The sequence below is a fragment of the Zootoca vivipara genome, chromosome 4 (genome assembly GCF_963506605.1).
Source record: "Zootoca vivipara chromosome 4, rZooViv1.1, whole genome shotgun sequence".
NCBI lineage: Eukaryota > Metazoa > Chordata > Lepidosauria > Squamata > Lacertidae > Zootoca > Zootoca vivipara.
Window position 1 is genome coordinate 23,727,181 of NC_083279.1, and position 144,179 is coordinate 23,871,359.

General features: G+C 41.6%; 1 protein-coding gene across 3 annotated transcripts; it reads left to right on the forward strand.

Moving 5' to 3' along the window:
• The first annotated feature begins 10,937 nt into the window (after positions 1-10,937).
• Positions 10,938-97,098, forward strand: ARHGEF7 (Rho guanine nucleotide exchange factor 7). 3 transcript variants are annotated; one of them, XM_035114324.2, is made up of 22 exons: positions 10,938-11,238; positions 26,361-26,447; positions 36,306-36,390; positions 38,029-38,159; positions 40,689-40,890; positions 42,429-42,517; positions 48,670-48,764; positions 50,325-50,420; positions 51,099-51,221; positions 58,542-58,680; positions 61,221-61,280; positions 62,817-62,963; positions 63,181-63,267; positions 64,962-65,040; positions 66,410-66,549; positions 66,984-67,208; positions 70,154-70,247; positions 71,050-71,139; positions 76,970-77,146; positions 92,306-92,405; positions 93,164-93,218; positions 94,628-97,098. In XM_035114324.2, exons 1-22 carry the CDS (start codon positions 11,074-11,076, stop codon positions 94,748-94,750), a joined length of 2,589 nt encoding a protein of 862 aa, XP_034970215.2. In that variant the 5' UTR covers positions 10,938-11,073; the 3' UTR covers positions 94,751-97,098. The 3 variants fall into 3 exon arrangements, with proteins under 3 accessions (XP_034970215.2, XP_034970213.2, XP_034970216.2); XM_035114322.2 differs by lacking the exon at positions 76,970-77,146; XM_035114325.2 differs by lacking the exons at positions 10,938-11,238; positions 26,361-26,447; positions 36,306-36,390; ... (1 more) ...; positions 40,689-40,890; positions 42,429-42,517 and adding exons at positions 44,712-45,916; positions 47,184-47,186.
• Positions 97,099-144,179: the final 47,081 nt, after the last annotated feature.

The following is a 144,179-nucleotide window of genomic DNA, read 5'->3' on the forward strand; positions in this document are numbered from 1 at the left end:
TATAACCAGGTAGATTATGATAAATTGCTGTTATGTAAGGAAGCTTGATGCATTTATAGCTTGAATTCTGTTAACCTCATTGGGCTAAATGCTAATTTGGACCTGAGTCTTCATGTGGAGAAGTCATACATATTGTGCATTCAATGTATGAAATTCAAACAGGCTTGACAGCCATATGTCAAGCCATATTTGATGATGTTTCCTGCTTGGCAGGGGGTTGGACTGGATGGCCCTTGTGGTGATTCTATGATATGCATTTCACCTAGCCAGTTTTTAAAATGTCTCCCATTCTCCAGCGTTGCTCTGTGGTTAAGCATATTTCACAGGCATCATGCACAGTTGCCCGTGAACACTGTTAATATGTGCACATTCTCTTCAGCTAAATGTGCACATTTGCTGATGTTTGTCCACATTCACCCACAGACCTTTTGGTAGACCAATACCTGAATATACGTTTAACACAGAATGAAATGATGTAGTGTAGGAGCCATTCCACTCTCACCAACTCATCTTTTCATTGTTCCTGAAAGGAACAATGGGCACACTTGAGCTCTCAGCACACCACCTGCTGGCAACTTCGCAATTACCTAGTCTTTGGAAAACTGAAGTGAAAGAAGTCGTCAGCACATGCAGTAAAGTCACAGCATATTCCTATATCTTAGCACAAAAGCAGTCCCAAATCCTTGGTATTGCATGAGCAAGATGAATAGGTCTTGGGTATGGCCTTGAGAGGCAAATCAATTGGATCTCATATGAACCTTGACTGTGGATTGGTGGGGATGATCAGATTCTTTGTATGTCTTTGCTTATGAGTGGAAGGAAATAGATTTTGGGGCATCCCTTGTGCTTACCAACCTGGAAGTATCAGGTGTACCTCAGTCAACATGGTTAGAATTCTGTTGGGAGATAAGTGCCGCCATCATTCAACAACCGTGTCTGCCAAGCAGTTGATTTAAGTGCCTGCTCAATCAGTGTACAAGTTTGTTCACGCAAAGTGCTTGAATTGGAGACATACAGTATATATTTATCAGTTTATTACCTTGTGATGAAGCTGAACCACATACGATACAGAAGATGCATGAATTCAGGCAAACGTAAAAAGAATGCATAAACTTCACAAGAAGTGTTCCCGATTAGAATATGTCTCAATACTTGAAGGTGATGTGCTTGATCACAAGCATACTTGTGCACAGGCTGCTTAATTTAATTAAGTTATGGAGTATTGCCTACTCTTTACTGTGATATTGTACACAGGTACACTCAAGCTAAGTAGCAATTAGGCATCTGTGTGCAATTATGTTGGGCAATGAAGTGAAAGCCTCAATGGCAGATATAGACTGTCACTCACTGGGCCCAGTTTCATAATTGTGCAAACAGGGACACAATAATCTGCATGCATAGTGTGGAAAATGGATGCAAAGAAAATAATGTCCTCCTTTAATTCAAGTAGAAAATAAATAAAAGGCAACATAGTAAACATAAATAAATTAACAGAGCACAAGTTCCTGGGAAGGGTAACTGTCTTAATCTGTTTTAGCAAAACCAACAGTGTTTTCGAACATGTTAAAAACTAACAAATTTAAGTATGGCATAAACATTTGTGGACTACCGTCCACACGGGAAGTGTAAACTTGAACGGGCAAGCATACAGTATATACATCTGAAGGGAGGGCGAATTTAGAAGAATTTAGAGAGAAATCTAATGCAAAAAGATTATTACCTGAAAGACAGCACCAGCATCTGAAAGGGCTAGCTGCAGAAATCGTATTCAGTGTATTTTGTATTTTTTCTCCCACTCCACCCTGGTAAAACAGGTGCTGAACTCATGTTGGTGAGTGAAATTCAAAAAGGGAATTGCTTTCTAAATTATATTTATAGATAGAAAATTATATTGCAGTCTGTCAGTGCTGAAGGAGATGTCACACATTATATTTTGCATTTTTTTCCACTTTAAAAATGTTGCCAAAGTAATCCACCAACAGCATACGAATCAATATGGTTAACTTGACCCAAAACACTCACCCACCCCACTCACACACAAAACAAAGACCACCACAGCCAACCACAAAGGAACAACCATATCCTAGGCCAACCCCAATATCTCTCACTATCAAAAGAAAACAAGTGAACAGTAGAGAACCTACACGCGCGACGCTGACAGAACCCCCCCACACCTCTTAAGCAAAACAGAAACATTGTCACCCCACCCCACCCTCCCCCATCTACTTTCCTTCCCCTCTCCTCACCAATGTCTCAACAAATGAAACTGATATGTAAGAATGCCAAGAGAGACATTGCACACATCCTTGTAAACCAAGAAAACCCTCAATAAAAATTATTATTTTTATTAAAAAAATGGTGCCGAAGTTGAGCTGGACTTGAGTCATCGTGTGCAGGCTTTTATCAGTGCTTGGCGAAAGAATGTTGCTAAAATTAATGTTCCTCAGCAAGTTAATCAGGGGAACTAGGCTTTGTGCAATATATTCTGCTAGATACATGACATTTTATTCTTTCGGTACCTACAAGCAGAACCCACTCCACCAGCTCAGCTGGAATAAACTGGAATTTGGCTCCTTTACCCCCTGAACTTTTCTCCTCCTATATGAAACAAACAGACAAAAAAAATCCTTCCAGCAGCACCTTAGAGACCAATTAAGTTTGCCATTGTATGAGCTTTCGTGTGCATGCACACTTCTTCAGTTAAACTGCATGCACACGAAAGCTCATACCAATGACAAACTTAGTTGGTCTCTAAGGTGCTGCTGGAAGAATTTTTTTTTATTTTGTTTCGACTACGTCAGACCAATACGGCTACCTACCTGTAACTCCTCCTATATGGCCAGTATAAGAACTGCTATGTGTAATTAATAAGTGGTGTCTGAGTTTGCTTATTTTCCTCTTCTCTTCCCACCCTTGTTGTTCTTGTTGCATTGTGTCTACTGCATTTGTAAACCTGCAGGCAGGGATTCTCTCCCCGCCCCCTTTATATAGCACTTAGTAAATTGTAGGTGCTTTATAGATACAGTAATGATAATAATGATGCCAACATTTGACACTACAGCAGACTTATTTCAGGCAACAGTGTGACGGATTGGCCTGGCGTGCAAAAGAACTCCAGGGTGCAGAGAGTTAAACCCCAACCTCCTGGATAAATGACGCATTCCATTCCTGAGGGGCGGGACTGCCAGGAGTTTAAAAGGAATGGGAGTCAGTTAATTCAGGGGAGAGGGTTGTGGGAGCGAGGGAGAGTGTGGGTAGGCATAGGAGATCTTAAAGTGTTCTGAGGAGTTTAATTGAATTATATTATCTAGCCATTGTTTATTGAAACTAAGAATATGATCTAAGAGCCTGTACACATGAAACCATTACGCGTTTAAAAGACCTCTAGTAATAAAGCTTTCTTAAATGTTAGTGGATGTGCTTAGTTATTCCAGCTGGGTACCTAAACTCACAGAAGTGGGGGGTGGTGGTTTCACCCCTGGATTCCTGTGTCAGTTTTAGTAATAGAGAGGGAGGACATTTCGTCTCATATTAAGAAGGATCCCCGAAAGTTTAGTGACAACGCCGGGACTGGGTTTGTCGCATATTAATTGGTGGCAAAGTCCTTGGGTTCGTCGCATTAATTGGTGGCAGCGTCGTGATCTGAATCCACAACCAAAGTCGATGTTTGTGGGAGTTTTAAGTTAATATTTTCCAGAGAGGAAAATGGCACATTTAAGAAAAGCAAGAGAGGCAAAAGGGGATGAGAGGACAGAAGGGGCTGAGGAGAGCCCAAATTCTGAATTAGAGATTATGAGATTAAAAGTTGAGATGGCGAAAATTGAAGCCGAAAGGGAAAAGGAGAAGTCTAGAATTGAAAGCGAAAGGGAAAAGATAGCGGCTGAGGAGAGAATGCAGAGGTTGCAAATGGAAAAAGAGATACAGCTGGGGAGAATGCGTTTGGAAGAGATTCAATTAAGAGGAGAGGTAGCTCCAAATAGAGAAAATGTGGAGGTTACCTCAGCAAACCTCAAAAGGTTCCCAAAATATGTAAATGGGGATGATGCCGAAAGCTTTCTATTCAGTTTCGAACGCATTTGTCAGGAATTAAAAATAGCTGAGGCGGACTGGATGATGTATCTGAGGCCTCAAATATGTGGCATCTTGAGTGAAATATACTCAGACTTAAGGGATACTGAACTATCCAGTTATGAGATATTTAAGCAGCGGGTGAGAGTACGCTGTGGGCTAACCGCTGATCAAAGCCGAAAAGCCTTTAGAGAACTGAAAAGAGGTCCTAAAGAGACTTTTTCTCAGCTGGCAAGCAAGCTAGATCGTTTGCTGGACAGGTGGATTCAGGGGAGCGGGGTGACCAGCTTCCAAGAATTAAAACAGCTAATTTGTGTGGAGCAGTTTTATAAACACGTCCCTAGGAATCTACGCTGGTTTATTAAAGATAAAAGGCTGCAGAATGTCTCTGAAATGGCTTTAATATTAGATGAGATTGAAGGAGACTGTCCTGAAATGCTGGTCCCAAGGCAGTGGCCAAAGAACAGGCAGCTGAAGCCTTATGAAAAGGAGGAGAAAGCAGGGAGGGCTCCAAACACAGAAGACCCTCCAGTAACCAGAAAAATAGTTTGTTTTTTCTGTGGTCAACCAGGTCACATAAAATCTCAGTGCGCGCAATTAGCAAAAAAACAAAATGCTAACACGGCTACAAAGTCAGTAAGGTTGCTGACACAAGCTGAGGAAAAGAAATCACCTCAGGAAAGTAACACAGAATCAACTGTCAATACCTCAGAGACTGTGGCTAACATAAGGCAGGTCTGGAGAGCTGATCAGGGGATTAATAAAGACTTTATGGAGCCAGTGATTTTAAATAATCAAGAATTTTTGGGTTTACGTGACACAGGCGCAGAAGTGAGTCTTGTTAGATCACACTGTGTGACACAGGATCAGTACCTTAAAGACCAAACCTTTAGTCTGAAGGGAATATGGGGTCCTGAGTTCGAGGTTCCGGTAGCAGAAGTGGATATTGTTTATAATGGCGTGAGGAGAAAATGGAAAGTGGGCGTCTGGGATAACATTGATACACCTTTTCTGATAGGCAATGATGTAATCAAGCCTGTTATCACTAGAGCCCAAACCTCAGCAAAAGGGAATCCATTAACTGCCATACCAGAAGCCCAAGCCGATCCTGAGGGGAACGGAATGTTGGGGAGAATGTCAGTTGTAACCACCATAACTGCCAACAGGGCCCAGTTCCTAGCAGAACAGAGGGAGGATGAAACTCTAAAGGGACTGTGTGAAGAAGATAAAGGGCAGTACGGCACAGTGGTGTCAGTAGAAAGGCCCAGAGTTTCTTGTATAAAGGAGGAACCACTAATTAGTAAATCTGAGACAGGCAAAACTGCAGCGGAGTGGGAAAGCAAAGAGCAATCGGTGATGCCAAAGAAGATCAGTCTGCAAAAGCCGCAATTGGCACATGATGCCCCCACAACAGCGCATTTTGAAATAAGCCAAAAGGAGAGAGTCCAAAACCAAATTTACTGGACTGCTATAAACAAAGACACCAGAGGTTCTAAAAGTGAGAACAGTTTTATTTTAGACCTCGGGGACCGAGCCCTAAGATTACCAGAGGAGATTCCTCTGAGGGCGAACAGAGATAAGACTGTGTTAAAAGTCAATGGAAATGATTTAACAAGACAGAGCTTACCTAAGGAGCTCATAGCCAACTTGGGTATGAAGGAGGTGTTGCCACTTGGCGGAGTTAGCTGTGTAGGGACTGCAAATAACTTTCTGCAAACCAAAGAGCTTGGTAAAAAGAAGGAGGGAACAGCAGCCTCGTCTGTAACACCTTATCCTAACCACCAACAGTACAGTGTGGATGAGCGTTGCCAACCATTTGTGTTAAGTTTCGACTTGATTAGTCAGGAGAGCGAATACAGCCCTTCTGAGCTGGCTGATGGACAGCAAACAAGTACACTGTTACAACTATTACTGTCTGAAGGGAAGGAGAGAGAGAGCATGGTACATCCAGTGGTTGTATCTGGCATCCTGGAGCTGCAACGCTATATGCCAGAGACTAAAAGGCAAGCTGTTGGCCAGGCGCAAAGGGCACAGCAATGTTCGACATCAGGGGTTGTATACCTGATTATGAACGGGAATCCCGTGTGTGGCAAAGGAGCAGCTCGAATATGTAAACATGCTCCGCATTCGTCATCTTGTGATCCTGCTGAGGCTGAGTATGTTCCAGCAAGGAGTCGGAAACAGCGCGAGGCCCACAGGAAAATGATTGCCCGAAAGCGGCTTAAGATTTGCTTGCGCCGGACTGTTGCACTGAGAGGCATGTTCCAGTACCAGCGTACAAACTGCAACAGTAAAAGGAACAGGGCAGTGCAAGCAGATGCTTTGCGAGTGGAACAGGATTGTCCCGGGAGAATCCAAACAAAGACTGTGTCAAGGGTAAATATGAAAAGTGGAGAAGGAGAACTTCGTGTAAAATCTCCTATGTGGGAACTAGTACCATCTGAATCTGTCTGCAGAGTCATCAGTGCGAGGCAGAAGATCTGCTCAACGCATGGCCGGTGCAGCGCAAAGAAGGAAAAGCGATGCGGCAGGAGGAGGAAAAAGGGTGTGTTAAAGGCAACAGTTTTCTTCCAATGCAGAGACGTCAGGAGTCCCACTGACTAATGCAGCTAAAGACATTCTTATGTGCCACTTATCAAGACTTATTCCTTCAAGAGTCATCATTGACTGGTGGGAGGAGGGTTTCTTTTTATTTATTAGGTGCCGCAGGAAGAATTGTGGAGAGCAAGTGCCTTCATCGTTTGGGGGAGAATCTACTGGGCTTTTGTTGACAGTGATAACATGATCTTTTTAAAGACAGCAATGTATTTAAAGGTTGCTTGAATGTAGAAAAGGTTTAGTGTATAGTTTTTAGGAAATACCCTGATTTTTGAATAGAAGGAAAGGTTTAACTTTACACTATATATACATAGGTGGGTATTATTGGGAAAATGCATTCTATTTCTTTTGAAATGTTAAAGTGTATAGTGCATATGTAAGTGTGTATATCTGAAGTCTAGGTTAACTGCAGGTATACGTGTAAGTTTAGCAGGGGAATTGAGAGTTGCAACACAGGTTTGTGTAAACAGCGCGCCTGGGGGGAAGGTAAGCCAGGGAATTCCCGACTCTATCTCCCTGCTTCGGCATTACTCTGATATTTTTGAGTATGCCTGCGCAAGGGTTTTCGGGGGAGGGGAGAAAATGTGACGGATTGGCCTGGCGTGCAAAAGAACTCCAGGGTGCAGAGAGTTAAACCCCAACCTCCTGGATAAATGACGCATTCCATTCCTGAGGGGCGGGACTGCCAGGAGTTTAAAAGGAATGGGAGTCAGTTAATTCAGGGGAGAGGGTTGTGGGAGCGAGTGTTCTGAGGAGTTTAATTGAATTATATTATCTAGCCATTGTTTATTGAAACTAAGAATATGATCTAAGAGCCTGTACACATGAAACCATTACGCGTTTAAAAGTCCTCTAGTAATAAAGCTTTCTTAAATGTTAGTGGATGTGCTTAGTTATTCCAGCTGGGTACCTAAACTCACAGAAGTGGGGGTGGTGGTGGTGGTTTCACCCCTGGATTCCTGTGTCAGTTTTAGTAATAGAGAGGGAGGACATTTCGTCTCATATTAAGAAGGATCCCCGAAAGTTTAGTGACAACGCCGGGACTGGGTTTGTCGCATATTAATTGGTGGCAAAGTCCTTGGGTTCGTCGCAAACAGCACAACTAATTTAACTTTAGTAGGCTGGTAATCCCTATTTCCAAAGATTAACTAGCATTTAAAAGTCAAATGGTGTCATCAAAGGAACAGAAGATACAGACAGAATCTATTATATCAATGCCTCAATGGTTATGGGCCACAAGTAGTTCACATAGTTAAAATAGGTGCAACTGTGCTGTTACAGAATATGTGCCACTTCATCAAAAGCAATTTCCAGCAACATAGCATTCCACATTATATCAAAATATGAACACAGAAAAGAAAAATGCCCAAAGCCAATTACCTGCTTCTTTTAAAAAAGGTTAACCATACATAAAACTATTCTCTCTTTGCCCTGGTTACTCCTTATCATATGCATCTCTCTACTTTTTCACATTCTCTCTCATGTTATATGCCATGCTTTTATGTGCCTATTAAAACCATTTGACAGGTGCACATAAAAATCAGTATGCACATGACCAATCTATACATAAAAAAAAATAACAATACCATCCATGTCTGAAAGACATGACATGAAAGGAAAAAAGGAGGAAAACAAGCTCAGGCACCAGTTCTTAACTTAACAAATTTGTTGCAGTGGACATCTTGAATCAAAACAGTTGAAGGAGAAAACTGCATCTATTAAAGATTTCAGTGTTAGATACACTAGCTTTTAATTGTGGAGGGGGAACCTGGTCACCTTTTAACAACCTTTTGGTATTAAGCAGGTTTGGCAATCCTTGGTCTTCCCTTCATCCCTGGCCATTGACCATGCTTTCAGGGGCTGATGGGAGTTGTAGTCCAGCAACATCTGGAGAGTCAGTGGTTCCCCACATCTGGCACAAATATAGGTGAAGGGTCCTGGGTTGCCATAGCTTCACATTTCCCCCACTTCTTCTTGCCAAACTTGTGTCTTGCTAAAAGCATTGCTGGCAGAATGCCAAAATGCAACAGAAAAGGGGTGGTGGGGAAAGAAAGAATATAGCTTCTCATAGGTAAAGGTAAAGGGACCCCTGACCATTAGGTCCACTCGCGGATAATTTTGGGGTTGTGGTGCTCATCTCGCTTTATTGGTCGAGGGAGCCAGCGTACAGCTTCCAGGTCATGTGGCCAGCATGACTAAGCCGCTTCTGGCGAACCAGAGCAGCACACGGAAACCCCATTTACTTTCCCGCCGGAGCGCTACCTATTTATCTACTTGCACTTTGACGTGCTTTTGAACTGCTAGGTTGGCAGGAGCTGGGACTGAGCAACGGGAGCTCACCCCGTCGCGGGGATTTGAACCGCCAATAACAGCATACGAAAGAACTTGTGAAAAGTGTATGGTACAATCTAATTTATCCAACAGCTATGACAAATCAGCAGGTGAAGCAAATAGAAATGCGGTCATCTTGGGTTATATTGCCACAGAAGCTAAATGCAAAGAACAAATATATTCTGATTTCAAAAACAGCTAATCAAGGTCTTTACTAGAAGGGTTTCTGCACTGGACTCCACCACACATAAAAAAGGAGTGCCTCATTTGAATAAAGGGAAGTGTCCACATTTTTATTGATTTTAACCAGCCATATGCTTTTCTAATGTATTTTTTAGCCTTGAACAATATGATCCAAATGGTGTTAGGTGAGAGAGATTTGTGGCAGATTTAAGAATCCGTGATCAATATTAAAAATATGCAATGAGGATTTTTTTAGTCTCTCCCACTTTTTTTGAGCCATCACATCCTATTTTCAATAACTTCTATTCCTAGATCTGTGACCCAGATAAATATTCCTTTTGGCTGTTAAGATTCTGCATTCCCTTGCCACAAAGAAAAAAAATCCCTCCCTTTTAATTCATTGCACCATAAAACCGTTAACGTAGTCCTGCTATTTTGATTTGATGATCTCATCCTTTGGTGTGAACAAACCGACCCTCCGCCGGGGGGCGCGCAACGCTGCGACACTTCATTCAAACGCCCGAAAGGGCAGCGCGTCGCTCTTCTAATTCGGTATTTTACAGACATCTGAAGCTGTTCCTGGAGAAGTGCAAAGCCCCGCCCCTCCATCAGTGTCAGAACGGCATCTCCCCCCAACCCAGCCCGGAAGCTGCCCGGCTTAGGTCGCCTCACCTGCCCTCCCTCTCGTTGCGCACCTTGGCACGCATTTGTAGCGCGCGCGCGCGTAAAAGAAGGCTCGACAGCTGCAGTAGCATCTCCTTTTTCCCCGGTTGTTGGCTTGCCCCCTTCTTTGTCAAGTGATTCAGTTTTTAGAAACCTATTCTGAGAGATCCTGTTGCAACCGTTTTTGACTACACATTTAAAGGAGGAGCTCTGGTAATAACCACTTTTCTGGCTGGGCGTAAGTCCCATTCAACTAAGCAGCGTTTACTTCTGAGTAGGCATGCATATGATTTTCAACTGGGCGTTTTTTGTTTTGCTTTTAAAGCAGCCCTTCGCATACAGGAGACGGTATTTCTCACAGGGAGTTTAGAATTATGATCCAGATATTGCTCTTCAGAATAATTATTTACGCCTGCAATTTTATCATCTATTGTGTGCGTGGTACGCATAGGGTCACAAAAGATTAGGATCGTATGTCCCAGAGTAGTCGCATGCAATCATGCGCGCGTGCGAATGCTTTTCTTATCCGTGCAGGTTTCACTCCGGATCGAACGTCTGCATTTGCAACAGGACAGGTTTTGGAGCGCCGTCTAAAAAAATAATCTGCAAGCAGTTTGCCTACAGAATTTCTAACGGGAAGCGGAGCGCGTGTATGCGCGCGCGCGCCACCCATGTGCCTTTCATGCAAAACGCCCAGGCGCGGAGGGGTGCTGAATTTGTGCAAGGTCTGTTTGCCGAGAGGGGGCCCGTCTCTTCTTCTCCCCCTCTTCCCGCTTCAATGATGTCATGGAGAGGCAGCAGGCGAAGGAGGGAGGGGGAGGCAGAGAGGAAAAAGGAGGAGACACTGCAGGTTCATGTGTATATAATGAAAAGGCATTTGACAATCTGCCAAAACGCACGGGAGGGAGAAACTGGACCTACTGGATTTCGTAAAGCGAATCGTCATCATCTGCAACTACATGGGGAAGGAGGAGGGGGGAGCAGTGGCAGCGGCGGCGGCGGCAGAAGCAGCGATTCCAGACTCGGCTGCCTCCATGTGAAACCACAAGCAAAAATAAAGCGGGGAAGAAGGGGGAGGGTGGGGTGGTTGGGGGAAAATTAAGGGAGGAGGAGATCATTGATATTTTCAAAAAAAAAATCCAACAGATCCAGTCCTCCTTCGTCGCAATTGCTTTCTCGCGCTGGCTCTTCGCTGGGATTAAAAACCGCCTCTTGGCAAGAGCAGCAGCCATGAATTCAGCTGAGCAAACCGTTACATGGCTGATTACTCTGGGGGTGCTGGAATCGCCCAAAAAGAGCATCTCGGATCCGGAGGGATTTTTGCAGGCGTCTCTGAAAGACGGGGTGGTGCTGTGCAGGCTGCTGGATCGCCTGCTGCCGGGGACCATCGATAAAGTAAGTGCCATTTATAATGTCCCTATATTTCCCCTTTAAGCCTCCTCTTCTCTCTCCACCGCCCTCCTTCCCTCCCCCCCCCAATCACACGGGTAAGGCAAGCGGATTTTATACTTGGGTTTCACCACCAGAGTGCTCGCACAGCGCATGCAGCAGCACACCATGCTGCCCTCTTCTTGAGTGCACAGCGGATCTGATAACCCACGAGTGCAGCAGACAAATAAAAACGCCCGGGCTGGGTGCTGAATAATGCAGCGGCCCCGGCTGGTTTTCCGATCCTCTTTGGCACAGGGCACAACAGTCAACCAGGTAGCCAGAGGCTCCGCCGCCCTTGCCAGATAAAAGAGGCGCGCATGGGCGCAACCCGAAGAGGCTCCTTCCATCTCAGTCGATCTGGACATGCAAGGAAGTGAGCCGATCGCATCTAAGCGCTTTTCCTTTGTCCAAGGAGTCTCCCCACCCTCGCAAACGCAGGAAACGTGCGGCCTTTTCCTGCGGAATGCAGTTGCCTTCCTTCAGCCGACGGCGCGGACATCCCATCTAGCAAGCGAAAGGCGCCATTGTCAAAGAGGAAGGGGGTGGGAAATGGGTGGGGAGTGGGGTAAATATAGGAGCAGTTTGGAGCAGGGCTAAGCGGCTGTACTTTTCGATTTCCTCTTAAAGGGGCAGGAATCGTTGAACGTTTGCAGAACTTGCCCGAACGAAAATTAAGGGTAAAACGTTTCTAATCGCCCTACAAGACCCGCAGTGATTTAGCATGGGGAGAATAAAACGTTTTTCAAAAAATCAGATAATGTATAAGAGAAAATTAGTTTTCCTTCTTTTTATTTATTTAAGACATTAGCAATCTGAATCCCCCTTTTTTTGCACAAGCACTGCTATTCATTGTTCTTACTGAGAAGTAATATTACTATAGCAGCTGTGATCTGATAGGCATGCAGGCAGAAGGTTACAGCTGAAATTAAGAATCTGCTCCGGAATTTATGGATCAGTGCAGTTTATAATTTTGCATGGATGCTAATGATCTGCTGAGGCCTTCACAGATTCAAAGGCCCATTTTGGGCCTGTTGGATGGGAGAATGGGTGTGACAGAAAGGACATACTGTATTCTCAGGCGACAGTCTTGCAATGGAACATACAAATTTCACAAAATATGACTGATTAGATAGATAGAAAGATAGATAATTTTGCATGAAGTCCTGCGTCTAGACTTACAGTTCTAGCATGGGTGAGGTGCAGATCACATAATTCAAACTACTATAGCACCGTTGTTGCTATAACAGTACTTAAAATTTCCCCTTATACCAAGAGATATCTCTGCTTGCTCACATTGCAGTATGCTGACCTAGTTTTCAAAGGAGTGCTGGTGATTTATTGTGAGTGTTATTTTGAAGTCTTAAGTTTAGTGTTTCTACTGCTTGGCCCTCGGTGGATGAAACAGCATTTTAGCTGAAAACGAAGAACCTTAAAATTTTCTGTCGTGTGTTTAAAAAAATGAATACAGTACTTGTCTTTTTCAAACATTGATTCAAAGCCAGAGAAAGGCCCCCACCCCCCACCCCCGGTGTATTTTGCAGACAAAAAAAGGACGGCTGCTTTATTTCAATGTCTATAAACAATGTATTCAGATTGGCTTATTGTATTTTCTTATCTCTGGGTATAGTTTTGACTGTAGACTTTTCCAAACTTGGGATCAGCCTGTTTGCTGATCCCACTCCACCCTTGTAAATTAATGTCAACTTTGACCTACATATTGGCTAAGTTTCGTGTTCATACTAGTTGTCTAGTTATATGTGTGGGTAGAGGGAGAAAGGGAAATTTCAGCTTTTTCGCTGGTTATGGATGCATCATCATAATGCACGGACCTGTGTTGACGCAACAAGAAAAACAATATTTCTCTGGCTGTAGGTTTTTTTTGCCATAGGTTTTGGCACTATTCTACATAGGTTTGTGCATTCAGAATATTATTTGTACAGTGGTGGCCTCTAGAGGGTGTAGTGGTTGTTAGTGTTGGAGCTCCGACTCCCAGCTGCATTTGCAGAACATGTGGAATTTGAATTCCCACCCTCCTTTCTTCTACCCTTGGAGAAATTGGCAGCATGGATCTTGCTACTGGGTAATCCAAAACTATAGCTTTAAGCATATCTTGTCCGCTGGGCAGTGTGACTTAGACCTGGTTGGCAGAATCACCTTTGATTTATTTTTTTAATATATATATATATATATTAGAACCTTGCAAAATCCATCAAGTGGACACAGGTGCAAAAGACATACACTTAGAATGAAATAATTCTGACCCCAAGAAATGGCCGAGTACTGGAACCTGCCCTTCCACACACAAAAAACCCACTCCTCATTGCCCCTTCTCCCTGAGCAGTCTTGGCAGTATAGTTTGGGGGTGACAAGTACTTTTGAAACAAAATAAAAAAATTCCTTCCAGTAGCACCTTGGAAACCAACTAAGTTTGTCATTGGTATGAGCTTTCGTGTGCATGCACACTTCGGATTCACTGAAACAGAAGTCACCAGATCCCCACATATAGTGAGAGGGTGGCGAGGGGCCGGACTGTTTATGGCTGCATTTGGTCTTACAGGAAGAATTTACAACTGTTTACGATTGGACCCACAGGAAAAGCAAGGGGTGAGATGGTTAAAGATAACTTTATCATGTATAATGAGATAAGAATCCAATGTCTTTATTTAGATCAGGTTTCTCAATCGTTTTAAGTTTGGTGATAAATTGCAGTTCAGCAACTTCTCTTTCCAGTCTATTTCTGAAATTCTTTTGTAATAAGACAGCTACTTTGAGATCTTGTATATAGAATGTCCTGGGAGACTGAAGTGTTCTCCTACTGGTTTCTCTGTCTTGTGATTCCTGATGTCAGATTTATGTCCATTTATCCTTTGGCGTAGGGTTTGGCCTGTTTGTCTGATATACAGAGCCATAAACAGTCCGGCCCTTCCCCAGCCTCTCACTATATGTGGGGATCTGATGACTTCTGTTTCAGTGTATCTGAAGAAGTGTGCATGCACACGAAAGCTCATACCAATGACAAACTTAGTTGGTCTCTAAGGTGCTACTGGAAGGAATTTTTAAATTTTGTTTCAACTATACCAGACCAACACCACACGGCTACCTACCTGTAACAAGTACTTTTGAGGTTGTCCTGGTTAAAAAAAAAGGAAGCCAGCTTTCCTTGCTCATCTGCTTCAAATTACACAGAGATCTACCAGTAGATCCCAGTCTCCCTTTCACCTACTTCTAAGCTTAAAACACAGCAATGTCATTTCTCCATGCTGCGTATCAAGTTGCATTTGCACATTGCTGCGTACGCTGGGGTGTCTTCACCCGGTGTGTCTGGGGTGTCTTCTCCAGCCTTGCAACCTATTCAGGAAGTTGTCAAACTGTGCATATACAGCGGCTGTTACCCGTTCACACCTCAGCTTAACAGTAACGTGGATGAGGCTTAAGTTTTCCTTTCAGATTGACAGAAAACAAATCAAACAACAGGGCCTCTCAAGAAATTACAGGATAGCTCTGCAATGAGGGGCAACGTCCTGTGTGTGCATGGATTCAAAAGCAAACCGTGATAGCCCAGCCCTGGTTTAACCCCAGCACCACCATTCCTTGGGCGAAGGCATGTGGAGAGGAGTCCTTGGGGCAGGGTGGGGCAGAGTGTGGAATGTGCTGTTTGCTTGCATTTGCATCCAAGGGAGAAGGGAGTTTGGAAGGGGTTGTGGGGGCATCCTGGGGAGAGTGCATCTTAGATGACAGGGCTGTTTGGGTTGGCAAGATAGCTGGTGGGGAAGAAGAAGAAGCTCTTTTGGCATGTGGGAGGATTTTGGAGGGCAAGCGGTGGCACACGAGAAGAAAGCTTAGACTGTGTGTGTGAGGCCGGAGGGCGGGGGGGAGAGAAGGAATTGGGAGTTGCAGGGAGGTGCTATAAACCAGATGAATTGGACATGAGCTACTATCTGCTGCTGCCCTGAAACAGTGTGAATGGAAAACGTGCTGTGTGGATCCTACTGAATAGGGAATTGTTGGTGGGAGCTCAAGCAACCGTTGGTTTGATTGGAGGCAATGGAGAATCTTGCAATTCCCAGAGAGCATCGTACTGTACTGCCTTGTGCTTTGAGAAACATGGCTTAAGGCTGAACTGCCAGTGTAAACCCTCATAGTAGTTTGTTTGGGTATGGTGCATCGCTGCCAAGTTTTCCCTTTTCTCGCGAGGAAGCCTATTCAGCATAAGGGAAAATCCCTTAAAAAAAGGGATAACTTGGCAGCTATGGTATGGTGCCTGGACCTCTGAATCGCCGCCACCGCATCCCCTCTACTGTTTGAAGGTATATGGTAGAAAACCTTTCCAAATCAGGAAAAAGTATCTTTCCAATTGTGGCCAGAACAAAGATGGCTCACCAGGGATGGAGATCAAGCTAGAAGGATATACAAGCTGCTTGTGGGATTTAAGTCAGCAAAGAGGGCTGCTCAGCTGGCTCATTTGCCATTGCCAGTAAACAAGCCTAAGCACAGCAAGTTTTCTCAGGATTGCAGCCAGAGGGTTTGGAGTGGGCTTTGTTGTTGTGCGTTTATAGTTCTTTATGTATGGCACCGAAAAGCCAACTTAACATTGGCTGCATTTGGACAATCCATTCCCAGCCTAATGGGCTTCAGATCGTGGTTGAATGTTTTGGCTTGTTTTGAACTTGGGAACCATATGTTGCATTTATACTCCCTTTTACTGTGTACTCACTGAGTTTCAGTGTTGCGTTTTTAATCCGTGTCCACACAACATTATCCAAAATGCATGTGTATCCTGTACTTTGCTGTGATATACCAATGTTTGATGTGTTGTTTCTCCAACCAGTGGTGTCACTTCACACCAATTGGAGTCCTTAAGTGGACCTTACTTTGTCTCTAGCCAAGGTATGAACACCTTTGCATAGGGTAAGACACCCCTGTCATCGACAGTCCCTGATGTTTTTACAGACTGAAATTAATTGAAGCTGTGCAGAAGTGAACAGCTAGCGGGGAAAGAGCTGTGAAATGCACTGAGGAAAAAACAACTTTACTGTGCTCTGAGATGGTAATGTGGACCAACCCACGGTTTCCTGGTTTGAATGAAATGGTAAACCATGGTTTTTCTCAGGCTTTCTAACTTTCATTCACTACTTGATACTGCCTACGAAAGCTCATGCTACAATAAACAAAATTAGATGTAATTTACACATTCAGGTACCATGACAAGGTCTGCATTTTTTGGATGTATGATTTCTGCTAGCACAGAGACACGTAACAGTCCTTTGCAATATGATGAGTGATATCGCACCATTGAAAAGCAGCTTTCACTAAGATGGCCCTTCTTGGTGTGTATCTGTATGCACGTTGCAGAGAACCTGGCATAGAAAGAGACCTGAGTCTTTGACGTCAAAGTATCAAGCACCATCCAAACTGGGTTGTTGAGATTCCACTATGCCCAGAGTGCATGGCAACTGGTGAAAGTAGCCATTCTTTTATCATTTGGACCACCAAAAACAAAAAGGCTAGGTTGTGCTTGAGTGAGGAGCGAATAGAATTAGGAGTGTGGTGATAGAGACCTCTTGCTGAAATGTCGCCACACACACACAGAACCCACCCCAAAACAGTTGCTAATGAGCTTCCATACAAGTTGTGACTGCAGATGAATACCTGTAATGGGTTATTTTTACTTAACAGAATTCCTGCGATAAGAGCAAAGTTGGATTTAAATGGATGGAAAGAGTACAAACCGGCATTTTCATGTGATATGGACAATGGAAAGAGACTTGTGCACACAAGAAAGGTTGAGGAAAATCTCGGAATATGCAGAGATGGCAAAATTGACGGCACTGATGAAAGACACAAATTGAGAATCTTTTAAAGAAGACTGGAAACCCTTTCTAGTTTATATAAAAAAAGTTATTTCCCATATGCGAAGACCACAGTGGGGTTCGAAGTGTAAGAAGACTGCAGAATATATGAAGAAACATGTTAGAGAGAGGAATGAATTTAGATAAGAGGGGAACCTTAAAACACAGTTGTATGTGTTTTGGGTTAAAAACATTGATGATGAGTGTGAGCAGGAAGTCACTAGTTTTGTTGAATTGGAAGATACGTAATTGTTGAGTAACAAATGTAACTGTATGGAAAAAAGAAGAAAATATTATAAAAAAGGAAGGAAGAAACTTGCACACATGAGCAGCTGTGATTCCACAATAAACTTCCATCTGGAAGCCCCCTTTGTTTACAGCTGACCAGCTCATTAATTACTATGAAGTAAATAAGGTGGTACCTTGACTTACGAATGACACAACGTACGAATGTTTCGAGCTACGAACGGAGTTCCGTCCGCCATTTTGGATGTGGTTTTTTAGATAGGGTTTTTTCGACTTGCAAATTTTTAATTCCCCCCCCCATTGGCTTCAACTTGTGAATTTTTCAACTTACGAAGGTCTGTTCGGGACGGATTAAATTCGTAAGTCGAGGTACCACTGTACCCAGCAAGCTACCCTTACACAGGAATGTTTCAGCACTAATGGAGGCAGTAATTAGAACCTGATGAGAAATAGTGATTTCATGTGAAGTATACACAAAAGAGTAACATTTAATATGAACAACATGCAAGATTTCCCACATGTTAATTTTTTACAATGCTGTATTGTGCACAACATGTTTTATTTGGGTTTCTTTTGGAGAAGACATTTATTTGGAATTGGGGGGGTTAGCATCACAGTCCCGTGATGTTAACTCAAAAGTAAGACTCATTGGGCATAATGGGGCTTCCTCCCAAGGTAACTGGTTTGCAGCCAAAGGCAAGAATTACTTCTGGGTGCACAATTATTAGGATCATTCTGGGAATGACTGCTTACATTTATATTGAGAACGTAAGAAGACCTTGTGCAGGGTCAGAACCAGAGGAGCCATTTAGTCCTGCATTTGCTTTTCGTATTGGCCCACCAGATGTGAGAAGCTTATGAACAGAACAATTACTCTCTGCACTTGTGATCTGCAGCAACTAGTATTCAGAGGCATTTAGCCTCTGATACTAAGGGTAGTACATAATTATCATGACTAGTAGCCATTTACAGTTTTATTTCACCACCACACTATTAAAAAACAAAAACAGCTCATAGGCCGACAAGGAGGATCCTTCCTGGTCCAACTCTTGCACTGCATGTGCCGAACATGGCATGCAGGGCTCACACTTTAATTATCGACCACATCTCTGTGTGTTTATGTTACTGTTGACATAATGTGCCACCCACATGCTGTGATACCATATTATGCATTTTCTTAACTGCCCCCTCTACAGACTATGCAAAAGCCTTTGACTGTGTCGACCACAGCAAACTATGGCAAGTTCTTAAAGAAATGGGAGTGCCTGATCACCTCATCTGTCTCCTGAGAAATCTCTATGTGGGACAAGAAGCTACAGTTAGAACTGGATATGGAACAACTGATTGGTTCAAAATTGGGAAAGGAGTACGACAAGGTTGTATATTGTCTCCCTGCTTATTTAACTTATATGCAGAATTCATCATGCGAAAGGCTGGACTAGATGAATCCCAAACCGGAATTAAGATTGCTGGAAGAAATATCAACAACCTCAGATATGCAGATGACACAACCTTGATGGCAGAAAGTGAGGAGGAATTAAAGAACCTTTTAATGAGGGTGAAAGAGGAGAGCGCAAAATATGGTCTGAAGCTCAACATCAAAAAAACCAAGATCATGGCCACTGGTCCCATCACCTCCTGGCAAATAGAAGGGGAAGAAATGGAGGCAGTGAGAGATTTTACTTTCTTGGGCTCCTTGATCACTGCAGATGGTGACAGCAGTCACGAAATTAAAAGACGCCTGCTTCTTGGGAGAAAAGCAATGACAAACCTAGACAGCATCTTAAAAAGCAGAGACATCACCTTGCCGACAAAGGTCCGTATAGTTAAAGCTATGGTTTTCCCAGTAGTGATGTATGGAAGTGAGAGTTGGACCATAAAGAAGGCTGTTCGCCGAAGAATTGATGCTTTTGAATTGTGGTGCTGGAGGAGACTCTTGAGAGTCCCATGGACTGCAAGAAGATCAAACCTATCCATTCTTAAGGAAATCAGCCCTGAGTGCTCCCTGGAAGGACAGATCGTGAAGCTGAGGCTCCAATACTTTGGCCACCTCATGAGAAGAGAAGAATCCTTGGAAAAGACCCTGATGTTGGGAAAGATTGAGGGCACTAGGAGAAGGGGACGACAGAGGACAAGATGGTTGGACAGTGTTCTCGAAGCTACGAACATGAGTTTGACCAAACTGCGGGAGGCAGTGCGAGACAGGAGTGCCTGGCGTGCTATGGTCCATGGGGTCACGAAGAGTCGGACACGACTAAACGACTAAACAACAACAACAACTACACACTTTAGTTGTTGCTGAGAAATAGGGCATGAGAAGCAGGGGATGTGATAAGGATCCACACCACACATGTTAGAGGACAAGAGGCATTGAACTCTTGCCTGTGCATATCAGTTTTAGAAGCATGCCTGTTTCAGTTTTCACATGGAGGTTCATCCTTTTTCAACCTATGTCTTTGTCTTCCCGCCTCTCCTTCTCTTCTCTTTCTCCTCTCCTCTTAAAAACTTGCACAAAAAGAAAATGCCAGTGGTGTAAGTCTGGGCACAATCCAGTTGTAGGTTATGATGAACTACCAGGAGGTTCAAGAGCTTACAGATACCTTGCACTCCAGATATATTATTGTGCACTAGGGTCCCATCTCCCTGATGACCTGTTTATTGAGCATTAATCCAGTTTTGCTTGCACAAAGCTTACATGGAAGTTAATTATATCCGGTCTTTATTAAGCATTCATTATTTGTTTGTAGGGCTGCTATATAACAATGAGCATTCGTCTTGTTTTGCTTGTGGGTTGTTATCTATTTCTATTAGTCTTTATTTTTCATCCCACACTTTTCAAAGCATTTCCCTATCACTTTCCAAACTATGGAAAGGCGTATAAAAATGTATGTTTATTGTGCTGGGGCAACAGAGCCGTATATTCTACTCTTAACTATGTAAAGCTTAAAATTCTGATACGCACTTGAATCTCACTCGCAAAGCAGTCACAATCTGGAGGCACATTTATTTATTTTGGGGGAGATTCGATTTGCATTTGAACTGGTTTTTTTTTTTAATGCAAGCCGTATAAAGGCAAAAGGTGGAATATAAGTTTTAAAACAAACAAATTGTCCATTTTTACTTTTAATTTTCCCCTTACATTTATACCACATATTTCTTCCATCATAAACTGCAAGGTGGCATAGAAGGTTCTCTCATCTAGGCATGGATGAGACCCAGACGTATTTAGCTTCAGCCACAGTATGTGGTGGTTTCATGTGTCTTCAGGCTGTCACCTTCCAAAGATGCCCTCTCTCATGGGAGAGCATTCAGGCTGTTGCAGACCTCATCACTGCCACTACTTCATCACTTGCATAAACTGGCTCTGGATGTGAGGTCATCTCATGTGCTTGCCTTGCTTTTCAGCTTTGGAGATGGAACCTGGTGTTTTATAGATGTTGGAGAGGAACCATAAATAGGACAAGAATCAGACGAAATTGCTTTGGGGGAAGGGAGGAGTGGGGGACCAGTGTGTTAAGAAATATGGATGCCTTTTTCTGAGGAGATAATTGAGAACTGATAATGAGGCACTGACTGTGGGACCAGGTTGCCTTGAACTGCTGAGCTGAGCACCAAGGCATCGCAAGCAGGGGGCTTCATGGTGTAAACTGCAGCTCTTTTCCTTCCCTGGCAATCCTAAAGACACCAGTGTGCGATTGTGACAATTTTTCAGAGGCATTTTAGGTCTTTACACGGGGGCCCGAGGCATGGCCTGCATATTTACACACATATGGCCTCCTTCCCTGACAATACTCACTATGTGCAGCCTCCTGTGGAGATTTATATATGCCCCTGACAGGAATAATCTGTACAGGGCAGCTGTGTTTGGTCTGTTTGAGGAATAACACTGCACATTAACTATTCGTTTAGAATGTTAATTCTCTGAAAACTGGCTGTGCAAACATTCCCTGAATGTGCATCAAATTAATTTTGACACCAGCTGTCCTGGTGGCTCAGGGAGTGGGGGACTGACATTTGCTCCTGAAGGTCTAGACTAGCTCCACTACGGGGCTGATGGCTCCAGATTCCATGTGCTAATTGACTTCTACTGCAGAGCGCTTGGGAATCTCTTGTGTCAGCACAGCACTGCATCTGGAGTCTCAGCCGGTGTAGGAGGCTACAGCAAATCTGTGCAACTCATGACTCACCAAGCCCATGAACAATGTATTGCAAGAGGCTCAACGGCACTCCCTTTTTATGTTAGACCCAGATAATGGCAAAAAGGGGTTAACCCACCACCTGATGGGGTGCCACAGCCGGTGGGCTGCACTTACATTAGTGTGTGCCACGTTGCTCAAGCCTGGATTGGGTTTAAGACATGGAAAACTCAGGTTCAGCTCTCCAGACAGTTGTGAAGTTTGGTGGGTGGTCTTAGGCAAGTCGCCGTCTCTCGGTCTCACCAAGGCTTGAGCTTGCTCAGCGGCAGACAGCGCTGTGGGGCTGGGCCCCACACCTGACCTCTGCGCAGCTGAGCCACTGCAGCAGAGGGTGCTGCACAGTGGGAGTGGGGTGGCGGGGCCAGGTCAGCGCGGTGCAAGTGCGCCAGTGGAGCCAATCTTGTCTCCTGCTGGTTCTTGCTCAGAGTTGTTTGGCAGGAAGTTGGGTTACGAATAATTCATGCACGCTAATGCAAAGTTCCTTTTTTGTGTATAGGGGTTGTGTTGTTAAGTTGGAACCCAGAAATATTGTTTATTGTGTGGTGTGAAACAGCCGTAGACTGTGACTTATAGAACCTTCTCCAGACTCGAAGACTCAGGACAGTGTTTGGATGACCATGTTTATACGACAATGACCAAGCAAAGTCAGTATGTGTGTGGATTCTTTTTATAGGGGGACACTTAAGTGACTGGTTCTGTGAACGCGCCAATATGTGTAGAGGCTGTTGCTTACCACGTGCAATTAATTTGGATAGGAGAAAACTTAAGTATGAAGCAAACAGTCAAAGGACGGGTGAGGACACCCAAAAATGACAAACGATGATGATTTTGTGCCACAGCTAATGTGCTATGTGAGGTAGCACTCAAAATCAAGTTGTTGAAGCAGAAACTTCCCAGTTTTGAGGCTTTTGCCCACAACTGTGGGGCAAAAGGCTGTGGGGCAAAAGGTTTTTTTTTAAAAAATAATATAAAATAATAATAATAATAATAATAATAATTAATAATAATAATAATATAGTCATGGAGATCTTTGGAGTATGCTTTTAATGACTGAGTCACTTGTAAACCGACCCCACTGATCCCTGTGGGCGGATTCACAAGTAAGTGTGATAAGCTGTTTTTGCCATTACGAAGTTAATTTTGAATCCATGCGCTATTAAGTCTTTCAGACTGTTAACAGATATAGAGCCCTGCCCTGCAATGAAACCTCACCTCTTAGCCTGGGTGTCTTGCCAAGTGATACAGAACATGGTGCGACACATCAGGCAAAAAGATGTAATAAAATGTCAAAGGATTGTATGGACGCTCTTCTAACGGATTAATTTTACCTCAGAAACATGTAGGGTAGTCCTCTTTGACCTCTTTTCATGATGAATGCTGGCTATTTATTTCTGTTCTTTCGTACCTATGTTTTAAATAACCAATGAAAAGACTTCTCACGGCTGAAGTGTTACAGGCTCCCAAGTTTCCTCCTGCCTTATAAAGGTTGCTTATGTAATGCTTAATTTACCACACAGGTTTTAGTCCTAACTCATTTATTTTAAGGCAGCTGAACTATTTGGCAATCTTCAGAAATGTTTCCAAAGTAGAAGTAAGAAAACTATGTTTGGATTTTTCCATTGTTTCCCTTGAACTCTGGGATAGTTGGTTTTATATTCATTCACTTGGAGCCAACTCTGTGAGCGTCACAAGCCAAACTGCAAATTTCCCCACAAAAGTGAGGTGTTTACGCGCTTGAGATTTTGTGCAGATACACAGAGCAGGCCATTTTGTGCTAGCAGAGCCTGTCAGCTACTACCTACCTACCTACCTACCTACCTACCTACCTACCTACCTGCCTGAGTACTCATTGCCACTGCTTTAGGGCATGTAAAACTGCCCGTGAGGGAGTCCTCATAGCTCCATTAAAAATAAAATAAAATAAAATAAAATACGGAAGGGGTTTGGGGGACAACCAAAAGTATGCTCCCACCTTACTTCTCCTGTTTCTGTCAGAAGAAAGTAGTTTGTACATGCACGTACATTCAGATTCTTATTTCCCACACATTGGAAATTTGATTTTCAGACGACATGTATTCAGTACAGTCATACCTCGGTTTAAGTACGCCTCGGTTTGAGTATTTTCAGTTTAAGTACTCCGCGGACCCGTCTGGAACGGATTAATCCACTTTCCATTACTTTCAATGGGAAAGTTTGCTTCAGTTTTAGTACGCTTCAGGTTAAGTATGGACTTCCGGAACCAATTACACTCATACCTCGGGTTAAGTACGCTTCAGTTTAAGTACTCCATGGACCGTCTGGAACGGATTAATCCACTTTCCATTACTTTCAATGGGAAACACAAAGTAAAAAAAATTCCTTCCAGTAGCACCTTAGAGACCAACTAAGTTTGTCATAGGTATGGGCTTTCGTGTGCATGCACCCTTCTTCAGATGCACATGATTGGGTTTAAGACATGGAAAAGACATGAGCATGCGCACGAAAGCTCATACCTATGACAAACTTAGTTGGTCTCTAAGGTGCTACTGAAATGATTTTTTTTTTGTTTCGACTATGTCAGACCAACACGGCTACCTACCTGTAACTTTCAATGGGAAAGTTCGCTTCAGGTAAAGTACAGACTTCCGGAACCAATTGTGTTTGTAAACCGAGGTACCACTGTAGTTTCCTGGAGAGCCCATCTGTTTGCATTGTAGTGGAGATGTTTAGTAGCCTAAGTTCAAACATACTGAAAATACGGTAATAACACTGAATGCATTTAGCCATAGGGATATACATACAGTACATTAAGGGCACACCCACTTTACAAACCTAAGCTGTTTTAACAGTCATTCCTTTATTCACAGGAAACCCTGGGAATTGTGGTCCTGTGAGGGGCTGGGGGCTAACAATTTATAACTATAACCCCCACTATATCAAGGGGACAGGCCACAGAAATTACAGCAGCATGAAACTGGTGCATGCTTATAGTGGGTGCATAGATAAGTAGTTCTGCATGCTCAGAGTCCCTTCCAACTTTACAATTCTATTATTCTGTGACTGCTCTGGGCTCTCTGTATCAAGGAATTGAAGCTGTATTTTCTGTGTCTGTTACTAGACGACGAAGATAAAAAGGGTTGATTCAAGGAGGCTGTCTCTATGTAGTACTTGGTTTTGCTGTTGATGTTTATCATGTGTTTTATTATTTAAGGATTGTTAGCTGTCTTGAACACATTTGGAAAGGTGGAGTACAAATGTCTTAAACAGCAATACAGTACAGTTAATGGTAATAGAAGTCAACAATACAGACTTCTGCACCATTCACCTACCGGTAGCCTCCTGCATCTGCACTGACAACGTATGGAAACCAGTGTACAGTACCTCGGGTTACAAACGCTTTGGGTTACAAACTCCGCTAATCCAAAAGTAGTACCTCGGGTTGCAAACTTTGCCCCAGGATGAGAACAGAAATTGCGCGGTGGCGGCGTGGTAGCTGCGGGAGGTCCCATTAGCGAAAGTGCACCTCAGGCTAAGAACGGTTTCGGGTTAAGAACGGACCTCCAGAACAAATTAAGTTCGTAACCCGAGGTACCACTGTATGTGGCATCAATGCAGTGAAATCACTGCTTTAAGGAGGGGTCCGTTTCTCTGGTTCAGCTTCTAGTGCTGTGAAATGGTTTGCTTGCAGAAACTCTGTAAATGTGGCATCAGCAGATTTCCCCACTTTCACTGTGTTTTGCACCATTATGCAAATTCAGCAGGTTCCTCATGAGAGAAACAAGTGGAAACATGAGGGAAACAAGTGGAAAGAATTAGTTAAAAGTTAAGTAGGTTCCACACCTCCCATACTGACTGTACAATGGAGCTTGGCTTGATTTCTCTAGACTCCTGTAACCTATTTGTTCTGCAAGCACCGGTGCTGTGCTTTGTAGCACACCATGAAGTGAATGCCATGCTGGATACTGTGGAATGCAGATGGTCCTACTGTGGGTGACAGCAGACTTGGGGTTTGCCCACACTGGGGCAAAATGTGGATCCCCATCCCAGTGTTGTCTCGGACCCTTCCTCATTTAAATGCGGGGCATTTTGATCCTGGCCTTTTCTGATTTTCCAAGCATCAAAGCCCTCTGCATTTCAAGGTGGAAAGGTCCAGGGTAAAACTGAGATGGGGAGGACATTGTGTGGATGGGGAGATTTCCCCCCCTGGGAAGACACGTGTTGGAACCATGTGGACAGGCCCTTTATTAACTGGTGAATTAAGGACAAGAGCTGTGCCCATTAGCAAAACTGCCCGCCGGAGCAGTTTCTTAGAGAGCCCTTCCAGAAACGCATGATGGCAAGATCCTGGCAACTCCGTTCTGCACACATCGCTGCTGCTGCTGCTGCTGCATTGGTGGGGTGCTCTCTGTATTGTCTACTGTAGCTGCATAGCCAATAAGACACCACCCCTCTAGTCCTACCCTAGCAGAGGGGGTGGCGCGGGCGGGAGGTGCTGGAGGGAGGGAGGGAAGAGAAGGGGAAACCATCCCGGAGTGGGGGAACGAGGGACTTCCCTCGTCCCCCCCCCGTTCACACGCCATTTCCTGTCGGCGTGTTTACTTCCGGGCAAATCAAATCAAAAAGCTGCTTTCCAAGTGAAGCCTGGAGGGGAGAAAGTGCGGTGGGCGGGCGGGTGGAAGCGAGAGCCCGGAGCCCACGGAGGGCGAGTTACCGGTAGAGGCGGGTGGGTGCTCCGTAGCTCCTGCTTCTCTCCACGGTCGCAACCCCCCACCGCGAAACCTGACTTGAGCCGCTTCTCCTTCTCTTCCTCTTGCAGGTTTATCCGGAGCCGCGCACCGAGAGCGAGTGCCTGAGCAATATCCGCGAGTTCCTCCGCGCCTGCGGCGCCACTCTCCGCCTGGAGGTGAGGTGGGGGGGTGGGAAGAATTGTGCATATTGCAAACACCCACATACACACACTTGTGTATGTGTTTTGCAATATGTGTGTTTGATTGTGTGTGTGTGTGTGCATATATATATATATATATATATATATATATATATATATATATATATATATATATATATATATGAACATGTAATATGGGGTGAGGGTGGAGGGGGCTAAGGAGGCTAGGGAGACCGTGCTAACCAATGAATTAAAAGTTAAGGGAGCGACTGTGCCGGACGGTTGGCAGCAAACAAACGCCTACCTGTTCCATCCTCTCTCTCTCTCCCTCCACACAGGCGTTTCTTTCTTCTCCTCCACCGTATTGCCATGGTGGTGGTTCTTACCCACACACCTATTTAGCACACTCATATCTGTGCAGCCACACTGTCCTTTTTTTTGAATGCCTCCGCTTTTATATTGCTTTGCGAACACTATATATCCTTTTGTACAGGTAGCTGTTTTAACAGCCAGATATTGAAAAAGCTTTCTCACCTCCTGTTAACTCTCATTGAAGGCCAGACCAAATGAAACACAGGAGGATTTTGAGTCCTCTCTCCTGGCATTTTTACTTAAAAGCAGTCAGGGAGAAGCCTAGATTTTATTGGAGTCATGGTGCAGGGGGAGTGAGGCTTTTACATTTCCCGGCTTTCACTGTTTAATACCTCTTTCCAGCTGCTATTAGCCCTGAAGTAGAAGACACCTCTGTTTTCTGCTGGGAGGTTATTAACTGCTTGTGAGAGTACTGTATTAATTTTTTGGGGGGTAGGGGCAGTTAACTTCCACATCCCCAATGTTGGTGCTTTGATCATAGTCAAAGCACAAGCGCGCTGCACACACACACTCGCTCAGGTTTTTTTTTACTGTTAAGTAAAAATGAAAATGTCATAAGTTTCAGTTCCACGCCTCTTGTTTCTTGTCTCATCAGGCCAAAATCTCACCTTGTTTTTCAAAGAGATTTATTGTTTTCTGCTGTGTTTGTCTTCACACTGATTTTACTTGGATTCTTCCAAATTATTTACACACACACACACACACACATGAGAGAGAGCCATCCCTTTAAAATAGCCTGATTCATATCATCATGTAATGCAAACATATTAAAATATATACTCTCTAGTTTCATAAAACTGAATCCATGCCCTCCCATCAAATGCTGTATATTGAGGGTTTTTTTTGTTCTGTAGTGAATGAACCCTAGATCATCTAAGAATCAGATTTTTAAATGCCACATCTGCACGACATATTGAAAGCACTATAATGCAACTTGGCTTTCACCCAAAGAATCCTTGGAAACTGTGTTTAAGTGTACAGTGAGTTGTTACCCCTGACCATTAGGTCCAGTCATGACCGACTTTGGGGTTGCGGCGTTCATCTCACTTTATTGGCCGAGGGAGCCGGCGTACAGCTTCCAGGTCATGTGGCCAGCATGACTAAGCTGCTTCTGGCAAACCAGAGCAACACATGGAAACGCTGTTTACCTTCCTGCTTGGAGCGGTACCTATTTATCTACTTGCAGTTTGACGTGCTTTTGAACTGCTAGGTTGGCAGGAGCTGGGACCGAGCAATTGTCACAGGGATTCGAACTGCCGACCTTCTGATCGGCAAGCCCTAGGCTCTGTGGTTTAACCCACATCGCCACCCACGTCCCCCTACAGTGAGTTGTTAGGAGACCCCTATTCCCAGCCCAGAGATACGATTCTCAGAGTGGTTTAACTGGTTGTCCCTTTTCCCAGGGAACTCTGGGAATTGTAGCTGTGTGAAGGGAATAGGAGCCTCATAGCAACTCCCAACTTTCTTAACAAACTACAGTTCTCAGGAATCCTTGGGGAATCCACGACTGTTTATTGTATTGTTATGCTACTTTAAAATGAAGGTGATAGCTGATGTGTTCACGCTTCCTCAGAGGTGGTGGATTTCTGCTCAGCATGAAAGAAAAAACCCAGCACTGGAGGTGGAAAGAGGGTTTTCTTGCATATCCCTGGGCTACCTGCTCAAACACTTTGAATGATGAGAAATTTACCCTACTTGTAGAAGGAACATCATGGGTGATCATGTCCAACCATTTCAGGAATCCTAGCCAAAGCTGTTGCTGTCAAAGGCATTCATCCTCTCTACTTAAAGAAGTCCCTGGATATGTGGCTGGAAGTAACACTAAATCATCAAGTCAACCCTTCTTCCTCAAGGACTGCACCTAAACAAATCTTAATCAATGGTGGTCTAACTTGATATTTAAGACTTCTGTTGACAGAGGATGCACAGCAAGGTTCCATCTTTTTATGTCTTGTATATAGTAGACAAATAATATAACTAATCTCAATGCATTTGAATACTTCTATTAGATTCTGAGGCTGGGGAGTGACGCCTATTCCAGGCCTTTCTTTCCTTTAATTTTTCGTTTGTTTGTTGATGACTCTCGGGATCCCTTCCAACTCTGATTCTATGATTCCAGTCCTTTTCCGTAGTGAGATAACTAGAGGAAATGTGTAGGTGATAATCAAATCTAAATGCTCTGTAAAAAGTAGACTTCTTCAGTTCTGACTGGTTGGTGACACTTTCTCAGATTTCTCTACGAAACTAGTTGGTTTCTACATTTTTTTCCTCATTCATTCAAACCCTTGATTGCCTTGGTTTTGGTTGGTTTTGGTTTCCTTATGACTTCTTTGTTATAAGGAGTACAATTTAGAACAGGACAAGTATCTTCTGAGTCTTCTGTGTATAATTCTCTTGTTACATCCAAGTATGGTGTTTTCTTCCTTTTGGCAGTGCTGCTACATTGCTGAGTCAGAGTCAATTAGTTAATGATGAACTCCCCCCCCCCTTTCTACACAGCTATTTAAATTAGCCCCCCCCCCAAGCTTGCTAACTTTCCCTTGGGTTAGTGAATCTAACTTTAAAGGGCCTTGTAGATTTAACACTTGATAACTTTAGTACCTAGCAAATTTATTATCTTTCCTTTTAATGAGTAATTGATTAGAACATAGAGACCTAGATTTTGATCACATGATCAATCACACCTACCTTGCTTCATTTTTGTCTGTGAACCCTGTGTGGGACTACAGTTTTGTTAGGGCAAACTTGTTGAAACAAGCTTGTGAACTACAGTAGAAATGTGAGACAATTGAACTTCTGGCTTTGTTTACCCAAGGTAAAGCCCCACCCATGTTTCTTACCTTTCGGAGGGGAAAGGCAGAAAGAATAAGAGTTTTGTAAAAGGACTAAGCTTTATTTAGGTGGGGTGCAGGGGGTGGAATTCACAGGGTCATCTGAGAAACAGTTGTGATTGACTACCTTGAGTTCAAACTTCTTGATTATTGGTCATAAACAATATGCAATTTACTATATTAAGTGGTCAGTGATGTTTGCATTCATTTGTAAAGTTGTTTGTCCTCTTGCCTGCACTTGCCTTTCTGTTAAGACATGAAACTTAAATATTGTTAGTTGAAAACGTATTTTAAAATTTGAATGGGCATTATGTATAATAATAATAATAATAATAAAAATAAATTTTATTTATACCCCACCCTCCCCAGCCAAAACCGGGCTTAGGATGGCTAACACTAGATATAAAACAATTTATTAAGATAGAACAACTCTGTCTTACAGGCCCTGCAGAAAGAAATCGGGTCCCACAGGGCCCTGGTCTCATGAGACAGAGAGTTCCACCAGGTTGGAGCCAGTGTTGAAAAGGCCCTGGTTCTAGTTGAGTTCCTAATAACAGGAACAAATTGTGGGAAAGTTCAAGACTATATGACTGTCACTTTTTTGGGGGGGACTTCTGTATTTTCATGGTTTGGGGGAAATTGGAAATATTTTGAACTCAGGCAAGCGTCATTGTGAAGTTGTGAACCAGATAACAACTAGATAGTTTAAGAGAATCCTGGATAGGAAAAAACCCCAGCTGTATCCTATTGCATCATATATTGTACTTGAACTGCAGGTTTTTTGGGGGTCATTTTCCATTCTAGATAATATTGTTGACCTCTTCAGCACATTTCAGATATCCCTGGCCATACTGTTCTGTAAATCTCATGGTTTATTGTAGAGAATTAGGGGAATGGTTGGTTGGCAAATGTGAGCCAGGTGGCGCTGTGGGTTAAACCACTGAGGCTAGGGCTTGCTGATCAGAAGGTCAGCGGTTCGAATCCCTGTGACGGGGTGAGCTCCTGTTGCTCGGTCCCAGCTCCTGCCAACCTAGCAGTTCGAAAGCACGTCAAAATGCAAGTACTGTAGATAAATAGGAACCGCTACAGCGGGAAGGTAAACGGCGTTTCCGTGTGCTGCTCTGGTTCGCCAGAAGTGGCTTTGTCATGCTGGCCATATGACCTGGAAGCTATACGCCGGCTCCCTCAGCCAATAATGCGAGATGAGCGCGCAACCCCAGAGTCGGTCATGACTGGACCTAATGGTCAGGGGTCCCTTTACCTTTTACCTTGTTTGGAAGTTCAACTGCAGTGGGTGGAACTTGTTTTCCAAATAAACATGCATAGGATTAGGCTGCCACTGGGCTATACAGTGAGGGGAAAAAGTATTTGATCCCCTGCTAAATTTGCCCGTTTGCCCTCTGACGATGAAATGACCAGTCCATAATTTTAATGGTAGGTTTATTGTAGCTGTGAGAGGCAGAATAACAACAGGAAAACCCCCAGAAACCCAGAAGGCAAAAGTCAGCGATTGATGTGCATTATAGTGAGTGATACAGCTACAATAAACCTACCATTAAAATTATGGATTGGTCATTTCTTCATCAGAGGGCAAATGGGCAAATTTAGCAGGGGATCAAATACTTTCCCCCTCTCACTGTAGCTTTCTGTCCCATTTATACTTTTATATCTGCTTATGCATTTCTGGGCCGGTAGAAGTTGAATTCTTGACAGGAGAGGGGGAGCAGAGGAAGAAGAGAAGACAGGAAAAGTATTGAGCTCTCATTTTGGTAGAGATTTGAAAGCATTCCTTTACAGTGCTAAAGAAGAGACGGTCGGGCGATATGTGTGTAACCATTCAGTGCACAGGTTTCTGGAAGGAAAGAAGCTTGCTTGAGAGTCAAAACTGTCTGTACTGTATTCCTATTTCTGTAGATGAAAAAAAAAGGTGTGTTACAAAGTTTTCTGCATCTAGGCAGATCAGAAATGTTTGGCTTGGTTTCTTGAGAACATGGTTTATTACTTTGAAAAACAATAGTACTTTAAATACCAGATAATGGTGAGAAGAGACTCAGAGCCATTTAGACTGATTTTCTGTAGCCTGCAAGTTGCTGCCTTCCGTTTTACAGCTGTCACAAATTCAAATGGCGCCAAGTACATGATCAGCAGAGTATGTGGTACTGATCACTGATCAGTATCTCAGAACATCAACTTGTGCCAGCGTTTGCCTTTTTAAAAAAGTGCTTGGGTGAACTAGTCTTCAGTACAATTGCATTTTACAAACATTTAACTTGCACGATTCGAACCATAGGCAGTTAAAGGCTGGTTGACTGAAATTTTTCAAGTTAAATGCAAGGAAGATAGAACGCTTTAAAGCTCTTTCTGCACTGCGTTTTGCCTGCATGAAAATAACTTTTAGCTCTCTGCTTTGCTTGGGGGGGGGGGGCAAGGCACACACAGATTTGGTGCACTGGTGCAAGATCTCACACGGCTGTCCAGTTCCTGTGAGATCTCCTGTGAGCATCCCTACCCTTCCAGAGTTGGTGTGCTGAGTGAGCCTTGCCTGGCAAGCAAGGGAGACAGCTTAAAAGCTCTTTCTGAACCCAGCAGAACAATTAAGTTTATAAAACATTCTTACTGGCTAGCTTGCTTGCTTCTTCAAATCCCTCTCTGCAGGCTCAGAAAGGCGAACACCCACAGAAAGAATGCATGGTTCTGATTGACTTAGGGTGGGCTGATTGACTTTGGTTGGGGTAACTGAGTCTGCCCCCCTCAACTCATTACAGGCAGTGACCATTTTATGCACATCATGCTCATGCTCATCGCTGCCAATATGGAAGTGGTCTGAAAAAGGGGTGTGTGGGCGCTTTTGTAAGCTCCGCTTAAATGCATGGGGGTCAGGAATGGAACGCCCGCCAAAAGGATTGCCACCAGCTTGGTTTTCACACCCACCAATGGCTTCTTACAAAAAAAAAAGGGGAGGGGAATGAGCAAAAGAATCCACTGCCCTAAGGAAGCTATTTCTGTGGGATCAGGAGTTGCAGGGGACTGCGTGGGACCTGCTAGTAGTGATTATTCTGACTGGCTAAGCAGAGGAGATGGGCAGAAGCATCTTCTAGGAAGCCTCTCAGTTGTTATTTCCAGCACTGGCCATAGGTGGCTTTCCAGAGTCTCTGATGGAAAGCTCCCTTCCCGAGCAATGCTTCCTTTGATGCTTTGAACTGAGCTGTCATGGGCTGAACCTTGAGCCATGTCCTCAAGAATCAACTACTCTTCTTCCCCCACCTATTTTTGTTTTCATGCTACAGAGCATACCATCATGAAATTTGGCACCCCCACATAATTTCTGCGGTGCAAAGAAATGTTTAGTGTTCAAGAACAGGTTGGAAACCCCCCCCCCACCTCCTTGGTACATTGTTGGCAATTCTTACTATTCTGTTTAAAGAGAATTCCCAGATGACATGAAATCACTTCCATGAAACCATTACACATGCATATGCTCTACTCTCTGCAATCACCTTTCCTTCATCATCTTGTTTGGCTTCCTGTTGAGTAACGCCGCCTAGGTGCGTGTGTTATTCCGATGATGAACTGGCTGTTGGATTGGCCAATCGACTCGCTCCCACCATCCCAGATAGCCTCAGACTGGCAGGAAACATAAGCCTCTTCACATCCTGTTTTTCTTGACTTCTTTGAACATACACGTTTAGCAGTCTACTTTTGTTGAGAGAGAATTAACAATGGTGAGCCCAAATCCTTCTCTTGTGTGCTGTTTATATAGATTCTCTTGCTTCCTAACCCATTTTTATTTTGTGACTTTGCTGTTTTGAAAAATAGTCCTGGTATACTGTATCTCTGGCTGGATTTCTTCCGGTTGATACTTACGGTAACTCTCCGGGGTGGACGATGGAGTGAGGGGTAGGGAGTGGCATTTTCCTTTTCCTGCTGGAAACAAATTTTATGCCTTTAGCTTTTTAAAGACTTTTGATAATTGCATATTCTTGGGAATGTTTGGTTTAAAAGAGGTCTAGGGAACCTCAGGTCCAGGGGCCAAATGTAGCCCTCCAGGCCTCTTGTCTGGCCATCAAGATTCTCCCTAGATTCTCCTTTCACTGGCTCCATTCTGCATCCTCAAGTTTTTTTGCCGGGCTGGAATGTGTCTTACATGGCAATGGTTCTTGTTTTCCTGGATGGAGCAGTGTCTACTTCTGTCTACACAAGCACTCTGGCTTGCAAGATACAACGATGCCTCCTCCCTCATGGGTTGTTCTGGGCATTCTCCTGCCTCCCCAAAAGCCAATTTCATGGGTTGTCCAGGGGGAAGAAGTGGGAAGCCCTGTTGTGCAAGTAGAAGCCTGTGCACAGGGCTTCAGCGGGGTCACACTGTTGGAGAGATTCCATGCAGAGCGCTTTTTTAGAGTGTCGGGCATGCTCCTTCAGTGCACTTGGGACTTGCAACCACAGGCACAGTGCTGCCTGCTTCCAATTCCCTATCTCTTCATGTCAGGAATGTGGGGAACTGTGGGCCGTGCCCACCAGCAATCATGCGGGTGCAAAAACATTTTCCAAAGTACAGTGTACCCTGGAAAAGAACACTTTGGTTTTTCCCCTCTTTATGCTAAGTGTGTGCAACCTCGGGGGGGGGGGTAGGGTGAAGCTTCCTTATGTACAGTATATGGGTTCTGAATGCAGGCTCTGCTTAGGACAAGTTCCCACTCTGTATTTTTGTTTTAAAAAAGAGAGACAACTGATAACTTCGTTTGGTTCAGGCAGAGATAGAGGGCCACATGTGGAAAATAAATAGTCCTTTCTGGGTGACTTTGCAGGATTGGCTAATACATCCTGTGTACAGTAGGGTAAGGTTCCCCCACCCCATCCCCACCCCCACTCCTACATCAATGCCTGAAGAGGGCTATTGTGTTTGCTGAAACAGGTTGGCATAGCTGCCCCTCTGTACTGCAGTTGACTCATCAGCCTGTAAAAGGGATAACTTCTGGAGAATCTTTTTTTTTTAAAAAAAATATTTTTATTAATTTTCCAATTAAAACCAATTATATCACATTCAATATTTCAAATTATACACATATATATATCAATCAAACCGAATGTTATGCCAAATCATCTAAATAATTTATTTTTGGGTTCCCATGCTTCAAGAAATTGGGAATTCCTCGCAACTGTCCACTGCCGTCTTATTTCTAAAGTTCAAATCGTCCTCCAAGCTCATAATATTCCAAATCTTCCCCTTACAGTCACCTAGATGTTTTCCACTTTCATCCAATTGTTCCAGCTGCTGAGATAAATGTCAAACGAAGTTTCACAGATGTTCTTTCTCCTGTGTGAGTTAATCAGTCCAGCCTCCCCATAAATCTTCTTAGTGGAGCTCCCTGTTGCGACGGAGTAGCAGCGCCATCTTAAAAGGCTCAAATCACTTTCATTTTCTCTCATAGCCATGAAGATTTACGATTTATTTATCTTTATAGAATTTACAGCTTTTTCAGGCAGGAGACCCAAACATCCAACCATGAACTCTTGGTAAATTAATGGATCTCCTTGCCCTATAGCTGAACTTAGCTTCAGGTCGCTGCTCCAATTTAAAGTGCGTCACAGCTCATAAATCCTCCGAACGCGTCCAGAACTCCTTCCGTCTGACTAGGGGGGGGCTTTTCTCATCGGCAACTTCACATCTTTAAGAAATATGCTCAGTAACAACAGCTATAAAGTTCAACTCACACAGTCTTTTGCTTCTCTTTCACTCCAAACAAGCCAGGACATCGCGTCCGGGAAGATACGAGGCAACAATATGAAGAAAAAATAAAAACTTGCTTCCCTTATCGCTCCGTCCCCATCAATCCTTCTTCCAGATGCCGTACATTCTTTGACTCCTCTCGCTCAGCAGCATAAAATTCTCAGCAGTAAACAGCGCTTCTTCCCCTCCTTCTGAAGTATGTCCATAGATTTAAGCCTAATTATCTTCTTTAACCATGGAAATCCCCGCCATGCAGATTAGCGTCCGGGAGTCCTGGCCGTCGTAAGTGCTCAGCCCAAGCTCCCCCCACTCCAAAAACAGTCGGAGTGGGTCTGGGGGCATCGCGGGCCAGCGGCCCCTCTCCGTAACCCCCGGAGAGGGTAGGGGGTTGCCATTTACTCCCCTAGCAACCGCCAAATTCCTTACGAAGGTCAGAGAGATGGAAAACAGGTCCGCCATTCCTGCAGGCGGAAACCGGAACCAACTTCTGGAGAATCTTTAAGTGGCCTATGGAAGATGGGCATACAATAGGCCAGGTAGGGGTGTTTTTGGAAATGGATTCCATAAGGAGGTTGTTCAAGAGAGAAGACGTGGTCCTGTGGCCTTGGAGTTCCGTGTGAAAGGGCACACACAACCAATTCCCTTTGGCATGTCTATGGGTGTGGGGGACACATGTGGCAGGAGATGTTCACTCAGGTAGGCAAAGTGCATAAAAAAGCCATTGTCAACACTTTGAATTGGGCCCGGAAGCTAATAAGGTAGGGGGTCCTCGCAAGAGAAACAGAAGTTGTACGCTCTTTGCAACTCACGTTTGTGTGTATAAAATAAAAACAACGGATCAAAACCTGGCTGAGATCTTTCAGAACAATTTCGTTTTGAACTTGCAGTGGCTTTCTTTCTAGCATGACTTAATATGTATTCATGTTTCTTTTCTTTTTAAAGACGTTTGATGCAAATGATCTCTATCAGGGACAGAACTTCAACAAGGTGCTCAGCTCCTTGGTTGCTCTAAACAAAGTAACAGCAGGTAAGTAAAATCCATTTCCACCTACTTCATTTTCTCGCTGTTCTGTATTTTGTTTGTTTGTTTTGCTGAAAGTTTCTATGTTTCAGGGTTTTTGTTTTAAAAAAAGTTCACTGTATTTACCATTCAGCAGCAGGATTTTTATGCCACTCATTTCCTGCGACACTCTGGCGACACTCTGGCTCACAGCTCCCCAGTTGTCCATGAGCTGAATTTGCTTCCTTAACTAAATAAAGGAACTATACCTGAATAGCTCTGTTGATGATAGCGCCAAAGTCATTAGCTTGGAATTTGCTTGGTTTTCAGTGTTCCCTGCACAAGTGCCCCATTTCCATACTTAGATGCTATTTGGAATATATTTGGCATCAGGTACAGAACACCTCTACTTTTCTTAGTAATATATACCTACTGTGTCTGTTTTGGTGCTCTTTTTTCCATTTTAAGAGGATAGATGGACAATTGTCCCATTTTTCTAGTAATAATTCTGTGGTGTGTACCAGACGTTTGTTGTTTTGATCATAGGATCACCTCTAATGATTTTGATACCCCATGACTATGGGGCATAAATGTCACTGTCTCTTAAAGCACTCATGTGTGTGTGTGTGCACAAACATACACTTAACAGTTCATAATATTAGTATGTGTGTCAAAGCCTATTTTATTGCATTAATTCCACGTGTGGTCCGCAGGGTGGCAACATGAGAACGGGCTTCCTCTCATGTGTTTGCGAACATCAGTGAAGCTGGACAACAGTAGAGCTGAGGAATAATCTAGCAGAAGTTCTGATATGTCCCTTTAAAAGCAATCTAATTGAATGTTTATTTTATTATATGTATCCCTCACTTTTTATTCAAAACTGGCTCTCAAACCAGTTTACAGCTACAGTATACCATATAATTACGGATAGATAGGTTTTGTGGTAGGCTATTCTGGTTCCTGATAGTTGGTGTCATAGTCTAGGATGGTTGTAGGATTTCTTCCAGAGAGAGAAGGAGCTGCAAATGTACTTGGGGGGCTAGTAGATTATAAAGATGCATTTAAGTGCTTAATCGTATGAGCCACATTGAATTCAGTGGCACTTACATTCCCATATAATGTGTCTATTATAGATGTTGTGCCTCCCTGAATGTAGAAAGAGTGGGCTATATACATTTTAATAAGTTTAGAACCCTGAAAATGTTTCATGATTTGTTTTATCTTGCTACTCTTGTTGGGGTATGGTGCCTTCCTTTCCCAAATAAGACAGTGAGGACTTTACCTACCGGCCTCTTCTTCCCACCCCATGCCTCATGGATTTCTTGCCTGATCCAACTAAGGAGACACATACATGGAAAGTGACACATCCTCCTCCTCATTTCCATAGTAATGATATCACTTTTGGGATCGGGGACAGGCGTTCTAAATTGGACATGCATGCAAATGTGCCTCCTGGTGTGGATATGGAAGTATGCCCTCATGCATTCCATTCGATTTTGGGGGATGAGGGGTGTGATTATTATTATTTGCTTTTAAAGTGTACACGTACATTTCTGGGAATTCTACACTTCAGTTTTAGGAAATCAAATATAAATGCACAAATTTTACACTGTATATGTGTGCTTAACTGAAATGCTAATGTTCCATGGTTATCTTTTTTTTCAGATATTGGGCTAGGAAGTGATTCTGTGTGCGCAAGGCCATCATCTCATCGAATAAAATCTTTTGATTCCCTGGGATCCCAATCTTTACATAGCAGAACCTCAAAACTTTTTCAGGGCCAGTATCGAAGTCTGGTGAGTGTTGACCTATTTCTATTCTCTTTCTTTTTCTTTTCACTCTCCTTAATTAGTGCTGCAAAGTGAGAAGCTTGGCTCAGATTCACAAGATACTTGATCTTTGCCTTCTCAGCTATCCGTAGCATAAGCCTTTGAGACTTTAAATATGTTTCGTGCTGTTTTGAGGAATCTGCTTTCGGATTCTGCAGATTCATGGGTTGAGATCAACAATTCAGTGCAGTCAGGTGTTGCTTAAACCCACTAGTGCGCCAGTGAGGTTTAAGTGTGCTTAGCTATTGGCTTGTGGCCAAAGAGTCCTAGAAATGGTGCTTTTGTAAACAGTTCATAGCCATCTAGTTCCTCCGTGTTTGATGCTGCCCAGAGTGACTGGGGCAACCCAGTCAAATGGGCAGGTAGTTGTTGTTGTTGTTGTTGTGCTATTTTATTGTTGTTATTATTCTGTGCACTATCTTAAGTCATAATACATGAAGAATAGACCTCTTTACTCAATGGGTGCCCAAGCATTACATTTGTGTTTCATTTTCTGCTTAGGTTTTAACCAGTTAAATTTCAGCGTTGTGTCGAACATGGGTCCTACTTAGAAATGACCCATTCAAACCAATGTATTTAAATTGGCCATGCCCATTCACTTTAATAGTTCTGCTCTGAGTGAGGGCTAGTGCTACCGGTAGTTACTGCCCTCGGCAACCAAGTCTGCCAATGTCAAATGAATTCATTCAGTTTCAGTTCGCACATGTGTGATGAGAAAATAAGGCACATGATAATGCAGTTCAGAGCAAAGTAATAGGTCTAAAACTTTTACAGCTAAAGGGGTATGAATCCTACCTTAAAAGTATACTATCTAGGTACTAGATAAATCTCAAAGGCCTCTTTCATTTGTACTTTTTAATTGTACAACCATGCACGTTCATAGGTGAAGAAGCAACCTATGCTTTTTTGTCTGAACCTGGTAACCTGATTTTTTTTGTATAGGGAGGGGGTGGTTCTGTTCTGTTTCATACTTGACTAAGACTTCTGGATAATGGTTCAAGTTCTGTTCTGCTTCAGGGAAATATAAGGGTTTGTTCTAGTTTGTTTTTTATATTTACATCCCATATTTTCTTGAAGGAGGACATGGTGGCCCATTTTCCCGCCCTCTCCCATTTATCTTCATAACAACCCTGTCAGGTAGATTAGGTCATCAGGCAGTGACTGGCCCATGGTTATCCAGTGAGTGGTTGAATTCAACCCTGTTTCTTGGTTCAGATATTTTCTGAGTCTGTGGTTTTTCCAATTTTTGAAGTGTGATGGTAAAATCTGTGAGAGTAAATAATATTAGTTCATATAAATGTTGTTCCTCTGCTTGTCATCTCAAACAGAGTTTTTTTTTTTGCTGAAAGGCAACTAACCAATGATAGGCATGAGGTGCCGAGAACCAGTGGTTCTCTAGATGCTGTCGGACTCCCAGATCCTATCAGCCCCAGCCTGCATGGCTGTTGGTCAAGGGAATGATGGGAATTCCTGTCCAGCAACATTGCAGTGCCTCACCTCTGATATAAATTAAATGAACAAAATGAGGCCCACGTCTTCTGACCAGTCCTTGCCATTTCATGCTCACTTTCTTCCTACTGTGGGAACTTTTATAGAACTATGTAAAAATAGCCTCTGTGTTTGATTTGAAGGTTAGCTTGGTATGGTCAAGGTATCCCGTGCATTTCCAGGAATGGCAAATCTGCCGAACAATGACTGTTCACACTGTTTGCAAAGGGTGAGGTTGGTGTCAAGCTGATGGAGGAGTTGGCGTCCATGTTCTAGAATGGAGTAAGCGGCCATACCACTTCTTTTAAGGCTGTCTTGCACTCTTTACTCCTGAAGTTTCTAAGCAGCTGAAAGTACTGCATACTTTCCACTACTAGTCAAGGCAGCCGTAAATCCTAAAATCAGTGGCTGGCTTTATTCCAGTCTGTTTTGAATGACTCCACCCATGGATGTGAAGGAGTGCTTGTATCCTTTCATACACTTCGTTTTGCATCAGTCGCCGATGTCAGCTTATACTGATTCACACATACAGGCTGGGACATTAAACGAAAGAGCACTTAGGGCACTCCTAGGAAAGTGATAAGCAGGCATCTGTTTTGACTTAGCTTTTCCATCAGTATGCAGTTACAGGTTCAGTTTGGAAAATGTTGCAGCGAATATGTGTGGGTGGTTGGGTGCTCACACAAACAGCCACACAGGTTTTCAATCCATGCCAAGTTTCACAGTATAAGTTTGGGAAAGTATCATGGATTTCGTAATATCCTAGGACCTTTGCCTGTCTTGTATGCCTGGGGGCCATGACTGTTTACTACATGTTCCTAGACTCCCAAATGTTATAGAAATGGAATGGTTAGACCATTGTACAACCACAGAGACCTTTCTCATTCTTCAGCCTGTTATCCTGCTCTGGGGATTTGCAGATGCCGTTTCATACATCTCAGTTAAATTTTGTTAACATTTTGAAAAAGTACCTAAAACTCTTGTTTTCACTTGTCTTGTCACTTCTAGGATATGACAGATAACAGCAACCACCAGCTGGTGGTAAGGGCAAAGTTTAATTTTCAACAAACCAATGAAGATGAACTTTCTTTTACAAAAGGAGATATTATTCATGTTACGAGAGTGGAAGAAGGAGGCTGGTGGGAAGGAACTCACAATGGCAAGACAGGCTGGTTTCCCAGTAATTACGTACGAGAAGTAAAATCAAATGGTGGGTTTCAAGAGCCTGCTTATAAACTGCCCAAACTTATTTTCTTTGTGGATTTCTATGTAACATATGTGGGACGCAGGTGGCACTGTGGGTTAAACCACAGAGCCTAGGGCTTGCTGATCAGAAGGTCAGCGGTTCGAATCCCTGCGACGGGGTGAGCTCCTGTTGCTCGGTCCCAGCTCCTGTCAACCTAGCAGTTCAAAAGCACGCCAAAAAGTGCAAGTACATAATTACCGTGTTTCTCTGAAAATAAGACACCATCTTATATTTATTTTTCCTTAAAAAAAAATACACTATGGCTTATTTTCCGGGGATGTCTTATTTTTTTAATTAAGTATGGTACAGTTTAACCTACAAGGTTAAACTGCCTATCACTATGGCTTATTTTCGGGGTATGGCTTATATTCCTTGAATGCTTAAAAATCCTGCTATGGCTTATTTTCGGAGAAACAGGGTAGAAACCGCTCCAGCGTGAAGGTAAATAGTGTTTCCGTGTGCTCCTCTGGTTCGCCAGAAGCGGCTTTGTCATGCTGGCCACATGACCTGGAAGTTGTACGCCGGCACCCTCGGCCAATAACGTGAGATGAGCGCCGCAACCCCAGAGTCTGTCACGACTGGACCTAATGGTCAGGGGTCCCCTTACCTTTACCTTTATGTAACATATATATTTGTGACAATGCATGCCAATGTATCCCAGCTACAAAAATGAGTGTGAAATTCTTTAATCTACCTTTTGTACATCAGGGCAGGGTACTGAATGAGAGATTTTGTTCTGAAGACTCCAGTACATGTATTGACAACATGGTTAGGTGCATTGCATACAGATACACAGATTTTCTTTCATGTTTAGCAGCCTCAGTAAGATCCCCACACATTATGTGATGGTGACTGCTAAGCAGGTGTATGCTTTGACACCTGTTTACAAGTTACTAGCTTTCACATTTGGATTCCTAGTCCTAGTGAAGATGGTTCAGTGACCAGTGGCAGGCAATGTAAAGCCCCAGGTCTTATCTTTCATTTTTTAAAAAAATACACCTGTTAGTTTCTATAATGTGTTCCAGAGTCTCCAGGCTAAGATTTATAACAAATGACCCGGATTCAGTGCTTTTCCTTCTTGTCACACAGCAATTTAACTCCATAAGTTTTCAATTGATTACAGTTTCCTGTAGTGTCCAAACTGGGAAACAATGGTTACCAGGTTTGGAAGAAGGCAGACTTTAAAATCTTCAAATTGTGGTTTAAGATCCTGGCTTGTTCTAAAAGTGGAACAAGGAACTGTTTCTAATTGAAGACTTCCATCAGTGTGCTGATGGAACGGACTCTGCGAACATGAAACACTCAGGCAAAAAGACTCATTCATATCTTTGTTTACTAAGCCGAGATGGATCCATATGAATGAGCTCTGTGCTTGTAAATAAATAGCTGAAGTAAATGGTCCTGAACTTTGCCGCAACAAGTTTTAAGAAGAGCATTTTGTTTGACCTCTAGTGTCCGAGCTGTGAAATTGCACCCTACTGCTAATATATTCCCTATTTCAGAAAAACCTGTCTCCCCAAAATCAGGAAGCCTGAAGAGTCCACCAAAGGGATTCGATACATCTGCAATTAGCAAAAGCTATTATAATGTGGTGAGTAATCTTTATCTGAATTTTCTTGTGCACTACTTATCCATAGATCTTGCTTAAGGCTAGAGCACCGAAGGTGATGATGTCATGGTTTGCTTGATTTTTGCAAAGGTTCTTCATCTGCAGGAGCTGGGCACCTTAAACCACTATTTGCTAAGCTGCAGAGAGCCCACCAGCCACGTGTTGTGGCAAACCAGGATGCTTGACAACAACTCTTGCCTGTTTTTGTATTCCAACATAGGCAGCAAACCAGAAAGCTGCCCAATTCCCTGTATGCCACTATATGTGGCTTGGAGGCTCACGGGTTTACAGTCTTGGCTTAAAGAATTGGAACCCAAATGCTGAAGTGAAAGGCTGATGCTTAAAAGTCGGTCAGTATTTGGAAGAGCTGGCACCTTATATGCCTACTGGCACAAAATATGCACATTTCGGCCTATATGACTCTAGTGATACAAAGCAGCACAAGATGAACAAGGAAGAGCCCATGATCAAGTCTGAGTAATTATCCAAATAAGTGGTTTTGTTAGTGCAAGATCTTCCTGTCTGCAAAATTGAATCTGTCCTCCCCACATGCTTCCTGCACCCTCTCCGAATCTGCTTCAGAGGGTTGGGGGGAAACCCCATAACAGATTTATGGAGTGCAGGGGGAGAGGAGACAAGGCATCCCATTACACAGGTGAATGTCTTTGCACTAACAGAACTACTTTGTTGAAGACCGCCCCAAATACCCAGCTTAGTTTTAGAATCCCTGAAGACTCTCTTTGTGCAAAAATGAAAAGGTGTTTCCAAAAGTAGTGGGTACTGCATGATTTGTGTTTATGCAGTGTGAATGATTGCGGTAGGGAGATCGGTTGGGAGCTGATGTAAGACAGAACTGGTGCGATATGTGTATGTGTTAGTGGGGTGAGTGTTGCATGTTTTGCAAGTCAGAATGTGCCTTGGCAAGAGGGAGGTTGAAGAGGGAAGGGGTGGTGCTTTTATTCAGGTGGTTATGGGTAGGAGAGAGTATGGGGAGTGAAGGGCGGGGAGGTCGGAGGGTTGCAGACCATAGCCCCCCCTATCTTACAGATACTTGTTGGCCAGACTACTGCATTCTGACACTTGATATGTTTCTTTTGTTATGTGCATTGTATTTGCTATCTTTTTTGTCTTGATTTGGTATTAAGCAGTATGTAAAAAATGAAATAAAAGTCGAGAGACTGTGCTGCTGAGCTCTCTTGTTTTTGCGAATTCTTTTGTGCTGAGGAAGTCTTGGGAGATGTTTGGGGCTAGTCTTTGTTCAAGAAACCTGCTGCTGTGTGCACAAAATTTTGAACTGCAGCAAAAGAGAAAGAGGTGGGAACTTAACTTGGAATAGTGCATGGCTTTGGTGCAGATTCCAAACAGGCATTTTCATAGTATTTCTAGTAATGGGGGGTTGTGGTTGTGCTGTCTGAAAAGAGTGAGTGAGGGCTAATGCACGCATTGCTATTCCTATTCTCCTTCCTTATGATCTTCATGGGAAAAGGAAGGAAGGTTTTTGATGTGTGCCTTAATAGCACCCGAACCAGGTGTTTAAAGGAGCTTTTCCAGTTCCACATATTGGAAGAGTTCCACCACAGAGATAATGCTAAATATACAACGGATGCATTCCATAAGAATGTCTTATCAGTCATGTATTGTAGAGGCCTAGTCTGTGCAGTTTTTTCCTTTTGCACGGAATACTTTATTTCCTATTTTATTGATGTCACAGAAGGAAGAAGGCAAGGTCTCTTCTGTACCTTGCAAGGAATGGTGCTCTGTCACCCAGACGGGGATTTAGACTTACAATTGTATGTTCAGCTCCTTTGACAAGACACCATCTTTGGCCATTTTCTCTCAGGACTTCTTCCTATGCAGCGATGATGTTGGTTCCCGTACATCAGTTTGTAGGGAGCCTATTTATAGCCTTCCTCCAGATGTTGTTGGACTCCAGCTCCCATTTCCAGCAGCCAAGCATGACCAGTGGTCAAAGATGATGGAAGTTGTAGAACAACAATATCTGGAGGCCCCTGTGTCCCCCACCATTGCCCTAATCCAGGCATAGGCAACCTTGGCTCTCCAGATGTTTTGGAACTACAACTCCCATGATCCCTGACCACTGGCCCTGTTAGCTAGGGATCATGGGAGTTGTAGTTCCAAAACATCTGGAGAGCCAAGGTTGCCTATGCCTGCCCTAATCAAAGGAGGCTATTTCAAATGAATTAACAAAGGGAACAATTGAGCCCATTAGGATAGTAAAGTTTTTTTTTTAAAAAAAAATGTTTGAAAAGTGAATTATGTAATATGCAAATTTTAGAGAACTTCACTGATGAAATTAACTTGCACTCTTGATGAGGGCACAAAATCTAAACATTGCTGAACAATATTCAAAGGGTGCTTGTCGCAGCTGGATTGTTAGTATTTGAGAATGCTGAGTAAATCTGTCACTTGTCTCTCACTTGGTAGTTGACATGCGAATCTGTGAAGAGTATTTCTTGGGGAAAGTTTTCATAATGACTCCCGGGGTCCAAAAACATTCCTCGGGAAATTCAGAAAAGTCGCTGTGAAGTTGTTAAACTCAGCCCACATTTTTCATGGCTTTGGGGTTTTTTTGTGTTTTTTTTTAAAGGAATGTTCACACATGTTATGAGTTGCATGTAAACTGACATGATGAAGATTTCCTGAAATAGATCAGGAGACAGGCTCCTGTAGTTATGTGGACTTTTAACAATCTCTTGTATAATGTTGAATTTGGTTTTATCTGTTATTATCGTGTGACTATTTGAAATTTGGCTATTTAGAGATACACACCATTATTTGTGCATTACATATTTTTGACTTTATTCTGCAGTGGCTCAGTTCTAGGATTGGGGGGGGGAGAGAGAGTATATGCTATTACAGGCAGAAAAAACATAATGCAAGGATCTATTTTGCTGCAAAAAGTTTGTGGGTACTTAGGCAGATTCCCTATATGATTGTGTATCCTTTTTTCTTTTTTTTAAGTAGAAGAAAAAACATTGCAAAGTGGCGCTCAGTTTCCTTTCACCTGATATCAAAACAGTCGTTTAAGCAGTTTTGTTATTTGTTCTTTTGAAGCCACACTGTAGTCAAAGTTGGGGATGATAACTGGGTATTGTGTGAGCGAACTGTTAGACATACTGTACTTGATATTTTTCTCCCCTCTTGTGACCGAGGAAATAGCTCGCACTGAATGAATCCAGCTCTTTATGCTTTTCGTTTGTGTGCAGACTGTTAAATGTTACCATGTCTGTGAAAGCAGTCCACAGTTGGTACCTGCCGGTAGTTCCATCAGATGGTGATGGAGCTTTTGGAACAGGTCTTTGAAATCTCATGGGTTCTTGCAGCAGCCAGAATGTGCAGAAAGCAGGAAAGAGGAGAAAGGTGATTATTAGATCAGACAAGTATGGCGGTGAGATTAGAAACCGTGAGGTGCAGCTATGCTGAATGTGAAGTATTATTATGTTTGATGCTTTTTAACCTCCAAAAATACTGTAAGGCAGGTAAGTGAACTTGAAGCCCATCCGAAAACAGTGATACACAGAGAAATCATGAGAATTGAGAATTTTCTGCATAAAAAATCAGTATGAATCTTGAAAGTCAAAATAGGATTTTTTAAAAAATGGTACTGCATGAATGCAGGTAATGTAAAGTAGAATTTATTTGAACCTTGGGAACATGCTTATTTGTGGGAATTTAATTTACACTTAGGCAAAATGCAGCTCTACTAGCTGCTGGTAATTTAGAAACTGTATTACAGTACAGCATATTTTAATTCAGATATGGTTTGTTTTCTCAGATTAGCAAATATACTGCGTGCATTTTAAAATTAAAAACAGCTAATTTAAAAACATTTAAGAGTGATACTATTAAGCGTCTCTTAATAGTTAGTTAATGTTTTTCGGAGATTAGATCATGAGAATACACCTTGATGACTCCTGCATAAAAATGATGCAAAATAGTGCCAGTGTAATATGTGAAAGCCTTATAAAATGTTTCTTCTAGATGCTTATTTAATGCCCCCCTCCCCACATACAATGCAACCTTTGCTGCTGATTGCTGGTTTTGTAATGCAGCAAGCAACAGGTTCCCCCCCCCCCACGCATTGCCTGGCTTTGCATGCGACAGTGTTGTGGTCTGCTGATGTTTCAACATTGTCTTTTCTTTCTAAGATATAATTTATTAATCTTTCTGCTTCTTGTGTGCAAGCCAGTACTTTCTGACTGACTAATTAATAAATAGCTTATGTGTTCTTTGTGACATCTGTCCTTCGTAGCGCTTCTTGCAAAATGGAGACATTTTAAGCTTCGGGGCAGGAGTCAAGTTACCAACAAAAGAATGAACTCAGAAATTGTCTTCCCCCCACCCTCTCTTCAGCTGAATAGGCCTATTCAAAGGAATAAAACTGAGTTCAGCAACACTAATGAAAGAAGCAGTGAATTCTCCATTTCAAATAGTTCAGCATGCCACTTGTTTCATCAGGTTTTCATATAGACATCTGGCATGAATGATGGTTTTATGCCCATACCAACTAGAAACTGCTGTATTGAATAATGTAGTTAGGCTAACATCATCCTAATCATGGGGGTTCTAGGAGATCCATTGAATTATTAGCCTTCCCAAAGTAATAAAAAAATTGGGGGTTTAAAAGGTAGTGGTAAAAACAGATAGCTTATTATTGCAGATTGCAATGCTCTTAGCAACTACTGGAAACATTTCCCTACTCCTAGGGCAGTGTTAGAAACTCGTATATAAGCTAGGCGCTAAAATGCTCCTTAAACCAAGGTTATAGTCACGGAATGTCTGGTTGCCCTTTTTGGGTAAGATAGCTCCAAAGTCTTATTTTTCAAATGATGGACTGACTGTGATTGGTTCTCAGTTAAACATCTGGCTAGTTCAGATGACAGCCTTGAACTGGGTTAAGAGCTTTGAAAACTTAAAGAAGAAAAGTCACTCGATCCAGTCCACATATATAGGTGAAACTTGGAAAATTAGAATATCGTCGAAAAGTGCATTTATTTCAGTAATGCAACTTATTATTTTTTATTTTTATTTTTACAAATGCTTTCTTTTGGAAATTCCACAGTAATAAAACAAATAGTTACAACAATACAAAAATAAACAAAAATGAACATCACGATTATATTTCATTAATTACATTCCATTTATAATTGACCCGCCTAACGACGAATAATTACAATTACAACAAATAAAGGCTTGACATATCTTGGTTTGCATGTCATGCATCTATCTCATATATTGGTTTCACCTTTTAAGTTGCATTACAGAAATAAATGCACTTTTCGACAATATTCTAATTTTCCGAGTTTCACCTGTATATATTGGCCTGTTCCGACCTCTTTTTCTTAATGGTGACTGCTCCCGCTCAGGCTGCACAGAAAAAGCATTTTGGTTCCAGAAATTCATTCTGATTGTGCAGATAAAATAATAACTGATAGAATTCTACAGGTTGTGGTATTAGTGTGCGAAAACAGCCCAGATCCAGTGATCCCTAGGCATGCATCTCCAGATGGTGGAAATGTCAAGAGCCATCCTGGCGCCCAGGCATCTTTACTTGGTCGCAAGTGGTCAATAGCCAGGTGCAAAATGCACCTGGCGCCTGGCTAATTTCAAACACTGACATCTAGCTACACCTGCACTCTAGTGGTGCGCGCTGTGTATTTTGGCAAAAACCACACCCAAGGGAGGAAGGCGAGCTGCAGAGCAGAGTACCATCTCACACTTTTAATTTCTGACACACATTTGTCAAAAAAAAGATTAGCCATCGGTGCCTTATATAATCAAGGTGCTGTACGGAAGATATGTCAGACATTTCCCTTATATATATCATATCCTTTGGTTCTTTTACGCAACATTCTTTTCCAATCCTACTCTGGGGATGCTGAGGATTAAACCTGCAAAGTGTTCTGCTACAGCCCTTTCCTACCATTTTGAACCTTTAAAAACGTGCTTTTTTTTTACTACGCTAATTGCTTTTTTTAAAATCACGTGCACACTTCTTCCTCTCCTATTTATAGTCAACCTATAGAAAACAATATTGATGTCTTGACATTTTGGTTTCCTCCTCTCTGTAGTTTTAACACGACAGTCACAGGCTTTTTAAAAATGTATTCTAGGTGCTACAAAACATTCTAGAAACAGAAAATGAATATGCTAAGGAGCTACAGACCATGCTTTCTAGCTACCTACGACCCTTACAAGCTAGTGAAAAGTAAGTACATCTTGCCGTTGAAAAACCTTATTTGAGCCAGCATGCATCTTAAGGGCCTTCCATTATGGGCAGTGTAAGTTGCTTAAAACCTGCTCTGCGAGCCTATGGCGAAGGGCAGGCAATAAATTCAAAAAGCATTAATAATAATAGGGCTTATGGATGAAAGGGAACCTGATTTTTAGTTTGTTAGAGGTGTATATTATGGGAATTAGACTTTAGTTCTTATTTACTATGTGTATGTGGGTTGTTTGACCCTTTAATTCTCTTTCCTGTTAAAAACTACCAAAGACACCCTCTTTTAAAGTTTGAAGAATATGTAACTTTTACCTGATGTACTTGCAGTTACAGTGTGAAAATATATATACAGTGCAGGTGGATATATTTTTTTAGTTGATAAAGCACCTTACATAGATTAAACTGTTACAGACGAACGAACATTTACAGACTGACTGATAGTCTGAGGCAGAGAGCAACATTACATAGCCTGCTGCTCTACCTGTTGAGAATCGCAATAAATAACAAGATGAAAGATTTTTTAAAAAAATTATTAAAAGATGATCCGAAAAGAACTCCCTCAAGAGAATCAAATATTTTTGTCTTAAGACAGTCTTTAAAAGAATACCCCCCCCCAATTTTTTTTAAAAATAATTCCAGTAGCACCTTAAAGACCAACTAAGTATAAGCTTTCTAGGTACTGTATGAGTTTTTGGTGTGTCTACAAACTTCTTCAGATACTCTGAAGCAGAGATCCCTACAACTTTATAACTGTTGATGACTGTTAATGATGGCAGTTGGTTCCACAGGTAAGGGCAAGGGATTTTTAAAGGGACAGGTGACCAAAATTAGCTTTATCATGTATAATGGGACATGAATCCAATATCTCTATTCAGACCAGGTCTCTCCATAGCTTTTAGTTTGGTCATGAGTTGTAACTCAGCAACTTCTCCTTCAAGTGTATTTCTAAAATTATTTTGCAATAAGACAGCTACTTCATAATAAATAACAAGATGGAAGATTAAAAAAATATTTAATTAAAAGATGATCCAAAAAGAACTCCCTTAAAAGAATCAAGTTGTTGAGAATCGCGAGACTGTTAATAACTGAACCAACTGCCACAGTGTATCACACCACAAGATTCTACAACGGCTGTCAAACATTATTCTGCTCTGGCAAGCTCCCTATGCAAATTAGCCCCAGAGAAGACCCCCCCCGTTCCCCACCTCCCCAGCATCTGGTCCAACCCCCTGCAATGCAGGAATATGCAGTGAAGCTGGCTATGGGGGGGACACTGTCAATCAGAGCGTATGGAAACCATCTTCTGGGATGTATATAGTGGGAAAGAGCTCTGGCCTGTCTCCCTGCCTCTCTAGCTTCCTGAGCCCCCAAATGGGAAGTTGGAGGAAGGGGGGAGGTCTGTGATGTCAGGGGTGCATGCGAAAGGAGAGTGATTTTGTGCCTCCTATATTGGAAGCCAGTCTCGGCCATATAAGCAACACCAAAAATGATGTGGACTATTTTTCGTGCAAGTGCTTAATTTTCTTTTTTTCTTTTTGGCTCCAGGTTAAACTCTACAGATACTTCATATTTAATGGGAAACCTAGAAGAAATCAGTTCTTTCCAGCAAATGCTTGTACAGTCTTTAGAAGAATGCACCAAGTATGTACAATCCAATCTAGTAGAACTGTTTATGTTTAACTGTTTAGAATGACACCTGGCATCTATAGACATTTGTAGCCCACACGTTGATGTAAATCTGTAAATCTTGCAGTTCAGTTGCAAAGTATGAACAAATAATGGGAGTGACTTCTCCCCCCCCCCAAATGAAAGTACTATGCAAAAAAACCTACAACAACCAGTAGTTTTATGTAATGTGATAAAGGATATTAAAGCAGGTGATTTTTATTCTTTATCTTAAAAAAATACGCTTTCCAGCAGTAAACATTCTTGAAGTAAATCATTTCAAAACATTAAAGTTGGTGCAGCTGTAACAATTTTGACTCCTCAGTTAGGGAGTCGGCTACTGCTTCTAGCTTCATTCTCTTCATCACTGAGTTATCTCTCCTCCTCCTTGTTTGTCATGCTTATGGGCATTCGGCACAAAAGCAACGGCATCGATTGATAAAATATAGAAGACATCGCATCCCAAGTAACAGCAACGCATAATGAGCTATCAAACATATAACAACTTTACAACAATTTCCCCAACACTAGACTCCCAAAGCTACACTTGGTCTTTGAGGTTGCTAAAACAAATGTCCCAGGTGTATTTGGAATGCATTGTGCATTAAGCTTCAGAACATTTAAAAAAATTACATTTACATTGCTTTCTTTCAGGTTGCCTGAAACTCAGCAGCGGGTTGGTGGTTGCTTCCTAAATCTGATGCCACAAATGAAAAATTTATACCTTGCGTACTGTGCCAACCACCCGTCGGCAGTAACCGTCCTCACAGAACACAGGTATGTGCCTGAAGAGCAAGAAAACCTTGTAAATTTAACTTGATTTTTCCTTCTACTTTTTAATGGTGTTTTGCAAACAAATTGAGGTGTTTTATCAGGCACAAGACCGAAGGTGAAGGGGCAGCAGATGTGAGCGTCAGTTTTGAAATCAGCTTCTTTTAGTGGAGGATTTGAAAAATAAGCATTGCTAGATTGATTTCAATATAATTTGGGGCTCGTTCACACTTCCACTTAGAATCATAGGCTTGGAAGGGTCCACAAGGATCATCCAGTCCAACCCCCTGCAATGCAGGAATCTTTTGCCCAACATGAGGTTCAACCCCACAACCCTGAGATTAAGAATCTCATACTCTGCCAGCTGAGCTAAGTGTGCATCACTTGTCCTGTAGTTTGTAGGCATGAGTCAAAGCAGTTTAGCCTTTGCCGCACCACTTCTTCCCGGAAAACATGGTCTTTATTGCTAAATTGGAACAAATGTCAGTCCAGAGAAAACCCAGTTGACATTTGCTTGTATTTAGTGGTAAACGGCAGGTTTCCTTAGAGGAAAGAGGCAGAAGTGTGGTTGAGTCCTTACTCCTGAGGGTGTGTGCACAGGTTTGCAACCTTACAAGTCCTGTAATGCTATTCATATTTAGTTCAGTGCCTTAAATAAATCAAATACTTTTTATTCAGGCACATGAGAAAGGCTTTCTTATTCCGGCAGGCATTTTAAGGTGGTGTTTGTTTAACTGGCCAGTTCCACAATGAATTCTTATTGTTTTAATCTCTTGTGTGGTTTGTTTTTATATACATCACGTAGAAATGCTAAAGATTCAGGAGTCCATAAAATGCCTTAACTAATTTTGTTCATTGGATGTGTGAGATAACAGTTACAGAGGTAGTTCAGGCATATGTCTTACACAGAACGGGAACAGACCAAATGCTGGAAGCCTGGCATCCAGCGCCTCTTGTCCCAATATCAATTACAAGATCTTCAGGTGACCATGAAGGTGGATAAGAGGCACTTAAGAGACTGTCTCTTTAGTTCTGATGCAGAAAGGGTTCCCACTTATCAAAACGGAGCGTGCCTGAGTCAGATACCTGACAAAGCTCCCACTTGCCGTACTAAGAATCGCTTTTACAGAACTTCGATTCCAATTGATGCCCTCGGTGGTGTTGGATGGACAGTACGGCAAAGTTCATTACGAAGAGAGACTCGTGTCTGTGTGGACAACCCTGCGTCGAGGACCTGTGCCATTATTTATTGCAGTGCCCGTTATATATAGACCCAAGAGACCGATTTATAAAAACCCCTGTTTACGAATGGAACACATTTGAATAGGGTGGAAAGGGTGAAATGGCTGCTTAGTGACAACGACGACTTTGTTACTTATAAAGTAGCACTCTATGCGCTGGCAGCTAAGAAGATGAAGGAACCAGACAAAATAGCGGTCAACTGCAAAGGGGATTCAGATATTTAATTTGGCACATCTTACCTGAGAATCTTCTGCTATTCTATTCTCTTTAATGCAACAAATTATTTTAGTAGCCATGACCGTGGTTTTATTGTATGTCTGTGCCCGATGATTTTTATGGTTATTGTTGTTGTTGTTGTTGTTTTCTTTTTGTTATCCTTCTGAATGATGCCATGGCCTATGGCTAGTGCAATAAAAAGTTCGATTGGAAAATTGGATAGCTTGGTTCTAAGTCGGGGATAAGCAACCTGAGACCCTTGAAATGATGTGGGGCTCCAGCTTCAGCTAGTGTGGCCAGTGGCCAGGGATGATGGGTGGTGTAGTCCAGCAACATCTGGAGGGCCACTTAGGTTTCCCACCCCTGCCCTACATGAACTAGACTAGGTAGTTTCCGACACTTGCACATTCCCTCCTTTTCCTCCACTTAAGCACTTTGAACAGTGCATTGTTAATCTATGGAACTCACTGCTCCAAGATAATGATGGTGGTCACTCACTTGTATGGCTTTTAAAGGGGATCCGATGAATTCCTGGATGATGGAGCTATCCCTGGCTGTTGTCCATGACGACTATATATGGAACCTCCATGTCTAGGGGCAGTTTCCCCTTGAATGCCAGCTGCTAGGGAAACAACAGCAGGCAAGAGCTATTGCATTCAAGATCTGGTTGGCCATTTTGGGAAGCAGAATGCAGACTAGGTGCAACTTTGGTCCGATCAATCCGAGTTGTTTCTGTTCTTAGGCAATTTATTTTAAAAAATTTATTTTAAAAAGTACCATATTAAAAGTTGGAGTATCTGAACATGGCTAGGATTTTCTGTTTCAATTATGTTTGCTTAATGCATTAAAACTGAAATTAAACCATTGTGCTTTTGGAATGGTGTTGTGATCGAATGGCTGAATGTTGGGTGGAATGTTACTATAAGTAAAAGTAATTTTGCACAGCCAATGGAAAAACATGAATCTTTCTGAGGGTTCCAGGCTAACGCTAGCACCTATGGTAGCAATCTTTATAATATTTTCCGGTGTGTTTAATTCTGTGGCTGGGAGCACAGTGTTGACACTTCCTAATATATATTTTTTTACTTCGTTTTCAAAAGACGCACAGTGGTTGAGTGTATTGAAGCTTTGGCTACATTCCTAAGGTTCAGGGGTTCAAGTTCCACTCAGTGTTGTTATCAAGGGCTGTGTCAAGCCTGCTGTGGGATTGATTGAATCTGATTGTGCTTTGAGTATAATAGACAGTAGAAACTAGCTTGTCACAGAAGTGCTTTCATTTAAAACAAATATATTTTAATATAAAATTTGAGGTCTACCTCCCTAGCCTTGGTCAGATGAATAGGGTTTCCTTTTTCTGATACCCGATGTTTTGAAATGATTATCTATGGACCAATAGGGCCATTAATTGATGCAGCTTATAATTACAATATTTTAGGCTTGGAAGGAATGTGGACATTTCCGTCCATCGTCAGTCCTTACTGCTTATTCAGAAACCTGTAGTTAGCCACATATCAAAGTAACCTGACTATTTCTCACTTTGGGAGTTCTTAACACCCTCTAGCAGGATTGTCACTTGGTTTAAAGCAATCTTAGATCTTTATTTTAAAATGTTTTTGTTTTTATTACCTTGCATTTCCATAAAATGAGCAAGCCAATTCAAATGTATGAATTTAGTTGGTTGAGTTTAATTACATACAAATAAAACAAAACATTTGAAGAAGTTCAGACAAGGAAAACAACAGGGTTCCCTTGTTATTTAGATTATGCAGGCAACATATTAGCAGGAGGCCTTCTGTTCCTCTAGGGAGGAGGAGAAATGCTGCTTCTATGCTGATGCCTGCCATGCACAATGTTTGTAAATTATTGTACATAAAAATATTTATAGTTATGGTGCAAATGTAACCTTAGATGAGGTAAAGTGATCAGAATCAGGCTGTAGAATCATAGATTCTTTCCCCAGAGATGGGGAACCTGTAGCCCTCCAGATGTTGGACTCCAGTTCCCATTGGCCCCAGCCGACAAGGCCAGTGGTCAAGAATAATGGGAGTTGTAGTGCAGCAACATCTGGAGGGCTTACAAGTTCCTCATCCCTATTTTGGACATTTCCCTGCCTTCCCTCTTTTGCACTTCGCCATGAATTTGACCCAAGGAAATATCATTAAGAGCGGATCTGCTTTAGCGTTAACTATGATTAATGTCATAAGCCTTAACCACTATGGAGAAAAGCATTGTCGGGAAATTTGCATATGAGGTGGAGAGCTACAGCTTACTCTAAGGTTACCAGATTTTTTTTTCAATGAATCCGAGGACACTTTTCAATTTCAATGGGTTTTGTATGGGGACTGATTTGTAAATCCGGGGACAACTGGTAACCTTAGCTTACTCTGCCCCCTTAACCATAGTTAAGGGTTACACCTCCATCAGTCTTACTGATGCAACCTCAGTTAAATCTTTACCAAAGGCAGAAAAGTTTTAAAGCAAAGGCAAGAATACTTTCTGCGGAGGCAAGTGGAAGCAATCTTTTTCCAGCATTAACCCAAATGAGGGAGCAGATTATTAAAAAAAAAAAAGCCTACAACCAACCACAACATCCAGACTTCTCTGCATGCTTCAGGCTAAAAAAATGCATCTGTAGAACTGGAGCAAGGCTTTAAGCCACTTTTTCTTTTTCTTCTAAAGTACAGTTTAACAGAGTGTTAGAAGATCTTGTAGCTGGAACCTAATTTGAAATTACTTTATTGCATTTTTTAACAGATTTTGAAATGTGAAGCTTAAATAGCATTTATGGAAGATAATGGGGGCATGGAATACAGATAAGCATCTGAGTCAGAGAACCTTTTGTCCCTCCTCCACTTCGCTTCAAAAAAAGGCTGCTAACATAGAGGGTGATGTCATACTTGAAGCAACAGCCCAAGAATAAGGCATTCTATCTAGAAATGCTGCACTAGAGACAGTAAAAAGCTTAGAGTCATTCAGTGAGCCAAGGATTTAGTGGAGGGTTTTCAGCATGCATTGTCTATGTGACATATTTAGACCTTTCAGCAGTGAGAGTTCATGTTCTGTCTACTATAGACAGAAATTGGAAGTGTAAGTTGCAGTTTTAAATGTTTCTTTTTCCATTTGTTTGTTCATTTAATGCTAAGAGTTTTCCTACTGTTCACATGGTTGTAGGTGCTTTGAGGTTTTTAAAGATACTCTTCCTAGGTTTTTTTAGTGATTTTACATGTTAAAAATGTTGTTGGTTTGGATCCTTTTAGAGGCAAATTGCAAATTCTATTTTAATAACTTACTAACCTAGGAGACTTCACGAAGCATGGATGATAAAAACAGTCAGTTCTTAGGACTATCTTTGTTGGAGAGGTTTCAAAAATTCTTTGATACCCAAATTTTGTAAATGTATGCTAGCCTCGTAATAATATTTATGCTCATTTATTTTACATACCAAATCTGTTTGGGATAGATTTAAGATTTTAATAATAGGCCTATTTGTTTCTTGGCTAAACTACTATCTCTTGCATATCTCATTTTGTTTCTTCCCTGTGTACTGCTTTAGCTAAATATGGAGTGGATTCATTGTGCAATATTCAGCAGCATTTAGACAAAAGTGCATGTTATAAAAACTTAGTGTCTTTGTTAAAACAGCTGTGATCTTGAACTAACCAGACTGATTTGTAGATGTAATGGTTTTTGAAGGAAATAAATTAACTATGCATAGTCTTTAAATAGTTCACCATTAATGGCAGTTTTTTTTTAAAAAAGAAAAGTTCTTTGTTGCTCAGAACACTATTTAAAATATTCTATTTTTAAGTGCTTGGCTAGTTGATCCTATCTGATGTAGTGAGTTGTAGCTAAAGCAAGGGCTGTGTTATGTTTGAATATACACGGACTCTTGAATATCAAAACTGTTGCTGCTCTGTGTACTTCACATATTGTATATTGCGTATGTACATACAGCCTTCTGTCAAGTACATGTCCATGAACATATTGGTGGTGTTGTGGACCATTTTTATGGTCTTGGGGATTTGGTTTAAACACAAAATGAGGAAACTTTATATTACTCCTGAAATCAAAACCATATTTTCCTAAAGTGTTGTGGTAGCAGGAAGGTGTTGCAGCTAGCCTTGGACTTTCTTGGCAATGAGAATGTTCAGTGGGAAGGACCCATTTGACTCTTCAGTGTATGGATGGGGAAAGGTCATTTCAGACTTACAGAATCATAGATTTGTCAAGTTGGGAGGGACTCCAAAGGTCATCTAGCCCAACCCCCTAAAATGCAGGAATCTTACAGCTCTTACTATCAAGAAAATCTTCCTGATGTTTAGTTGGGTTCTTCTTTCTTGTAACTTGAATCCATTGGTTTGAGTTCTACCCTCCAGAGCAGGAGAAAACAAGCATGCTCCCTCTTCCATGTGACGGCCCTTAAGATATTTGAAGATATCTATCATGTCTCCAGTCTCTTCTTTTCCAGGCTAAACATACTCAGCTCCCTCAACCATTCATCATAAGGCTTGGTTTCCAGACCCTTGATCATCTTGGTCGCCCTCCTCTGCACACATTTCAACATCTCAACATCCTTCTTAAATTGTGGTGCCCAGAACTGGACATAGTACTCCAGGTGTGGCCTGGCCAAGGCAGAATAGAATGGTACTATGACTTCCCTTGATCTGGACACCATACTTCTGTTGATGTAGCCTAGAGTAGCATTAGCTTTTTTTGCTGCTGCATCACACTGTTGACTCATGTTAAGCTTGTGTTCTACTAAGATCTTGCAAGGAATCATAAGAGAACCTAGCAGAGGAAAGTTTCGGGGATTCCACTTGTTGGATTGTTAAGTAGAGCATGACAATAGTTAAATGCAACATTACAGATGTGTAGGTAGGCTAGACTTCCTTTTAGAGGAATGTTGTGACTTAATGCTGAAAAGGGTGTTTGTTGATGGTGGGTGGGCCTACATACAATGCTTTCTTGACATTCTCTCAGTTGTGCTAAAGTGGATTAAATTGCTGTGGGAGATTTGAGGCTATACAAATGCAACTGCGATGGTGGTTCTTAAAAATGTATTTGTGTTTCTTCTTTTTATTTGTGTTTCTTCTGTAAAATTTTCAATAATCTATTGATAATTTAACTTTGTGTTTAGTGTATTTATATATTTAAATTAACTTTAACCCTTCTACATTAACATGTTGTCCTGAGTATACCTTAACTTTAAACAATAACAATAAAATAACAAATTAAACAAAATTATAGCATAAAATACAATAAATTAATTAAAAACAGTAGATGAAAAAACAGCATTAAAGGAACCAGATCTTGAAAATACCTATGATTAGACTAAAGAAACTTTCAATGCCTGCTTAAAGGCCAGTATGTTCATTTCACAGTGTGGCTTGTTATTATTTTGGTAGTGGGATTTTCCCCTGATGCTTTTGCCCTATGCAGGTTTGCTTGGGTTTAAGCGCCATTGAACAACATAGTGCTTAATTCAAAGTACATGAGCAAAGGGTTTGAACTGTTAATTTTCTTGGACGTTAGCTCTCGTCATCAGTATGAATAATACGTTTAACATCACCTGAAATACTTGATTATTTATAGTGCTGGGAGCCCTAATTTTAGCTCTAAATTGATGCATTCTTTTCAACTGGGATTCAGAGAGAATTAAAGCTAAGCTTGAAGAACTGGTTTTCCATCAAAAAAATACAAGTAAGATTAGGCTTGTTCATCTTTTATTTTATGAGGAAGCTTAGCCCTTTCTCAGAAAATGAAAAGCAGGCTATTGCTGAAGAAGTGAAATGATTTGTTTCTCTCTGGTTTGGCTGATTTTACTTCTTTGCTTTTGTTTTAACTTTAACTTCTTTTTTTAATGAACAGTGAAGAGCTGGGAGAATTCATGGAGATGAAAGGAGCCAACAGCCCTGGGATTCTTGTATTGACCACAGGCCTGAGCAAACCTTTTATGCGCCTGGATAAATATCCCACGTTGCTCAAAGAGCTTGAAAGACACATGGAGGTATATCTCAGCAGCATTAAAATTCTAGTTTAATGATGTTTGATAATGATGACCTTAAAGGCACATTTCAGGAATGATGAGTTCTAAAGGACATTACTATGCTCTCATTCTTCTGATGTAAAGGAAGTAATAGTAGTCTGGAAGGATCAACTCCATTAGAGTTCTGGGGTTGTGTTTTCAAAGACAAAAATAAGATGCCCTGATCCTAAAACTGTGGCTTGCTCTGGCCTATAGTATGAGTATATTGCCACATTTTATATGCACCTGTTGCTTTTTTATTACTCCAGTCTCCCAAGAGACACTTGTGGATGTCTCAGACAAGATGGGTATTTAACAGCAGTGCTGTAATGGTAAATCTCGAAGTGCAAGAGGTCATAATGATGACCCCCATGGAAAGTCCAAAATGCAAGGAGCTGTTCTGATCGTACCTGCACAACCACATCAGGATTGGCTATAGCAGCCTTAGAATAGTGAGCTGACCTCATTCTCTGATTCCCTCTATTCTAATTTGTCACAAACAGTAGTAAAACCTGAAAGTCTTGATATCAGCCCATTCATTTGCTGGAGCAAGACACTCCCAACAGATGATGTCATCGCGCATACTCTGAAAAAAGTCCCACAGCTGCACTTCCTTGCATCCCCCCCCCACTGTTGCGCAACTGCCTTGTTTGTGCTTCTCACATATGAATCTTGGCTGTCAAGCTTCGTTGGAGGCCTTTTCTGACATTCCTTTGGAGTTTTGCATATGTGTTTTTCTCGGCACTCTTGGCTTACCATGAAACCTACATTGGCATAATTGTTTAATTTTATCATTTGGGAACTGCCCCCCCCCCCACCGGTTCTTTGGCTATTTAACTGCTGTTCAACAGTGGTACAAATTCACAGTAATCCGACTTGTAGGCTTGGTCCTTATTACCAAAACTAGTTTAACATACAGTCATACCTCGGTTTAAGTACGCTTAGGTTTGAGTACTTTCAGTTTAAGTACTCCGCGGACCCATCTGGAACGGATTAATCCCCTTTCCATTATTTTCAATGGGAAAGTTCGCTTCAGTTTAAGTACGTTTCAGGTCAAGTACAGACTTCCGTAACCAATTGTGTACTTAAACCGAGGCACCACTACAGTGGTGCCTCACTAGACGAATTTAATTCGTTCCATGGGTCTTTTCTTATAACGAAAAATTCGTCTAGCGAATCCCATAGGAATGCATTGAATTTTTTTTGAATTTTTTTTTGCCCATAGGAACGCATTAATTGAATTTCAATGCATTCCTATGGGAAAGCGCGATTTGCTAGACGAATTTTTCATAAAACGAATTCGTCTAGCGAGGCAACCTCTGCTCGAAAAATCCTTTCATTAAGCGGAAATTTCGTTAAGCAGGGCATTCGTTAAGCGAGGCACCACTGTATTTGGTTTGACAACGTCGTATAGAGTTGGGATGAAAGGTTAGTTTCAATGTTAAATTATGATGAGACATAGAATTTTTTGTTGCAAGGGTCAAACATATTTTGATTAGCTTTAGGGCTGGAACAAAATTCCTTTTCCTCTTTACATCCAGTAGCAGCCAATGGAACTGTGCTGCTCTCCTGTCTACTGAATATGTCAGTAGACAAGAGGGAGAGGGGCAAGGCATCGAGAGCTTAGTATGGTGTAGGCACAGTATGGACGCAGTGCCTGGAACATTGGGCTGGTTCTGCCACAGCGCCTGCACCATACTGAGCTCCAGCTGCCTTGCCTTTTCCCTTTTTGGTAAGTGACCCAGCATGTTCAGAAGGCAGAAGAGCAGGGCAGTCCCACCAGCTGCTACTGTTACATCTCCATTAGTAATTCAACTTATTCTTAAATTGTGCACTAGGGAAATCTTGCTCAAATTGTATTTATAATAAAGGTTAAAGGTAAACGACCCCCAGGACAGTTAAGTCCAGTCAAAGGCGACTATGGGGTTGTGGTGCTCATCTCGCTTTCAGGCCGAGGGAGCCAGCGTTTGTCCCCAGACAGCTTTCCGTGTCATGTGGCCAGCATGACTAAACCGCTACTGGCGCAACAGGACACCGTGACGAGTGCCAGAGTGCACGGAAATGCCGTTTACCTTCCCTCTGCAGTGATACCTATTTATCTACTTGCACTGGCTTGCTTTCGAACTGCTAGGTTGGCAGCTGGGACAGAGCAACGGGAGCTCACCCCATCACACAGATTTGAACTGCTGACCGTCCGACCAGCAATCCCACGAGGCTCAGTGGTTTAGACCACAGCACCACCTGTGTCCCCTAGGTATTTATAGAGAAGTGAGTGAAGGATACAAATTTATGGTTAGTCCATCAGGCGAAGTGTCACCAGGCCAGTGGGAGGGAATGGGCTTATTTAAAATAAAATTTGTTCTCTAGATCGATCTGGCCTTTAAAGCGGCGTAGATGTGAGAAATCTATCTTAACATTTGATTTATATATAATGCCAGAAGAATGTGTAAAGCTTGAATATAATGTAAAGTAAATTTTGTTCCTTTCATATTGCATATAAGTATCTTTTAACATTCTTTTAGGATTATCATCAAGACCGGCCTGACATTCAGAAATCCATGACAGCTTTCAAAAATCTTTCTGTAAGTTACGTAGGTGATAGATGGCAACATACTAGTCTAAACATCATACAAAATAGCGTATCAAAGTCACAAGAGCACTTTGCGTGGGTACCATGCGGGAACTATTTAAAGATGAATCGCTATGGAAGAATTTTTTAAAATATGGTTCCAGTGGAAACTCTGGTCTGGGTTCAAGGGACAGACAGTTCATAGGATAAAAGAGGAGTCACATGGTACTACATGAAAGACCATGACTCAAACCTTTGCATATAGAAATCTGTCTGAGTGAATTCAAGGACTATAAATCCATATAAGGATAAGGAGTGTGCAGCCATCTCTACCCAGTACAACAGATTGCTTTTCACCAAGGGAAAGGATGCTGGCACAAGGTTCCCTGGCCCCATAGTTGGCATAAAGATTCACACTTCCCTATTGAACCTCTCAGGCCCAATCTAAACATAAAGCTGGTGCTGCATAAAAGCACCCATGTTGGTCCACATAGCCAGCTTCCTGTTTGATTGTGTGATGTTAGGCTGCCTACACATCATTCTTCCCATAGATCTCTGGCATGCCAACAGAATTTAAATGTGAACCTGGTCATTCAGAATGCAGAACTAGCAGGTGCTTTCCCTGTTTAAATTGGATATACTCCTCCTGTGCAAATGCTTAATGTAGTGAAGTAGTTGGAGGCAGGCAAATTTGAGAAAGTGTTCTGCAGTTGAGGTTTACAGGGGGGGGGAAGAAGTGTGCTGAAACTCTTAACAAAATTATTTGTGCTTGAAGTTTCTTGAGCTGCTTCTTTTGTTTAGGATGTTTCACACATTTCACACAACCTTATATGGCAATAAATGTCCTATATAAAGTAATCCTTGGGCGATAATTGATTGTGTTCTCTAGTTTACTAAGCACAGTGAATGAAAGGATATATCTAGCCCTTTGTAAAACATTTCAGTTGTTAAAAGAGGACAAAAAGAATTGGTAAGAAGTCAAACCAAGTGTTGGAATATTTTGTGTAGAAACAGCTTAAAAATGAAACGCTTGAAATGTCAGACTAGGACAGTTAAGTCATTATAACTGATTATACTTTAGTAATATTTTTTCAAGTGCCTATAGGAGCTATATGTTATACATACATGAAACAGTTGAGACAACCCCTACCCATAGCTTGCAATCTTAATGACACCTTGAGGAAAGGTAAGCGATGGACATTAAGGGATTTTTTTTAAAAAAAAAAAGTCAAGGGAAAACAAAACCGTTTGGTAACCAGCTGTCCCACTACTGTTGAGGTGCCTCAAGTTTCTATTTTGGCTTCAAGTATAGAATAGCCTTTAAAGCAGCAATGATGCAACGCATAGCCGTCTTAAGTAAAAAAAAAAGGGTAGTTGGGATTTGGTGGTCTGGAGAGGTCGTGATGCAGTTACATCTTGTGAGTGTCTCTCCTCTTCTACAGCCACATCAAATGAAAAGATCCAGGCATGGTACTGAGCAACTGTTGTCTCTGGGCTATTTCAGTTGTGCTTGCATCCTGGCTCATAGTATTTTCTCCTGGTCCAACAGGCACAGTGTCAAGAAGTACGGAAAAGAAAGGAGCTTGAACTCCAAATACTAACGGAAGCTATCCGCTGCTGGGAAGGAGAGGACATTAAAACACTTGGAAATGTTATTTACATGTCACAAGTCATGATTCAGTGTGCTGGAAGTGAGGTAACGCAGCTCCGTTTAAAAGAAAACCCGAAGTGGTTGCCCCCCCGCCCCCCGGATAATCTTGTTTTTAAAAAATGCCTGACATGCCTTAATATTACTAAAGTAACGACACATACCAGTGTTTGCGATCACAATATGGCATATGATATTTTGTTTTGTCACTTAATTGTAACTTTGTATTTTAATGATTCCCCTTATCCTTTTTTTTCCAAACAAGGAAAAGAACGAAAGATACCTTCTTCTCTTTCCTAACATATTGCTCATGTTGTCCGCCAGTCCTAGAATGAGTGGATTTATCTATCAGGTAAAACAACTTTTAGTATAACTTTTTCTGCATACTATGTTTATGTAATCTTTAGCTTTTGGAACATTTGTATCATATCCTCTGACTGATCCTGTAAGGCAGAAGTGGGCAACATTATTCCTGAAGGCCAAAATGAACCTCTAGGACTCCCCCCCCCCCAACATCATGCCCCCTCACCACGCCTTCTTGCCACCCTCAAGTACTTTTGTGTGGCTCAGATGTGGCCTTGAATTGCAATAATGCCTCTCGCTGCGCTGGAGATATATATGTTTGTGGAAATGGCTGACCTTTGTGTGACTGGAATGAACTCTACCGTACAGCAGCAAGAGTCACTTATTGGTTTGTTTGATTGTTAAATTTCTATACCGCCCTTCACCTGAAGTTTACAGGGCGGTTTGCAGTATAAAAACACCCAAAAGTGCCATAATAGCAAACGAAAACAACACATCCCCACAGTTTAAAATGCTATAGAATTGTTTGTAGCAATGGATAATTCAACAACGAGACGGGAGACAAGGCTGAGTTCCCCAAAGGCCAACCCCTGGCGGAGCTCGGGAGCCTGTATTTGTTGACAGCAACTTTGACAGCTAATGATTAACTTGTAATGCAGCTTCCAACCAATTACAGAGTGCAGCCTCATGCATAGTAATGTTCAGGTACATGTCACTTCCTGCCAACATCCCCAAAATTTCCGCCATGAAGGAAGTGATGAACTGCACATCCCACACATCATGTACCTATCACATGCCTGCTCTTTAAACATCCCCCTCCTCTCTATCTTGTGACCCTCAGTACTTTTCCAAGGCTCTACCTGCTCCCACTGTTTCTCCCTAACCCAAGTTTGACGCATCCTGGTCTTCTCCTGTCAAGCCTGCTTCAGCCAGATCTATCCCAATCTTTCCAGATCCACCAAGCCTCACCCAGTACAACTGACCTATGCCTTCACCTCCTGTCCTGTCACTGTACTGGCTTGCCAGTATTACACTTCCTAATCCTAGAGGACCGGCGGGTGTGCCACGCCATTTTCTAAATCAACCCCACAATTGTTTAATTAGCCAAAGGCCTGGGAGAAGAGGAATACTTTTGCTTAGCACCTCTAGATAGGTAACGAAGACGCCAGGCAAGCCTTCCTGGGCAGAGCATTCCACAAGCAGGGATCCACTGCAGAAAAGGCCTGTTCTCGTGTTGCTGCCCTCTCGTGGAGGAGGCGCACCCCCTTTTTTCTGCTTCGACCTCCAACCACCATGAACATACAACCTCTGTAATGTTGCTCACAAGAGAATGTGGTCCTCGATGACTGAAAAAGGTTCCTCAGCCTGCTGCTACTGTGGTAGAGGTGCAAGTAAGGAGCATAAAGGCGGCACTGTGGATATTGAACATAAACCACTCTTCAAGAGCAAGCTGTGCCCCAGTCTTTGGTTAACCGCCCCGTGGCTCAAAAACAATTCATACGTTTGTTTTTATTCGCTGAATGTATCTTAGAATTTATCAATGTAAATAAGCTCACAAAAGTTACTGGTCTGCTGGGGGCTGACAGAGAAGAGACAGAGAACTCCCTTCTTTTTGTCTGGCAGAACATTTGCTTCCCTGCATGCAGTTCTTTGTCATCCGTGGCTCCTAGGCTAGTGCTTAAATACAAGGCTGCCATGTTTTTGGATTTTGTTTAAAGAATGGTTTGATATGTCTGTTTTCAGGGGAAATTGCCGCTAACAGGCATGGCAATTGCAAAGCTAGAAGAAAGTGAAAATCACAGAAATGCATTTGAAATATCAGGTAATGTCCTTGTGCTTCCCTGTCTGGTTCTGTTTGTATCATTTTATGTGGCAAAAGCCAGCTTGAAAAAAATAAGTCACAAGATAATTTTAAGTTTCCTCTCTGGTCATACTGTTTATAATTTATTCATTTTTAAAATACTATGTAGGTTGGGTTTTTTTTAAAAAAGAACTCAAGACACGCTTCGCCAATAAAAAGATCAACAGTATACCAGTAAAATAACAATATGGTCTCGATGCCTGGAATTGTAATCCACTCGATCACTGGGCCAGCAATCACTTCAAGCCTTCAGCCTGCACATGCCAGGGCAGAAGTGGGCAGAGGAATAGGACTATACATGTCAGCCCTGCTCCGGTGCCTCCTTCTCCTCCACCCTGATCTTCATAAGTTTTCTGCAGTGCCCATTTGTGTGTCCCTTTCCCTCTTTATATATATTTTTCTCGTCACCTGTCCAGCTGAACACCTGAAGAGGGCTTTAGAGGAAGAGGATTTTAGTGCCTTCACTGCACCCCCCCCAAAAAAAAACTCTTGCAAACTGATTGGCTGTTCCAAAAGCAGGGCAACACAGCTAAAAAGGTCCTCCCCAAAGTCACAGTAAGTCCGGGGTGGGGAATTTGGAGCAAGGCTTCCTCAGTTGACCCCAGAGAGATTCCCTAGAGGAACAGATATTGTGATGCACAGGGCCCAAGCCAGTGGTTGAGGAACATGTGTCCCACCATATAATGCTGAACTACAACTCCCATCATCCCTAACCATGGGACTGATGGAAGTTGGAGCCCAATAACATCTGGAGGGCCATAGGCTCCCCACCCCTGATTTAGAGTTCCAGAGGTCGAAATCAGCACCTTGATTTGTGCCTGGAAATTATACAGCACAGGTAATATTGAGAGTTAACACCAGCTAAATCCTGAGCAAGGCATATTCTCTGCTAAGCAGAGTTAGCTGACCGTAGCACTCCAAACAAGAGTGCTGGTTCTTGGAGATGTAGTGGTGAGTCTCTGTGAGGTGACCATCGTTGTGCAGGGTTAGTAGTGGTTCATAGGGAGAAAAGCCCTAAACATCATATGTATTTGTATTTGTGACCTGCAAACCTCCCATATATTCTGTAACCAACTATTACTCGTCCTTAAAGGGACAAGGGAAATCTAAGGAATGCTTGTTTAACTGGAAGCACTCTTCTTTTTTCATTCCCAAATTGTGGTAAGATGATGTGGAGGAGACACCAGATTCAGGAGAAGTGTGCTGATCCTTAGGAAGCAGAATATGTTCATTTGTTTGAAACACGAAAGCGTTTTGCCACGTTGGCTGTTGCTAATGTGAGAATTCAACACAACCGTTCTTTCCTTCTGTATTTTCTGTTTGGTTCCAGGAAATATGATTGAACGGATATTGGTATCTTGTAACAACCAACAAGATTTGCATGAATGGGTAGATCATCTGCAGAAGCAAACCAAAGTGACTACTCTTGGGATGCCTGCTATTAAACCTCATTCGGTGCCATCTCACACGGTAAGAGGCCACCAGCCTTTAGTACCATTGGGTTTAAAATAGGCCATTTTTTCCTGTGTTGCTGGAGACAAACGAATGCATCCTGATAATTTAATTGTACTTGGTGTTGGACCTGTGGTAGGGTATTAATGAAATATTGTGATTTGTTTGGGGGGAAAGAAGCACTTTGTGTTCGGGCACAAAGACAAACCAAACTCTGATTTGTTTTGTTTGCAGCAGGTAGAAGCATTCACATTAAACCATAGCTCATTTTAAACTATGGTTTACTGTGATGTGCTAACCCCATACCATAGTGTTAATAGATTGGTAAGTTCCAACAAACCTGTCTTACTGCAGTAAATTTAATAACGAAAGCTTACTGGTGTAGGGTTATACATGGCATTCCCTTTTGATTGTTCTTTCTTTGCTTGTGTGATGTTTGTTCATTTTGGCAGCTTCCTTCTCATCCTGTAACACCATCCAGCAAGCATGCAGACAGCAAGCAAATGCCCCTGACTCCAGTATACCACACTCTTCCACATCCTTCACATCATGGGACGCCTCATACCACTATAAACTGGGGACCCCTGGAGCCTCCCAAGACTCCTAAGCCATGGAGTTTGAGCTGCTTGAGGCCAGCACCTCCATTACGGCCTTCAGCAGCACTCTGTTACAAAGAGGTGAGCATGTGCAACCCAGTGAGAAGTCTAAATTCTTTCCAGGTCAGAATTCTATACGGATAACATAAAGGATTCCAGCTGAGATTCAGCTTGCATCGAGTCGGTCACAATTAACCAAGGCTGTGCTTTCTAGGCAGTGAGTGGGAATATCCAATTTGACTTTGGGACACCATACACTTTTTCTCTTCAGCCACATTTCTTACTGGGAGAAAGGATGGGGGGAAATATTTAATAGAGAGAGTAATGTTCTTGAAATGATGATGGATCAGACACTATGGAAAGTTGGCATATAAAAAGCAAATCCTCCTTCAATTGTGCTTTCACTGTCTCCAGGCCACGTGCAGTTTTCCTCAGCCAAAATTTAATATTGTAAAAACAGAAACCGAGACAGCAGGGTTCCTGTTTGCTCTGTTTCTGAATTTGCACAGACCTTCTGTTTTCACCAGTAGTTTTTGCCCAGCAAATGTCTCTTGTAGTTTTAATAGTTTAAATGGGTTTTATTAATAGCAGCTCCTAAAATTGACACACACTCTTATCTTTAGAGCAGCAAGATTATATAGGAGTTCAAAATCTTTTTGTCTTGGTGCTTTCCTCCTCCAGTGCAGCTTGGAGGAAGATTACAACGGAGATTACTTTCAGTGCAACTCATTAGTGTTATGTGCAAACCAGCAATCTTGATTTAGAACAAACCATGGATAGTTGCTGAACAAGCCAGCTTCATATGAAGCTTGGAAACTGAAAGTAAAATTGACGCATGTCCTTCCATCATACAGGAGCGGGCTGGGGAGTACATGAGCCCAACGCTTCACTTGGGCATATCCACATAGTGGTAAGCCATGGTTCAGTGTTAGAGGCAAAGCAGCCCAATGACTTATAACAGCAAACCATGGTGACCAGATATTGGGCTCATACACTTTCCCCTCTTCTTGGATATTCAGATTCCTTCTCTCCCTTTCTGATATTGATCAAACCATAGTTTTCTGTTGCATCGGAGCCAGGCAAAATTTGATCAAACTGGGAAGTGAGGGAGGAGGAATTGGGTATGTATGAGCAAAAGGGCAAGGAGAGGCCCAGTGTGCAAACACATTTGACTCAGGCCATTCAGTAGATTTCTGCCATGTTTTTCCACCACTTCCTTGTCCACTTTTTAAACAGATGTCTAGTTCACAGTCAGACTAGCATATCTTGGAATTCCTGTAAATTAGCTTGTTTGCTCAGCAGAACTGAAGCGCTATGTATCTGTTGGTGTTCTCTTTTCAGTATCCTAATTCAGTGCACAGGGTTGTATCATTCTATTAGCACAATAACTTCCACCTGTACATTGGAACTTCTTCTCCCTCTCCTCACCCGTGGATCCCTACCTGCTTTAGGACTTCTGGAGCAGATTGGGGGGGGGTCACACAGGGAGAGGAGGGGGAGAGGAAGTACCTTGGTGGGGGCAGGGCGATTTCACTGGATACGGCTGAAAATTTATTATTTATCAACTGTTGGAAGCCAAGGAAATGTGCTAAGTTGAACTCTTGAGGCTACATTCACAATAGAAGGCCGTGGCTGGATCTAGACACAACAAAGAAGCATTTCAGTTTAAAGCGTTGTAAATTTAAACAGGGAAAACAGGTAGAGAAAAATAGGACTCCAAATCTCCATCTGGTGGCACAATGTTTATATCACACATACAACGCATATACAGTCATACCTCTGCTCCCAAACACCTTGGGAGTCGAACGTTCTGGCTCCCGAACGATTGAAAATCGGAAGTGATTGTTTTGGTTTTTTAATGTTCTTTTGGAAGCCGAACGTCCGACTGGGATTCTGCTGCTTCCGATTGGCTGCAGGAACTTCCTGCAGCCAATCAGAAGCCATCCTTTGGTTTCCGAACATTTCAGAAGTCAAACGGACTTCCGGAACAGATTCCCTTCGAATTCCGAGGTATGACTGTAAATCACTTTTCTTCACCAGTCTAGCTGAGTCCCGTGTGTCAGAAGACCAAAATCGGTTTATCATTTCTCCATCAGATTCTTATGATTCTTATGCTGTAATTTTAAATTGTAGTTATTTATGCAAACTTGATTTTTGTTAGCTACATTTTGCACTAATATAAAAGTTGAATATAAACATTAATAAAGAAAAAAAGTAGTGTTGTGTATTTTTAGGCAACAACCCAGAATGGGGAGAAATGGTTCACATGAATGAGAGTTTGTAATAGTGTATTGCTATTCTATTGGTGAGGGATGTGGGTGGCGCTGTGGTCTAAACCACCGAGCCTCTTGGGATTGCCAATCAGAAGGTCGGTAGTTTGAATCCCCGCAATGGGGTGAGCTCCCGTTGCTCGGTCCCAGCTCCTGCAACCTAGCAGTTCAAAAGCACGTCAAAATGCAAGTAGATAAATAGGTAATTGAAAGGATTGTAAGCCTTATGGATGGCATCAAAAACGGTTAAGTTACTAGCGGTAAATGTTTTTTGATACATGGTAAGACAACTATTATGGGACCCAGGTGGCGCTGTGGTTAAACCACTGAGCCTAGGGCTTGCTGATCAGAAGGTCGGCGGTTCGAATCCCTGTGATGGGGTGAGCTCCCGTTGCTTGGTCCCAGCTCCTGCCAACCTAGCAGTTCGAAAGCACGTCAAAATGCAAGTAGATAAATAGGTACCGCTCCGGCGGGAAGGTAAACGGCATTTCCGCGTGCTGCTCTGGTTTCGCCAGAAGCGGCTTAGTCATGCTGGCCACATGACCCAGAAAAAACTGTCTGTGGACAAACGCCGGCTCCCTCGGCCAGTAAAGCGAGATGAGCGCCGCAACCCCAGAGTCATTTGCGACTGGACTTAACTGTTGGGCCCTTTACCATTTTTATTCTATTGGTGTATTTTGATACCTTGACACAAGTAGGTTTTCACTGTGTTTGTGTGTATTTGTGTCCCCCTCCCCCCTTTTCTTTTAACTCTAGGATCTCAGCAAAAGTCCCAAAACCATGAAAAAACTACTGCCCAAGCGAAAACCTGAACGGAAACCATCAGAAGAAGAGTTTTCACTGAGAAAAAGTAAGTGTGTTTTGCAGTGTGGGTGAGTGAAGGCTTTTCATTCCTTCTGCTTAGTCCAAAAATCACCGTTGTTAAACAACTGGGAATCAGAATTTTTGCTGATTTACTGGAAACCACTTGGATCTGCCATTAGATACCAATACCTTCTGCCCACCCTTGGCTCAAAATCCATATCGTTCTGCTTAAATGTACAAGGTCAGTGGTTATATGGCTTGCTCTTCCTTTCATAAATACAGGTATAATGAGCTGTACACATCTAAGTCACATTCAGAGCTAGGCCCATTCAAATAAGCAGACTTGAATTAGTCCTGACTAACTTAAAAGTCCATTTGATTTCTGCGGATCTAATCTCGAGCATGACTCATTTGGATGCAGCTTAACGTTCTGAAAGCCAAGACAGCAGTCACCATTCCACAGTTAGTTGATAATAGGACTGCCCTGTGATAGGCAAGCTTTTTTTACATTATCTCAGCAAGAAATTAACATTTCACATATTTTGTTACGTTGAATGATACCATGCTGGCGAAGCGGGAGGGACTAGCAGCACCATACTAGCAACAATAGTCACTGTACAAAGTCAATCCACTGTAAAAGGTTGGATGGAGAATCACCTAGGGGTATACAGGATTAGTGGTGATAGGTTCTCATGCAGCAGGTCAACCCAGGAAGACAGGATGCCATGGCCATGTTGACATAAGACAGTTGATGCTTTCAGAGGTATGTGTATGGGATTGGTGTGCCAGCTATTGCATATTTTAATATTGTCTTGAATTGACAAATACCACCTTTTTATTTTTTGCAGGTACTGCTGCATTAGAGGAAGACGCTCAGATTCTAAAAGTCATTGAAGCTTACTGCACAAGTGCCAAAACGCGCCAAACATTAAATTCAAGTAAGTTTTAGAAAAAACATGAATAACATTACAACTGTCCTACTTATTCAGTAAGCAATATCTTTAGTGGTGACTCCAGCTCTTCTCCTTCTTTTGGCTGACAAGTGGCACGTCAAGTGATTATCAGAGAAATGTGCTAAGAATAGCACAGGTAAATATTTGCAATGATGTAAATACAGCTTGTTCTGCATAGCGGCACAAGTTTGGCAGGTGACATTTTGTGGTGGTTTGCACCCCACACTCGGGACAATTCCAAGATTCAGCCATTGGAGAAGCACTGTAAGGGTCAGGCCTGTGAACAGAGCAGCGACTGCCATGTTTTCATACTGGATTCCTCAAATTATGCATACTAACGTTTTCGTTTTGGATATTTGTGCCAACACTTGTAGTCCATGTACCCATTTGTTTTAGACTTACCCAACTGAGGTCACTGGAAATGCCACAGGGCTATTCTAGAATAAGAGGACTGTAAACTACCATTCTGATTCTAAACCAGCATTTTCTAAATGCTTGATAGTTAAGGTGTGGTTTGAATTGGAGGCACACTTCAAGTGACACTCAGAAAGACAAATGTGCATTTTCTTGGTCAGCTCTTAGAATAGGGAACAGAGAGCCTTCTTTCAACTTTGCAGGGGCAACCCATTTAATAGCCTTCTGCCATTTCCGTTGTCTAATCAGCCAAGTTTCAGAGATAGTGCCTTTCCTCTCCAACGTGGGTTGTGATAGGCATTTCCTGTACATCCTTACTTCCTCTGTTGGGATGATGTCACTCCCCACATAATGGAGAAAGAAGATACTGTATATAAGTTGTCTAAGGACTGTCTTCTCTGAGAGGTATAAAGTAGTGCATGCAAGGCACACATCACAATCTCTCATGGTACAGTTTGGAAACTGCTGCCATAAGTATTTCAGCGCTGCTCTAACCTTTCCACTTCTGGAATAATATCCTTACAAACTTGGTAGACTGTCATGGTTTTGTATGTTAGCACAGATGATGCTGAAACCCATCCTAAATGTTCATTTATTGATGCAGCAAGTCTTAGAAAACTATTAATTGTGCATAAAACTTGTGTCTAAGAACAGGTGATCTTCAATACCCTAAGTAAAAAAAAAATCTTTTTAAGAATGGTTAAGTGTTGATATAGGGCATATTCAGTGAAATGCACATTTTTCAAAGGCATTTAAGAGACATTTACTTTTTTAAAAAAAGGTAACGGGGCATAAACAACTAATAGCAGTTTAATTTTTTTTTTTGTTACAGATATCAATAATTCCCCTTTATTCCAGAAAAATATATATGTATTTTTGTAAATACCTGTATGTTGAGCAAAGCTGCTGTTTTCAATTACTCAGATATATATCCAACTTACACTGTGTCTTGAGGACCCAGGTTATTTAATCTTAAACAAGGCTGCAATGGTGGAGATCCTCTATTGTAAGTAAAGCATTGCACCGATCAGGAGAATCTGCCAGCATGTATCACATCTACATAAGGGAATAAAATACTCTTTGGTTTATTCCAGTTTGCACAGTTTTGCCATTAGTCTATAAAACTAGTTTACAACCTATATTTTCATGCTCCAAATTCGTCAAATAGTTTGTTATTGGCAGAAATCAATGTAGACATTGGTTTGGGTTTTGTCCATTAAAACTTCTTAAGACTTACATTTAATCAGGTTTTCAGCAACATGTATTGTTGAGAATATCTAATGCCAGTGCCAGTCTTACTAGACTGGGAGCTAAGACTCTCGTGCTCCTTGCTGCTTTGGATCATTAATCAGAGGTCATATATGTCCACCAATAATCGAAATTTTGACCAATTTAATTCTTAGGAATTTATTGTAGGACTACTTTTTAGTCTTTCCATATTTAGATTTTCTGGCTAGAACCTTTATGAAAAGGTTCGTAATGTTTGTAAGCCACGGTATCAAATCGTTGGTGCTGCGTTATGTCTTTGTGCTGTTACGTTTAGGTTGTTTTAATCATTCTTTTCTAAAATCAGACTTTATTCTAGTCCTACAATTGTTTTGAAGTGGCAGCTGTTATGTTTCTATGGGCGATTGCACTAGGGTGGGATCAGATGAATTGCTGATGTTTTGAATGGCACAACTGTGCTCAGTTGGTGTTTGTCATTATTTTTATAAGAAAAAAACACACAAAGTGAAAAGAAGTGTTTTGCGAAACATACTTTTTTTTAGTTTATGCAACAGTGTGCTTACAGAAGCGCAGAGCTGGTACAAAATGTATTTTGCTTTTTTGCCGTTTCCCCCTTTCTATGTATATTTTGTAAATATACATAGTGCAGTAAATTTCATTGCATACATCAAAAAATCTGCAGGCTTTTATTTGCATTTATCTGCAATGAAAGTAAAGGTAATAGCTATTAGATGCACGGCTTCTTTTTTCAAGGCTGCTGATATTGTTAAAATTATATTTGTTTTTGTTTTTTTAAATTATCTGCCCATGTCTAATTTAACAGGAATTGGGAAAAGGAACGGGATTTGGCCTTGTGCTTTAGGAATGAGGTCAAGTATAGATGTAATGCTTCTCAGTCTCTTGCGTGTGGTTTACGAGACTGGGAAACGTGTGTGCCTACATCAGACTCGAGAGGACATACAATAGCTAAATAGGCCCCTTTAGCACAACACCATTTCTTTGTCTCCAGTCTGTCCTCACCTCTGTGTTCACATCCTGACTGTTCCTCATAGTGCAGGTCCGCAATCCCGCTAGTAGCACCGTCCATCTCTCATTTTGGAGGTGCCGCTTCTGGAAATGCACATTAAGTATGGCTAGGGGATAGGAGAACCACATTGCCCTGGAAACCTGTGGCCTTTTCTCTCCAGTGGAAAAGCACAGCCCATGTTTTGTGAAAGGTTTTTGGGAGATGGGCATGAAAAGGAAAATGGCTGGCCATCAGGGTTTCTGGCTCAGCCCCTCTTCTCCTAGTTAAACCATGTCTTTAACTCTGTGTGCTTTATGCTGCTTTCAGGGCAATAAAAGCATTTTTCTAAGGGCCTTTCCACACAATCAGTCTGTTGTGCAGCAAATGCGTATTTACTTCTTCTTTTGAGTATAGGTCACACATCTTCTGGAAGGAGGTATATTACTTTTGAGGGGAGACTGCAAAAAAGCAGTCCTTTCCTGCGGATATCTATTACAATTGCCAAATGGAATTTGGTTGCGTAGGCATCACAGGTCCCAAGATTTATTTTATTACATTTAGGGATTATTATCATGCTCGTCACTAACGTTCCCACTGAATATTATTCTCCTCTAGTTAGTGCCTGCATCATTCTTTAATCCTTTAAGAGAGAGATATTGAAAACATTTATTCAGTTTTCATACCCTTTTGCTGTGGATGTCCCGCATAGGAGTGCTTATCTAGCATATTTGTGTTTTTAAAAGTTGTTTCCTCATCTTCCTCTCCCAGCAAAAAAGACAACAGCCACCCACTCACACCCACCCCACTGCACAGTTCTTGATGCCAGAGCACCAGCTACCGGTATTAGTGTCACTAATATTCAGCTTCTCTCTTCCATGTGGCAAGGCTATCTGCCTCCTTTATTATATAGAATCATAGAATTGTAGCGTTGGAAAGGGACCCCAAGGGCCATCTAGTCCAACTGCTTGCAATGCAGGAATCTCAACGAAATCATACATGACGAATGGCCACCCAGCCTTTGCAGATGTGGAGAAAATATTGAATATTCATTGAATAGCGACTTAGAGAAACATTGCCCACAGCCTAAAATGCCACCGATAAGGCCATGACTCCATTCACTGATCATGTGAAAAGGTCCTCACGTATTGTTGAAAACAAGTAGGAAGAACAGCCCAGCTCCCATTTTAAGCCCTGGGTTAGTTTGCTTTTAATGTCTGTATGAATGGTCTCAGATCACTTGCCCTAGTAGGGAAATCCATGTGTTCCACAATGTGCACATGGTGCTTCTGTGTGTACAGTTTTGTTCCCTCCATTGAAGCAAATGGAGAATCTGTGGGAGCGACAGATTTGGGGGTCCCTCTTCACATGTCCAGTCTGTGGCATGGTTGATGATGGAAAGGGCAGCGCCACAGCACCAGCTCTGGCGTTACATTTGCCTAACACATCAACCCATATGACTGTGGCTATTTTGACTAAGCTGCTACAAACCTCCTCTAAGGTGGGGTGTGAGGATGTGTTGGTGCTGCTGAAATGGCTGCATCTGTACAAAACGTTGCTCGTGCAAGCAGCTGGGTGTGGCTGTACATAATTATTTCCAGAGGGTACCAAACACAGAGATTGGACATGTGAATTGGGCCGTAGCTCCTACATGGGTTTTCTTTCCCTGGATCAGACAGATCCAATACTTGCTATGTTAGGTGTCTGTACAGTTAGTGAACCTTCTGTTTCTCCATCTTGAGAATCCAATTTTGAATAACTTTAAGACTCTCCTTTATTTTTCAAGCTAAATCTTCTGGGGCCAAGTTTTTCCTTCCACAGGCATAGTTTGGAATAGTTCCTGTGGAGAAATGGCATTTCTCACGTAGTCTCCCAGAAAAGTCTTTGTGTGGGATGGTAGAGCGCTGACAGCTCCTGCTTACTAATTTCAACCCCCCCCCCCCACCACCGCCCCCCAAAAGTAGTTCTCCATGGGAAGACAAGGGCTGGGCGATGTCAGCTTTTCAACAACATGATGTATCACCAGCCCAAACATCACAATATAGTGATATATCATGACGTTGAAAAGCGGAGGGAGGAACAAGCTGCATCGGCCCTGGTTCCGCGAGGGAGCAGTGGGGCCTCAGCTCCCTCAGCCTTATAGGGTTGGGGTCAATGCAGCTTGTTCCTTCTTCCAGGCGCTGGCGGCGGCAGAGTCAGGCACAGGCAAGCCTCACCCGTGATAAACCACCGGGTGAAGACGCCATCACACTCTGGTCCTCAAACTGGTCCTGGGTGATGTATCAGTACATCACCCAGGCCTAACCAAGGCCCTCTCATGAAGAACAATATTGCTGAAATCCACTTATAAGGGGGAAGTGATTTAGAGGTAGTGAATAATAAAGTGGGCACATAGATTTAGAATCAATGACAGCTGAACTCCACTTAAATCTGGAATACTTTAAACATTTTTTTAAAATAAAAATGTCTGATTTGGTTTACATTTAGATTGCCTTAATAGCACTTTTCAGAAGACATTTCTTCTGGAAATGCAAAACAGCAGAGCCGTAAGAAATCTTTTCATTAAAAAGAGAGAGAGAGAGAGACTGCTCTTTTGATACATTAGTCTGTGCTTCCACTTATTTTCATTTTTAAATACCCAATTTTAGCCAGAGTAATTGGTCCTAATAGCATTAAGATGAATAAGCATGTGACTGTGGGTTGGACCCAGACTTTGATGCAATCTTGTACACATTTACCTAGGAGTAAGTCCTGTAAGCTTACTTCTGGGAAGACACATAGGATTGTGCTGCCAGTCATGCTTGGAGTAGGTCCATTGAAATCACTGGAACTTACTCTTAAGTCCCATGGATTTAAATGGGTGTCCTCTAGGAAAGTCTCAAGTCTGTATCCAAGCCAACCAAAACAAATTCAGATTCTTATTGTGACAAATGTCTTTTAAAAAAAAAAAAAATGTTCGTACTAAGTATAATTTGTACATAAAACCCAGCCAAAATAAGGACAGCAAGATTTGGTGCCTTTTTAACAATATTTTCTCTTTTCCTTTTCTTCCCGTCACCTTTTGCTTTTGTTTTCATGTGTTTTGGTTGTGGCTTATCCTGTATGTTCTCCTCCTCATCCCACCTTTGCCTGTCTACATCCACCATTTCATTTCACCCCATACATCCTTAGCATGGCAAGGCACTGACCTGATGCATAATCACGTCTTGGCTGATGATGACCAATCAAGTCTAGACTCCTTGGGTCGTCGCAGTAGCCTTTCTCGTTTGGAGCCTTCCGACCTCTCTGAAGACTCTGACTATGACAGTATATGGACAGCCCATAGTTACAGAATGGGGTCTACATCTCGTAAGAGCTGTTGCTCATATATCTCTCACCAGAACTAATGCACTTCTGAGCTTTTCTTAACAAATGCTTGTTGTATCACAGCCTGCTTTTCTTAGATGTTTTCTTGCAGTTCCTTGTCTCTTTTAATGTGATATTTTAACAACCTGGGGGGGGGGGAATGACCAATTTCTGATACTTCAGTCACACCTTGTTGGGATACACTAATAGCACCTCTTTTTTTATATGAAGATGGGGAGCATTGATATGTAGCTATGAATGGTCTAGTTTTTGTTTGGTCTTTAAGTTTTGGTGCAGCCATAACACTTATTTCCTTAGCCCCCTTCCCAGCCCCATTTTTACAGCACATGGCTCGTATTCTGTGAAGCAACACTTGTGCCATTTGGATGGAAATCCTTTTAGCCTTACAGTGTTTAGGTTGGTGTGTATTAACAATAAAGCAGGGGAAACCAAACACAACAACTGCATAAATGTACAAGGAAAATCCCAGAGTGTTGTATATGCAGTTAACTCTGTGTATTCGTTTTTGAAGAGCAAGCCAAGTGTGTTATTATTCTGCTTACAGTTCTTAAAAAGCTGGGAGAACCACATATATGCTTAAAAAGTTGAGCAATCATGGGGTGGTTTATGATTGTAAAATACTGTTCCGATAACTGTTGGCAAGGTGAAGTTCACTGCCACTATATGCCTGCAAGTCAGAGAGTTCTGCAGCTAGCTCCTTTAACAGCAGACCCTTCCTTCCCCTATTTTCACAGCAGACCATGTTTGATACTTAAGGGAATTTCAAAAGCAGTTTTCAGCACAGCTGCCTGGTGTGACAAAAAGAATGTCTGTGCGCTGAAGGGTTTGTCAGCTCCTGTGTCTAAAAAAGCTCTCTGGCCTGTGGCTGATAAGTTATAAGGCAATGTTAACCAATACATGTGCAACAGTAAATCATTACTTTCTGTGTTAGGAAGTAATTCCTAAATTTTATTTTACAATAGAAACACTTGCCAAGATCCCCCCTTTTTTAAATGTCCAGTTTTTGGAAGTTCCATGTCTCTTTCTGTTGACTTCTTGAAGCTCATTCAGCTCTCCAGATCTTGCTTATGTCTGCAATTGCATGTAACTACAGTAGTACCTCGGAAGTTGAACGCCCTGTGACTCGAACGTTTTGGCTCCTGAACGCAGCAAACCCGGAAGTGAGTGTTCCTGTGTGAGCGGTCTTTGGAACCCAAATGTCCGATGCGGCTTCCGATTGGCTGCAGGAGCTTCCTGCAGCCAATCGGAAGCCGTGCCTTGGTCAAACAGACTTCCAGAACGGATTCCATTCGACTTCCGAGGTCTGACTGTGTAAGTTTTTTTTATTTCTTTCATAAGCACACTTTTCATTTGGATTAATAGTAACCAGGGCTTTTTTTTCCAGCCAGAATTCACCAGAAATCAGTCTCGGCACCTCTCAGGTGGGGGCCATTGCCTTTTTAAGAGAGGTGTTCATGGTGAGTTCTGGCACCTGTTTTTCTAGAACAGGCACCCCCCAAACTGCAGCCCTCCAGATGTTTTGGCCTACAACTCCCATGATCCCTAGCTAACAGGACCAGTGGTCAGGGATGATGGGGATTGTAGTCCAAATCATCTGGAGGGCCGAAGTTTGGGGATGCCTGTTCTAGAAAAATAGCACTGATAGTACTTTGAGATAGTTTTTGTATTATAGGAGCCCAATATACTTTTTGGGGAGCTCTGTTTTGCAGATAAAATTACTAGGAAAGGTAATCTAAAATAAAACAACAAAGAATCAGAATTGTTATTAGAAACTGGCAACTTCTTTCCCCCTAGGATGTTGAAACTACTGTACCCACTTTCCTAACATCATTGTTTGAATAAATTAAACTAAGCACTGTTCCATTGCTGCTTTCTAGAAACTTAATCATAAATGATTATGACTCCTCAGATGACAACAAACATCTGCAGGTAATCTTTAGTTTCTACTGCTTAATGACTGAACAGGATACAAAGGACCTAAGGAACAAACAAACTGACCCAGTAGATGTAAAATTACTTGCACTTAACTTTAAGCAATTTATGAATAAATGTCCCAAAATTGAAGCACTTGAGAGGATTGTTAGCAATGAAATAGCATGAACCCGTTTCAGCTGCACCTAATTCAACTGCCAGCCCAAAGGTCTAGTTTTGGCTGGAGAAAGAGAGAGAGAGGTTTGCCTCAGGTCAAATGGCATGGAAGGCGAGACACTGCTTGCAGCCTGGGCCCACTTAACCAGTAAGCCACCTGCTGCTGCAGCCTTGACTTACGGTAATACCAGCATTTCATTGTAGTGCTCTACCTTTGCACATCCCCTAAGGCTGCAGAGAGTAACATGAGGAACCGTATGCAGCATAGCAGTGACCCAGAGGGATGAGCCAGGAGCACCAATCTACAGAGCTGTTAGCTGCTGTTTTACTGGGTTTTGAGTCACTTTCTAGCTCCTGCTGCGCCCCTGTGGTAGCAACAGGAGGCTTATGCTGCTGTTCCAGTGGTTTATAGGATTGGGCTCAAGTTTTGAGTAGGGAAATGGCAGGGGTGGGTTTTCTTAGCACACTACATTCAGAACATCTTTCTTTTCAAAATGTGCCCCCTGCTGGAATGCTTTTCTTCCTTGGATAAAAATATATAGGGTACTCGTGCACATATACTGCAAGTGCAGAAGCGGTTGGAAGGAGGCAGCTTGAGTCAAAACGGCCAGGCCTCTGTTGACTTTCATAAAAACAAAAAAGGGAAACCAGGAAACCGTTCAAACATGTCTGCTTCATAAAACCTACCAGTAATTTGACCCTGAGAATTCTCAAAGCTCAGGTTTAAAACAAAGCAAAGCAAAACAAAACAGACGACACTGAAGGCATAAATTTAAGCAATCGTGTTCTGGCTTTTAGACAATAGATGTTTCTAACAGTGGCTGAAAGCTTTTTAATTGATTCTGTTGCTCTCAAGATAATGTATTATGGATATGGTATACCATGGTTTCTTTGGAACTCCACCCCCCCCCTTCTCAGAAGTATGTTTAACTAATTTTGAATATCCAAAGCGCTGAAAAAATTGCCACCATTAATTATTGCAAGAGCTGCGAACCATCAGAACAATGGAGTCTTGTTACGGTAATTTTCTTTGGTTTAACCATGCCATTAAAAGGTCCTTATCAGTGTTCTCACTGTGACAGGCTGCTGGCTTTTGTGAACGGATCAGAAGTGTTAATGCAACCAGCATTAAAATATAATTATAATAATAACAATCCAGTGTTAAAATGGTGGTATTCAGCCCAAAGTTTTAGTGTTTTATTTTTGTGAAACTTGAATGATATTAATAATGGTACCTGTTATACAATCTGTAAGATAAGTGTGTACAGTTAGTATTAAAATGAAGGCCTACAGAATTTGAATTAGAATGTTAGGTGTGAGCCATTGTCAGTCCCTTTCACACAGCTTAAACGATACTGCCATTCAATAAGTATTTGCTATAAGGTGACAGTAAGCTATTATTAATTGTGTGTTTTGCATAATCATGCCAAAACACAATAAAATGTGTATATAGTGATGTCTTAAAAAAGAACAAATATATATATTGTTCATTTCATTTGTGAATGGGAGAAGCCATCTTTAGTAAGTTACTGACTTTTGAAGACAATTATAATAGATGTATATCTGAATGTGCATTGTATTGTACAGTTTGCATTTTCTTGTTTGTGGTGGCATATAACAACTGCGTGTTTTCTTTTTTGATTTTTTAAAAAAAGGTTTCTGTTATGTACAGTTGAAATAAATTTTGCATTTACTAGCCTATGCCTTTAATATTAAAATTATTGTGCTCTGAAAAGGGCAGCTTTTTATAATTTCTTTTTCAAAATATTCCTTTTAGATGTAGTCAAGCAAAATGGAAGCCAAGCACTAAACTAAAAGTGTTTCATTTAGGGCCTGGGTGTGTGTATATATAACACCTTGTGTGCTCTGATGAATTATTTCACACAGATTTTGCTTTATGTAGGGTTTTAGCTTTCTAAAAATAACAACAACCCTGTAAAGTTCTAAATTTCCAGTTATTTGCTGTTTATAGAACATGGCTCTGGTACTACTGTAGTTGCATTTCATTGTGTGCAGCGGGTGACCTCTGATTGCGGGTGTTCATCAGCATCAAACTTGTCTTGCTAGATTAGATGGGAAAGGGATGTGCACCCACAACATCAGCTGTGTATGCAGATCTTATTTGCTGGATCAGGGTACACATGATTCAATACATTTTAATATGGCAGTGTTACTCCTCTGGTATTTGGGAGGGAGCATGCTTAAATGACTTAAAGAAAAAATTAAGTCTAGTGAGAAATGTCTCAGATGTGTTCAGGGTATATCTTTACACATTTGGAGCTCTGTTGTGTGGGCTGATCAATAGTATAAATAGTAGCAGTAGATCCAGTGTGGCACCCCAGGTGAGTGAGGGACCTTTCTGATGTGACGGTGCTCTGGCACCCATGAGAAGTGACTAGATTTGGATGGAGCATATATCCATCAACTGGCTCTTGAGAGCCACAGAATTTTCACCGAGATACCTGGATTTTCAAATAGTAAATGTGTGTGATGTTGTTGTTCTTAAACATTGTCATTGTGTGAACTAAGTAAAATACTGGAAAAGGTCATGCTATGTAAATATTTATATTGTTACTGCTATGTTGGCAATTCATCTGAACTAATCACGACTCCTTTTTTCCCTACTGAGCATCCATTTCAGTTAGGGATTTATGAGCAGGTCTCTTTCTGAAGTAAGTATTCCTGTGCCATTCCTTAAAACTCCAAAAAATGGGAAACAATGTGCACTTTCCTCTGACTTCCTTTGTCAACACACCGGAGCTAATACTGTAATTTTTTAACATTGGAGTTCCGTGTCTCTAAGACTGCAATCTTGTATATACTTACTTAGGAATTAAGTCTCATTGGATGGCAAAATTTTCTTCTGAGTAAACATGCATAGGATCAGGCTGTAAGGCTGTTTTAACAGATTTTTATTACAGTAGTTCCCTGAAATATTTTATTGACTTGGTTAGCATGTAATGCTAAGCAATGGTTTATTAAATCACATTTTTCTATTGTCCAAACAATAGAATCTTAACCTTGGTTTGTTGACCATCTTAACCTTGGTTTGTTAATCATGAACAAGTCATGCTCATGAGGCTTGGTTTATTATTGGTTTATAAACCTTGGTTGACATTCACCATGGTTTAGCATTATGTGTGAACTCAGACATTGAGGTTTTTTATGCTCATCATTCATTCTTGGTAATAAAGAATATTGGTCATTGTCTGTGACGTAAAATGATTTCTGACATGTTTGTTTAGCTACATAAATTTTCAGTGCATTTCCATATGCAAATATTGACAGTGTAAAACTGAAGAATAATAAGATGTGTGGTAAAGTGGGAGCAACAGCTAAAGGAATAAAATGCAGAACACCTAATGTTGATAACACAGATAAAGAAATTTTATTTAGAAGTGAATATGAAGCTTAATTGTAACAGTAATCCATGTTAATGGCCTTAAAATAAAGCACAATTAAATATTTTCCCTTTATCAGTTTGAATATTGCAAAGCATAAACAACTGACTTCATAAACAAGGTCTCAAATCCTAAGTTGTTCTTTTGTTAATGTAAACATCAGTGATTTTCTGCAGCACACTCCTTTTTCTGCAGCACCTCACATCATGATCCACACTATTTCCAAGAGTCCCTCACCTGCCAATAGCATTTATTAGGTTGGGCAGGTAGGGGTCTGTAGTGGGAGATGGGGAATTCCTGCTCCCTGAACTGTGTTCCTTTCAGGGAAGGAAAATTAATTTTAATGGTTGACTTAACTAATTAAAATTTTGCCAGGTGACACTTGCCAGTCAATTTTCACTCTGAAATACAACACTTCTGGGTTTGGGCTAAAGGTATTCAAAAGCAGACTTTCAATATGAGCAGTACTGTTGTGTATATTGTTTTAGTTCCAAATGTATACCCAAATGCTTCATCAGCTTTGTATTGTGCTAGGGAAATCCAATTAACTTAAGTAAACACAGTTAAAACACTTCAGATGTTTTCCAGTTAAGCTGCCAGGCTATGATCCAGAATGAATGGTAGGATTAGATTCCCCCCCACTACTTAGTGCTGCAAGAATCTACAGGTTGTTGAGTTTCATGAAAAAAATTGAGCAGGGGCTGTTTTAAGTATATAATTAATAATTTCCTTTTAAATATATGTCCTCTTGTCCTTCTGTTTTTAAAAAGTGAATACAGGTGATCTGCTATATAAAAATATATTATCCTTTCCTCATCTTGTGGTCTCTTTATTTATTGAGACCATTTTAATGAAAAGACAAGATAGAAACCTGCACAAGGTGTGTTTCTTTACAACTGTAAATAATGTGTTACATAACTTACTGGAATAAGTGAATAATTGTTAGCTTTTCTACCTTGTTTATTGATTTGGTTTAAGCTCCTATGTGTAGTCCAAAATGTTTCGTTTTATAAGCAGTTCTCTCATCCCTGTATTTTAAAAGGTTTTATTGTTTATGTGTCATTTACTCAGATCAGGATACAACAGTCTTCTATCTCAACCATGAGTACAAACTGAGCAGAATTGTCAAACTAAACTGAAAATTAAATTTTTACTCTGGGTGAGTTTATATAATAATTTACGACAGGAGGGAAATCTTGGAATATGTTTCAGCGTGGTTAAATATAGTTCGCCTTGAATGGTGGAGGGATTTCCGGAGCTCGTCCCACTTGCTCTGAAGGTGGTGCTATTCAAGTCCTTCTTGGCCCTTCTGATAGGGGGAGACTTCCAAGTTCTTTCTCTGTCCTAAGTAAACATGGTTGGTGCACTAGCATTGCTGTGGGGCCAAACAGACTGCTGCCTCTCCTTTTTTTATTGTCTCCTTCCCTCGAGTTTTAGAGTCTGATCAGGAAGGGAGCCCAACACACAGCTTCACCTTTAAAAGGTACTTAGAAGAAGAAAAAAGTGAGGAGCAAAGATGCTGATAATGTTTCAGCAACCACCAGTCTAGGAACAGGATGCTGCATTGGCTACCCATAAATAGGTGGTTAGCCCCTGGGGTACTAGTAACCAGCAGGAATGGGGGCACCACCAACCTAGGACTGCTGCTCACTTGGCAGAAAAAAGCATGAACTTTTGGGCCGAGGATGGATAAGACCTATACCCCCTCCTGTCCAGCATAGTGGGTGTGGGTGTTCACCCAGAGGTTTTTAATTTGATTTGCACATTGGTGGTCAGATATACTAGCACTGGCCTCCATGAGAATAGAGAGAGAGCCAAATGCCCTGACCCCACAAGTTACCCGCCAATCCCGCTACCCACCTTCACCCTAAGACATAGGGCTGGGAAAGGGAAACATGAAAAGCAGGCTGTTAAAATGTCACAAGTTTCAGCATTGACTAGGTGAAAACTCCTCAGCGTGTTGGGAACAGGAATTTCCACCCATTATTCATACACATTCTTCTTCTTCTTCTTCTTCTTCTTCTTCTTCTTCTTCTTCTTCTTCTTCTTCTTCTTCTTCTTCTTCTTCTTCTTCTTCTTCTTCTTCTTCTTCTTCTTCTTCTTCTTCTTCTTCTTCTTCTTCTTCTTCTTCTCCTCCTCCTCCTCCTCCTCCTTCCTCCTTCCTCCTTCCTCCTTCCTCCTTCCTCCTTCCTCCTTCCTCCTTCCTCCTTCCTCCTTCCTCCTTCTTCAGAAGGTGTGTGTTTTTGTGTTTGGAGTATTATGCCATAACACTGTAGTGCAGCTCTAGGGGGGTTAATGTACGGCTTTTATTTTCCCCCTAACCTAACCTAACATGCTCACTTAGATTGCTTGCTCCTCCCTTCCCATTATTGGATTACAGGTGTCCCTTACAAGCCTTACAACAAGAATATTTGACCACTAAACAATTTGAGAACAAGTTCATGAACACTATTGGAAGGAACAGCCAGCTCCAGTTACAGTTCTCTTCCAACCAGTGTAGACCAACAGGAGGGTGCTCTCCATACAATCCCAGGCCATTTGTCCTTGTGGAGCAAGGATTCATTCAATACTTTCATCAAGCCTTGAAAAATAATGTTATTGTTGTATTAGATGACCTTGGGTATTAATCTTATAATTGTCAAGAGATTAGAGAGCCACCTTAACTTTAATAAGCTTGTCAAATGCCACATATTCCAATGGGGGAAGCCATTCAAAAGGGCAATTTATTGACCTTCCCAGAATCTCATGTGTATACATTCCCATTCACTACCATCACTGCAGATTCCCGAGTTCCATATACAGGAATGAACTCTTTCCACACAAGACCCTCCCAGTTAGCCTCTCATCGGCTCTTGGTTTTTGCCCATACTCATAATGTTTCTGATTCCCAACTATTCACGTTTAACCAAATGGCCACCAGTATTGTAACACCTTGGCAGTGTAGGTGAGTTTCAAATATTTTGTAAAATATCTTAATGTGTGCAAAAAGTTGTAGCTGTCAGAGGCAAGGGAAACTTCCTTCAGAAAATGGAATTTCCAAATGAAAAACAACAACATACATCTTAGCAAAAGAAATGCAAGCAGACGATAGGGAATGCAAAACAATAATTTGAAGAGCACATCACTAAAAACATTAAGACCACCTCTAATAATAATAATAATAATAATAATAATAATAATAATCCTTAGATATATTAGAAGCAGGAAGGGGGCTAGCACGATCATATATGTGCTAAATGATGAGAAGCAAATAGAGAAGCTAACCGAATTATTTGAATCTGTCTTCATTGTGGAAGATGAAGGCAAGATCTCTGTTCCTAAACTAAATTTCTCAGAAAGGGAGACTGAGGCAATTAGTTGTGCCAGGACATTAAGTTCTATGCCTAATGACAAATTAAAAATGAACAAATCAGTTGGTCCAGATGGAATCCGCCCAAAGTTCTTGAGGAACTCAAAAGTAAAATCTTTAAATTAAAATTTGTAACTTGTCCCTAACTGGAAAGTGCCAATGTAACATCAGTTTTTAGATCCAATGGGAATCTGGGAAATTATAGGCCAGTTAGCTCAGCATTTGTTCTGATGGTAGAAAGCATTCTTAACGATATAATTGCCACGCATGTAGAAGAACAAATCTTGCTGAAGAAGAACCAACATGGCTTCCACAAGGGTAAGTTCTGTCTAACCAATTTTCAATTATTTGAGTGGCAGTAAGCATATGGATGGGGTGATCCAGTACACATTGTGTAGTTGGACTATCAAAATGTTGTTAATAAAATTCCTAAAGACTCCTGTAAGGTTTAGCAGTCACAGGATAAACAGACAGATCCTCTTGGGAATCCATAACTGATTAAATAACAGGAAATGGAGAGTAGGGATAAATTGATTCTCACAATGGAGGGGTGTAAAAAGTGGGACCTCCCAATGGTTGGTGTTGGGACCTGGGCTTTTTAACTTGTTCGTAGATGACCTGGAGTTAGGGGTGAGCAGTGAGATGGCAAAGTTTGCTGATGACAACAAATTGTTCAGGGTGGTAAGTACAAAAAGTGATTGCAGGCTGCTCCAAAAGGATTTCTCCAAACTGAATGAATGGGCATTGAAATGGCATATGCAATCCAATGTAGGCAAGTGTAAATTGATGCACATTGGGGTAAAAAATTCTAACTCCATATATGTGTTAAGTGGAATGGTTAAGTGGAATGTGAGTTAAGCAGTTATTGTGCATAACAACTGACCATTGTGCACATTCATCAGGCATCATGAAGAATGTGAACATAATTCTTTCATGAAGAGGAGATTGTACACATTTCTCAGTCAATATATGTAACCTCCAATAGGCCTTGGGAAATGTGCATATTTTGATTGAATTTTGTACATTCCTCAGGCAGGTTTTGGACTATGCCTGACTGCTGTTTTCCTGACCTGTATCAGAGGTACTTTACACACTTTTCTCTCCCGGCTCTTTTCCCATGATGATTGACCTCATGCTGCTTATAAGCTTTTTCCTAAGTTTAATAGACATACAGAGGGCAAGTTCCATCATAATCATGGCGGGTTTAAACATTCCCTCTCCTTGCAATCCCCCTTGTGTTGCTCAGCTGACTGGTGAACAGCTGAGGGGTGAAAAGGGGGCTGGACAACAGAAAAAGTTGATATTTTCTTGCCCCCTTTCTTTCTGCTACTTGCCTGATCAGTAAGATGTGGGCCATATAAGTACTGACAGGACTAGAAGCAGCTGGCTGCACTTGTGAACAAGAAACATACAGTGGGGTGGGGAATGATATGCATACTGACCAGAGAATATGCATGTTGGTTGGTCAATGTACAAGATTCAGCTGAGATATGCACATTCCCCAAGGTCTGTTGAGTATGCATATTAGCCAGAGAACATACAAAATTCAGTCAATATATGAACTTTCTCAAAGGCCTGTTGGAGATTATGACTATGATTATGATTATTATGATTATTATGATTATGACTGGGGAAAGTGTACAATACCTTCTTCATGTAAGGATCCATGTACTTATCTCCTTGAGGCCTGGGGAGTGTTCTTGTCTTTCCTATCTGTTCTTTGCTTCATTATCAATAGTACTGGAATTGACAGAAACACACCTTACACCAAGCCAGACAATTGGTCCATTTAGCTGAGTAATGCATATGGATTTACAAGGTGCTTTGTAAGTGGAAGCATTGCCATTACTAGGGTCTCTTGTCGCTTACCTCTTGCAGCAGTGCTGTGATCTCCCCTCAAAGATTGTCATATTTAAAGACAAGCCAGAATGCCTGGAAGTAGATCCTAGATTGAAGGATGTATTCAACATTGCACTTCTAATGTCCCCTCCCCATGCATCTCCAAAATCTCCCAGCACTGTGCAGCCTATTTTGCAGGGGAGCAGAGGAGGAAGTTCCATTGCACATGCAGAATCCTGGCGAGTGGGACAGCAGTGTTGGCTACATCCCTGAGGATGTAAACATGTTCTTGACACCAGTCCAGATGCTACTTTGGTGTATTTGTGCTGCTAAAAAGCCTCCTGCAGGGTGTGGAGGTTGTTGAGCTCTGATTTCAGCCCTTTCCCATATCTGTCTCCCAGTAAATTCACCCAAGTTATCATGTCATGAAGTGTGCTGTTTTAATGGTTTGACTGGGACTTCCTATTGATGTGCAGGCATCTTTTATGATTATTCATTTTGACATATCTTCAGATGAACTTCTTCAGATGGATTATACCTTTCAGTGTTCCATAGTTTCGTTTTAAATCTACAAATCAGAAAGTTTTATCTTTAATCATGGTCAATCCCTTATTCTTTTCTCACTCTTTTCACCAGCTATTTTCTTGATTTTATGCATTATTTATCTAACGTATATCAGCAAAGCAAACCCATTTGAATTTGTTATTGGAGTGCCAGTTGAGATGTGAATAAAATAATTATTGCCATGTGTATGTGTCCTGTGTTCTGTATTTCCTAAGTAATGAGATTGTTAGTGCAAACTGCAGTAGTTTTCAACCTTGATACGATATTATTTTTATTTTTACCACAATTGTAAAGACCATTGAACATGTCATTTTACAAAGCACATCTATAGGTATTTGTAAATCAAACCAAAAGATTTATAGTATCTTACTTAAAGACAACGAGCTTGCAAATTGAGCTTGAGTCCCACTGAAATCAAGGGGTGGGCTTCGTTGATCTTGCTGTTTTTAATTGCAAGCAAACTCAAATTATGCAAGAATGTAAAAATCATAACATTATGCAACACATTGTGTGTGTGTGTGTGTGTGTGTGTGTGTGTGTGTGTGTGTGTGTGCAAATGTTGCTTAATTTATATATGTTCCAATTTTATACTTGTCATGGTGCAGAATTTGGATTACCCAGCTATAAAAAGTAAGTTATTTTGGTCCCAGGTACATGCATGCAGGTCATACAGGATTACCTCTAGAATTGCAACCTGGAAAAATCATTTATTTAAGTTAAACAAGAACATTCACTTACTTTATAAATGATGAAGAGCCTGCAGGAATAAATCACATGCATTTTGCAATGCAGGAAGCCAGAAGCCATGATGTGGAAATATTGGGGAGCGGGAGGCAAAACAGGAAAGTCTCTCAACTTCCTTATTTGGAAAATACTCATTGGATATTGTTTTAAGATTATTGTAGAATGCACACTTGAAAATCAACATTGGGGAAACCTTTAAAACAGCACTATCATAAGGTTACCAGATTTTTTTTCAATGAATCTGGGGGCACTTTTCAACTTCAGTGGGGAATGATAGGATTTTGTCAGTGAAAATCACTCCCTTTTAAAGCTCCTGTTTGCTTTGGGAAGAAATGCCCCATTAACACAAATGAATATATCCTCCCAATGCAAATAGCTTCAAATGAGCAAGTTCCATGAGGACCACTGCAAGGGAGGAAAGGGTTAAATGTCCCCTCCAATATCCCTTCCCCAGCAGCTGCTATTTGTATTTGTGATTTTTTTTTAAAAAAAGTGCAGAATTTTATAACATGGGCGGCTTGGTCTTGATGTTGCTGGATATTGTTTTTCAAAACTCTTCTTCCATTAGTAACAGTCTACCTGTTTGTTGCAAAAGTTTACCATGCTTTAGTTTGCTTCTGTTTTAATGTAATTCTAAACATGTATGTGTTCCTGCTGGTTGTTTACACATTTCTGTATACTGTGTGATGCAAATTTGCAGCATAGATGGCTTTGTTATATTGGCTTCTGGGAAATAGAAGAGCTGAAGTTCTGTTGGGTTAATCAAAGCATTTGTTTTAACAGAAGAAAATCAACACAACATGGGCTCACTTACACTTACCACTTGCTCACTACTTCCTGGCTTGTTAGGAACATTCACTTCAATGGGCATAAATTAATTTCAATATTGAAAAGTTGTGGTCATTTTGTGAAATGAGCTGTAGGTCAATCAGTAGATTTCCATCCCAAGCCTTTGCTAAATGAATTGTCTGTGGGATCTCTAGATAAACCTTTCAGGTTTATGTAATTAAAATGTTTCGAAATGATTGGTGGTTTTTGTTTTTTTTGTAGATCAAAAGTGTGGAAGTGTCTTTGTTTCCCCCTTCTCATATACAGAGCTTTGATGTGCCTTCATTTCAGCCCATTCCGTCACTACAAACCATGCTTTTTCTTGCCATGCGACTGCATGTTTTTTAAGAAGATACAAGTTTTGGATGGTTTTAATATCCTAAACATTTAACAAAGTTGTTTTGAGACACAAGGACTGTACTTCTAAGTGTGCATTATTATTTGGAAATAAGTGGGAAATAAGTGACAGGTCAAGCTGAAGGTTGTGTTTAGATTGTTATTTAGTACATAAATAAATTAGAGTTGAGAAGCGGATCTATTGTGTAGTCGTGTTTGCTAGAATCTGTTCATGACATTCCATAATAGTTGTCTTACCATGTATCAAAAAACATTTACCGCTAGTAACTTAACCGTTTTTGATGCCATCCATAAGGCTTACAATCCTTTCAATTCCCTTTCCTCCTCCATATATTGTAACATCCATGAAATCAAAACACTATTTGTTGAAATAAGTTGTCCCCCAGATCTCATACATTCTAAAATGATAGTTACCTATTTTCCTAGGGACTGAACTGATAATTTGGATTTAGGTTTTTAATTTATGTCAGGGAGCTACTGATAAAAATGTTTAGAAATAAATAGCTGTTGCTTACCACACACAAAGGGATAACAGTGTTTCCATGCCATCAATTTCAGTGTTGTTATTGCAATAGCACCCTTTATTTCAGTACAGTAACAAGAAATTACTTGATTTACACTGTATTTTAAAAGTTAATGATGTGCCATCATTGTGTGCAAAGAATAGCACAATTCATTCAGTGTTGCCTCTACGATATGGTGGTTTTTTTAATGGTGTTTATTCTTTTAAAATTAGTTGCAGTTATATTTCTTCCGCCTAATTGTTCTGGGTAATGACGAAGTACTCCTTGTTTATTTAGGCATGTAAAAGAACATCTATTTTTATGTTACCTTGCCTTGTCCTGTGATTTTACTTCTTAAAGTTCTTGAGTTCGAGCAAGTTAGACGGAAAACACTTGTTTTGTATCTTCTTTTTCCTACGTTTGCAGCATAAAAGATCTGGTTTTGATCCTATTTTCAGAACAACTCCTGTGTGTAAGTGGCTTATTAAGATTTCTGTACCATAGGTTTTCGGTTTAACTAGTGACCATTTGCCAAATGGGAACTTGCCACCTGGTAAACTGGTATCATCGTGTCAGGTGGTAAGGAGGCTTATACTACACATTTGGTACAGATAAGTGATAAAACAATTCTCTATATAGGCTTTGTGGTGGTGTGTTTCTTTAGCTGTTGTGGCAGAAATATTTTCCTCTACGCCTCTTGTATGGTCCTTCCTTTGTATCTACTCCTTATTTGTGTTTAGTTCTGAGAATATTATCAAGAATGTGTTTTTCCCCTTGATCCTAAATTTTATAGTGACAAATAAGAGAAGAAGCAGTCTCTATATATTATGTGACCCACATCAAATAGATTTTGAGAGTGAAGGCTAATACTTTGAACTATGCTTAGCAATAGAGTGGAGCATCATTACAATTTTTCTTCTAATGACCAACCAATTTTAGAGCCAGGCTACTCCATTGAAGCAGTTGCAATTCCTAAATATTTTATCAGAAATGCCTCTTTTATTAGGTGTATTATATAGTCAGGCGATCACAACCAACCAAGATATTTTCATATGGCGTGCTTTTGCAGTAAAGAAAGAAATTTCAATTATATTAGTGAAAATTCATTATCGCCTGATTAAGTTACTGGCGAAAGATCATTATTGCCTGATTATGTTACTAGGCTCTCTAGATAGAGTTTTCTTAGATTTAACTAGGCAGTGCTAATCTAATCTGCTCATAGCTGGAAAAACATAAGTGGCAATTTGTTGGTCAGTCTCACATTAACTATTGTGAATACACCTATGGAAGTAATTGGCATACGCCCCCCCCCTCCAAAAAAAGAGAACTAGACATGATATGTCCCCATGTCCAATATTTCAAATAGCTGCTATGTAATAACAATCCTGCAGTTTTTGCAAACGTATTCTTTCAAATGCTTTTAATAGTGCCTGAATGTTTATCTTTTAATTCTATTATTTTGCATTAGGCTCCCGTAAAGAACCTGCTCCCCAAGTACTGCTTCCAGAGGAGGAGAAAATTATTGTAGAAGAAACAAAAAGTAATGGTCAGACTGTGATAGAAGAAAAGTAAGATTTTATTTTTATTTTTTTAGCAAAATGATGGCCTTTAAGCAGTCTGTGTTCTTGAGCATAGGAAGTTTTTGTGTGATAACTTGAGCTGCGTAGAAACTTGTTCCTAATATACTCTCTGGCTTTATATTTAAGCAGATGAATATCCTACTGGAGTTCATTGCTGTCTTGCATATAAATGTGCACTGTTGTTCCTCTCTAGCCCATTTAGACTAATATCAACAATCTTTGGTTCTCTAACTTTTCTCTTTGCATCTTTCTCCCTTCATCCTTGTACCAGCTGGGAAATGATCAGTTTTGTGGGTAAGGTGGCATTCTTGAGTGCTCCGGGATTTCTGCTCTTATTAATATACAGAATCACTACTAGGTGCTTTTTTTGTACTGGTAAACATTACTGTTTATGTTTTTAAAATGTACAATTAAGAGTTGCTTCATCCCAAAGCCCATTAAAACAAAGAGGATTTGCAGGTGAACAGCATCTGCTATAGCAGATTGCTCCCTAACCGAGCAAAGAGATTTTATGCTGCCTAGTTGTATAACCTGTATTCCAAGAAAGGCTAAATTAAGAATATGCCAGAAAAGACCAAAAGATACTGTGGAGGAATACACAGCCCATTTTTGTGTCCCTATCTTTTCCACCTTAAAATTTGTATGGCTTCTCATTTAAATGTGTATTGATAGTTCTTGATCTGATTTTTATATTTATTTTAATGTAATATATTTACAAAGTATTCTGTCTTAATTTTCTGTTTTAGAAGCCTTGTTGACACAGTATATGCATTAAAGGATGAAGTTCAGGAATTAAGACAGGTTGGTAAAAGATATATATCCCACCCTTTATCAACACAGACTAGGAGGGGGCAGTATGCTGTGGTTTAGGCCACTTAAGATTTCAAAGAGTTAGCAATAGAATCAGTGAGCCCCAGTAGCAATGCTGTTTCACAGCATCGATGCTGGAGTGGAGGTTGAAGGAGGATTAACTTTCTGCTCCCTGCACCATGGGCTATATGGCAAATGTCTGAAGAGTGTGGTGCTCTGCCTCCTTTAGAGCTGTCTTATCAAGTGTCAAGGTGGGCCAACAATCTCCATATCCTCCTTACTTTGCTGATTACTGCTATCAATGTTACTAATGTGGGGTCAGCATTACTCCATGCAGCTCCCTGCTTCTTCACTGCTGGTTTCTTCCTGGTGGCGTGTCTTGTGGCATATAGGCACTAGGCCTTTGCACTCTGCTCTCTTATGACCTGACGGCAATGTAATACCATGAAAAGCCGAGCCATACTATGGAAATGCATAAGCCCTATCAAGAAACAGTGAACGTGAAGCTGCGTCGCAACTCCCCTTACCCCCATCATCAGCTATAAACACATGGCCTTCTCTTTGCTTTTGATGCTTACTAACTGTTGTGGCATTTAAGCAGATGTATTATTGTAAACAGTTTGTGAAAATGAAAGCCATATAATACGAGCCCCGAAAAGCTATTCCCAAGTAATGCAGATGTGGAAATGTACGCTGGACACATTTCTAGAACGTTGGCTAGTCTTACATCTCCCCCCCCCCCTTTGCTCTCAGTGTTCCAAGTTTCCAAAGTGAAATATATCCCTAAATATCAGGATTTCTTGGTCAAAGACTAAAAGGAATAAAATGAACCTTTCAGTAGTGTTAAGTTATCATGCTGTCAGCTCAAGGATTTCTGCTTTCCCTGTCTCCTCACCCCCTACCCTCTGCATGGCCCATGCCCTTCCTAGATCTGCTCTGAAGCATTTGGGTAAACCCTAGAACAGTGCAAGTGGAAAATTCTTGTGATGACGGGACAGATACTTCCTGCTACAATTCAGCATTACTTTGTACAAGATAATTATTTTTGGAGATATGTTAAGCTTCGAGTACTGCCATGATTTTAATGTTTTTTGGGGTTCCCCCCATTATACTTTATGACTAGTTACCTAACATTGTTCATGTACTTAAAATGGAGCCCCTTCTAATATGATACTCACCTTTTCTTCCATTTGTGGCTTGGGCCTACTGGTGTAGAAATGTTTTTTACCTCATGAGGCAAAATATCTCTGGTCCCTGGATAATATTATAGAGCAAGAGTCTGCAACAGACTAGTGCTCCATGAGATCCTCATGTCTTCTTATAAAAACATATCGATGAGAAACTAATCTTCCAGCCATTCAGACCAGGTTACCATGATATGTTTGTCTTTTGTTTGTTAGGATAACAAAAAGATGAAGAAATCTCTGGAAGAAGAACAAAGAGCTCGCAAGGAGTTGGAAAAACTTGTTCGGAAAGTTCTAAAGAGTATGAATGATCCATCTTGGGATGAAACCAATTTATAACAAACTTACTGTTGTTCTTTTCTTTCTATTGAAAGACCAGTTGTCAAATCAAGCTGGGAAGTCTTCTGACATTTAGTCAGTGTTGCATAACAAGCACTACAAAGTAGGACTTAACTGGATCAAATGATTTTTATTTCTTACAATGTATAATAATAATGATAACAACAACAACAATCCATTCACTTAAGCTGTCTGTACTTAAGTGTAGATAGCATGGACCCTGAACTGAACTAGAATTAACTTGTGTGCATTTAAATTACCTCATTTTTGCAGCAAGTGCGACAGCTGGCTAAGCAGTTCATGATGCCACCCCACCCCAAATAAATACTTTGTAAATATTATCTGTAATTTTGAATGCATATGTGATCAATGTTATCAGGACTGATATAGTGTTATAGTTTCTTCCTGTAATGATTGCAGCAGACAGACATGGCAGTGCCTGATGCTCTTCTAAAATTTACTGAAAATTCTGCTCCAAGATGGATTGTTTTAAATTGTTCTAGACATAGTAGATGTTAGTTGCAAAATGTTTTTTTTTGTAATTTCCCAACCTATTTCCCAGTATTCACCAGCCTGTTTTTTAATAACTTAATTAAATTTATTTATGTCTGTTTAAAGCTTCAAACACAATTTTAACATGCTTTTTAAAAACACCAAGCTGTCAATGCAGACAACTGGCACCATTTTGTATTCAAGCTAGCATCTTAAAGATCCAAGACAGACAGTTAAGTTTCTTTTGGCATGCCAATATGCAGAATTACTAGTTAAAGGTGGATGTACTTGCTCTTGTTTTTTTTAATGGTTATTAGATGATTTGTGTAGTACGTTGTTTTTTTTTATGGTTGTGCATATACTTTAACATACAGCTGGCTAGTATTTTAATTGAACACTCAAGCACTGCTGTAAAAAAAAAAAAAGTCCCAATCAAGTGTGTGTAGGGTTTTTTGTTTTTGTTTTGGGATGAAAAAAAAAACGTATTATTTATTTTTATCATGATCGTTGCAAGTTTAGGTTAATGTATGCATGTCAAGCATTTGCAAAACTCAAACCTCAGAACTGGCATTTGATCTTCCACTACTGGGCAGAAATCACCCCCTCCATCCTGTAAGATCAAATGCAATTATAGTCCACATAACCTCAATTCCCTCTATACAAATAATAAATAAAAAAGAAAGGAATGAGGAAAAAAAAACCCAGTGCTTTTTGAAAATAAGTCTCTCTAGTTTTCTCTGTCCATATAAAAAGGCTGTTACGGTGAAACGCGGCACTGTGACATTTTGGGTTGCAGCCTGGGACTCTGCAATGTGTTGGTAATCAGGAACTCTACGGCGTGCAGTTTTGGCAGTACCGGTATATACTTTCAAATTACCATTGTGATCATGTACCATGTCAGTGCGTCAGACTGAAGGTTGCGTAACATTTCTTGAAGACAAAGGAACTAAGGGATTTGGCTCCTGAAGTCAGTGAATCAGTTCAAATCCCGGTGGTGTTAAATATCAGTCTTACTGCTGAGCCTAGGCAGGATCCTGCAGCAGAACGCACTCTTGTTCTGAGCCCTCTTCCCCTGCCTTATTGTGTAGTAAAAGTTTCGCCTGACTCTTAATGACATCACATATGTTACTTTGCCTGCCCCTTAGCTGGTGATTTGGAGTAGGGGGGAACACTTGTGATGAGATCAGAATTCAGGATTGCTTTTACTGCATGTTACAGGAGGAGAGAACCTAACATAGGGGAGCCGTCTAAGGAGGTAGCTCTTGTGTTTATTGTAATGTCTCCCCTAAAAGATGACACGTCTCTGATACTGTATGCTGTATGGTTGATTCTTGCATCAAACAGGCAATCCACATTCCCCACCTACGAAGCAATAAGACTCAGCTGTTTATTGTTTCTCGCTGCCAGCAACCAGAAATGGGCAGCTATACTTCCGTTGAAAATAAATGTTTATTGTGATGATAAAGGGCTTATGTGGCTGTTTATTTTATGAACTGGCTTCATACATGCGTAATTTTAGGAGTGGGAGTAAATTTCATGGGGCTAAATATCTAAATACTTAAGTGGTGTTGTGAATTTGGAAATAGGAACTACCGTAATCCCAATCCTGGGACTAACCCTGTTTGGCATTGCATTACCTCACAGTATATGTTAGTGCAAATGTGCAGGAGCTTAAAGGACAGTCCCTTGCCTTGAAGAGCTTACAATCAAAACTTTCAACAGGTTTCCCCAGGCTTACCTTTTGACACTTTTGAGATATGGTGCATTATTTTTATTTATGATTTTTTCCATATCTTTTTGCAAGGAAAAGTGACTTTCAAGGAATTGAAATATAAAAATGCTCCCCAAATAAACAACAACAAAAAAAAACCACGCACAAAGAAACCCCCCATGTACTTCTCCAACCCATTAAAAGAGGAGCATCAAGACAGGCTAAAAATGGTATCAGTTTTGGAGAACAAATACGTATTTGCCTGGCATGGGAAAGCTGAGTTTTCTTGGGAAGATCATTCCGCAATCTAGGGAATGGGGAAAACGTGAATGAACAGTCCTGTTCTCTCATTGCAACCCTCTGCACGTCTGGAATTTCCCGGCTTTTCAGCCACAAAAGGAACTGGCACATAATCATTTTTGGGTGGCTAGATCCCCAACAATCGAGACAGATTTCTACATTCATATAAAGGGAGCTACCGTAGCTCATCAATTTCTAATGTCTGTGTTGTAATCTTCACCAGTGTACCAGCACTGAATGTGCTCCCCCCGCCCCCCAAACCTGGCACTTTAGCCTTAGGTTTCTGAGTCTGCTCAATTTCTGTTTTTTTAAAATAGATATTTATTAAAGAAAAAGATTTGTTAAACAATACCAATTGCCGATACATAGCCAATTACAAATTTTCCCCGTCCCATCCCTCCCTCTCCCACCCTCTCAGGACTTCCCTCAGCTCCCCTCTCTGGTTTGTTTGTACAAATTGTTTTCTGCATGTTAATAAATTGTACATATCATTGACTGTTCTTATAAATTGTGGATTTTTTTTTAAAAAAACCCCGGAAACAGAATTACTTGAATATGCAGATCAAAAGATTATGTTAATGGGAGATTTAAACGGAGTTCCGTCCTTAGAAAAGGACAGATCAGCTAGGAAAAAAGATACAAAAGGCAGATTACAAAAATCTTTTTTTTTATTTGGCCCAAACTTTAAATTTGATTGATATTTGGAGAGTAAAACACTTGTTTGATAAACAGTTCACTTTTTATTCTAATGTTCATGACAGCAGTTCACGGATAGATGCCTTATGGATTTCCAAAGAATTGGAGCCCAAAGTAAAAACAACAACATAGAAATCAATCCAAGAATATTGTCAGATCATAATTCCATGATAATGGGAATTCAAAAAGAAAGTCAAACTACATTTAGATGGAGATTGAATGAAGATTTATTAGAAGATCAAAATTTTATGGAAAAAGTAAAGAAGGCCCTGGGGGACTGTTTCAAAATAAACCTCCAGGGGCAGACTAAATTACAAATGGTCTGGGATGCAAGTAAGGCGGTTATGAGGGGACTGTTTGTACAACAAAATTCAATTTAAAGGAAATTAAAAGGAAAAAAGAAATCTTAGATGAAATTATGGAAAAGGAGAAGGAACTGTCAAAAAATGCTAACAAAGAGTCAGTAAAGCAGGCAATTAAAACATTACAAACCCAATACTCCATGATAGTGAATGAAGAAAATAAAGAGAGTAAAGGAGAAATATTTTGAGCATGCCAATAAATCAGGGAAATTGTTAGCTTGGCGATTGAAAAAAGTGAACAAAGAAAATTACAGATAAGATGAAGGAAATAAGAGATGCATTTGTGAAATATTTCTCTGAATTGTATAAAAAAGGGGGGGAAAATCCAAAATAGAGGAATATATAAAAAATACTAATCTGCCAAAAATAAAAGAGGAACAAATAGTGATTCTAAATACCCAAATAACAACTCAAGAAGTCTTAGAGGCAATAAATTGGACAAAAAGTAAGTTTCCAGGGCCAGATGAAGTAACGGCAAAATATTATAAAAAGTTAAGTGAACAATTAGTGAATCCATTGAAAGATGTGATGAATGAGATTTTACAGACAGGTGAAATCCCAGGAACATGGAAGGAAGCTTACATAACAATAATTCCAAAACAAGATTTGGATCTAATGCAAATAAAAAATTATAGGCCTATTTAATTTTTAAATACTGATTATAAATTATTTGCAAACATTTTGGCTATTAGAATGGGAACTTTTTACAAACTCTTTAAAAAGACAACAAAAGGAATTGGACTCCTTGGCAGGTTTTGAATAAACATGCTCAATTCCTGTTGACTTAGTGCACCTTGTATGGACAATGTGGTACAGCCTCCTCAAGAGATAACTTCTCCAAGCCATGGGCAGTTTTTCAGGAGGCCGGGGAGAGCTACAAACCTCACCTTCTTCCTTTGCTCAGGCTTTGTGTTGCATTTTTTACTTCCATATCCCTATCCTCTCAACCTTCAGTACCCTAGGCAACCAGTTTAATGACAACACACAGTCAACTGTGATGTCACAACTTTCAGCATCCTTAAGTTGTTCCCCATGACAGCGGGGAGATCATCTGGCAGACTTGGTGGAGAGAAAGCATCAGAGAGGGGTCAAGGCAGGTTTCTACACTAGCTAGATCAGCCACCTGCTAAATGTATGGAAATAGTGGCACCAATATCTTGCATATTTTTTTCCTGAAAGAACTTACGAATTAAAGCTGTTGGCAAATCCACAAGAATGTAACCGGGTTTTTTGTTTTGTTTACATGACTGCATTAAATATTTTTTTACGGATTAGTATAATTAATCCCATTAATGAATGACCTCGAAGAACTTGGGCAGAATCCAAGGCTTATTTTCTTAATGTATTGCCTAACATTGTGGTCTCCTCCTGGCTTGTGTGTTCAGTCGCCTCTGAAGTTGGACAGGGCAATACAATCTTCACCCTTGCCTCATCGGCTGGAAAAACGAAATACCAATTTCCTCCGTTATGGGTTTGCAGGTAAGATGTTAGCAAACTACTGCCTTGCTGCCATGAACTGATTAAAGTATCCTAAAATAAGATGACATTTTGCAAGAGATGGTCAAGTTAACTTTGCACTATATTTATGTTCACTGTTGGGATACAGAACAAATTAAGTTAAACAGGAAATGTTCTGGAAACCTTGGTTTTTCTGTGTGTTTTAATAGTACAGAGTTGTGTTTAACCTGTTGCTCATAATAAAACAATCTTTACTACACCAACACAAGCTGCTTCCCTAGCTCTGTGTTTGAAAGCTATTCAGCTATGCTTCGCTGCTGGAAGTCCTTAATGGAATAAGTAAAATAAATGTTTTCAAGCAGATCAAGCAAAGGGGGGTTGGGGGGGGCATCATGCTAGAAACAAGCATCTTTTACAACATTTGTGGACTAATTTTGCTGTTGGCTGTGCTGTTCCTGGCTGAAACAATGATGATTAAATTTCAGGGAAAGTTTTCAATCATTCTTTCCAACTGGGGCCACCACCATAAGACGTCTGGCAAAAGTTGTGCAGGTGTTATATTATCTGCTAGGGAGCTCCCTCTGGTGGCAACCACATATAAATCTGTTAAAAATGGGAAGAGTCCATGCAAGTGGACAACACATACAAGAGCAAAGGGGCTTTTGAACTTCAGCATGGAAATCTGTGTGCAATGTCTGCTGTTGGCATTCCACCTGACACAGAAATTTTGTGGGAAGTGAGGTTTCCCTGTCATATGGGAACATGACAGATCCACGTATGTGCAAAAAGTCTTTTGATACAGTATAAGGTTTTAGGATTAAGGCTATTGAATGCAGCTTGTAATCTATTTAAAACAAACAGAACAGCAGTGCAAAACTCTTAACTTATTTGCATAGATATATTTAAAAGATCATGCTTGCAATTCATTTTGGGCCTTTGGGTGTTTCTCTTTTTTGAAGTATGTGAATTCCCCTTTTATGAAATATGCCGTGAAAATGTATCAAGAATTGAGTGTTCAGAGTTGGGGTGCTGTTTCCACAAACAAACATGCTATAAGAAAGCTGTACCACGTAAGTAACTATAATTTTGTAACCCAAACTCAAGCCCCGTTGCCAACCTTTAAAGCAAATTCCCCTTTCTTCAAGTAAGAACATTATTATTATTATTATTATTATTATTATTATTATTATTATTATTATTTCCCCTCTGTGGCTGCTTCTAGAAAGCAGTTTTCCTGGGACAGCCACAAATTAACTTGACAATTACTACACAAAAACAAGGAGTTGTGATACAGCATGATGGCAGATGGTTGGCAGGAAAGTGGAAACTTATCATTTCCCCTTTCTTCCCTCCAGAAGCTCAAGGAGAAGAGCTTTTCTTAAAACTCATGGTGTGCACTTCTCCTACACCCAAGTCCTTATCTCAAGAATCCTTTAAGATCCCACGGCTTAAGCAAGGCAACTCCTATTGACCCATCCCGTTTTTCCTTCCCCCTCTCCAATGGGCACTATGAACACCCCATGGGTCCTGAAGGCTACTGAGCATGCTCAGTCCTAGTTTCTCTCTCTCTCTCTCTCTCTGGCGGGAGAGCTCTTTTCTTCCATTTAGTAATGAATATATTATGTATGTATACCTGGATAGTAGTATTGCATCCACCAGCTTGACTGTACTGTGGATGGTTTTGTATCACTACCAAACTGACAGACATGGCACCATGAAGTTTGTGACTGGAGGAAAGACAAAATGTCCCAGCTGTTCCTTCCAGTCCTTAACAAGGAGCCTTGTAGGTTTGCCAGACTCAATAGAGGACAGGACTTCTGTGCCTTTAATTGCCCTGCTCTCTTTTGAGTCTGGAAACCTTAAAGAGAAACCAGCAGACCCTTTGTTTAATTTTCCAAGCAAAGGGTCTGCTGGTTTCTCTTTAAGGTTTCCAGACTCAAAAGAGAGCAGGGCAATTAAAGGCACAGAAGTCCTGTCCACTATTGAGTATGGCAACCCTAGAGCCTTGTAGTGTATTCAAGGTTTACAGGTACATGGAAAATTATGAAGAGATGAACGGGGGGGGGGGGAATCCTCAGTCATCCAAATATTCCCACTCCTGTGTTAAAGAACTTAGATTAGGGGCAGCCAGCCAATCTCATGCCTAAGTGCTTTAGAGCTATATAATGGAGTAAGCAGAAAAGTTTCTGGAGACTGGGAAAGGAATCCTTGGTTCTGCACAGGAATGGTGACGTTGCATTTTTTATTTTTTTAAAATTGCATTTCATTCTCAGTGTTCTCTTTGCACTGGAATTCAATTGCGAACTGCCTTGGGAGCCAACTTTCTGAAATATAGGATAGAACAAAATGCAGTGAAAACAAATAATCCTATTTGGCTGGGCCCATCTGAACTCAGATGAATAAACCTGTTGAGAGCCTGTTGGGATTCAGGGCTACAACCCCATTGGTTGTGGGTCTCCACTAGGTCGGGGGTGGTGAGTGCTGCTTCTGACTTGGCAGGGCCTTGGCAGGGTCTGAGCCACCTGCTTCGTTTGTTGGCTACTTAAATGGGCCTTGACCACAGCAGCTCCCCAACTCAGCTGGCCTGCGCTGCTGGTAGGATGACCACATCATCAAACAGAGGGCACAGATCTGCATAAAATTTACATAGGCCAATCCATATGTGCAAATTCAGATTTAGACATAATTACTATAAATTAAATAGAAGTAGAATGCATCTCATGATAGTGGGGGAAACCTGACCAGATAGCCAAGTGTGGCTGTCCAAGTGTTCTTTAGCTTTAACTGCAATCTTTTATACTATTTGGACCCGTCAACGCTTCAAAGAGCCGGCTCCTTCAAAGACAGGATAAATGGCTGGCCATGGACTTCAACATTCATGTTTGCAGTCCTTTCATCGTTTAGACGAGCCTGAACAGGCTGTGTATTAAGCTCTGAAATGTTGCCTAAATATACAGCTGTGTAGGTGTGCGTGTTTTGGGGGAGAGGGAAAATCCTGGTTAATGTGGCCCTTTTAAAAATAATAATAATGAGAGAACCAGCTCTCCTCTTAAAGTGAAGAGTGTGCCAAACAGGAAAAGTCTGATGATGTCAACTGTACCTTTTCAGTTCGGAAGATGGTTTCAATCGCTTTGAAGGGAAGTTTATCTATAGGATTAGGCAGAACAGGATGACTCTCTGAGGCCTGTTTTAAACAGTGGCACAGACCACAAGGTAAGGTAGGCCACTGCAGTGCTTGTACTGACCACGTAACTGTCCATTGCATGCTTGTAGCAAAGCTGTCCTTTATAAAGAAGATAAATTAATTCAAAAGTAACACTTCACCCTGTCAGAAATTTGAAGAAAGTTGCATTTTTATTTTTAGAATACATGAAAGCATTTATTTGCTTAATAGTGATCGTCATGGTGGTCTTCTGTATATTTGTGCTGTATAGGTAAGTTGCCGCTTTATACAAACTTGATTAGCTAAATGTCGGCCTCCCATGAGTTACTTAAAATATTCCAGGATTAAGCCCCAAGAAAACATTGCTAATGTTATAGTTTAGAAAAGGAGAGCAGGATTTTATTTTTTCCTTCATATTGATTTATGAAAGAAGGTATGAGATCCACAAAAAAGGAGAAGGAGATTGAGAGATGTGTGGTTGAGGGGTATAGGTTTTGGACTGACAGACAGACTGAATGAATGAATGAATGAATGGGATATTTCAATCTAGAGCCTATAAAATGCCTTTATTTTCTTTGTAAGAAAGTTTAGTTCATTTGTAATATTTTAAACTGGTTGCATCTGGAAGAGGGGACTTTCTTGTTTGGTGGTCTAACTATGTGGAAGAGTGGGAAATAATAATAATAATAATAATAATAATAATAATAATAATAATAATAATAATAAATTAATTTTATTATTGGCACCCTGTCCATCTGACTGGGTTGCCCCAGCCACTCTTGGCAGCTTCCAACACACATGAAAACCTAATAAAATGGTAGACATTTAAAATTTCCTTTTACAGGGAATATATCACACCAAGATATAGAATTCTAAATTTAGAATCTTAAGCTTTAGATTCCTAAATTCATCAACATGCTGCACTGGGACAAGCAAGGCAATTTTCTTTGGTTTTATGTGTGTGTTTTCATCAAAAGAGTATGAATATGTTTCTTAATAGCTTAACTACAGGTAAGATCAGGGTCCCATTCCATCGAGAAGCACCTGTAAGTAAGCTTTCCCCTGGAATGGTTTCTTAGATAGCAAAGTGTGGGTAACCTGTGGCCTTCTGAATGATGTGAACTACAGATCCCAACACACCTACATAGGCCATGTGGACTAGGGCTGATGGGAGTTGTACTCCAAAACAGCTGGAGGGCAAAGCATTGGAACCCCCCTGACATAAAAGCGCATCAACCCAACATTATCTTGGGACTGTACATTGCAGGGTGAGATCAATGATAGAAAATGAGTTTTTAAATTTTAATCTTTGGGGAAGCTTGGCCTGTATCAGTGGTGGACTTTGGGCTCTCAAATTTCGGGGGTGCCCTGGGCGATGCTAAATTTTGACACACATACACCCCGCCTTATTCACTCCGTTCTACTGCATTGTTGTGGCATCCTCTGCTGCGCAATGCCCAGGATGGTCACACAAATCTACCCTAAAACCGCCTCTTCTAGTATTACTGATCTTCAAGCTGAGGAGCTGCTAATGAGCTTTTGAGAAAATCCAGGGATTCCTGAAACTTTTTGAAAACCACTGGTTTAACATAAAGCCCGCCTTAATCCAACAGTGCAGTGTGGAATTTGTACTACTATTATTGTTATCAGGGTGGATTAAAATGATTTTAAAAACTGGATTTTTTAAAAATTTAAAACGGATTTTAAAAATTTAAATTTAAAATGGCTATTTAAAATAAAATGCTTTTTGAGGGAAAAAAATCTTTCTAGTTTTCTATTTAAGTTACATTACAGTCCATCAGGAAATAAGGATTTGTTTTAAGTTTTCCATGTGTGCCTAAAACTCAGCCTGTCTAAGTTTTTCTTTTTATTGTTTAACATCAGTTAACAAACATGGATACATATGCTATAATGTTATTGTTTTTCAGTAGTTAAATTGTTTAAATTGTTACTAAGGAAATGATTATTTTTCTCCTTCCAGTAAAGTACAGCAGAAAAGTTGTCCAAATATAAACAGTCAACCTCACAATAATTTCATAATTATCTATCTTCTAATAGTATAACCAAATCAGCAATTTTTGATATAACCTTAAAATCTACTCTGAAAATTTATTATTCCAAAAATGAAGCCTTCATCTGGTTGTAAATCATAGATTATACCAGCAAGAACGAGTCTTTCTGTAAAAAAATGATTTAAATCAATTCTTACTGGCTTGATTTAAATCTCGTGATTTAAATCAATTTTATTCAAATCAAATCCACCCTGGTTACGGTATTATTAATAGCAAATAACAAATTTTCAAAACAGTTGTTGTACAGGTAAAAAGAGAAAGTCATCTCTAGAGGAAGAAGTGAAAAGTTCATCAGATGGAAGTGACAGTTCTACAGAGTCTGATGAAGATTAGCTCCAGGTATATGAAATGTAACTGGTTTTTTTGTGTGTGTTGTCCTGTTGTTGTTTAGTCGTTTAGTCGTGTCCGACTCTTCGTGACCCCATGGACCATAGCACGCCAGGCACTCCTGTCTTGCACTGCCTCCCGCAGTTTGGTCGAACTCATGTTCGTAGCTTCGAGAACACTGTCCAACCACCTCGTCCTTTGTCGTCCCCTTCTCCTAGTGCCCACAATCTTTCCCAACATCAAGGTCTTTTCCAAGGATTCTTCTCTTCTCATGAGGTGGCCAAAGTATTGGAGCCTGAGCTTCACGATCTGTCCTTCCAGGGAGCACTCAGGGCTGATTTCCTTAAGAATGGATAGGTTTGATCTTCTTGCAGTCCATGGGACTCTCAAGAGTCTCCTCCAGCACCACAATTCAAAAGCATCAATTCTTCGGCGATCAGCCTTCTTTATGGTCCAGCTCTCACTTCCATACATCACTACTGGGAAAACCATAGCTTTAACTATACGGACCTTTGTCGGCAAGGTGATGTCTCTGCTTTTTAAGATGCTGTCTAGGTTTGTCATTGCTTTTCTCCCAAGAAGCAGGCGTCTTTTAATTTCGTGACTGCTGTCACCATCTGCAGTGATCAAGGAGCCCAAGAAGGTGAAATCTCTCACTGCCTCCATTTCTTCCCCTTCTATTTGCCAGGAGGTGATGGGACCAGTGGCCATGATCTTGGTTTTTTTGATGTTGAGCTTCAGACCATATTTTGCGCTCTCCTCTTTCACCCTCATTAAAAGGTTCTTTAATTCCTCCTCGCTTTCTGCCATCAAGGTTGTGTCATCTGCATATCTGTTGCCCTACGGAAGCAATTACTGAATGCTTGCTCATTATCTGATTCAGTAGTGATCATCAGGGCAGTCCAAGATGGTATTCAGACATGTTCATAGAAGCAAAAGTGTACTTAAGATCCCATCTCTGTTAGGGATGGGGGCGAAATCTGATTCACTTTCACACATAAAACTGAATGAATCAAATCTGCACTTTTCGAAATGGTAAAAGAACTGAAATGCAGCCATCTTTTGAAGTTCACACTCCCCCCCCCAATTTTGCAATGCAGTTCTCAAACCAACCAAATTTTTTTTTAAGGCAATCATTAGGAGAAACTGCACGCATTAAAAGGAACACAACATTCAGAAAGGCCTAATAGGAGAAATGGCTGGTAAAAATGTGTCCATTAGTCAGAATCACATACAAAAAATGTGTTAGGAAAAAATTTGCACCAAATTTTTAAAGACATTTCATAAGGTTTTTTGTTTGTTTTTTTAAATCCCAAGTTGCTGCACAAATGCAGAGAACTGAATTGAAGGTGGAATAAAGAGAAACAGAGAGAAGCAAAACTGACTGTTGTTTTGATTATGTTTTAATGGATGCTTATTGCTGACTTTATTCTTAAATGCTGTATACTACCTTGATATATTTTTATGAATGTGTGGATTATCAATCAATCAATCAATCAATCAATCAATCAATCAATTAGCTTTCCAGCAGATAGCACTCAAAGTACTGATTAAGACAAAAAGGGTTAATGCTGGAAGTGGACATGTCAGAAGAAGAATTGCGCTCTCTCTCTGGATTTGATTGATTCTAAATCAAGTCATTTTGTTCCATTCAGCTCTCACTGAATTGTAGAATGGCAAGACAGAAGTGGACACCAAACCTGAATTTACCGTAATTTGGCCATGATGACTTCATTGCCTACTAAGAGCCTGCCCAGCACTGACTCCTGAAACAATAGGGTCTTATTAAACAAGTCCCTTTTAAAATCTTACTGTGCTTTCTTTAGAATAGCTGCAACATGCTGTTAAAAAGAAAAGAAAAAAAACCCAAAATCCTAAGAGGCAGATATGCAGTTGTGTTGGAAGGGAAGGTGTGTGCATGGTGCGCACACACACAAAATAAAATTTTGTAAAAAAAAAGAAGCAGCTTGGTTCAAAATCTTTCCCAAAGGGTGTGTACACATGACGTTTTATTCTAGAATCAATGGGGACTTGTCCCCCCCCCCACTTAACATACTGCAGGGGCAGCAGTCAGCAATTATGGTAGTGGTAGTCTGAAAACATCTGGGAATCCATGGGTGAGAAAGGCTGCTGTAGACAGTACTGAGGTAGATGGAACAATGGACCCATGTTCATATAACTGCTCATCTCTTAGCACACTTGTGTTTCTTGACGCACTAGATTCCCCTGCACCATACATTCAAAGCACATTCAATGCACATGGCTTCCTCCCATGAACCCTGGTAACTGTGGTTTGTGAAGGATCCTGGGAATTGTATATCTGTGAGGGTAAACACTACAGTTCCCAGGATTCTTTGGGGGAAGCCCTGCCCTTTAAATGTATGGTGTGGATCTGTCGCCCCAACCACCACAGTTTGAGAATCACCGCATCACACGTTTCATTATTCCAGTACGTATGGTGAAATCATAGCTGGGAAACCTGGCTGCTATTATGTTCAAGTATATCCTTTTCAAGCAAAATGCTTCCCAGTTCATCATAAATGTTACCAAAGGTCCCTTTTGTCCACCTCTTTGAATAGCTTCTTTTCTCCCCCGCTATCCTTGTTACTTGGAATTAAATTCAAAGTGTTGCTTTATCAAGCCCATTTGTTGTTATAGTCACTAGTTGATTGCAAATGTACATCCATTCTCCCACCCTCCCCTCCAGCCTTTCAAAAAGGACTGATCACTATGGTAACCATATTACAGAAATGATTTTTTTCGCCTGGTCTCCTCAAAACGCCCTTCAGAAAAAAGGTCATTTGGCATTAACATTTTCTGACGAAAACTTGAAATGTTGGCGGCATTGAGACTATTCAAGGCTCCTTGCCATGGTCTTATTTTTCTCCCTCCTTCCCACCTCTCTTAACCATTCCATTATCTATATTTCAGAACAACTATCAAAACAATGCCAAATATTGATGCCCCACATAAATTTGAGGTTGCAGCAGTTTGCACATGTTTTGAAATATGAAGATTCTATTAAAAGACTGCCCCTGGAGAGAGATTAATGGCAATATTCTCTCCCTCCCATCTCCGTCTCTTACTCAAGGACTGGGGAAATGTAGTTTGAGTATACACTTTTGCTCCATGAATGTCAGTGTGCAATGGATTCAATGGATGAGGAGGACATTGATTCTGAATCATCAAATCGCTGTTTGTCTCAGAGAACTAAAATAGCAACGTCAAAGGTTAACGTTCTAGGGAGAGAAGTGCTGAAGGGGTTAGACTAGCAAAAGGGGGGACGGACCCAGTTCTGATTATAATAACAGAGTCACAGGTTAACAATACAGAAAATTATGTCCATTCTTTCTCATGCCACTTGTATTAAGCTTGATTGGACATGATGTCTTGGTGGTACTCACACTGTCTGTCCAGGATACTAATATTTGTATCCTAGAGGGCAAAATCTTCAATGGATCTTTTTTGAGTGCTTCTCTAGCATTTTGATAATGGGTAAACCAGTTAAAAGTTTGCCCCCCCCAAAAAAAAAAATTAGGGAGGAAAGGTGAGTGTTAATTCATGTTGATAGGTATGTGCCATTGATAGATAGGGTTGCCAGACTCAATAGATGACAGGACTTCTGTGCCTTTAATTGCCCTGCTCTCTTTTGAGTCTGGAAACCTTAAAGAGAAACCAGCAGACCCTTTGCTTGGAAATTAAAGAAAGGGTCTGCTGGTTTCTCTTTAAGGTTTCCAGACTCAAAAGAGAGCAGGGAAATTAAAGGCACAGAAGTCCTGTCCTCTATTGAGTCTGGCAACCCTATTGATAGAAGGTTTGTGGCAATGCCATCCTAACTTCATTCCTCCTCTTTGCCCAGAGTGCTGCAAAAGACTAAAAGGATGTTCGTTTAATTGGAAAGCCTACCGAGATCTAAGGCAGCTGAGGCAAAGGAAGCACTCTTTCTTTGCTCAATGGCACTGGCTGAAGGATGTATATAAGGTGGCCTTATTAAAGTGACAAGGCAATTTAATTCTTTTGTGCACAATGATTCTACTTCATTGATTTACAATGGGAAGGATATAATTTTGCTAGTGTTGGCAAAAAGCTCAAATGTCAGGCTTTTCAAATTGCCATACTTGCCTTGTTCGGGATGAATAATGAATAAGTCACCTTTTGTCTCCTGTTAAATATTCTTGAATAAATACAAAGAGCACGGGAGACATAAATGATCGCCCGATTTTTTTACGTTTAAAATAAAGATCAACATTGTGATAAATGGTTGAGAATGTTCCAGGTGAAGTAATATGACTCTGCTGATAATTATGTTATCAATTATAGAACCGTCCAGGTGTAGAATGTGTGGCAGGAAGACAGACCTGCAAAACCCAGCATGCCAAGGGGAGAAAACCAATTTACAAAGCTTATACAGGGCAGGAAAATCTTGAACATGAACATTCCGAAATTGCTTTGATATATGTGCGTGCATCTGCAACTCTGGCCACTGTAAATTGTTCTGCACCAGATTTTGCAAAGCACGCAGCAATTGCAGTTCACTTCAGTTGGGCTTCAGTTGGGCTTTCAAAGAGGAAAAACCAGACATCCTGGCTAAGAGAAAAAATAATGACTTCACCACACTCAGTAATCTGCAAGTTCTGCAAGGATATAGGAAAAGCACTCCAGATTTAGTGGTTTCTGAGCAGCCCCAAGAAAGCACCCTACTGTATTCCTATCCGTACAGTTTGCTTATTCCATGTTCCAGCAGAGCTTAACAGGATAACAATAGGGGAGGGGAATCTATTCAAATGGATAGCATCCTGCAATTTGCATTTTCCTTTTCATTTGAAAAATACCATCCTGTGTTAATACATGGAGATTTATGTGGAACAGGCCTTTTACACTACCATCCCATAACTTCCTGATCAGCTGCAACATCTAGCTAAATCCTGCTGTTTTGCACTATATTAGTCAAGTCACTCTCCTCCTGTCATCCTAGAATGTGGAAGTGGTCAAGTTAAAAGATGATTGAAGGGTTAATGTTCGGTGTAGCTTGACTGTAGGGAGAGCTATTTCCTTGTCCTGCAGTTTAAGACGAGCCAGGGCAGCAATAATGAATTTCATTTTGAAAATGGTTTCTCAGCTGTTGACTTGGCTGAGCTTTGGTCTTAATGTTCAATATTTTAAATAATAATAATAATAATAATTTATTATTTATACCCCGCCCATCTGGCCGGGTTCCCCCAGCCACTCTGGGCGGCTTCCAACAAAACAGAAATTCTAAAATACAGAAATCCATCAAACATTAAAATACAGAAATCCATTAAACATTAAAAGCTTCCCTAAACAGGGCTGCCTTGAGATGCCTTCTAAAGGTCTGGTAATTGTTGTTCTCTTTGACCTCTAGTGGGAGGGCATTCCACAGGGTGGGTGCCACTACCGAGAAGGCCCTCTGCCTGGTTCCCTGTAACTTGGCTTCTCGTAGTGAGGGAACCGCCAGAAGGCCCTCGGAGCTGGACCTCAGTGTCCGGGCAGAACGATGGAGGTGGAGACGCTCCTTCAGGTATACCGGACCGAGGCCGTTTAGGGCTTTAAAGGTCAACACCAACACTTTGAATTGTGCTCGGAAACGTACTGGGAGCCAATGTAGGTCTTTCAGGACCGGTGTTATGTGGTCTCGGCGGCCGCTCCCAGTCACCAGTCTAGCTGCCGCATTCTGGATTAGTTGTAGTTTCCGGGTCACCTTCAAAGGTAGCCCCACGTAGAGCGCATTGCAGTAGTCCAAGCGAGAGATAACTAGAGCATGCACCACTCTGGAGAGACAGTCAGTGGGCAGGTAGGGACTCAGCCTGCGTACCAGATGGAGCTGATAAACAGCTGCCCTGGACACGGAGTTGACCTGTGCCTCCATGGACAGCTGTGAGTCTAAGATGACTCCCAGGCTGCGCACCTGGTCTTTCAGGGGCACAGTTACCCCATTCAGGACCAGGGAGTCCTCCACACCCGCCCGCCTCCTGTCCCCCACAAACAGTACTTCTGTCTTGTCAGGATTCAATCTCAATCTGTTAGCCGCCATCCATCCTCCAACCAATATATTCACTTGGTCCAGTAAAACCTATCATCAGTATATGAATTGCACAAGAATTAGATTCCGTGGCATGCTGTTCTTATCCAATAATTTCGATTAGGTTAATTTCTACCTTAATGCTGAGGGTGTTTTTCCCCCTTTGTATGGACACAACTTAGATTAAATTTTATGGAAAAAGTAGTATTTTCTTTCTTTCTTTCTTCAAATAGGTAGCTTTAAGAAGGTTTGATGAAAGCTCTACACAGAATGACTGCATTGATCCATGCAGTTTTATTCAACCAGAGCATTTGAATAAGAATTTCACAGAAATTCATACTTTGCTGGCCTAGACAGAATCATGTAATTATCTCTGTAAGAATGTCTGTGCAGAAATCTGGACAATCGAACAGCAGGAGGTGGAACGGGTATGGCAGGCTGGGCTTCAATGGTTGGCATCATAGGGCTCAAGCCTTCAACCTAGCAGAGGTTATCACTGCTGATTCCCCGACACATCCTTCCTCTTCCTCACTGTTGCTCCCTGTAATCCAGGCATGTCAAACCTGCGGCCCTCCAGATGTTTTGGACTACAATTCCCATCTTCCCCAACCACTGGTCCTGCTAGCTAGGGATCATGGGAGTTGTAGGCCAAAACATCTGGAGGGCCGCAGGTTTGACATGCCTGTATCAATGGCACTCTCTTAATTTACCGGTAGGAGCAATGCAAGGAGAAGGTCTCCACTTGCCTTGCCCTTTGGGCAGAGGTACAAATTGTTGCAAGAGGGTGTGGTCAAAAGAACAAGGAAGGATGGAGGTGTTCTGCTTAGGGTCCAACCACAGACCCACCCAAGATCTGGAGTCAACACTAATTATGTGACTTCACCAGGTGGAGAAATACAGAACCAAATTCAACAGTTCATGTAACAGATCATTATTGTAAGGACAACGATATAAGAATTTTAGCAAATGCATCTAGAACAGACTGAAGAGATCATAGAATTGCCAACAGACCAACTGGAGGTTGGTTCTTGGCCTATGCATATTGTAGCTGCTCTCTGTGCAGCTGGAAACCCTGCAAAAGGCAGAGCCCATTGCCTTTTAAATAGCACTATTTTAGCACAGCCACACCAAGGTGGGACAATCTTGCTCCCTCCCCGCCTCCATGCCAGGCTGTGCGTCAGGGACCCCTACCAACTTGCATAAATCATGGCCAAAGGAAATAGTGTTCTGCTATTCTAGAGAGGACCAAGATGAATAGAAGATGAAGACATAGTCCCACCTTGGTTACTTTCTGCATTTTAATATATACATTACAATGGTGCATCATGAAAGAATGCAAACTTAATGCATTGCCCCATTTGCTGATGCTATGAAGCTGCAGTTTAGTATTCAGTTCCATGGCACAGGAGGCAAGGCTATCAGCCTTTGCTTCCTTGGATGTGAAATATTGCATCTTTCATCAAGGTAATGTATCTTTTCAAAAAACTGTCAGAATCATTCAGATTGAATGAATGAAGAAATCAATAGTAAAATTATATTAAAGAAAAACACTGCTTTGCTCACCATTAAATGTTTCAAGTTCAATAACAGTGGACTTAAAAAGAAGAAGAAGCCCTTCTTAAAATTTTGATACATAGTGCACTTAATGCACTATATTGAGAACGCAAAAGGCGCCACCAGTTACTTTATGTGGCTTTCAATCCCCTCTTACCTGCTTCCAGTTCTGATTCTCTCTTGCATACTTTCTCTCTTTCTTTGGGAATAGAGAAGTCACATTTTCTTAGCATGAAAAATGGTGCCACACCTTGAATAGTGTTTGTATAAAGGCAAAACTTTAATTCTTCTGCAACACCATTTTTTATTTTTATATAATTTTTTTTATTTTATATTAAAAAAGTTACAAACAAACAAACAAACAAACAAACAAACAAACAAACAGACAGGCTTAATAAAGCCATTGCTTTGTATTTCTTGTCCCTGAAGGCCAGCGTAACACCAATTCCACAAAAATGCTGTGTATGTGTGTGAAAAGGGACATAGTCGGGACACATCCATTGCTTTTAATGGGTGTACTAATACCTCAGTTTAAGAACAGCCCTGTTTATGAACTATTCGGTTTACGAACTCTGCAAAACCGGAAGTAGTGTCCTGGTTTGCGAACTTTACCTTGCTCTAAGAATGGAATCCGAACGGTGGAAGGGCAGGCCTCATTATGGAAAGCGTGCATCGGTTTAAGAATGGTTTCCGGTTTAATCCGGAACGGATTAAGTTCATAAACTGAGGTACATTGTACTAGATGTTACCCTGTAGATTTACTTTTTGCAGAGCAAGATCAAGATCACCTTTTACATAGGGACTGGAGCACGAAGAATTAAGTGAGAACTAAACCTAAGAACATAATAAGAGCGTGCTGGATCTGACCAGTCCTCAGCAAAGCCCCACTGCGCTCCGAGCTCATGAGGAGACCCACCCTGGAGCCCAAAGGGGACATTGTCCAAGGGCTCTGGAGAGGGTCTCCTCACGAGCCAGAGGCGCAGCAGGGCTTTGCTGAGGCTCTTCAACAGGCATCCCCAAACTGCAGCCCTCCAGATGTTTTGGCCTACAACTCCCATGATCGCTAACTAAGAGAACCAGTGGTCAGGGATGATGGGAATTGTAGTCCAAAACATCTGAAGGGCCGAAGTTTGGGGATGCCTGCTCTTCAACCTCCCAGCTAACAGGTGACCCGTGGGATTGGGAAAGCCACACCTCAGCTGAGCAAGGCCCCAGCTGTTCCAGCTCACGAGCCAGACAGCTGCAGTGGGAGCTCGTTAAGCTGCTTGGCTGAGTTGTGGAAGGCTTCCATCGCTTCAGCTGAGCAGCCTCAACAAGCTTCTGGCTGGAGAGGAGAAGAGGATCTATTTTGGCTCTGATGTGGGTCTTCTGGAGGAAGTGTGTTGCAGCATCTTTTTTTCTGGAAAAAAGCACTGGGTATATAACTCATTGAAGGCTGAAAGAACACTTGAGGTATGTCACTATTATTAAACAACCAAATGACTATAAAAAAATGCAGTTGAATGCTGGGACAAAAGCAAAGGGGCTTACCACAAAGCGAAGTGAAGCAGTTGTTTTGAGAGTCTTCCAGCATCCATCTTGACGGGTGGGAGGAGGAACAAGAGACAGGTATCATTTTGATTTCTTGACTTCTTGTTTCCAAGGTGGGAAATGTATCGGGATGTCAGCATTAGACGCCAAGCTCCCTATTCTGCAATGTTATCAAGCAGGATAGATTTAAATGATATGTTGTTGTTGTTGTTTAGTCGTTTAGTCGTGTCCGACTCTTCGTGACCCCATGGTAAATGATATATCTCTTTCATCACTGGGTTCCACGGAACGGGGCTTGGCTTGCAAAATAAATCTGCCCATGGTAACAAATCTGGGATAGCTGCAGAAAATGCAGATCTTGTGGGCCCTTTGAGGTGTTGTATGTAGGCATGCTTGGTTCTAAGGAAGGAACCATTTCATCACTGCCATTTTTTAAATAATAATAATAATTTATTATTTATACCCCGCCCATCTGGCCGGGTTCCCCCAGCCACTCTGGGCGGCTTCCAACAAAACAGAAATTCTAAAAATACAGAAATCCATCAAACATTAAAATACAGAAATCCATCAAACATTAAAAGCTTCCCTAAACAGGGCTGCCTTGAGATGCCTTCTAAAGGTCTGGTAATTGTTGTTCTCTTTGACCTCTAGTGGGAGGGCATTCCACAGGGTGGGTGCCACTACCGAGAAGGCCCTCTGCCTGGTTCCCTGTAACTTGGCTTCTCGTAGTGAGGGAACCGCCAGAAGGCCCTCGGAGCTGGACCTCAGTGTCCGGGCAGAACAATGGGGGTGGAGACGCTCCTTCAGGTATACCGGACTGAGGCCGTTTAGGGTTTTAAAGGTCAACACCAACACTTTGAATTGTGCTCGGAAACGTACTGGGAGCCAATGTAGGTCTTTCAGGACCGGTGTTATGTGGTCTCGGCGGCCGCTCCCAGTCACCAGTCTAGCTGCCGCATTCTGGATTAGTTGTAGTTTCCGGGTCACCTTCAAAGGTAGCCCCACGTAGAGCGCATTGCAGTAGTCCAAGCGAGAGGCCAATGGTCTAGCAATGGCCAAAGTTTACTACTTTCTGAGTACTTCATTCTCTACTATTCCACATATGTGAATAAACTGACCTTCTCAGAATACCTGATGAGAAACCTTGTATTTTCCTAGGCCTCATAGTTTGTAAGCAGTTCCCAATAACCAGGAAATGTGCTTTGATTGGCACATGCCTTTGACTCTGTAGTTCCCTTCCCCCACCCCATTGGATATTTTCACTTATTTCACATTTATAAATTGATCAGAATCAGAGGAATTTGTGTTGTTGTTTTTTCCTCCCTTAGAGCCCGCCTTGTTAAGAAACTCTTGAATGGTATAACTAGTAAATAGCATTGATTTCTAAAAATGAAAAGAAAACCCCAAACTGGAAAACCAGAATTAACAATGCATGCTTAAGATGACCACAAATTAGAGTTGTCAAACGATTAAATAATTTTTAGTTTTAAGTGTTTGCTTATTCACTGATCATGATGTCCACATGCAGTACATTTAAGTAGATTTGCAGAGCATCACTGCTAATTAAATGTCTTTTGGGGATCCTGTGGTATCGTACAACTGAATAAACAAAAGCTCTCACTCATTGTTAGAAGGAAAGGCCACCTTTAATATTTTATTTTTCATTTCATATTATTACCAAAAGCACACCGGAAACTAAATAACCTGAAAAACAGAATATACGTGCCCTTAACTCCCAGCTTCAACCCCTCTGACTAATCGACTGGTTTGACTGTCTCATGCAGTGCTATCACACAAGCAACCCAAACACACCATTCTGCCCTCAGCTCTGCATCTCAGGCTGCTGCTTCTCATTTTCCATGGCTTTTCTTCAAGCTTTCTATTTGCTTCTGCGCATCCCCGATGACATTGTTAGCCAGCTGGCACTGGTCTTCACCCTTCTCTCCTCTACAGAGATTAGATTGAACAGACTCTGTTCAGTGAGCTCTGAATTGGCGGCACTCCTTTTTGGAGAGTGTGCTTATTAATGGCACGCAGACTTCTTCGCTATCTGTGCCATGCTTTAAAAAGATGAAAGGGTGCCTCAGGTTGGGGTGCAGTTGGGGGAGCAGAACTGCAGCAGACAATATATTAATTGCTGAGAACAGCAGTGAGTAGGCCTACTTTTTTAAACCGAGGAGGAGGAGTTTTCTCCACCTCGATAAAAAGTTCACCTGATCACTGCCTGGTAGGGAGAGGGTGCCCTTTGGCTGGGAAAGACCCACAAAAAAGTAGTACTCCAATACACAAATGTGAGATATACTCGCACTCCAAGTGACTTGGATTCACACCACAGAGAATTATTATTGTTTTAGTACTCTATTAGATTCCTTTCCTGCCTTTCACCATGAGGTCCCATGCCACTGGAAGTATGTGAGAATGCTACCTCAGGATCAAAGAGCAAGTTGCATGGGGACTCTATATTAGGAACTGTAGTGGAAATGTGGAAGATGAATGGCTAATCTAAAAAAGGTGTATGTGGCCTTGCACAATTAACCCTTCATATCACCATATGAAAGCAGGGCTTCATGGCTCTCCTAAAGCCCAGCAGTAGTGATTCTAATGCTGACTTGATTGCTTACAGCTGTGCTCCTGGTGCAGAGATAACACAGCTGTAGATTAAATACTTTGTTTGCCTGCTGGCCTAGGTCATGAGACCCCCATGCCTGGTGAAGGTAGCTTAACACAGCGTTTCTCAACCGCTGTTCCGCGGCACACTAGTGTGCCGCGAGACGCTGGCTGGTGTGCCGCGACGTGCGGCGACGAGAAGGGCGATTTGCATTGTCACGTGCCTGGCGGCCGCCAATGATCAACCCTGACCCGCCGGAAAGGAAGCCGGCCGGGTCACGACGCGGGGCGAGCGCAGCTCTCAACAGCCACCACCACGGCCTCGGACGTGAGAGGCGGCCGGCGGGTGGGTGCCTCCGGAGGGCAGCCAGCAGCGTCTACGAGGGAGTGAGCGGCCTCTTCGGCGAGGAGCATGTGCTGGCAGAGAAATCAGCGGCCTGTGAAGCCTTATTATAGGAGATTGCAACCAACACAGCAATTGGCAAGTGTTTCTTACAGTCATAATTCACTGAGATTTAGGACTTACCCCACAAACTAAACTGGGCTCTCTCTCTCTCTCTCGCTAGTCAATATAGGCACAGAGTTAAATTTTTTAACTTTTTTAATGGTGATGTGCCTCGTGATTTTTTTCATGGAACAAGTGTGCCTTGGCCCAAAAAAGGTTGAGAAACACTGGCTTAACAATCAAGCCAGGGGAAGGCAGCTTAAATTTTTTAGGGCTTGAGTGGGGGAGCTTTGATGCAGGCATAAAATGACATAGGTGCTGCATAGCCTGGCCAGAATGAGATCTACTCTGCTGCTACATCCTTGGGACTCCCAGCAGCTGAAAGGAGGGCTTGTCATTTGCCTGGTATGTTAGTCTACTTTATTCTTGTGTGTGATAAGTCTGCTGTGAAATAAATTTCAGACTTCCTTTATTACCTGCGTTTTCCAAAAAGAAAAAAAGTGCCTCAAATTACTGTGAGGAAGACAGTAAGTTTGGGAAAGAGATTTGCATTGATCAGTAAAGAAAAACTAATGAAAGTCCCTTACATAGCTGTCAAGTTCTCCCTTTTTTTAAAAGGGAAATTCCCTTATGCCATAGCTGCCAAGTTTTCCCTTTTCTCACGAGGAAGCCTATTAAACATGATGGAATTTCCCTTTAAAAAAGGGATAACTTGGCAGCTATGCCTTATGCTGAACAGGCTTCCTCGCGAGAAAAGGGAAAACTTGACAGCTATGCCCTTATGATAATGTTCACCTGAATGCACCACTGATATGTTGAGAGATTATGGATCACGTTTTTGAAAAGGCTGTGAGCTATGTAAAGGTAAAGGACCACTGGACGGTTAAGTCCAGTCAAATTTGACTATAGGGTGTGGATCACCACCTTGTCACTCACTGGATCATCACCTTGTCGTGGTGAGTGGGCTTGCATGTTCCTATGACCCTTCTGAGCAAAGCCGTTGGGAATCTCGTACTCCCAGCAGGGTCATCCAAGGCGGTAAGGTCAAAGGGAAGGAGCTAGACAAAGAATGACCCAAGAAGTCCTCAACAGCAGAATAGGCGGATGATAACAAGCGGTATGTTACAATGGTTGTGAAGGCAGATGAAGGCTGCAGCAGTTTGTCGTGACTACTTCATGCCATCGGAACAGAGCCCTACTGCGAAGACTGTGCGTTGGTCAGCGTGCATTGATCTACACCAGGGGTCAGCAAACTTTTTCAGCAGGGGGCTGGTCCACTGTCCCTCAAACCTTGTGGGGGGCCGGACTATATTTTGAAAAAAATATGAATGAATTCCTATGCCCCACAAATAACCCAGAGATGCATTTTAAATAAAAGGACACATTCTACTCATGTAAAAACACCAGGCAGGCCCCACAAATAACCCAGAGATGCATTTTAAATAACACATTCTACTCATGTAAAAACTTGCTGATTCCTGGACTATCCGCGGGCCGGATATAGAAGGCAATTGGGCTGCATCTGGCCCCCGGGCCTTAGTTTGGGAACCCCTGATCTACACATATAAAACAAATTTATGTTATTGTCTGTGCTAAAGATTGCCATGATGTGCTCCTTACCAGAGCTATGGTGAGCGCCGATGACTGCTGGACAGATCACCGACTAATGATGGCTATCAAGATTATACCTCAACGCAGGCTTCAAGGAAGGAAACCAAGGCGCAAAATGAAAACTCAAGCCCTTCAAGATCCCATTAAGCGGGATTGCTTCCAAATGACTCTTAAGGACCATCTGCTTTCAGAATTCCCTGATAACATTGAGGAACACTGGACCAAGCTATAAACATCCATTATTGCAGCCTGTGAACAAACTATTGGATACCAAACCAAGAAACACCAGGACTGGTTTGATGAGAATGACAGTGAGATTGAACGCATGATTGACAAGAAAAGGAAGGCCTTTCAGATCTGGCAAAGAGATAGAAACTGTGCCACTAAGAAAAAAACCTATGCCAACGCCAAGGCTGAGGTTCAAAGAAGAACCAGAGAACTGGTGGATAAAAAAAGCTCAAGAGATCCAGCACTTAGCCGACACTCATGATGCACAGAGTTTCTTTAAAGCCACAAAGACCATCTATGGGCCAATAAATCATGAGATATGCCCCCTACGCTCAGCAGATGGTATCACACTTCTAAAAGATAAAGAAGCTATTGCACTGGAAAGAACATTACCAACATCTCCTTAACCGCAACTCCCCCATAGCTGCTGAGGTCCTCTCACAAATTCTGCAAAAACAAGTTAGAGATCAGCTTGCAGTATCTCCAAATCTGGGAGAGTTGTGTACAGCTATTAACCAAATGAAAAACAACAAAGCCAGTAGACCTGATGGGATACCTGCCAAAATCTTCAAAGTGGACGGAATTGAACTTACACAACAACCTCACAAGCTCATCGAAAAAATATGGGAAATAGAAGAAATCCCAGCAGACTTTAGGGATGCCAAAATAATCAATCTCTTTAAAAAAGGTGACTGAACTGACTCTGGAAACTATCGAGGCATCTCTCTATTAGCTGTGGCCGGCAAAATGCTTGCAAGGATCTTAGCAAACTGTCTTGTAACAACATCCAAGATTACCCTTCCTGAATCCCAAAATGGTTTTCAGCCTTCCAGGGGGACAGTGGACATGATTTTCAGAGCTCAACAGCTGCAAGAAAAATGCAGAGAGCAAAACCCCTGTATATGGCGTTTACTGACCTGACTAAGGCTTTCAACACTGTAAATCGTAATGCCCTGTGGACTGTCCTTATGAAAATTGGCTGCCCAGATAAATTTGTAAACATCATTCGGCTCCTCCATGATAATATGACAGCAACAATCGCAGATAACAATGGCTCTCAAAGTGAACCATTCACAGGATCAGGTGTTAAACAGGGTTGTGTTATTGCCCCAACTCTATTCATTATTTTCATTGCCATGATCCTACACTTTGTCAAAGAGAAACTCCCCACTGGAGTAGAAATCATATATCGAACAGATGGAAAGCTCTGCAATCTGAGCAGGCTGAAAGCAAAAAGTAAGGTTACCGTAACTTCCGTCATAGAGCTTCAGTATGCTGATGACAACGTAGTGTGGCCACGCTCAGAGGATGACCTCCAAACCATCCAAAAAACCAAAGTGCTGCTCCAACAAGTACAAAATAACCCCTCTGCAGTGCCACAAATCAAACTCAGTGGTGTAACGTTGGAAAATATCAATCACTTCTCCTACCTAGGCAGTTACCTTTCAAAGGCCAACATTGATGCCGAACTCCAGCATCGCCTGAGCTCTGTGAATGCGGCTTTCTCCCGATTGAAGTGCAGAGTGTTTGAGGACCGGGACATTCGCAGGGAAACAAAATGCTTGTTTACAAAGCTATTGTACTACCAACCTTACTATATGCTTGTGAAACATGGACCACTTATAAACGCCATCTCCAACTCCTCAAAAGATTCCATCAACGATGTCTCCGAAAAACTTTACACATCACTTGGGAAGACAGGCAAACTAATATCAGTGTACTGGAAGAAGCAAAGATCACCTGTGTTGAAGCAATGATTCTTCAACATCAACTTCGTTGGACTGGTCATGTTGTGCAGATGCCTGATGATCGTCTTCCAAAGCAACTACTCTATTCCAAACTTAAAAATGGAAAGCATAATGCTGGTGATCAACAAGAGAGGTTTAAAGACTGTCTCAAGGCAAACCTGGTGTGATGTTGACTTAAGCTATGTTGTCGGTACCTCTTCTTACTTAGGGTCTCCATCCAAGCTTCCAAGGGCTGTTCAATTTCTTAATTTTTTTTAGAAGTCAAATTACCGTTTCCTGATGAAGAAAAAAACATCTATTCAGATTAAGTGTAAGGCACCAGAAGTTAAGGATTTGGGGACAAGCTATTTAATACTTGGATTTTTAAACCCAAAAGGAAAGCATGATAGAGCTGAGCCTGCTGAAAGTCTGTTTTGTAATTGATTGTTTTACTGAATGCTAAATCATTCACTCATGCCCACTTCCAGAATGCCTCCTTTAGGGAAGGTGGCTAACTCAGAGTTCAAGTACAAGTTTAAGTCAAAGAAGAAGCAAATATCTCTTACATTAGATTTCATCCGTTTAGATAATGTATGATTGTATTGATACTGGTTATTCCTCTTGTGTTGAGGCACATTGCTATACCCCTCCCTATCAGGTAGGCATTAAGCTTTCAATATTGCCATCTGTGGCAGAAATAAGTACTGTATACTGCTGAATTCAGTGGGGCATACTTGCATGGAAAGGTGTATAGCAGCCTTCCTCAATCAGATGCCCTGTAGGTTCTTTGGAATACAACTCCAGTCAACCACAGGTAGTGGTTAGGGATGATGAGAGTTGTGGTTCTGAGAGGGCATCAAGTTAGGAAGGCCAATATAGAGGACTGAATCCTTAGTCTGATTGAATCAAACTTGTGCACTGTGGTGAAGCCAATTTCTAGATGCGGTGCAGAAGGCAGCAAAAACAACGTTGTATAAAAACGGAGTGAGACCATTTTAAAAATATTTATAAGTTGCAGAATTATTTTGGTTTACATATTCTTAGATGTGTGGAGATTTCTTAATGGAACAAATCATCCATTGCTTCCGTCAAGTTGTGAATCCAGAAGATGAGGGGGAAGAGGAGGAGGAGGAGGAAGTTGGCAAGTACTCTGTGTGGGGAGGAAATGCCCAGGAATGTATAGATACCAATATATAGAAACATATTTACATGGTGTGTAATTAACTTATAAGTTAGATAAAAGACTTTTCCACTGAAGCCAACCTTCATAACCAGTATAGTTAATCTTATTTTTAAAGATGCGCATCACAAACATCTCACACAATGTTCTCAAGCTACACAGAATGGTTGAGTCAGAAGAAATTGCTAAGCTGTTGCTCTGTGTTTTTCTTTTCCAAATGTTTAACTTTAAACCAGGCAGGAAGGAGGGGAAAATTGTTAAATTTGTTAAAAGAATACTCTTTTTAAAACGAAACCCTGTGCGCCAAGTTCTTTTTAAATCCTAGTTTTACAGCTGAGCTAAAAACAACAGCCAACACCCTTATAATAGGGGGAGCAACAACAACAACAAAAAACCCCAACCCCCCCTGTCAGACCTTTAACTACAGTAGCATGAACAGCCTTGCTATAATTCCTGGTTGAACTTTGTCATTGGATGTGTGATTTTGGAGTGTGCCGGGGTGACATTCAGCCTCTACATTCATTTTTATGATAATTCAGAGTAAATTGTGGTGCAATAAACTCTTCAAGCCTGTCTTTCTTGTGAAAGCCATGAATCAATCAGCTGCAAGCTCTTTTTTGGGGGCCTTTTCAATGTATAGTGATCATTTAGATTTGACATGCATTGTGAGACCTTAGCTTGGCTCCTCTCTATGGCCTGTCATTAATTCCAGCCTTTGCTATTCTGAAGTACAGTGAAGGATGACTGAGAAATCATTGCCCCTCTTCAGCTCTGTTATTGCACAAAATAGCAGCGCAATAATTTTTTGTCAATGTTTTACTCTAAAAGCTTTCTACGTCAGTCTTGAAAGGGAAGCAATAAAGCCCATTCAGTGGCATGAATAAAAATCCTTTGAGGTTTAGGCATAGGGTTTCTTTTCTTCAGCTGGTAATCAAATTGGAGCTAAAATGAAATTGAGTTTTCTTATGAAAATAGCCTTTGTTGCTGGGAAGGCTGGTAATTCATAAACAATAACCTGCTCTTTTGTGTGGATAATAATATATTCATGTTCTTTCAATAGGGTAAAAGCCAGACCTAGTGCATTATGGTACAGTAAAAAAAAAATAGCAGAAGGAGCTTTGCTGGAATAATCTTCAAGACGAAATGTACTGTTCGGTGACTCGAAGCTTTCAGCTCCCATCTGAAATTGTACTTTGCTCTTATTTATAAGCTCGGTTTCTCCCCCCCCCTTTTTTCAGTTGTTGATTTGTTGCTGCCATACAATATTTGGTTAATTGTGGATAGTCTCAAGCTGTGCTCATCACTGCTCCTGCAAAGGCTGCTGCCAGCTGCGGAGAACAGAGCCTGCTGCTAGAGGATGTACATTATGCGAGGGAGCAGCCTCTCAGCACTGATTATCACTGAAGAGTTCCCTGCTCTCCATCACTGTGTACATACAGTATGGGCGACTGGACCGCAAGGCACCCAGAGGTAGGCTGAAATCCCCTTCGCTTTTTAAGTGTGAGTCAAGGAATAGATGAGGAAAAAGAAACTAGGGGAAGTTCTACTGTTGAACTTAGAAGTGGAGTTGAAGGAACAACTAAGGAAAGAGTGTGTGTGTGTGCTTGACTACTTTACCAGAATGGAAGGTGTATTATTTTTTGAGATGGACTAGAGTCTTTTTGTTTTGTTTTGTGGTAAGGACATGTATGCTAAGGCTGCACTGGAAACTGTGTGAAGTGCTTTTGGTTTGGTTTTGTCTTAAAGAGAGGTGTCGGCTATATGGTTCTAGCACACAATCTGGAGAATCTTTAATGTGGATTATCTGACACATGGCAATAGACACACCAGTATTGCTTTATGGATGCATTTGTTTGTCCTGTGCCATACATGTTCTTGGTACTTTTAGACAGAGACTTTTTTGGGGTATATTTGGACAACTGAGATGCCTCTGCAAAATGATATGAAGATGATGATCTATTGTCCAAAGTGGATGTTGTTCTCTGCCTTAACTTGGAGGCTGGGGAAGGAGAAGTTTTGTGTGTGTGTGTGTGTGTGTGTGTGTGTGTGTGTGTGTGTGTGTGCGTGTGCGTGCATGCATGCTTAAATTTATTTCAACTTTGGATATTGTTCAGTACCTGTCATGTTCATGAATTCTCATATAAAAACTATTTTAAAAAATTCAGCCACAGGTCTCAAGTTTGTGAGACATTTTTTAATATTTGCAGATGCTACATTCAGCCTTCAGCAAACCACACATGCTTTCAACATCTGGAATCCCTACTATATTAAAGATGTCAGTAATTTTGTTAGTCTACAGATGTTGGTTGGAAGAAAACAGTGGGCAGTATATCTTTCAATTGCTTGCAGACATATAGATTAAGATCAGTGTTAGAAGAATGTGTCAGAAAAGGGTTACTGCATGCAGACTGAAACTCTGTTTGGAGACAACGAGATGATGTACTGATGGATTAATGACAGCCCCCTCGCAGTTTTTACAATGAGAGATTACACTGTTCACAACAGCAGGTCCAGAAACTCCAATCTTATGCTACGAAGTAAAGAGACCGGATGCACACCATGTCTTTTGGGGTTTTACCTTGGTAAACTCTTGAGTTGGGTTTACAATAAGGTAAAGGAAACGCTTACCTTAGAAGTGTAGAATTCGGACAAGAGCTTGAAATGTACACATCACTGTAGCAGAGAAACCCAAATGCTGTGTTGGAAGAAATAGAGAGGGGGGGGAATATGCCTCACATTAAATGATTTGCCATTACTTGATTATTTATGCAGCTCAGTGATGAAATTGCACAATTAAGTCACATAACTTTTATGAGCACAGTGGTAACTGACAGTCATGGTAATATGTGTTATTATCCAATTAGTAAAACCAGCATGTCGGGCAGGGTGGGTGGGTGAAGGTTGTGTGATTTAAACATACCTTTCTTTCTGGCTCTCATGTGTATGAAACAGGGTGCAAACATTTGTGGTTGTCACTATTTTGTTCACTTGGAGTGGAAGTAAGATAATACATTTTCTTGAAATTGTTATTTATTGAAGTGGAATGCCCTTCCAAGTTAAGTTTGCAAGCTACTTCATCTTTGGGCGAATCCCTGGTGCCTCAGCACATCACACATGTATTTGTTTGTTTGTTTAAGGCATTTATATACTGCTTAACCCTTAGAATTTCTAAGTGGTGTTGTACACAAGATCCATCCCACATATTAGGCAGAATGAGGTGAGAAACTGAGGTGGTAGAATTCAGATTGCAAGGTGGAGAATGGGGAGGCTGTATTCTGTAGTACTCTCACACAGAATGAAAATTTCCCCGCATTTAGAAAACTAGCATGTTAGGGAGAAAAGTTTAGAAGAGTGGCTTAGTCCAGAATTCTACCACCTGCCTTGTTCTGCTTAAAGTGTAGAACAGCTTGAGGGCTGGAAAAGCAGAATGAGGTGGTAAAATCGTCAAGGTGTAGCCCTTGGATGGTAAAAATGGGTTTGTACTGCTTCAGGCTGCAGGGGTCTTAATTTGACTGTAATTCTCCTCTTTGTAAAATGCTTCCTGAAAGTAGATATATGGTTTTAAGTTATATAGCAAGTTAACAAAGGTGGCATAAAAATATTTGAAACAATCACTTCAAATAAGCCTAGAAGAACAGTCAGAAGCAAAGTCCTCCCAGATTATGTTTTGTTATGGGCAGCATTCAAAACCAGTTTACCCTACCTGCAGTCTGAAAAAAATGGGACAGTCCATCCCACTCATTTTTCTGTCTATGTAGAACGAGCCTCAAGCTAACTGACTTCAGTTGAATTTGCTTCCCAGCATTTGCCTGCATGTGCTTTATAGTTGCTTGGTTATTTAGTAATAGTGTAATATACTTCAACTTTTCTTTCAATGAGATGTTTCAATGAGATGAGTTCTACTTTAGAACTGCGCTGTACATGTTTTAGAAATAGATAAAAATCTATTGTACTTTGCAGGACAATGAAGTTTTACTTCAAACATATTTTTTGCAAGATATATAATGTTAAGGAAGGTTATGCATAAGAAATGGATAAAGCTAGTTGGTATATCTCATTAGATCAATATCTGTTGCAACACTTATGGAAGACACATGGAAATGTTAATATGCAAAGCAGTTTTTAAAATTTAGCATGCTTAGTGGTGGAATTTTGGTATAAAGTGGTAACTGTTTATGTAGGTTTATGGTATAATGTGAATCCCATCACTTTGCCTTTTCATCTTTCCTTGGGATAGTCATGTACTTACTTATGTATCATGATTGCTTTGTAAATCTACTGATCCCAGAAACACCCCAGGAAGGAACCACTGGAGGGAAATGAGAGGAAAACAAAACAACCCCCCAAGGTCATAATTCAGTAAAAACAAAACAACCCCCCAAGGTCATAATTCAGTAAAAACAAAACAAAGCTTGCCCACTTTAGAAATGGGACTTCAGAATTTCCCCTATCTCAGCAGGATGTAATTACATCCAGCTTTCTCAGAGTTGTGCCCAATAACATCACATTATCTGAAGTTGGAAGGGACCCAGGTGGCGCTGTGGTTAAACCACTGAGCCTAGGGCTTGCTGATCAGAAGGTCGGCGGTTCGAATCCCTGTGATGGGGTGAGCTCCCATTGCTTGGTCCCAGCTCCTGCCAACCTAGCAGTTCGAAAGCACGTCAAAATGCAAGTAGATAAATAGGAACCGCTACAGCGGGAAGGTAAACGGCGTTTCCATGTGCTGCTCTGGTTCGCCAGAAGCAGCTTTGTCATGCTGGCCACATGACCTGGAAGCTGTCTTCGGACAAACGCCGGCTCCCTCGGCCAATAATGCGAGATGAGCGCGCAACCCCAGAGTCGGTCACGACTGGACCTAATGGTCAGGGGTCCCTTTACCTTTACCTTTATAGCGGGAAGGTAAACGGCGTTTCCATGTGCTGCTCTGGTTTGCCAGAAGCGGCTTTGTCATGCTGGCCACATGACCTGGAAGCTATACGCTGGCTCCCTCGGCCAATAATGCGAGATGAGCGCGCAACCCCAGAGTCGGTCATGACTGGACCTAATTGTCAGGGGTCCCTTTACCTTTACCTTATTTGAAGTTGGAAGTTCAGCTAGTGGAGTATCACCCAACATTTTGCCCAGTCTTGGATATTAAAATGGCACCTTCAAGGAATTGCTTCAGAAATGGCACCTAACACCAATACATCAGATTTTGTATAAGTTTAGGTAGTTTACATTGTTGCCCTAAACCAGGGGTGGACAGACTTCAGACATTTTGCTTTTTATTAATAACCTCAAGATCTACCAATCAGAACAAGGTACTAAGGGCATGGATTTCATATTAAAGAACAGGACACCTCTGAGCCCAGAAATTTATTCTGAGTTGCAAAACAAAACAGAGAGTTCACGTTTCCTCCAACCACTACTGGATACTTCAAGCTTTTCTTCACTTCAACAGTCTAATTTAGGTGGGGCAGTAAGGTTGTTGTTGCTATTGCTAAACAACTGGGAGATAGAAACCCTTTGCTGAGCTCATGCAAATCGCTCAGAGATCCACCACTAGATCTTGATCAGCCTCCTGCCTACCCCTTCCGTTACTACCAACATTAATCTGAGATATGGAGGCGCAAGAAAGACCCTCTATTTATAATGTATAATGACTACACAGTGTTGCCTTTAGAGTTAGGACATGCAAATGAAATGTTGCAATGGATACCTCAATGTTCCTAGATCACCTCATAATGACCCAGACGTTCTTTCCCAGGTCTCCTTCCTGAGATTGTGAACTCCTGTCCTCTGGTTTCTGAATCAATTTTGTGCTTTGAAAAAAAATGTATTAAGGAAGGCAAATGGATTGGAGCACTCTGAAAAAAATTAAAGTACAACACACCTGGAGCCTTGCTAGTGGAACAAGGCTGACAGCTGAGCCAGAGTTTGATTCACATCTGTACAATCTTTTGAGTGCTTACTTGGGAACTTTCCATTGCCTTTTGGGGGCGGGCGGGCGGGGAGCATTTAGGCTGGCATAATGCATCTTTGCTACCTGAAGTGAAGGACAAGACGGAGTCCCTCACCAATCAACACAGAGAAGCCAAGTGGGCCTTTTCGGTAGTCGCATCCGCCCCATGGAATGCCCTCCCAGCAGACGCCAAACAGATAGTTATGTGATTTTTAAAAGACATCTGAAAGCAGCCATGTACAGGGTAGTTTTTAGTGTGTGATGTTGTGTTGTGTTTTTACTATGTGTTTTTGTTGTTGTTGCTTGGAGCTGTCCAGTGTGGCTAGGGCAACCCAGTCAGATGAGGGCATAATCAGATTAAAAAACTGCAAGCTGAACCTGACTTCAAGACTAGCCACTGGAAAGCAGCTTTCACTGAAGCAGAGGGGGCAGCAGGCTAGCTTAGGGGTACAAGACAGGCCTCACTGGACACAGAGCTCTTTCCTCACCAACAAATTTCTGCTCACTCTCTGCTCCACCTGGCAGCTGCTCACAGCCCACTGAAACAAATGTTGTGATGCAGCAGCAGCAGCCTCAGGGTGCATCGCATGAGCTGCGCAACTCATGCACAATGCCCTCTGGAGCGCATGGCCTGGCCATTACTATATTAGCTCACTTAATCAGTCAGGGCCCTTTCCTGAGCTTGCTGCCTGTGTTTGGTTGAGAGAAGGAAGTAGGTGACATGGTCCAGGGCAGCTGCAACATCGTTGTTACAGCTGGGGCACTGAATCCTGCCTGTGTGCATGTAGCCATTACTGCCCAGTATCTGCCACTTTAGGCAATCAGGTCATACTCTTAATGGTAGGGCTATCCCTGAGTGGGGCTTACTCCCTAGTAAGTATGATTAGGATTACAGCCTTAAATTGTGAGAGTGGATAGGGGTCACTCCTTCATGGCTGAGAGAACCAATGGAGCTATTTTTATAATATATCTGCTGTCTTCCTCAGTGTCAGAGACCTCACTGCTTATTATTCATCTGGTAGGACCACAACTTTTGCTGGTTTAAGTGTTTTTATGAACACACTTCTTGATAACTGCAGTTGTTTTTCAAAGGAATATCCTCCCGTCCATAATTACCCAATACAATTACCGGTATGTGAAGCCAAGTTACTTAAGTAATAACAACAAGAACTGCCCAAATATTTTTTTTGGCAAGTCTACTGCTGATAGCTAACTTATGTTAATATAGGCCAGTGTCAGTCATTTTAGCTGATATCAACAAATGTTGTGGGTGTTTAATTGGGACATAATCATGCCCCTTCTTACAGTTCAAGTCCTAGATGCATTTATGTGGAAGTGAGTTCATCTGAAGTCTGTTTGGTTAGCATCCCAGGTATATAAGCTGTGTCAGGAAAAGAAAACCACCTGATGAGAACTTGTAGAAGATATAGGATCAACAAGCTTATTATAATGGATTTATTATCAAGAAAGCATGCATGTGATAACAGAGGAAGATATACAGTGCCTTTTTTTTTGAAAAATAATGAAGTGATAGTGAAGTCATATCTTGATAAAAGTGCTATGGATGCCACACCAAATGGCTGCAATGGGCAACAAAAAAAAAAAGAGAGAGGTGTTAGGACTCTGTACTAAATATATCTAAGAAAATTAGAAGAATATCTTTGCTGGATCAGACCAAAGGTCTATCTAGTCTACCATCATGTTCACACAGTGGTCATTGCCCTGTTCTGAAGGAAGGTTTCTCCCCCCCAAAACAATGAAATATATCAATAAATGTGTTGGATAGCATAGAATTTAGGGGTTGCTAACATGCATTTTCAGACCCACTCTACTCTCTCCAGAGGTAGCTACTGTGGTGCCCCGCCCAGAAGTTGTTGGATTACAGTTCACATCATCCCCACCTATTGGCCATGCTGACTGAGACTAATTGGCGTTGGAATCCAACTACACCTGACTATGCCTTCTTCTGGATCAGGGATGGAGAACCTTCAGGTATTGTTGGAATCCAAATCTGATCAACCCCAGTCAGTGACCAAGGGATGATGGGAGTTCTAGTCTGTCAACACCTGGAGAACCTCAGATTCCCCATCCCTGCTCTAATGCCTAGAAGTACATTTTTGCTGCACAATCTGACACGCATTTTCATCCTCATAGATGGCTAGGTTCAACAACAAAGTTGCTGTTGCCCAGCGGCAATTGCAATTGGAATACACAGTATTCACTCAATGATGACCGTTTACCTTATAGTATCAGAAAGACAAATGAGTGGGCGAAAGCACAACTTCAGGCCAGAAAAGGCAACAAACTCCAAAGTTCTGAAAAAAAAATAGTTTAACTGTAAAAACTATTATTATTTTTTGCAAACATTTTTGTGTCTCGGAAATTTCTAGCAGAACAACTTGTTCTCAGAAGGTGCACAGTGCCTGGGCCTGCAAGTGAAATGAACAAAATTCAGGTAATGTAATCTAAAAATATTTAACGTTATGCAAACCTCTGTATATGATCCAAAATGGTCAAGTATCAGCACACTGTTCATAGTATTCAAATAATCATATAGTCAGAAAAAGTACTATAGGCTTCTTGCGTTGGCTGTCTTTTCATTTCAACATACTGTCCACCGTCTCTTCATTTTTTTTTCCAGACAGACATTTTTTACAGAATACTTTATTTGCAATGAACGTAGGAACACCTTTCTGTTGGTGTTCTTAAATCTTGCTAGCCAAATTCTTATCAGCATATGAGCTTCAAAAAACAAGCTCTCTTAAAGAGTCAAGCAGAGAATGGCATTTGTGAATAGTCCTTTTGACACGCCATTACAAAATGAGTGTGCAAATGATTTTGATACGCTTTGGAAGTTTCGGTCATCCTGTTCACTAGTTTCTTAAAACGGACCCTTGAGTAACACATCATATTTTTAATTTGAATGTTTTGAGTAGCATTCAGATTTTTTGCATGTTTTTATTTTACAGTGGCTATATATACCGGTTATCTTTGGTATAAATAGTAAGATTAATGGTAATATAGTTTATTCTGCTTGGGGAAAATGTTGATGATGTTCCCTCTTCATGAATAAAGGAGGAATGAATGAGGAGGAAATGAAATGTACTGGGGTGACTTAAGGTTAAGATGAACATGTACGCAGAATGAGTTTTGAATTACATTTGTTTACTGCTTCTGTGATACCTGTGTAAACAGCACTTAAATGTTTTATCCCTGATCTCGGTGGTTTTGTGGTCATCATGGCTGACCTTATCATCTAGAAAACATAACTGCATTTAGTACAAATAAAGATCTCTGAATACTATGCTGTTTTAAAAAAGTATTTTTGGATACAACACAGAAATACCTTAACAATGTTACATTCTCTTTTGAAACTACCTGACAGAAATATTGACAAAATAATGTTATGAACTTCAGTATTCATCACAGTTGGCTGTAATCCAACACACATTGTTCTTTCCTGATTTTTGCATCATGTTGCTTTAAACTTGCTTGAAGATTTTATATACATTTATATTGTTGTTGTTTAGTCGTGTCCGACTCTTCGTGACCCCATGGACCAGAGCACGCCAGGCACTCCTGTTTTGCACTGCCTCCCGCAGTTTGGTCAAACTCATGTTCGTAGCTTCGAGAACACTGTCCAACCATCTTGTCCTCTGTCGTCCCCTTCTCCTAGTGCCCTCAATCTTTCCCAACATCAGGGTCTTTTCCAAGGATTCTTCTCTTCTCATGAGGTGGCCAAAGTATTGGAGCCTCAGCTTTTTACATTTATATACATAGTATTTTAACATCATGCTGAAAAGCGAAAAATGAAATTTTTTAGCATTGCTTTGATTCTTTAGTTCTTGTGGGGGCAGCGGTGGGGACAGACGGACTAGGAATTGACATGACTGAGCTCCTGTAAACATAGAGTGGCTTGCTATTAGTTAGTTCACAATAACTAATATCAGTGTACTCGAAGAAGCAAAGATCACCAGTGTTTTTAAACATTGAAGCAATGATTCTAAGAGGAAGGCATGCTAGACAAATCCACACTGTGATCAACTCCCGCCTGGAAACCAATGTCCTCACTGTGGAAGGACGTGTTAAAACCGTGTTTATAGAAGACAATCTTACTCTGCTACAAGTGATGGCCAAAGAAGAAGTATGGCTTTTGACACACCCTGCTCCTTCTCTTCCATTTCAGGAAATGCTGCATGGGAATGAAAACCTACGAAGTTGCCTTAGGTGGCTGCCTTAGGCTAATGGCCTGACTCAGTATATCCATTAAAGTACTATCCATTCTGAATGGCAGCAGTTATCCGAGGTTCCAGGCAGGAGATTTCCCCAGCCCTAACATGGAGGTAGCAGTGGCTGAAACTGGGGTCTTATGAATGCTCGACCATTAATGACCAGGGATGGTAGGAGGTGTAGTTAACAACATCCAGATCAGTTTCTCAAACTTGGGTGTCCAGCTGTTTTTGCACTACAGTTCCCACTATCCCTGACCACTGGTCCTGCTAGCTAGGGATGATGGGAGTTGTAGTCCAAAAACACATGAAGACCCAAGTTTGGGAAACCCTGATCCAGAGGGCCCGAATTGGCTATGACTCTCCAGGCTCTGAGCTTTTTCTCAGCCTTGTAGCTTAGATTCTTTTAAGTGGGGTTACTGGAGATTGGACATCGACCTTCTGGATGCAAGGCAGGTGTTCCTTCACTGCTTTCCTTCAAAAGCTCTGTGAGATCCAGTCACGCTACCCATGTCCTCTTAACTGAAGATTCAGGGGCTGAACCTGCATGCAAAGCATGAGCTATGACCCTTTCCCCAAACAGGGAAGGCACACTGCACCCACCTATTATCCAACTCCTCAAGAAGGCGATGTAGATTCGTGTATGAATCTGTGTGTTTGTGCTGGAGTTCCTATATGCACAATGTTGCAAGTAGATCAAGGTGTCTTGATACGATTAAAGGGCCTTTTCAGTTGTGGCTCTATTAACGAGATGCTCTCCCCAGTGAGGGATGTCTGGCGCCTTTGCTGACATCTTTTTCGGTACCAGGTAAAAACTTACTCCCACCCCTCCTTCCTTTGGACTAGGATGATGACGACGTGCTGCTGTTAGTATCCTTGCCATAGGATAAGAAAGTTTCACCCAGCAAGGTTCCTCTTGGAGCTATCCATGGTCCTGTTCTTGTCTGCTCTTTGCTTTGCCATGGCACTGCCTGCTTCACCTGTGAGCTTCAGGCTCTCATGGACCTGGAGGGTATGCCATGCTGAGACAGTCCTCCCGAAAGGCTGATATGAATTCTAAAAATAAAATTAAAAGCAAACATAATACTATATAGTTATATAGGTGTCTAGCAGTTTATAATTGCATAATGAGGTAGTAAAAACGTAAGGAAAGCTATCATAGGAGATAACCTGGTGAGACATGAATGCTTTGCTCGAGCTGGTATGAATTCAAGTCCAGATATTGCCCAAGGAACTGAAATTAATCTTTTGACTAGTTTTTCTTTCTTTCTGCCATCTTGTTACATGAATAACCAAGTAAAGGGAATACATTTCTGTTCTTTTGCTCAATGGGGAAATCTATTACAAAGGCTATTGAATATTGCCCTTCTTGCACCCCGACTCCCAGACAGAGCTTGCTTCCCTCTGTCGCTTCCCAGCAGCATATTCAATCTCCTTGGACGGACGGATGTTTACCCCAGGAATGGTGCAGTGATAGCTCATGCACTGCCTTCCAGATGTTGTTGGACTCCATCTTCCATCAACCCCAGACAGCATGAGTGTGTGAGTCACACACGCTCATGCTTGTACTTATGCTACATTCCTTGAACATTTGCTGTATGTGTGACTGGCAGGGGACACCAGGTCCTGCCTCCCACTGTGTTGTAAAGCACACCTGAAACATCTGTATGCATCATGGCAGGAAACTGTTTCAGAGTTACTCCACCTGCTTTCCTAACCTTGTGTGAGTGCATGTTTGTGAAATACTCTATTAATTCCCCTTTTATTATTTTATGGCAGCTTTGAGTTTATACAGTCGAACTTCCACTTATGTATCCCTACGGTTACGTAAACTTTGGGATACGTAAGCGACAAACCCGGAAGGATATTTGAAGCATCTACCGCCATGCGTGTGTGCGTGTGTGTGTGTGCGCAGAAGTGGTCTCTCTGGTTGCGAAACCCTCGGGATCCGGCTGGACCTCAGGAACAGATCCTGTCTGCAACTGGAGGTAACACTGTCTATCTGTGTGTGTGTGTGTGTGTGAGAGAGAGAGAGAGAGAGAAAGAGAGAGAGAGAGATAATGTACAGGTATATATGTACAGGTATATGTTGTTTTAATTTACTCTTGTTGGAGGCTTTGAGTCTGACTAAGGAAAGACACGATTTCCATGCTTCAAATAATAAGTGGATAAGAGTACTGATGGGCACTAAGAGAGCAATCCAAACTTCTCATCTAGAGGAGGTTTGGATTGGGTGGCAAGGATGTACCTAGGGATTGGCAGAACCAGCTCCTGCCATGGGTGCATGCCCGCAGGGGGCGAAAAACCACACTGCGGATTGGTGCCATTGGGGTGCCAGCTCCTGAACAGCATGTTCTGTGGCCACCAACCACTGCTCCCAATTCTCCACAGGTAGCTTTGCACCCAGCTCTTTTGCAGAAGCAGGACATGCTACTATGTTGGAATCTGCCCGTTAACACATCATTGCTTACCCATTAGCACCTTGTGCCTTATGATACATTGCATCGACTTCGTTCTGAAATGACAGCGCACACACAAGAAGCTCAGAACTTGGTTTTAATGCCCTGCAAAATGACAGGGAAAATTATGTAGAACTTCAACACTCCAGAGCGGCTAAAATTGATTATGTGAAACCTGTCAGGAGATCGCCCTGATGCCTCCCACTCCTTTGGGTACTAGGGAACCTGAATGTACTTTGATTTCTTCACTTATAAATGTAGAGTAGTAAATTGGATTATGCTGGATCTTGTTGACAGGGAGGATTATGTTACATGAACGGAAGGCTAATCAATCAACTGGGAAGCTGGTCAGCTTCGGATCACCTTTAGAGATGTTGGGAAATTCAAATGCTTGTCACACATTCATTTGTTGTTTTTTTAAAAAAACTTTCTCAATACAGTACTGTCTTTTCCTAGATGATCAGATAGGTGTGTCCCTTTGTAAAGTAGTAGTACCGGTAGTTGATTGTTGTAGATGTCAGCATGCAATGCCGGTTCAGCGTACAGTATTGTGCAGTGTATAAATTGTAATAAAATGGTATAAAACAACATGGGACCTAAAAAGCCATCTGATAGTATATTTAGAAAGCTAACGTTTTCCTAAACGTAAATATATAAGTAATGAAATTAGATTGGCTTTCATTTATTTTATCCTGCATCCCCATACTATACCATAGTAGATCATGTAACCCCCCCCCCCCAAAAAATAAACATGAATAGGGGAAAAAAGTTTTTAAGAGTTGTAACAAATATGATGGGTTAGTTACAACGTACGTTTTAGTCAGGGTTAGTAATCCAGGGTTAAGTTAATACATTTAGCCCATGTATTATAGTGTGTAACTGATTTATGCTCATAGTGTATATTGATTTACTGTCTAATTGATTTATATACTTTATTATTTACACCATTAAATTACATGGCACATTTAATCAATGAAACTAAAGCATTCACAACTAAATTGACAGTCATTAATATCATTTCCACAGTAATTTTTAGACAAATATTGCGGCTATTGTGGAAAAGTGGTTTGTTGTGTTTTTTTTGGAGGGGGGATACCAATACAGCTCCTTGCCAAGGGTCCACGGGACCCTAGACATGTCTCTGTGGGGCAGAGGTGTCCCTCCATTTAGCCCTACCGAGCTCTGTCAGCTTCCACTACAACATAGTTTAAATCACTTTTCTGAAAGTAGTTTCGATTGTCATTCAACTACATGTAAAGTAAATGACAAGTTTAGACCAATTCATAGTGGGTAAGACTATCAATGGCTATGCTCTGCTTCTGCTGTTTGTTGAAAGCAATGTTTCTCTGAATGCCAGTCACTGGGAATCACAAGCAGGGAGAGGGCTGCTCTGCTCTGGTCCTCCTTTCTGGCATCCCATAGGCATCTGCTTGGCCAGTGTGAGAACAGGATGAAGGACTAGATGAGCCATTGGCCTGATCCACCAGTCTTTTCTTATGCCCAAATAGTAAGCAGCTGGTTAAACTATTGCCCAACGCTGGAACCCAGTCAGCGCTTGCTTTTCTTCTCCTATCAGAGGTCCTATCAAATATTTACAAACTGCCAACATATCCTTCTGCCCACCCCAACCTTGAATGTCTGTCCCCCATATTAATAATTCCTTTGATGAAGCAGAGACTGATTATTAACCCTCAATGGAAGTGCCACTTACAATTCAAGTGATGGCTTCACTTTAAACAAGCGGTGCCAACTTGGATGAATCATTATCATGTAAATTCTGTTTCATTTGTACTTCTAAAACACTCATGACTTTAACTTCTTTCCACACTTTCCAGAATTGGATTGTTTTAATTGGTGGGTCATCTTTGGCTGACGGGGAACAGTTTAAGTTGGGTGGAGATATGCTTAGTTAGGGAGTAGCCTGGTGGAGTAGAAAAGTCTTCACCAGGCACTGAAAAGACCGCAGAGGTTGGAACCAGGTGAGCCTTCTTGGAAAAGGCTATTGCATAACCAGCTACTGAAAAGACTGTCTACCTGGTGGTTGCCTAGCAAATGTGCTTATTAAAATCACATATACTGCTTCCTCTCACTCTCCTCCTCCTTTTGCTGCCAGGGGCGTAGTGTGTGGTGGTGGGGCTGTTGGGATGACGACTGCCCCGGGTGCATTTTTTTTGGGGGGGGGGGTGGCACACTCCTCCTGCTGCCCTCCCCGAGTCCTTGCAATGCAGCTCAGGAAGGGTGCTATGAGAGGGTGGCCATGAGCCCTTCGATCCCAGCCTTCCCAGCAAAGGTGAGGCCTGGATCAAGGGGCACATGACTGTTGCATCCTTCTTGCGCTGCTTTCACCAGATCCCAGCCTTGCAAGGCCGCTCATGGGGGCGACCATGTAGGGAGTGGGGCCGCAGCTATGCACCTTTCGATCCCAGCCTCATCTTTGAGAGGTGCATGACTGTTTCGCCCTTCTTGCAGCACCTTCCCTGGATCCGAGCCTTTCAAGGCCGCTCAGGGAGAGTGGCGTGGGGATGCAGCAGCTGTGTGTGACCTGTTGTCCTGGTCATAACAGTTCCCAACTCTTACAGGAGTGCCTGATACTTATGCACATGTTTTGCAAGCAAGGCTCTTCAGGCTGAGAGCTTGTATACATTTCTCGTTGGCTGAACTTGTCCAGAGATGTTGGCCAGGATCCAGAGAACTACTTTAGGCTAAACCAAGGTCTCATTTGTGCCCAGAGAATCTTTCACTTTTCTTCCAGTTTTTGGCTTATTTGCCACATCACTGTCTCCTCCCCTCTTTTTTCCTACTCCTCCCCATTCAGTTTCAAAAGATGTTTGCTATGTGACTAGAGGCTGCTGAATCCCAAGTCTGAGCTCCAAAGGCCATCTGGCACTCAAAGTCAAAGGTTCTTTGAATTATAGTGATTCACTCTTGTGAAATGTTTCGTGAGCATTGCTGCCATTTGATTAAAGAGGAAACATCACTTTTGGAGCTTTCTTGAGTCATGCCAGCACAAAGAGCTTTCTTTACCTGTAGCAAATTAAAACCATACTTCATATTCTTATTACCATTTCATGTAGGGTTGTCAACATGCTGTTTTTCATGAGTTTGACTGTTGAAAAATTGTGTTTCAGGTGACTGGTACTGGGGGTCTGAAAATTGGGTAGATTTCAGATTTTACTGTGCTTTATACTCACTACCCGAAAATTTCTAATCTACCTCTACCCTGACTTGCACAGTTCCCTAAATTAAGGCTGGCAAATAGCCATGTTTCTGCTTGCCTGTGGTGACTTGATAGTTTTCTCCAGGCAGCTGGATAGAGAAGCTCTACAAAAGTGGCTTCTATTTTTTCAAAAAGAGTAAGTGAATGACTAACGCAGAGAGTCTTAGATGACCTAATTCATGTGGGGGAGTTATTTTGCAATGTCAGCCAAATGCTGACCACAAGTAGTGGCAATTCACATACCTGAATGCACCCCTGCTCAAACCAGCAGACCTTAGCTGCCCAAGTATCCCGTTTTTTGCGGGAAACCCCTGGATTTTAATCTGTTTCCTGCTGTTCTCCCGAATGGAAATCCCCTGGATTTCCTACCTGCCAGGGAGCCTCCATTTTGGGTGCTGCTCTGCCCATGTGTGGGCACCGGAAATAGAGCAGAGCAGCACAGGAAGTTACTTCTACGCATGCCCGGTGGCCATCTTGGTGGTGGCCGCATGGCGACGGCCATCTTGGTAGAGTCCGCATGGTGGCGGCTGTCACCAAGATGTCCGCCACCATGCGGCCACCACCAAGATGTCCGCCGGGCATGCGTAGAAGCTCTGCCCTATTTCCGGTGCCCACACATGGTCAGAGCGGCCCTGGAAGTTGCTTCTACGCAACTTCTGGTGCCGCGCCGCTACTGATCCCGCATTTTTCAGTGGGGAACTTGGCAAGTATGCAGCAGACACAAGCAACAATGATGACCGAGCCTAGAAAACTAGCATTTCAAATAAATGATTTTGATAGAACCCTTTGCCCTTGATTTCTCATTTTCTATGTGGGAAATGTTTGTTTGTTTGTTTAAGGAAGATTTAATTGCATGAGTCACCCAGCACTTATGTGGTACACAGACCACAGACACAGGTTTACCATCTCAGGGAGAAGTAGCCCGACTTGCATTTGCAAGCTCATTCTCTTAACATTATTCTGCAGAATTAGCTTCTTCCATGTAATAGTAGCCCCCTTGTCGTCTTCAGATGCCCTTTAGGTGGAATAGAATGAAATACCTAAGGCAGAATGAAACACCAGAATGAAACAGTCCTTCACAGAGGGCATTTGCATTTTTACAATAACGACTTTCCTCTTGGTACAGAGAAGTGAAATAGCATTAAGAGTTTCCATTTTCCACATGTACAGGCAGGTGCTCATTATGTACCTCTCTCCCTTGCTCTTTACTGAATGGCTATGTTAATCGACGTTGACTGTTAGGGAGGTTGAAACAGTACAGAAGCTTTCAACACAAAATAACCACAATTGAGCCAGAAGAACCATTAATATTTGGTTCCATTCATATTTTCATTGCTATTGCAACCTCCTCTTGACCCCCCTGCTTTTAGGATTTCCACAAGAGTTTCTCTCTCCCCCCCTCCCCCAAGATTGAGTGATGGGCTGAAAAAGAGCGTTGGTGCCCCCCATCCCCACCCAGGAGGCTGGCCACATGTAATGTCAGTTCATCGCAAATCTTTGACAGGCTTTGGGATAGAATTTCTCTGAAAGGATCTTAAAGGATGTTGTTATTACGGTGAAATGCAGACTGACTTGCTTGTACCTCCAATGCTCACACTTTAAGTGCTCCAGCTTGGGAGAAAAAGCAGGCGTTTTATTAGGGCCCTCTAGACAAACGTGATGCGTTTTCTTAACCTTACCATTATGAAATATACTTCTGCTGCCTTTTTTCAATGCACAAAGAGCTTTAGAATTCTTATCTCATTTTTCTTCCCAGCACTCTGTGAGAAGGAGCTGAGAGATGATAACCTTTCCCTTTGTATTAGCACAAAACATCTATACATTACGACTTTCCTGTTCTAGCCCCACATTCTCACCTTGCTTCAAAGCAGGGGAAAAAAACACGTATGAATAGAGAACACGAAACGAGGGCCACTTCCTCAGGTCACATTTCAATGACACTGGCGCACTCAGATAAGACACTTTCATCTTTCAGTATATAATATTCTCCCAACACATTGAATGCAGCAAAATTGGAGGGTACATAAATGTACTGAGAGAACAGTTATTTACTCCCAATGTCCTCTTTCCAGCCTAATTCTGACCCCAGTTGTGACTGTGGTCCTATTCAGTGCTTTTTTTCAGCCTGAACTCTCCAGAATTCGGTTCTGGCACCTCTCAGGTAGGCGCCATTGCCATTATAAGAGAATGAGGGAGGTGTTCACGGTAAGTTCCGGTGCCTCTTTTTCTGCTTTAAGTCCTATTTCTTTCAAAGGGACCATGTCCTCTGTGTATGAGTGGTCTCACACTATATTTGCATATAAAGGGGGTTCCAGCGATTCCCCTCACACATTCAGTGGTATAAAGGGGGTAGTGGAAACAGGTCATCTTCTGGCCATCCACTTCACATGCTGAAAACATGCCCATAGCAGCTCTGCACATTTGACGTTAGTAAGAAAACGGACATAATATGCACATTCTGCTGTAGGTCTGTGGACTCCTCCACCTAGTTGGGAAAGTCTGGGAAATGAACATTCCTGACCAGATGAAGACCTACATGTGTGTCCACAGCTCCTTCTATGTCAATACATGGCCAACAGACATATTAGTGTGGGAGGGAGTGGCCAGTGGGTGCATTTCCATCCCCTGATCATAAAGTCATGAGGAGGTTAATTGGAAACCTCTTGTAGCGTTAATCTCTTGCAAGAGGACCAGGACTATAATCGGAAATGTTGTTCTGATAGGACATGGTGGCCATACGAGTCACTGAAGAACAGCCAGCATATCAATACAGGTACTTTGGAACTGTTAAAAGTGATTTGTTTCTATTACTTATTAGTGAGCAATGGGGTAAATCATTGTTTGCACTTTCCCTGATTTCTCTACAATGGAAAGGTCTAGAGTGACTCTGGCCACTGCAGCTCTGAAGGTGACTGTTTTCTCTTTAAGACATGAGAAGCAGCCCTTATGCAGAACTTGGACTGACTTTTTGTTCACTGAAACAAAAAGCTTGTGCACATAATGAAAACCCTACATATATGTTCCTTGTTTGGCTGTTCTAGACAAATAAGATGGTCTTGTTTTTGTTTTGTTTTTAGATAAGTAAGGGGTAGGGAACCTGTGGCCCTTCAGATATTGTTGGAGTCCTGAATTAAAGGTCTATGAAAGGCCTGGTGGGTCATCAAAGGGTTGCAGGTTAAGTGTCAAGTTTCTGGGACTAGATGGTGGAGGAAATGCTGCTTGATGCCCTGGAGAGAAGTGATTTTTCAGTCCAAGTGAAAAGGAAGCTTTAAAACAAAGGCACAATTTTCATAAGGGGAATGGTTTGAGAGCTGCTTACTGTAGGAGCTGATGAAACTCACAAAAATCATTACTGAATTCAGATAGAACTTTGGCAGTCCTGGTAAGAATGCAAAGACCAAGTGGAAATCAATCCTCGTTGTGTTCAAGTTCTACACAAGATTGCCTCTGCCTCCCGCCCCCCCAAGCTGCATTTGCATTGTGCACAAGATAATTTGAGCATTATCTGTTTTTGTTTAAGGGCTTGAAAATATTTGCACCGCTCTTTGTAAGTAATCCACTTTGCGAGTAGAGCTGAGAATTAGCTACTTTCTCATTCTATCAAACAGACTGGTGGGTGAAGGCCCGCCCATACAAAAAAGCTTGCATACTGGGAGCTACCTTTGGAAGGGTTACTTGGGATTCTCCGTAGAGTTACAGAGCACACACCATCTTGAGTTCCTTGTCACAAATGTGATGACATAGATTGCTCGCCAGACATTGATCTCTGTCCTTCCAGGTTTAATAGAGTTGTAGAACTGGACGGTACCCTGAGGGTCATCTGGTCCAACCCTCTGCAATGTAGGAATCTCAGCTAAAGCATCCATGACAGATGGCCATCCAACCTCTGCTTAAAAACATCCAAGGAAGGAGAGTCCACAACCTCCTGAGGGAGACCGTTCCACTGCAGAACAGCTCTTACTGACAGAAAGTTTTTTCTGATGTTTAGCCGGAATCTCCTTCCTTGCAACTCTAAGCCATTGGTTTCAGAGCAGGAGAAAACTGTAGGAGAAAAATTAAGAGTGGCACTATTGCTTCCCTTGATCTGGAGACTATACTTCTGTTGATTTAAAGGTATATGCATGCTCCTCCAGTTTTTGATCTGCCTTCCCTCAGTTAGCAGGCCTGATCTTGGATGGTCTTTCTCAATTCAAGCTAATCCACTAAAATGCAGCAACTAGTCAGTTTTGCATATCTGAGGCTGCAATCCTATACCCACTTACCTGGGAGTGAGTCCCATTGATATCAACGGCACATATTTCTCAATAGACTTGTGCTGCTAACTCAGGTCAGCAACCTTTTTCAGCCGTGGGCTGGTCCACTGTCCCTCAGACCTTGGGGGCCGGACTATATTTTTTAAAAAAATAATGCATGAATTCCTATGCTCCACAAATAACCCAGAGGTGCATTTTAAATAAAAGCACACATTCTACTCATGTAAAGATACCAGGCAGGCCCCACAAATAACCCAGAGATGCATTTTAAATAAAAGGACACATTCCACTCATGTAAAAACACGCTGATTCCCAGACTGTCCACGGGCCGGATTGAGAAGGCGATTGGGCCGCATCCGGCCCACAGGCCTTAGGTTGCCTACCCCTGTGCTAACTCATCTCCCCAAACTTCAGCATCAGTTAATAAACCCTGCAGATTAGCTGAATGAGGAAGAAAATCAAAACAGCTTCTGTTTTGTTATTATCACTACTGTATTGTTATTGTTGGAAATAAAAAGCACAAAATTGCAGGGCAATCTCCGTTGACTGTCTCTGTATCAAAACGCAAGGCAGATTGTGTGTCGCATAAACAATTATTTACTTGAAAAGAGAGACTCCCTCTTGTGTATGAATGTATGAATTACTCTGCCTGCAGAGACAGGAAGAGCAGCAGCATTATTTCTGTCTTAGAGAGTTGAGGGCTACTGATTAAAAATATGCTTCGTTCTTATTTGCGTTATGAACATCAAACAGTGCTAAGGTTTCTGAAAAGTCAATTTTATGGATTTTTAAACTGTACTTAACCTCTGTGAATCAGCCTCTCTGATCCCAGAAACTGAACTTATGAACTTGATTTTGTCTTTTCTCTGCCTCTGACCGTTTTTTGACGGATGCCATTCAATTCCATTTTCTAAAGCAGGGTTCAATTTTACAGCCTCCCTTTTCTCTTGGCTCACAATTTGGGGTGTTAAATCAGTATGAAGGCAGAGTAGCTTCTCTGAGGTCAAAACATCTATAAGTTAGTTATACAGGTGTCAATAAGAAAATTAGCAGGTTCAGTGTTAACATTGTATTTCTTTTCTTATGCATCACTCTCTGAGCACCTTGTTAAATCCTTTGTGTAGAGTTCAATTGACTCTCTCTTTTTTTTTTTGCTTCTTCCTGTGCATTGATTTTGAACATGTTGCGTTAAATCCTCCTGTGTCATATTTTTGATGGTGTGCCATTGGGCATTGCTGGTGCTACATAAATCTAGATACCTATATAAAAATGTATGCATTGCGCATGTGGATGAAACAGCCTTTCTCCATAACCACTGAACTGAATTGAAACAAATTTGGGCAGAACGTACCTTGCCCACCAGGGAGGGATCTGGCGCAATTTCCCCCCCAGAAAAGCACACCTTTCATACCTAAAATAATGATTAAACACACAAAAAAGTGGCGCCCAAATTAGACATCACCAGCAGAAGGTCTGAAGACTCCAGCAGCATCCAATAGAAAGGTAGATTGCACGCTGTCAACACTCCCTGGGGACAACAGAGGGCTCAGACAAAAGTGCATGCTGGGAAGAAGCTGACAGTTCTTTTTCCAAGGGTGGGGGCCAAGGTATGGAGATACAGGAGGAGGAGCCAACACTCCCTGGGGACAACAGAGGGAAGGGTATCCTACCAAAACACAGGGATGAGCCGAGGGGGTGGAGGGAGGAGGGGCGGGATACGTCATGGATCGGGACAGGGTGGGGTGGGGATTTTACAAAACACGCGCATTGGAGGAATGATAGTGTGCAAAATGAACAGGTCACAGGGATAACGGGGGGGGGTTGGAT

Coding starts and splice junctions, on each gene's coding strand:
- ARHGEF7 (XM_035114324.2), top strand. CDS start 11,074: ATGAATTCAGCTGAGCAAACCGTTACATGGCTGATTACTCTGGGGGTG. Junction 11,239..26,360: donor TGCCGGGGACCATCGATAAA/GTAAGTGCCATT, acceptor TTCCTCTTGCAG/GTTTATCCGGAGCCGCGCAC. Junction 62,964..63,180: donor TTCAGTGTGCTGGAAGTGAG/GTAACGCAGCTC, acceptor TTTCCAAACAAG/GAAAAGAACGAAAGATACCT.